Below are 117257 nucleotides of genomic sequence, written 5' to 3'. Positions count from 1 at the left end.
GGTGTGTGGAAAAGATATGGACCCTCTCTCTCCAGAATGCATGCACTCACCTCTCCAGAATGCGCTCAGCTGTCTCCCGCCAATTCTTGCGCATTCATTGTTTCATTGTGTGAATTGTTTGCCCTTTGTTTATTTTGTATAAATTCCCCATTACATAGAGTGTGTCACCAGTAGGCCTAGTAAATGTGCTGTTAATTATCTGTCATTTGGTTACATTAATTTCTGTTAATGCATGTATTAATTACAGTCATTTACCGTTTTCATTCTCGGACTGGAAACGTTGTTTGCGGAGTTCACAACCTGCTACACTTGTGAGAAACATGCTTTGGTTAATTTCATAACCATTACGAGTTTTGCACGTTTTCACTGTCTTTTGTTTGGAGTGCTCCATGTGAGCAATGAGCATGTCTCTGGTTTCTCTTTCCTGAGAACGTTGAGGCACCTGAGCACACACAGATTTAGGCCTACCTGACCTGCTGCGTGCAAAAGTAGGAAAGCGCCCATTTGGCAATGTTTGATTTATGATTGTCAGAACTCACCACATCCACCATTAATAAGCAGAGCTTCTGAGTCCATTTTTCTTAACCTCACACAGTATGTCAACAAAGTTTTTTTAACATCCATTGTGAATGATAGTTCTTCAGTATTTGAAAAATCTTTTCAACACTCCCGGCCTCGATAATCTCCAAGCCTTGGTGTGAAAGAGCATGATGATCTGATGATTCCATATATCCAGTGGAAACGTCATAAAAAACGAGCTGTCTGTCCCGACTGTCTGTCCTGAGCTCACTGGTGCTGGAAACTCTGAGGGCCTGGAACAGGCTAGTTGATGTGATGTTGCAAGTTCGCTAGCTACAGCTTCGGCCGACCCAGTTGATGATATGATACTATGTTGCACTTCATTAGCAATAGCTCAAGTCAAGACAGATAGAAAGGGAGGCAGACAGGATAATTGAATTTTAACTTTTAGATTTGTATAATTTTACTTCAGATTTTTATGATTAAACATGTGACAATGATTTTGAGAAACGAAAACGTTATTATTGAAATGAAACTGTTCCACGAAAATGTGCATATAAAAATAATCATAACTGGCACGCTGATCGGTAGAAATGGTAGGATAAATTGTAAACTTCCCCAAACTTGAAACTCACAAGCTGCTTATGGTCTTTAATATAACACCCATTTTAACAAATTCTGAACAAACAAGCATGTGCACACCACAGAGGAGGTCACGTGAAAAAACGTGCCCGCCTATGGAAATCAAAGGCCCGTCCAACTGATTATTTCTGCCGCCGGCTCTTCTTCCTGTACTGGGTTTAGTGGGTAACAGAGTACCACACCGTCGGCTATGTGGGCATGAACTCATACATAGACACTCCTCTGCACAGGCTAAACCTATGGGCTAAACATGACTGGCAGGAAAGACACAAGGTGTTCCATTCCTCCCTTCTTTCTATTCCCTTCATCTCTGACACAGCAATCTGTGCGTGGATGCCTTGATAGGGTGAGGTCTTTTTAATTATTACATCATGCTTTCTGAGGACATCAAAAGAATGATCTGTGACGCTGCACTGTGTCTTTTGATGCACTGGGTCTGGTCTCCTAGCTGACTTGCTAGTCATTCTGTGACTTGCTAGTCATTCAGGGAATTTCCACCCACTATCTTCTCTCTCTCTCTCTCTCTCTCGTTATCTCTTTCTCCCACAAACACATTCACACCCACACATTTGCAGAGAGAAGCCACACACTCCACAAAGACATTACTGATCAAAGGTATTACTAATGGTAAGTTATGCTCTCAACCCCATCATACATGCAACTGATGTGATACATGTTGGCCATCCCACTAGAAAGAGAGGTACATTTTATATGTTCTATTTATAGAGGTATAAATAGAGCATATAAAAAAGCATGAATGGATTACATTCGATCATAAATACAATTTGGCTACATAGGCCTGCAAAAATTATTTACCATGGATAGCAAAAACACAATAATCACAAGACTGGCTTCAGATGAAACTCTACAATGAGACCGAAGGGAGCAAAGGTCTTGGCTGTTGAAACGTTGGTTATAAAATTATTGCATCTGAGCTCCTAGTGTTCGGTTCTCCTTTTCTTTTTCAAGTGTTCTACTCCGCTTGCCAGCACCTCGCCTAAACAGGTATGCGTTTCTTTCGCCTCCTGATTGGCCATCCCAGTAGCACAGTTTATAGCGTGAATGTTCACAAGATTCAGACTGCTCTTCTGCAGCAATACGACATTGTGGCCTACTGTACAGTGCATCAGGGCAAGTGTTTCTAAAAGTCTGACGGTAGTGTGCCTAAAATATACACACTTATTTTACCATCAATAGACAGACACTTGTTCTATCATTACTCTACTGTAAGAATGTTATAAAGCTGCAGGTAAGTATAAGGATGATGTAAGGGTTTATCAACATGAATTTGATGCAGAGTAATTATTTAGGATTTATTTTCCACTTCTATCACCAACCAATTGAACAATAAAAATGGTTGTTCTGCATATTAGTTGAATATGTGTGGTAGGTACAGTAGTTGATGTCTAATCTATTACCAGTTTATAATTTAGAGACAAATAGACATATTTTATATACTGAATGCTTTGATATAATGTCCTGGTTCCCTCTCTGCAATGTGGCCTTGCTCTCTCTGTGTGTGCTATCAGACCAGGCCAAGCGAGGCCAGAAAGAGCAGTGGACCTGCCTGCCTCCCTGACAGACTGACAGTGTTGATAGAAGAGCTGGAGTGGGAGGTGTTTGTTGTTAGATGTGGTGCCTCTGACTCATTGCAAGAATGTCAAATAGCTGCTTTGGTATTTGTTATAATTCAGACATTGCGTTGCGTTAGTGTTTTGGGCTAGTTGATCTCTAAAATGTCCTAAATAGTCCTCTTTATCATCATCATCATCATCATTGCTGAACTTCTGGATTAATACAGTATGGATCTTCTGTCTGTGCTGCTGCCATCATAGGTAGGCTACTGTAACTATTTCCTGCTTGCTCCTGCATGTGTGTCTCTGTCTAAAAATGGGGCTTGTGTAACATAGCATTTCATCTTTTGGTTATTGTGAGAGAAATGGTATCTTGTCTATGAGGGAGTTTGTTTGTTTTTCAAAACCTTATATTGGAGAAAAAAAAAGTCATTATTCGTATCTTCATCTAAAACATTCCCTGTATCAATTATTTTTTTTAATTTATTTTTTTGAACTTGCACAAGAAAAGTACATTCATGTAGAGTTGTATCACTATACTGTACAAGCAGGTGTTTTGCTCGCCCACCTTTACAATTTCCTCTGTGTCTTGAGAAATACTGCTGCCATTACTGTCATTGTGGCCTCCTCTCCTATACCTTGCATGTGGTAACACAGCTGTAAAATTGTGAATTTCATTTCTATTTCTTCAGAGAGTTGAGAAACATATTTATTTTATTGATGTTATATTGAACAACAGTTGGCTGTATGAAAACGCTTGTTTACGGCTGCCCCAATGGCATCTATGCCATGTCTGATTGTGCTAAGTATAGGCATGCAGATATTTGGAATGTGTACATTTGACATTTTATCCAAATTGTTCACCCCTTTAGTATCACCCCTTTAATTATTCTGAAATACGGTTTAAAATACTGAGCCATTTTACTAATGTAACTGTCCCACACGAGGAAATCGAGGAGGAGACTGTGGATCTGTCTCCGTCCGTTAGGGCGTTAGTCACGCGCGATATATCAGACACCACTGGCCTGTTAGGACGAAACTTGTGTGAATGATGCATTTTGCCATAGAGATTCGGCATTTACAAAATTACACTGAATGGCCCAAGGCGGAAACTATAGTAATTAACTGAAATGTGCTAGTCACACGCAATATCTCAATTGACCCAACAGGGGGCAGTGCATCATTTGTGGGGGTCGACATGTTTACTGTTGCCTTGTTGTTTTATCATTGCATTGCGTGTCAGATTCCTCAAGATCAATATTAATTTAAAATCAACAAAATATGCTTAATCTTCCTATTTTTTCATCCATCTTTTTAGCTGTAATGCTGAATTAATTTACTGTCATATAGATTGGTATTTTATTTCCTTAGAAGTCATCAAGTCTGTGCAAATCTCCTAACCTCATAAATATTGTCAGAGTATAATTTATGTTTAGAATAAAATCAAAATGAGGAACAAATTGAAACAAATATTATTTCAATTTCATTATATATTACAATATTTTCCATTGTAATATTTGAGTGAACCATCTTTTTATAATGTAATTTTAATAATAGAGTTTGAAATATATACAGTGAAGTCCAAAAGTATTTGGACAGTGACAAATGTTTTGGTGTTTTGGCTCTGTACTCCAGCACTTAGGATTTGAAATGATACAATGACTATGAGGTTAAAGTGCAGACATTCAGCTTTAATTTTCATCGATATCGGGTGACCGTTTAGAAATTACATCACTTTTTGTACATAGTCCCCCCATTTTAGGGAACTAAAAGTATTTGGACAAATTCACAAAATAATTGTCACCCTTGATAAAGATGAGCAAAAAAGACTGTAAAAACATTTTGAGAAATATTGCTCAGAGAAAGAGATTTTGTTTAAAAAGTAATACAAATAAATAAATAAAATGTTGTGGTCAAAATTATTGGCACCCCTGTTTTCAATACTCTAGCAACCTCCCCTTGCGAGGATAACGACACTGAGCCTTTTTCTAAAATGTTTTATGAGATTGGAGAACACGTTGGGAGGGATCTTAGACCACACAGAATTCTTCAGAGCCTTTATATCCTTCGTCTGCGCTTATGGACTGCCCTCTTTAATTCAGACCACAGGTTTTCAATAGGGTTCAAGTCCGGACACTAAGATCGCCATTGCAAAATTTTGATTTTGTGGTCAATTAACTATTTGTTTGTGGATTTTGATTAGTGCTTGGGGTTATTGTCTTGCTGGAAGATCAATTTGCGGCCAAGCGTCACCCTCGTGGCAGAGGCAACCGGGTTTCTGGCTAAAAAGTCAGGGTACTTGGTATAGTTCATGATGCCGTTGACCTTAAAAAGGGCCCCAGGACCAGTGGAAGCAAAATAGCCCCATAACATCAAAGATCCACCACCATATTTTACCACCAATTTGTTATTAATTTGGTGGTGGTGCATCTTTGATGTTATGGGGCTATATTGTTCTCCAATCTCATAAAACATTTTAGGAAAAGTATTGGTGTCGTTATACTCGCATGGGTAAGGTGCTGGAGTACTGAAAACAGCGGTGGCAATAATTTTTAGACCTATCTTGTTTAGATTTTATTTGTTTACTTCTTAAACTAAATCTCTTTCTCTGAGCAGGTGTATTAGTATAAAATAATTTAATTTTCCAAATGTTTGGAGCATTTATTTATTTTATACAGTCTTTTTTGCTCATCTTTATCAAGGGTGCCAATAATTATGGAACCCACTGTATATGTGCATTAAAGTAGACTAAAGTAGACTAGTAAATCATTTATTGTGCCATTTTGTAGTCACTTTTATTGTAAATATGAATAGAATAGGTTTCTGAACACTTCTACATTAATGTGGATGCTACCATGATTACGGATAATCCTGAATGAATCGTGAATAACGATGAGTGAGAAAGTTACAGAGGCACACATATCATACCCCTAAGACATGCTAACCTCTCACCATTACCAATAACAGGGGAGGTTAGCATTTTATATCATACCCCTCAAGACATGCTAACCTCTCACCATTACCAATAACAGGGAGAGGTTAGCATTTTTTTCTGGGGGGTTATGATATTTATACCTCTGTAACTTTCTCACTCATCTGTAATACAAAACAATAAAAAATGTGTCACTGACCAAATACTTTTGGACCTCACTGTATGCTTTATTGTTGGGTTATAACAGAGTTACAGGGACCTTTATCTCATGTATGAACAGTACCAATTTAATTGACTTATCAAAGCAAGTATTCAGCTGCGTTCCCAAAAAGTTTTGGTAATAATGCATTTATACACCTTTGTAATGACGGACTGACAGAGAATGGAGTAGGCTGCAGAATTGTTTTAAATTTAAACTCGCATATAGTCAAATTTAACGTCAACTTTGTTGCCACACCACGTTGTATAATATCTTGCTACAGTACGGTATATGGCTCCAGAGTTAGGCTTGTTAGCTCCTACTGTATCTCCCTTCACTGATATCTAGCTGAGCTGTGGAAAGACAGAGAGACTACATTACATTCCTTTTACAGGGGATGAAATTGTGATCAAATCTGTTTCCTGAAATGACGGGAGGGAGGGAGGTACAACTATATGGTCCATGTTACAGCATGTTGTTGAGACGAGACTCTTATCCCTGAAGGGATTTCTCTGTAAGACATATAGTACATCCCAAATCACACCCTACTTGCTATATAGTGCACTACCTTTGACCAGGGCCCATAAGGCTCTGGTCCAAAGTAGTGCACTATGTAGGGAGTAGGGTGCCATTTGGGCACAGTCATACAGTCAGTCCCCAACCTACCAGTGAGAGGGAGAATTCTGGTCTGGTCCACATTACCTCCCAAATTGGATTTAATTTTCTCTCCGATAACAGTGAGTGACACTGCACTGCATGTGCTGTCATTAAAGCAGCATCGCACAACCTGACCTGGGGATGGCTTTCATTATCTGCACACTTGATATATTTATTTGGATAGCGAGTGCATTCTTCACAGACTCTTTTATATTGAGTAAGAACCAATAAATCCAAGAGAGGTTGAACAGTGCAAGGGCTGGGAAGGAGAAGAGAGGAGAGAAGGAGTGAAAGGGAGAAGGAGAGGAGAGGAATTGGAGAGTAGAACACAGCTGAGAACAAAGGACAACTGCCATTTTGCATGTTTCGTGGGATGGAATGCCTGAGTCATATTGTAACCTTTTATTGCGCTACACTCTGCTGCATCATGGTTGAGGCTGTCGATCAGTCAGCCCTCAGGGGACTGTTTTGAAGACTGTCTGAGAACGATAACACTCACCATATTCATATCTACATCACTGTGCTGTGGTGTTGTGTCAGTCGTACCTTGACAGTACTGACACTAGCTTCCGTGATTAGACAGACAGAGGAGGCCTATCAATATCTCCCTCTGTTCTTCTAATATCTGGTAGGGCAGTGAAGAGTAAACTTCTTTAATACAGAGTTCATGACTAGTGAAATTCAGCCGGAGCATGCATTTACTGTGAGAGAGCAGAGCGAAGCTGAGGATGCTGGAAATTAAATAGCTGCATTTCTGGGCTGCCCCTCGAGCCCACCAGCCCACTTTTTCACGACAGTCAAAGCATCACAGTCATAACGGTAAAGGTCATGTCTGAATTTAGTCACCTCAGCTCTTCTGTATATGCAGTCAGTGAGAATGATACAAGTGTGACCCATCGAGATTACTCATTTGACCAATACTTTCTTCTTCTAAAATGGCAGTGGGCTCCCCAAACATGAACTCATCTGCTTACTCACTGTGTGTGAACACAATCACAAACATAAGACATAGAAACCTAGGGGGTCATTTCAATTTAAATAAAAGAGAAGAGAATAGAATTCCAGTCATACCTGGAGTCATTCCTTGGAGATTGAAATATAAAACACAGGTTCATCAATAGCCTGTTACAATGTACTCATAGCAAAGCTGCAAGTAATTCACATGCAACCCTTTCACTCTGTGTTCAGTAAGGTTATGCATATGAACTGAATACAGGCCAGTGATTAATTCCATGACTTCATAAAAGTAAATAATTAAAAATCTCATTCAAAGTTTGTACACATGATGTACTGTACAAACCCCTCTCTGACTTCTCATGTTATAGGGTGTCAACCTTTGTGTTTATGTTTACAACGTATGTTTGTGTTTATAACAAAACATATTTTGTTTGTGTTTGACTTCATTTGACGTCACATGAACAGTAGGAGTTTTACACAAGTTAACAAACTGTAGGATCACATGTTCACTTTGCCAACACTGCTCCTATCAGTGCCAATTCAGCACATACTGTATCCTGTGGAAAACATTGGCAAAGTCACACACATCAGAGCTCTTTAGTGAAGGGTTATATGCAATGATGTATATAAACCCATAAAAGGGAACGGTTCTCTGCAGTGCTAGACACATCAAAGTGAATGTATGGTTCTATGTGGTAATGATTAGATATTGCCAATGCAGTCATAGCAAAGCTGAAAATTATTCCCACTTTATATATTTAAATGCCATTTAGCAGACGCTTTTATCGAAAGCATCTGACAGTCATGCCTGCGTATATTTTACCTATGGGTGAGCCCATGAATTGAACCCACTACCCTGGCATTACAAGCGCCATGCTCTACCAACTGAGCTACAATTCATAATTCTGATGCAACACTTTCGTTCAATGTCTGTACACATACAGTACACATGCTCTACAAAACCATGTGTGAGTTCTAATTTTATCAGGGGCGCAAGTTTGGTTTTAGAAGTGGGGGGGACATAACTTTTTAATTTATTTTTTAAACTCCAGTCGGATAAACACTCCAAACAGCCTACCCGACCGCTCGGAGGCGTCCGCATGGTCCTAAAGCACACCGTTGACCCGTTTTGTATCACATTCCAATGATAAAACTGGGGGGGACAAAAATGCAATTTCAGAACGTGGAGGGGGGGGGGGACATGTCCCCGCCGTCCCCAGTGAAAGTTGTGCCCCTGAATTTAATAGTTTATGAACTGTCGTGTTTTTGTTTGGCTTTGTTTGAAGTGACATACACAGTTTCACAGAGACGCAAAAAGAGACATACATAAACACATATTTTCCTGTGCCAACGCTGTGCCTAAAAGAGCTCCCTGTTCAAAAGTAAAGGGTTCTATGCAATGATGTATATAAACCCATCAAAGTGAATGTATGGTTCTATGTGGTAATGATTAGCCAATCAGAGTGAGGGGAAAGAGAGAGACCTCAGAGGAGTTTGGGAAATACGAGTCTACAGTTGAAATCCCCTGCATGTGTTTGTGATCCTCATTTATTGTCTCCACGATGGGAGAAAGTGGCTTTTACGGTCCCTCTCAAATTTGTGTGTGTGCGTGTGTGTGTGTGTGCGTGCCTGCATGTGTGTGTGTTTGATAATAATTTATTGTCTCCACGATGGGAGAATGTGGCGGTGGATAAAATAGCATTCTCACACTATGATGCTGTTGTATACACTCTCCAGTTATTTCTGTGCATTTTGTGTTTTTAACTGTTCTTTCACCTGTGTTAGATATGTCAGTAACACAACTTCAACAATAAGAGGAGAGTTCTATTAACCCTTTGAAAATAGTCACCACTTGAACTAATAATATAACTATTGAGGGTAATTACATGGTTGCAAGGTTTTAAATGTAAGGTTTATTTTATATTGTAATTTTATAGTACTTTCTTTCCTCTGGTATTAAGGCAATAGAAGTAGACTCTTAATTCATTTTAGATTCTAAAGAGAGTGAAATAAAATCCCCCCCCCACCCCCTCTCTCTCTCTCTCACTCACTCTCGACAGTGGACATTGAGCAGGTCAGTTCACTGGGCTCGGAGGGGGAGGATGGTGATGAGGTGGGTTTGTGGAGCCTAGAGGTCCAGGACTACCAGGCCAGCCTGGACAAGACCAGTCTGACCCCCAGCGAGGGAGAGGGGGACGGGGAGGGGACCGAGCCAGAAGGCAGCCCCAGCCCTAGGGGCCACTCAACTCAGCCCCACAACCTAAGCCTCAGCCCCAGCCCCAGAGGGGGCCACTGGGAAGAGGAGGCTGAGGAGGAGGGCCCTGGGAGTGGGCTAACCATGGAGGACATGGATGGCGAGAAGGAGCATGGATCACTCAAGACCTATAGTAAGCTTATCAACAAAGTTCACACTTTTTCTTCTTCAGTCTTGGTTTGTCGCTATTGTCTCATGGACAGACTACGTAAACATGGATGGTACATTAGATCTGTCATGAGATAATGAGCAGTATTAGTTCTGGTGGTTCGGACAAATCACGATTTTGCAGGTTTTTGCATCTTTCGAATTTTGGAAGGGGAGAGGACATTTGGCCCATAGAGCTCTTTGTTCTGGTTCCGATACTCGTTCTATGTCTTCTCTTAACATATATGGACAAGAACTTAATCGAGCATCTGACCAATTATGCAAGACTTTAGTTCTGGGTTAACCGAGATTTGTTTGTCCCAAATATCCCAAATGGCACCCTATATAGTACACTACTACCATAGGGCTCTGGTCAAAAGTAGTGTACTAAACTGAACAAAAATATAAACACAACATGTAAAGTGTTTCATGAGCTGAAATAAAAGATCCCAGAAATGTTCAATATGCACAAAAAGCTTATTTCTCTAAAATGTTGTGCACAAATTTGTTTACATCCCTGTTAGTGAGCATTTCTCCTTTGTCAAGATAAACCATCCACCTGACAGGTGTGACATATCAAGAAGCTAATTCAACAGCATGATCATTACAAAGGTGCACCTTGTGCTGGGGACAATAAAAGGCCACTCTAAAATGTGCAGTTTTGTCACACAACACAATGCCACGGATGTCTCAGGTTTAGAGGGAGTGTGCAATTGGCATGCTGACTGCAGGAATGTCCTCCAGAGCTGTTGCCAGAGAATTGAATGTTCATTTCTCTACCATATGCTACCTCCAACGTCATTTTAGAGAACTTGGCAGTACGTCCAACTGGCCTAACAACCGCAGACCACGTGTATGGCGATGTGTGGGCGAGTGGCTTGCTGATGTCAACGTGGTGAACAGATGCCCCATGGTGGCGGTGGGGTTCTGGTATGGGCAGGTATAAGCGACGGACAACAAACACAATTGCATTTTCTCGATTGCAATTTTAATGCACAGAGATACCGTGACGAGATCCTGAGGGCCATTGTCGTGCCATTAATCCGCCACCATCACCTCATGTTTCAGCATTATAATGCATAGTCCCATGTCACAAGGATCTGTACACAATTCCTGGAAGCTGAAAATGTCCCAGTTCTTCCATGGCCTGCATACTTACCGGACATATCACCAATTGAGCATGTTTGGGATGCTCTGGATCGAGGTGTACAACAGTGTGTTCCAGTTCCCGCCAATATTCAGCAACTTCGCACAGCAATTGAAGAGGAGTGGGAAAACATTCCACAGGCCAGAATTAACAGCCTGATCCACTCTATGCGAAGGAAATGTGTCGCGCTGCATGAGGCAAATGGTGGTCACACCAGATACTGACTGGTTTTCTGATCCACGCCCCAACTTTTTTTTAAAGGTATCTGTGACCAACAGATGTATATCTGTATTCCCAGTCATGTTAAATACATATATTAAGGCCTAATGAGTTCATTTCAATTGACTGATTTCCTTATATGAACTGTAACCCAGTAAAATCGTTGAAATTGTTGCATGTTGCGTTTATATTTTTGTTCAGTATATACAGTGCATTCGGTAAGTATTCAGACCCCTTGACTTTTTCCACATTTTGTTACATTACAGCCTTATTCTAAAATATATTTTTTTTTCTCATCAATCTACAAACAATACCTTATAATGACAAAGCAAAAACAGTTTTAAAATTTTTTTTGCAAGTGTATTAAAAATGAAAAACAGAAATACCTTATTTACATAAGTATTCAGACCCTTTGCTAAGAGATTCGAAATTGAGCTCAGGTGCATCCTGTTTCCATTGATAATCATTGAGATGTTTCTACAACTTGATTGGAGTCCACCTGTGGTAAATTCAATTGATTGGACATTATTAGGAAAGGCACACACCTGTCTATATAAGGCCCCACAATTGACAGTGCATGTCAGAGCAAAAACCAAGCCATGAAGTCGAAGGAATTGTCAGTGGAGCTCCGAGACAGGATTGTGTCGAGGCACAGATCTGGGGAAGGGTACCAAAAAATGTCTGCAGCATTGAAGGTCCCTAAGAACACAGTGGCCTCCATCATTCTTAAATGGAAGAAGTTTGGAACCACCAAGACTCTTCCTAGAGCTGGCCACCCAGCCAAACTGAGCAATCGGGGGAGAAGGGCCTTGTTCAGGGAGGTGACCAAGAACCCTATGGTCACTCTGACAGAGCTCCAGAGTTCCTCTGTGGAGATGGGAGAACCTTCCAGAAGGACAACCATCTCTGCAGCACTCCACCAATCAGCCTTTATGGTAGACTGGACAGACGGAAGCCACACCTCAGTAAAAGGCACATGACAGCCCGCTTGGAGTTTGCCAAAAGGCACCTAAAGTCTCTCAGACCATGAGAAACAAGATTCTCTGGTCTGATGAAACCAAGATTGAACTCTATGGCCTGAATGCCAAGCGTCACGTCTGGAGGAAACCTGGCACCATCCCTACGGTGAAGCATGGTGGTGGCAGCATCATGCTGTGGGGATGTTTTTCAGAGGCAGGGACTAGGAGACTAGTCAGGATCGAGGGAAATATGAATGGAGCAAAGTACAGAGAGATCCTTGATTAAAACCTGCTCCAGAGCACTGAGGACCTCAGACGGAGGCGAAGGTTCACCTTCCAACAGGACAACGACCCTAAGCACACAGCCAAGACAACGCAGGAGTGGCCTCGGGACAAGTCTCTGAATGTCCTTGAGTGGCCCAGCCAGAGCCCGGACTTGAATCCGATCAAACATCTCTGGAGAGACCTGAAAATAGCTGTGCAGCAACGCTCCCCATCCAACCTGACAGAGCTTGAGAGGATCTGCAGAGAAGAATGGGAGAAACTCCCCAAATGCAGGTGTGCCAAGCTTGTAGCGTCATACCCAAGAAGACTCAAGGCTGTAATCGTTGCCAAAGGTGCTTCAACAATGTACTGAGTAAAGGGTCTGAATACTTATGTAAATGTGATATTTCAGTTTTTATTTGTTAATACATTTCCAAACATTTCTAAAAACCAGTTTTTGCTTAGTCATTATGGGGTACTGTGTGTAGATTGATGGGGGGGGGGGGACTATTTAATTCATTTCAGAATAAGGCTGTAACGTAACAAAATGTGGAAAAAGTAAAAGGGTCTGTGTACTTTCCGAATGGACTGTATAAGTTATTGAGTGACATGGTCTTTGAATATGCTGCAGCATAACAAAAGAGTCATCCCACCACAATGTCACAATATTTCCATGCATCAAAGAGGTGACATTAACCGTACCGAAATCAGAATGGAGCAGAATCTGAGAAGCTTTCCCTTTCATTTAGCTCAGACACACACACACACACACACACACACACACACACACACACACACACACACACACACACACACTTTTCTATCACAATCAGAGTGCTCTCCCTCTCTCCTCTCTCACCTCATGTGATTTGGCTGTGCCTGATGAATGCAAAGCCCAGTTTTTACAACACTCAACCACACAGGCGCTTCCCTCACCACATGAAGAACAGATCGAAATATGCCAACATCTGCAAACATTTGAAAAATCTGTCACAGGCAGGCAGCTCAGTGCAGAGCAGAGCACTCTGATTGTGATAGAAAGCAGAGCGCCCTCTCGTCTGTCTTCTTCTCTTTACATTAATAATATAATAATAATAATAATATGCCATTTAGCAGACACTTTTATCCAAAGCGACTTACAGTCATGTGCGCATACATTTTTACATTACATTACATCTGTGGGTTTCTCTGCCTGTTATTGCACTCAATGGGAAAAGCTTCTGGGCTATCCCTGCTGATGCCCAGAGCAGACAAGTTCTCGCTTTCATAGTTGTTCATAAAATTCAAAACACAGTGTAACTATGTATTTTATCTAAGAGGGTTAAACAATGGTGAAATATTCTCTATGTAGTGCACTACGTTAGACCAGAGTAGTGCACTTCATAGAAAATAGTGTCATTGTGAATGTGCCCTCTCTCTCTCTCTGTTCCATTTTGTGCACTAGATATGGAACCAGACCAGTTGACTATTAATGAAATGCACTACACATAAAATACTGTCATTTGGGATTTGCTCACAGTCTCTGTTCATATCATATCATTACACATATCATATTTAAGCAATAGGGCATGAGAGTCTATGGTTTATTTTTGGGTTATTCTTAGGCACGGCACACGTCTTTATCCCCTATCGCTCTTTTTCCCAGCAGGTCAGAGGTCAGACAGTCAGGCCCTGGAGGACATGGCCCACTATGACTTCCTGGTGCAGCTGAGAAAGGCATCCTCCCACCAACCTGCCTCCCACCACTACCACCAGCCCCACCAGGCCCCTAATGGCAGCGCTACAGCCCCAGCCATGTATCACCCTGGCAGCCTGAACCTCCACGATGACCCCCTTCCCATCTGGTCTCCTGGGGCGCAGCACTCACCTGAGAGACCAGGTACTGTAGGCTGCTCTCTGTGTCCTTTCACACAAACACACTGCATGTCTCTATCTACTGCATGCTAATAAGGCTCGTTTTCCAGGTAGACTACTGTCTGTCTGCTTTCACACAAACACACTGCACATCTCTATCTACTGCATGCTAATAAGGCTCGTTTTCCAGGTAGACTACTGTCTGTCTGCTTTCACACAAACACCTTTCTCGTAATCTCTGCTTATACGGCCTGTAAGGCTTTCTACAAGATTCATAGAGCTACTTTTTTCAGAATTGCAGGGGGGGGGGGGGAATATGAAGCCTTTCTTTAGAGACCTATAGATATACGTATGTAGATATAGGTTGAGGACTGGACATTGTATCTTCGTGATGGTTTAGTTCACCCTCTTTCTCTCTGGTGTGTGTGTACCCTAGATGGCGTCCCTCTGAGTCCTGATGCTATGAGGAACCTTCAGGCGTGTCCTTTCTGCCAGCGCACCTACCACCGCGGTGCGTCTCTACGCGAGCACATCAAGTTCTGCCACGAGCGGGACGGGGGGCACATGGTGTGCCCGGTCTGTGGGTACACTGCCCACTATAGGGCACAGATAGAACGACACATGGCACTGCACAGTCAGGAAGAGGATAAGGTGAGAGACTGGGAGAAATATAAAATCATTCTTTGGAGTCCATCTACTACAAGGTGGCACTCTTTTTAATCGTATTTTGAGCCGGATATGAACCAGCGACCTAATGACTCTGAAAATAGTGTTGTGTTAGTTCATCTAGTTTGACTGTTGAACAGGCATGATATGCAATGTCAATCTCGAGCTGATTCTCAATCTCTAGAAGGCAGGCCTACTGATTTGACTGTATGTATGATTGTGTCTCTGTGTGATTGGTGCAGCACCCTGGGTCTGACCATGGCATAGAGAGCAGGAAGTTCAAGTGTCTTCAGTGTGGAAAAGCCTTCAAGTACAAACACCATCTCAAAGAGCACCTCCGCATCCACAGTGGTAAGGAAAAGGACAATCCAAATCAATCCTGTCAAATTTACGTTGTGTCAAATAAGGTACTGTAGGAACTGTACAATCTTATATAGATAGCGCCTTATGTACACATAGGTTTATGATAGGAGGGCAGAAGAGCAGGATCTGCTCTATAAAGTCTTATATGTTTTTTGACAATCAAATTGTTCTATAAAGTCTATATCAAATGTTTTCTGAACTGTAGTATCTTTGATTGATATTCCGTATCTGTGCATCTTCCTTTAGGTGAGAAACCGTATGAGTGCTCCAATTGCAAGAAGCGTTTCTCTCACTCCGGCTCCTACAGCTCACACCTCAGCAGTAAGAAGTGCCTGACCGGAGGAGGAGGAGGCAGCGGAGGAGGAGGCGGCAGCGGAGGAGGAGGAGGCAGCGGAGGAGGAGAAGGCAGCGGAGGAGGAGGAGGCAGCGGAGGAGGAGAAGGCAGCGGAGGAGGAGGAGGGGGGAGCTATAACAACGGACATGGCCACCATGGGGCTTACTACTCCTCCCCTGCGTCGCCCTCTGCAGGTAGTGGAAGGAACAGAAGTGGGATGGGCTCTCCCTACCCTCCCCACAACCAGGAGGGACGTCCTCCAATGGGGTTAGAGAGGAACCTGTACCTCACTGGAGACCATGGTACGGGTCTCCTCCGGGGCCAGGAGCTGGGCAGGGAGATGGGCCGGCGGTGGGACCCCGCGCCGGAGCGCTTTCTCCGGGCCAACGTGTTCAAGGGGACCACCCTGCTGCCGTATCTCCATGCCAGCTCTGGGGGAAAGTTTGAGAAGATGCTGCAGGAGATGCTGCACAGGGAGGAGGGGGGGTCTGTCTCAGCCAGGGAGGAGGGGGGACTGGGGGTTCACAATGGAGGGAGAGACGGGATGGCATCGCCGGAGGGTCCGTTGAAACTAAAACGCGACCGTGCTGGCTCGGGTGAGCCCCAGGGGGTAGGTGGAGGGGTAACATGTCGTTGGTGCTCCCAGCTCTTTCCCAGCCCCGCCATCTTACTCCAGCACGAGCGCTACCTCTGTAAGATTTACCGGAAGGCCATGGAGGTGTCTGAGGATCCTCAAAGAAAAAACCACCTCTCTCCCTACTACTTCTCCACCAGACCCCCTCTCCACCCACCACCACCAGATAACCACAAACCCCCAATGATGACCAACGGTTTCCCTAAAGACAAGTCTCCTCTCCAGAGACCCAGCTGGAACTCTGTCCCTCAGCAGCTGCTGGTCGCCATGCACTCCCCCCTCCAGCCCAGCCCAGACTCACTTGCCATGAGGTCCTATTGGTCCAGCCAGGAGAGTGGCGGCAGCCCTGGCCAACCAGCACCAACCAGCCCTGCTACAGACATGTCATCCCCTCCCCCATTGGGGCGAAGACGGGTCCCCTCTTCAGGGTTCGGCTCGCACCTCTGCCTGGACCTGTCCACTGCCATCCTCGCCACTCCTGCAAGCCGAGTCGCCCCCCAGGGAAGGACCCACCGGTCGGGTAGCTCCGAGAATGACCAACCCCTGGATCTCTCCCTCCCCAAGCCCCAGGAGGGGAAAGCCCTAGAGGACAGCAAGCCCTGTAAAGGACACCCTCACCGGGGAGAGAAGAGAGAGAAGACCCAGAGAGACCCAGCAGAGAACCAGCACCACCGGAGGCTGAGTCTCAGTCTCAGTCCACCTCCTCACCAGGTAGAGTAGCTGCCCCATGTGCAGTAGCTGATGGGGATCCTAATAAAGTAAACCGGGTGTGTGTGCAGGAGGAGGGGGTACTATTTATGTCTGACTATGTACTGTTGTTTGTTTCCTGCTGTGTTTCTATGCAGTTTATGTATTTCATGTGTGAGCTCTGCTAAGAATTCCCTCCTTAAACGTCAATCTAATCTACTCTAATCCCACCAGCATCCTGCAGTCTACAGCGGCGCTCCTATGTTTGGGGGTTCCATCTACAGTGTCTACCCTCTGTTTAACCCCATGATGCCTGCTGGGCTAGCTGGCTCAGGGCATGAAGGGGTCCCCTCCCTGCCACTCAGCCGTCCAGCTAGCAACCAGGGATTCCTCTCACCCATGACCTACATGATGGAGTCAGACACAGACGCTGTGCTGAAGAGGATCCACCAGGAGAGTTTAATGGTAAAATTAATGTTTTTTCTTAGATGGGCTGACAAATACTGTACATGTTACTTCCAACAGTGTAACTGTATTTCATGTTACCGCCAAGCATAGATATTCCAAACAATGGATTTCACATTGATCTTGTCATGAAAAAAATGGCGTAACCTGGTTAATAGAGACCAGTTGGTTGATCTCTTCTCAGTCAGAACCAGTTTACAATTTGAAAATAACATCCTCAAGATGTCATGTGCCAAAAGTTTGCCCGTTGGGGAGAGACCCCTCGGACTATAAATCTGTGTGTGTCCTGCAGGGTGAGGTGATGGGCCGTGGGGATCTGGACTACCTCTCTCTGATGGAGGAGGGAGGAGAGGGCGAGGGGGGACCAGGGAGGAAGAGACTAAAGAAGACAGACGAAGGCCTGTACGCTTGTGACATCTGTGACAAAACCTTCCAGAAGAGCAGCTCTCTGCTCCGACACAAGTACGAGCACACAGGTACGTACAGAGTCTACTGTAACTATCTTACTCACTTGTTAAAATGTATTTTGAAGCATATGATTTATATTGCTAGAGCATGTTTCTGTTGTATTGCTAAAGTGAGCAAAAGTGTTCCATGATCAGGCAGATGTTATCCGAAACAGAAAAAGGAACTGAACTACATACACATAAAGGTTCTTTAACAATTGCAAAAAAATAAAGGTAGATCAAGAAATTGCCACAGTTACACATCTGGCTCTGTTCTGTTGTATTGCCACAGTTACACATCTGGCTCTGTTCTGTTGTATTGCCACAGTTACACATCTGGCTCTGTTCTGTTGTATTGCCACAGTTACACATCTGGCTCTGTTCTGTTGTATTGCCACAGGTAAGCGTCCTCACGAGTGCAAGATCTGCAAGAAGGCCTTCAAGCACAAGCACCATCTAATTGAACACAGCCGCCTGCACTCTGGAGAGAAGCCCTACCAGTGTGACAAGTGTGGCAAGCGCTTCTCCCACTCCGGCTCCTACTCCCAACACATGAACCATCGGTATGCCTACTGCAGCCTGCACCAGGATCCGGAGGAGGGTGAGGAGCTTTCTCTTACCACAGGAGGGTCCACCGATCTGGGCCACATGGCCGGGGACACCCCCCTTTCCATGGAGGACACCCCAACATTTTTTAGTGACTCCAGTCTAGACGGGGGGATAGGAGGGAGAGTAGATGAAGAAGAGGAGGACGAGACAGACGAGACTAAAGGCGGAAGTATGAAGGAGGCATGTAGTTTGTCAAGGTCAAGGTCTGGTGAGGGGTCCCCTGTGGGGAGGGACAGAGAGAGAGAACAGAGGGAGAGAGACAGAGAGCAGGTTGGCAGACACAATGACGAGAGAGAGAGTGCTGGTCTAGGGACTCACAGACTAGAGACCAACCATCACTGGGACAAAGACTCATTGGAACAAAATGGAGACCAGAACACAGACACATACAAGCTGAGCCCGGAAGCTCCAGTGTCACAATGACAACAGTGGGCAAGTGTGCCAAAACAATGCATCCAGCTACATGTACAAATAATGATTAAGAGCTGTGTGAAAATATATTTTAAAAATGCACTGTTCAAAATAAAGCAAAACTTATTCTATACAGGTACAGTAAGTGACTTCCAATGCAAAGCCATATGAACACAACCAAAATAAGGACCACATAAACAGATAGCATAACATAAAGTGCACAGTAAGAGCCATGGGTATGATATTCACGCTGGTCAGTATGTGAGAATCCACAATATTGACCACTACATATCTGTCACCACAGCTACCAGTTGACCACTTACGACTGGTTTAAGGTAAAGGTAAAGGAGTATGCACTGCAAGGTGATGTTGTTCGTGTTGTTCTGTAGGAAGCAGTGTTGTTCAATGTGTTTCCAGTTGCCTTATCAGTATAATACATTATTTTTTATTTGCCAATACATGTATTCACTTTTGAAGGTTTTTATATTAGATTTTACATCATATTCTCCAAAGACTAAGATGTCTCTCTGTGTCAAACAATTGACCTCTGTGTTTTAAAAAGAATAAGCAATAAATAATAACTATTATTCAAATTAGAATAAAGGATTAAAGATGTATTATTTTTTGCCAAAGCCACAAATTGGTTTAGGATATATCCATTATGACTGTGGTCAGCCCCGCATTAATTATGGACATTAGTATGCAGATAGATTAGTGCCAAATTATGTAAATTAGTTATATTGGCACTAATATACTGTATCTCCATACAAATACAGATTTACCATTGGGTTTCCATGGTGGCTACTGAATGGCTAATACAGTAACTAAAAGATCAACAGGGAAGCCGGTCACTGACTTTTACACTGAGACATTAGGAAGTTGAATGTTGAATGAAAGCCACCCTAAGCCTTGTAAAGTGAATCGACGTCTCTATGCCTTACAGTATCTCTACACACAAGGGGAAAACAAGAGTGTATATATATCAAAAAGAAAATTGTTTTATTTTGTTTTCTTTGAAGAAGGAGCAAATAAATGAAACGTGTACTGCCTCACAAAATGCTCCATATCTCTTAACAGACATGGAGTGGAGTTGCCTTGTCTCTATTAGCAAAACGCAAATACATTGTCTCGCTGTATGAAATATAAGTGCAGTACTATGCTTTTACCACAGTGTAGGTCGTACTAAAGTTGCACTCGAATACATTAGCACCCTTGCATGATTCACTATTTCTTCTGAAATTGAAAAAACGTTTAATGTTCACACATTTATTTGTTTGGTTAACAACTGCACAGGACCAAGATTGTTTTTAAAGGTCCAATGCAACAGTTTTTATCTCAATATCAAATAATTTCTGGGTAACAATTAAGTACCTTACTGTGATTGTTTTACATTTTCAATAAAAAAAATAGATTCTTAGCAAAAAGCAATTTCTTAAGCAAGAATTTTGCTAGGACAGTCTGGGAGTGGGGAGGGGAAAACTGAAAACTAGCAGTTATTTGGCAAAAAGGTTTGGAACTCTCTTCTATTAACTAATTTACCGCGTGGTGATGTCACCAGGCAGGCCAAAACTCCATCCCACCGAAACAGACAGAAATTTCAGGTGATATTTTCAAACAGCTCTTACACTAAAAGGGCCTTATCATAATTTTCACAATATTATTCCAACCTCATAGTGTGGAAATATATATAAAACACAGGACAATCACGTTTTTGACTGCACTGGGCCTTTAATCAAAACTGAATTGAGATTTTTCACTTCAAATGGCCTGGACTAAATTATTCAGAATTCTAATTAATTTGGTTGGAGGCAGGTGATTCTCGTTTATTGTGTAATTGATCGAACCTGTGGTAAGTAGCAAGTGGCAACAGGGTAAAAATAGCCATTTAACCAGTTTTGAAAAGCATTCTGATCAATTGCGCTCCATTGTAAAGTGCAAGGGTGCCATTAGCACAACTGTATATGCCACCACAATGAAAGCAGTGCTGGTGTAACCATAGAAATCGAATTACTAGAACTGGACATTCCCATTCTTTCAGTCTCTATTTCTATGGGTGTGTCCACAGCGACAGTCAAGCAAGGTCTCAGAACAGTTCTATAACATTTATCATCTTCATACTTCCTCTATTTGACTGTGGTGTAGTCCATGTGAAAACTGCCTCGGATATACAGTATTCAGCCACTGTGAGGCATCTGTAACTTCTCTGCTATGGTGGATAAGACTGAGTTACAGAGAGCTGAGACGTGACCAAGCCAACGTCTTCAGTACATACTGGACTACTGTACCTGTGTGGTAGTCTGGCTAACATCTAATGCGAAGTCTTCCTGACTTCAGAGTCTGGAAAGGCTGTTTTGATGTTGTCAGCACGATGCGTTGATAATGAAGGGGGCTGTGCTTTTACTGATTGGTTCTCCTCCGTGTCTTTCTCACTCAAACACCCACATGCACAGCCCCCGAGCCCACCCTCTTCCATTACAACTGTTGAAAATTTTAAAATCCAAACAATGAGGTCTCAACTCCCCAGGAAAAAAACTAACATTTGAGAGAACCAATTAATTCGTCCACTCAATTTTTGAGCAAATATTGCATTTATAACGGCCTCCTGTCCAGACCAGTGTATCACACAGGGCCGTCATTCCCTAGCTCAAGACCAAACATTAAAACATTTACTAAAATCATTCCAATCCCGATTAATATGCAACAGCTGTTTATTGTTTTAGAGGCTGGCTTTAGGACCATGTGGAGCATCGCTTGGAGAGCAACTGCCAGCCTGCGCCCTTTTCTCCCACTTTTAGAAAGCAGAGAGCAGAGACAGTGGCAGTTTGCTTTGCCAGTCAGCCGTTTAGGCAGTGCGCCGATTCCTTTGAATTTGATGTCGGCATTTGAACTCGGCCTTATAAACCTTTTTGTAATCTGATAGCCATGGGTGAATTGAATTGGGAATTGGGAGGTGAAGGAGCCTTCCTTTTTGGTGACCTTTCGAAACCAAAAGCTATTTTATTGCTATTACAATATAGGCTGTGATAGCTGTAGCCTAATTGATATTTTCATTCATTTGCCCAGTAGGCTAGTACAATTTTGGTTTCAGGTATTGGTATGAAAATAAACACAACTGAACAACTTGCTATTTAGAGCATTTCCCCAAAATATGTCCTGTTTTTGGCTTCAAAGACATTAACAATTGTAGGCTATAACACATGTACATTGTCATGCAGTGACAGAATGATAAATGAGATAATGCAAATCATAATGATTTAGTTGGGCTAACTTTTTTAACTTCTTCCTGTAGGCCTACTTCATCATCATTCTCTGGCTGCATCCCTCATCCCTACCTGTAGCCTACCTGCTTCTGGTATAATGCATTTACACCTCTCACTCTATCAGTCTTGCTTGTCCAATCTCCTCAATTAAAATGAGATATACTTACAGATCAATCTTGATGGCAAAACGTCATAAAATATTGCTACGTTATTTAGCTATAGTATGGATTTTTTATATATAATAATCACCCAGATAGTGCAACTAATATCAGACAGACAAGCTGGTTCGCTCCAGCCATTACCACGAGCCCGTCCTCCCCAATTAAGGTGCCACCAATCTCCTGTGGTTGCAATCAATATTCTCGGAGCCGCCTTGTTGATACAAAATGTTTAAATATTCTCTGAGCCGCTTTGTTCGTTGATATAACTCTTCAATATTCGCAGAATGTTTCCCTTCCCTGCCGAATAATGCAAATTAAACAATGAACTGGGCGCACACATGAGGAACATCTCTGAATGCAGCGCAATGAGACAATGTTGGTGCGAAGCACACGAGACAATGACACTGTCATGGTACAGTGTAGGCCTATGCGTCGTTCCACAGGGGTGGCTTCATATAACCTTACATAAGACAAATGTTACCTAAGGCAAAAACAAAAGGAGGGTGGTTGGTCAGGGTTGATTGGTCGACGTTGAGAGTACGAATCTCAACACAGATAACGCGAATGTCTAGGAACCCAAAGGTTGCGAGTTCGAATCTCATCATGGACAATTTTAGCATTTTACCTAATTATAAACTTTTCAACTACTTGTTTTTAGCTACTTTGCAACTATTTAGCATGTTAGCTAACCCTTCCCCTAACCATAACCATTTTAGCTAACCCTTCACCTAACCCTAACCTTAACCATTTAACCTAACTCCTAAACTTAACCTTAACCCTAACACCTAACCCTAACCCCTAGCCTAGCTAACATTAGAGAGCTAATTAATGTTAGCCACCTAGCCACTTAACTAGAATTCATAACATATAATTTGTTTGCAAATTCGTAACATATTGTACATTTAGCAAATTCGTAACATATAATACCAATTATAATTCGTAACATATCATACAAAATGGTTGATGGACATCCACAAATTAATACATACCATACAAAACGTAACATATCATACTAAAACGAGAGTCTCGATTTACTTACAGAAGATTTCGAAATGCTCTGAGAATAGGTTGAACCTTTAGCAGGGGGTCAGCAACCTTTTTCATGTGGAGTGCCAATTTACAATTGATCGTTCCATTTCTAAAGATCTGCGTGCCAGTTATGATTTTCATATATGTATTGTAGGCTACCTAACTGTGCCCAAAAAATGTCTAACTGCCCACAAACTGGAAGAGATGGAAACCTGCACACTGTCGATACAAAATAAGAAATCAAAAACTGAGGCTTGAATGCAAAATAAAGATGTTAATTAAAACATCATGGTTCCCAAAAAACTGCACACAAACGAAATCATTCTAGAGCTGGCTCCTAGACAGAGGGGTGTCCATTCAGCACCACGCCATGAAGCTCCACTATGCCTACCTGTACGGAGGCGCTGTCCGTTCAGCAGTGCTGAATCACAGGCGCGGCCTTAGCAACATTTAAAAAGGCATGTGTAGATTTTCCTTTTGTATTTCGTGACTTTCGTAATTCTTTGGTCGAGTTTGTTTGTCTTCATGCATCCTTGTTGATTCTAGGCCTAAGTAAGTCATTTGATGTAGGCTATGCCTTTTATTTCAATGTAGGATTTATCTGGCATAGTTTTCTGCACCGGTTACTTTCACATTGATGTTGGCATTTTTTTGTCGGCCTTGTTGTGACTTAATAGCCTGTATTATGCATCTACTTCACGTTCACTGTATTCGCTGTTCTACAAGTAAATGATTCAATTTATGGGTGAGTAGTGGTTGACATTTTTTATTTTCTTCAAATAGCATTTTAGAGTTTTTCAATTGTGTAGAAATGCAATAAATGAGCTTCAACCTTCTAAAAAAAAAATTAACATAGGTTTAGCTGAACTGACACCACTGGTGTCACAGCTCTTCCTGCACTGTGTCAAATGAATAATGTCAGCCAGACTACCTGTGTGGAGCCATAATAGTGCCAACAGAAATTACTTTTAAATTCAATCATTTTGAATTTGTATTCAGAAAGTGAATTTGAATTCAATAGTTCTGAATTTGTGTTGCACAAATTGAATATGCCTGACACATATTCTATCAGTATGAATTGAAAGCCCATCATGGGCTTGTCAATATTTTGTAACAGAAAGTGTAGTCATACATCCAGTCAACCAATTTCAAAATGTTCTGATTTTGTAGCATTGAACTGCAAGCCTACAACTGCCTCATGCCACTAGCTTTTGTTATTTTTTTTTGGGACAAAGTAATTGTACTTTTTTTTAACAAAGAAGGCAAATATTATTTTTGAACTCTGAATTTATATCTGCACAAACATACTTTTATCAGGCTGTATTTTCTATCAACTCAGCTATGCCTTTTGTATTGAATTACATTTAGTATTGTTTTTTAACCTGTGGATATATTTGTAATAAAAATGTACATATTGCTTTACCCTTTCATGAATTATTTCACAAACTGCGTCACTGGATAGGACCACACATTATCAGCTTCAGGGATAAACCAATCACAATGTTCACAGTAGGCCTATGAGGTTTTGGTAAAATATCTCAGGTCCCTCTTACGGTATATGGTACCCTCACCACCTCAATTCTCTGCTCAGGGGGACTACGTGTACAGAATTTGCATGATGATTCAGAGATAGTGGAGATGTTTTACTCTAAAACATGTGGCAGAATATTAGGGATCAATAAAAGAAAGCCATCAAAATATAGGCCTAATAATATCTCCGTTTCCGCATCAATTGGTAGATTTAAAAATGATCTGATCTTGTAGCTGATTTAGGATTAGGAATGTATTTAGGAATCTACCTACTTGGAGAGCCTTTACGCAGAAAATATATTGGTAAATCAAAAATACAGTGGTTTGATTAATCCTGAAAGTTGTCATTCAGTTCTTCATTCAATTAAGTATTGGAAAGGGAGAAAACAATAAAAGTTGACCAATAGTCCTATAAATGTACCCTAATCCTCACTGATCATGTAACTGATATGACAATGGTCCAGTCGTCGTAAACCATGCTCCAGGTTTAAACTGCCAGGCTTGGTCTGTATTCCAAGATGGTTCCGTGAAGTGGGCTACATGTCCCAAATTACTGAACAACATCTTATAAATTAAATATTATCCACTGTTGCTAGCGATCCTGAGGATCAACCACACCGACGTGACAGAGGAAAGAAAGGGAAACTAACAATGTATGGAATGATGCCAAATGTAGCCTACAAACTGAAGGGAAATAACACAAAAGTGACAGTAAAAAATGTGTGGGTATTACTGATGGTGGCTAACAATAGTGGATAATACAGTACGTAACATGATTATTCTTTTTTTAAACAGAGAAAAGTCCGGCCTGAAATTAAAACATTCTACAGCGCACTGTCACTATGCCCAGATTTGGCTTGTAATCTCAATTGGCTTGCGTCTCCAAGATTAATTGGCTTGCGTTTCCAAGGCCATTCAATTAAAATTCTGCATTACGGCACTGTCACGTGTACTCCTGCTTCGGCGCTCGACGTCGCCGGTCTACTAACTACCGGTCCTGGCGACCCATCATTATGAACACCTGCGGCCCATTATTAGACACACCTGGACTTCTTCACTACCCTGATTACTCCCCCTTTACTTAGCCCTCAGTTGTCATCAGTCCTTAGGTGTTATTGGTTCTCCATCACGTTCAGTACGCATCCCATGTTTGTTATTTTGTATCTGTTCCGTATTAAACTCACCTTCTACACCTGCTTTCTGACTCTCAGCGTATACGTTAAAGGCACAGCATTTCATATACTTCACTGTGGGAAAGGGGCACACAATGATGAGTGAGAAAGTTACAGATGCACAAATATCATACCATCCAAAATGCTAACCTCCCCTGTTATTGGAATGGTGAGAGGTTAGCATGTCTTGGGGGTATGATATTTGTGCATCTGTAAGTTTCTCACTCATCATTATTCACAATTCATTCAGGTCTATCTGTAATCACGGTAGCATCCACATTAATGTAGAAGTGTTTAGAAACATTTATATTCTTATTTACAATAAAAGTGACTCCAAAATGACACAATACATTATTTACCATAAATTTCTATTGGGCACAAAATAATCTGAAACAACCAAAACAACAGCAAATGCATCCAACAGGTTTGTAGAGTCACAAGCTTGATATAATCATTGGGCGCTAGGAATATGGGACCAAATATTAAACTTTTGGCTACTTTAATACACATAAGTGAATTTGTCCCAATACTTTTGGTCCCCTACAATGGGGGGACTATGTACAAAAAGTCCTGTAATTTCTAAACAGTTCACCCGATATCGATGAAAATACCCTAAAATTAAAGCTGACAGTCTGTACTTTAACCTCATAGTCATTATATCATTTCAAATACGAAGTGCTGGAGTACAGAGCTAAAATAAACAAAAAATGTGTCAATGTACCAACACTTTTGGAGCTCACTGTATAATACAGTGAATATATGAACTCTCATTTTAGGAATAAAACACAAACTTGATAAATTCTAGAAAGAGGTTTTCAAACAATATGTAAATATTATACAACACTAACTTTGGGTTGAGTGTAGAAGTCAGATATTAGAGGCAGGCAGGCCTAATAATCTAAGCAGAGTTATAAAGTAATCTATATGCCTACATAACCTACATAACCTATACGTTGCCCAACTCCAAAATGGTTGTGGTCCTCAATGCAATTGTGACAAAGGTCACATTTCATTTGGATAGTCCGGATTGTCCATCTGTAGATGCTCTACAGATGGTCAAACTATCAACAAACTATCTATTGATAAGCAACTGCTTGCTAAGGTTAAGGTTAGGGTTAGGGTTATGTTTAGAATACGGGTTAGGGTAAGGGTTAAGGTTAGGGCTAGGGTTAGGGTAAGGGTTAAGTTTAGGGTTAGAAAAAGGGTTAAGGGCTAGGGTTAGTGTTAGTAGATAGTTGAAATGTTACTGTCTGTAGATAGTATGTAGAGCATCTACAGATGGACTATCCAAAAAATTGAACAAGCACTGAAACGGAATGGGGCAACTGTGTCAACAGAAAAGGATTGGAATACACAACGTTTTCTTCCCATTATCAAAAGTTATAATGACCCTACTTCAGTCAAATCTTCTCTGGTGACAAAAAACTATTTCCCCCTTCCCCTTTCTCTCTCCCATGAGACTTGCAATAATAAGAAAATAAAAATGAATATATCATATAAAACATCCAAATCAAACGCACACTCTTTTCTTTTCCTTTTCTTCTATTCCTTCTTGTTATTGTTTGTCTTCTCCTGCCAAACCAGTCAATATAAAAGTACCAAACCCGCAGAGGGAGTTTGTTTGAGGAAAATCCACTTTTTTTTTTACATATGCATTTCTAGTTCCTCTTTTGTTCAGTTTATTAAAAGCAGTGTTTCCAACAATCACAGGGGAGCTGTCTACCCTAGCTGTCTCTACAGAGGCGTACATACCTCCACACTTCCAGTATCTCATGCTAACACAACCCATTGCTCCTCAACAGACCTGGGTCAGTTCAAATACTATTTTAAATCATTTTAAATACTTCAGCATTTGCATTAGCCTGCCTGGAGTGCCAGGTGGGCAGGGTTTGCACTTTTTGAACTATTCTATTGGTCCATTAAACCAGGAAAGCTCAATCAAGCACAGATAAAGTATTTGAAATAATTTCAAATAGTATTTGAACGAAGGCCTGCTGTTCGACAACAGACAACCCAAAACCATGACATGACTGATTAATGAGCTGAAGTAGTATCACATAGCACTCAAGTCATTTACTCCACGTTTTTTATTGAAGGAAATAATACAATAAAGTTATGTTTTATGTTGTTTAACTGTCAACTTCACAGCAGTTCTTACTTTAAGTTTGCTTTATCGCCAGTTCATCTGTTTTCATCTGGTAGGGACACTCCAAAGTGAAAGTTGATGGTAAAATATTACACTTACGTGCAAACTTTCACAAAATAAATCAGTACGTTTTAATGAAAATTGAAATACACATGAAATATTATATATAACAGCAGGGAGATTCAAAGGTCTACACAGACTTTTCAGTAAAGGTAGGTACATAATATAAGTATTTCAGTTCTATTGCTTTGCCATTATAACAAAACCAAAGTCCTTTGAAGTTTGAAGTCAGGATGCATTCTCCAGCCACGACACAGGTTCGACACAAGTAGACCGTTTATAGACAGTGGCACATAGAGTCAACAGCTTTGTTGCTGTTGCTTGTTTGGCAGAGTAAGCTGGTGCTCCCACTACACTACTAACGGAGCTGTGGAGACATATCATCCATATTGGCTTTTCCTCCTGTTCCTACCTCTACCCATGCTTTTCTCCTTACCGTGGGGTGAGGTGAACTAGGCTGGTGAATTAGGTTGTTACTACAGGGGCTAAGGAGACATCATGAGGAGATGCTGGTGTGGTTTCACAGTGTACTGGTTCTGTTGGTTCTACTGGTTTTGGTCTCTGTGTTTGGTTCAGGCTGGGTTTGGGTGGGTTCAATGCAAGGTGTTACAGGTTACCATAGGGGTTGTGTCCCAAGATGGTTCAGTCACTGAGTTGGGTTCAGAATGGTTGGACTTAGGGCTGGTCGGGCCTGGGGCTCAGACTGGTTGGGATGAGGGCTGGATGGGCTAGGAGGCTGGTTTGGCTCTAGACTGGGTCCTTGGGGCTGGGTGGGTTCGGTGCTCTGGGCTGACTGGGTCCTTGGAGCTGGGTGGGTTCGGTGCTCTGGGCTGACTGGGTCCTTGGAGCTGGGTGGGTTCGGTGCTCTGGGCTGACTGGGTCCTTGGAGCTGGGTGGGTTCGGTGCTCTGGGCTGACTGGGTCCTTGGAGCTGGGTGGGTTCGGTGCTCTGGGCTGACTGGGTCCTTGGGGCTGGGTGGGTTCGTTGCTCTGGGCTGACTGGGTCCTTGGAGCTGGGTGGGTTCAGTGCTCCGGGCTGACTGGGTCCTTGGAGCTGGGTGGGTTCGGTGCTCTGGGCTGACTGGGTCCTTGGAGCTGGATGGGTTCAGTGCTCTGGGCTGACTGGGTGTCAGAGGGATGTTGAGTTGTTGGGTCCGAAGATGCGGTCGAACTCGTCGAGTATGAGCTCCACGGCCTGGTTCTGATACACCATGTTGATGGCCATGTTAGCGTTGTCCCGCTCCGGACGCATCAGGGTGGGACCAAACACTATGCCAATGTTCTGGGTCGACATTCGGTTGGAGTCAGCGTGCTCCATCACTCTGGGGGAGGAAAAGAGAGAGAGGATGGGAGAGAGAGAGAGAGAGAGAAAGATATATATATATATATACACACATATATATATATATATATACACTTAAAAATGTTTCATCATAATTTTCATCATAGGTACACGTCAACTATGACAGACAAAATGAGAAAAGAAAATCCAGAAAATCACATTGTAGGATTTTTAATGAATTTATTTGCAAATTATGGTGGAAAATAAGTATTTGGTCAAGGTTTTCACACACTGTTGCTGGTATTTTGGCCCATTCCTCCATGCAGATCTCCTCTAGAGCAGTGATGTTTTGGGGCTGTCACTGGGCAACACGGACTTTCAACTCCCTCCAAAGATTTTCTATGGGGTTGAGATCTGGAGACTGGCTAGGCCACTCCAGGACCTTGAAATGCTTCTTACGAAGCCACTCCTTCGTTGCCCGGGCGGTGTGTTTGGGATCATGAGGTGCTATGATGAAACTGGCTCTCATGAGGACCGCCACAGGAATGGAAGACCCCGAGTTACCTCTGCTGCAGAGGATAAGTTCATTAGAGTTACCAGCCTCAGATATTGCAGCCCAAATAAATGCTTTACAGAGTTCAAGTAACATACACATCTCAACATCAACTGTTCAGAGGAGAGTGTGTGAATCAGGCCTTCATGGTCGAATTTCTGCAAAAAACACACTACTAAAGGACACCAATTAGAAGAAGAGACTTGCTTGGGCCAAGAAACACGAACAATGGACATTAGACTGGTGGAAATGTGTCCTTTGGTTTGGAGTCCAAATTTGAGATTTTTTGTTCCAACCGCTGTTTCTTTGTGAGAAGCGGTGTGGGTGAACGGATGATCTCCGCATGTGTATTTCCCACCGTAAAGCATGGAGGAGGAGGTGTTATGGTGTGGGGGTGCTTTGCTGGTGACACTGTCTGTGATTTATTTAGAATTCAAGGCACCCTTTACCAGCATGGCTACCACAGCATTCTGCAGCGATATGCCATCCCATCTGGTTTGGGCTTAGTGTGAGTATCATTTGTTTTTCAACAGGACAATGACCCAACACACCTCCAGGCTATGTAAGGGCTATTTTGCAAAGAAGGAGAGTGATGGAGTGCTGCATCAGATGACCTGGTCTCCACAATCCTCCGACCTCAACCAAATTGAGATGGTTTGGGATGAGTCGGACCGTAGAGTGAAGGAAAAGCAGCCAGCAAGTGCTCAGCATATGTGGGAACTCGTTCAAGACTGTTGGAAAAGCATACCAGGTGAAGCTGGTTGAGAGAATGCCAAGAGCGTGCAAAGCTGTCATCAAGGCAGAGGGTGGCTATTTGAAGAATCTCAAATATAAAATATATTTTGATTTGCTTAACACCTTTCTGGTTACTACATGATTCCATATGTGTTATTTCATCGTTTTGATTTCTTCACTATTATGCTACAATGTAGAAAATAGTAAAAAATAAAGAAAAACCCTTGAATGAGTAGGTGTGTTGAAACTTTTGCGCAGTGGTCTAAGGCCCTGCATCTCAGTGCTTGAGGCGTCACTACAGACCCCCTGGTTCGATTACAGGCTGTATCACAACCGGCCGTGATTGGGAGTCCCATAGGGTGGCGCACAATTGGCCCAGCGTCGTCAGGGTTTGGCCGGTGTAAGCCGTCATTTTAAATAAGAATTTGTTCTTAACTGACTTGTTAAATAAAGGTAAAAGAAAAAAAAGAAAAAAAGGAGAAAAATTAACTAAAGAAAAAGAAACATCCCATTTTTTCTAAGATCATTCGTAAAAATCCAAATAACTTCACAGATCTTCATTGTAAAGGGTTTAAACACTGTTTCCCATGCTTGTTCAATGAACCATAAATAATTAATGAACATGCACCTGTGGAACGGTCGTTAAGACACTAACAGCTTACAGACGGTTGGCAATTAAGGTCACAGTTATGAAAACTTAGGACACTAAAGAGGCCTTTCTACTGACTCTGAAAAACACCAACAGAAAGATGCCCAGGGTCCCTGCTCATCTGAGTGAACGTGCCTTAGGCATGCTGCAAGAAGGCATGCGGACTGCAGAAGTGGCCAGAGCAATAAATTGCAAAGTCCGTACTGTACGACATCTAAGACATTGCTACAGGGAGACAGGACAGACAGCTGATCCTCCTCGCAGTGGTAGACCCCGTGTAACAACACCTGCACAGGATCGGTACATCCGAACATCCCACCTGCGGGACAGGTACAAGATGGCAACAACAACTGCCCGAGTTACACCAGGAACGCACAATCCCTCCATCAGTGCTCAGACTGTCCACAATAGACTGAGAGATGCTGGACTGAGGGCTTGTAGGCCTGTTGTAAGGCAGGTCCTCACCAGACATCACCGGCAACAACGTCGCCTATGGACACAAACCCACCGTCACTGGACCAGACAGGACTGGCAAAAAGTGGTCTTCACTGACGAGTCGCGGTTTTGTCTCACCAGAGGTGATGGTCGGATTCGCGTTTATCGTCGAAGGAATGAGCGTTACATCGAGGCCTGTACTCTGTAGCGGGATCGATTTGGAGGTGGAGGGTCCGTCACGGTCTGGGGCGGTGTGTCACAGCATCATCGGACTGAGCTTGTTGTCATTGCAGGCAATCTCAACGCTGTGCGTACCCTTCCTGCAGGCTCATCCTGACATGACCCTCCAGCATGACAATGCCACCAGCCATACTGCTCGTTCTGTGCGTGATTTCCTGCAAGACAGGAATGTCAGTGTTCTGCCATGGTCAGCGAAGAGCCCGGATCTCTATCCCATTGAGCACGTCTGGGATGTGTTGGATTGGAGGGTGAGGGCTAGGGCCATTCCCCTCAGAAATTTCCGGGAACTTGTATGTGCTTTGGTGGAAGAGTGGGGTAACATTTCACAGCAAGAACTGGCAAATCTGATGCAGTCCATGAGGAGGAGATGCACTGCAGTACTTAATGCAGCTGGTGGCCACACCAGATACTGACTGTTACTTTTGATTTTGACCCCCCCTTTGTTCAGGGACACATTATTCCATTTCATTTAGTCACACATCTGTGGAACTTGCTAAGTTTATGTCTCAGTTGTTGAATCTTGTTATGTTCATACAAATATTTACACACGTTAAGTTTGCTGAAAATAAACGCAGTTGACAGTGAGAGGACGTTTCTTTTTCTGCTGAGTTTATATACTGAACAAACATAGAAATTAAGTAATTAGGCCCTAAGTGATGGATTTCACATGATTGGGAATACAGATATGCATATGTTGGTCACAGATACCTTAAATAAAAGGTCCCCTCTGAACAGTTGATGTTGAGATGTGTCTGTGACTTGAACTCTGTGAAGCATTTATTTGGGCTGCAATTTCTGAGGCTGGTAACTCTAATGAACTTATCCTCTGCAGCAGAGGTAACTCGGGGTCTTTCATTCCTGTGGAGGTCCTCATGAGAGCCAGTTTCATCATAGCCCTTGATGGTTTTTGCGACTGCACTTGAAGAAACTTTCAGTTCTTGACATTTTCCGGATTGACTAACCTTCATGTCTTAAAGTAATGATGGACTGTCGTTTCTATTTGCTTATTTGAGCTGTTCTTGCCATAATATGGACTTGCTATTTTACCAAATAGGGCTATCTTCTGTGTACCCCCACCTTGTCAAAACACAACTGATTGGCACACCTGTTAGTTAAAATGCATTCCAGGTGACTACCCCATGAAGCTGGTTGAGAGAATGCCAAGAGTGTGCAAAGCTGTCATCAAGGCAAAGAGTGGCTATTTGAAGAATCTCAAATATAAAACAGATTTAGATTTGTTTAACACTTTTTTGGTTACTGCATGATTCCATATGTGTTATTTCATAGTTTTGATGTCTTCACTATTATTCTACAATGTAGAAAATAGTTTAAAATATATATATATATATATATATATATTCAATGAGTAGGTGTGTCCAAACTTTTGACTGGTACTATATATATATATATATATATATATATATATATATATATATTTATATTTATATAGTTATGTGTTTTTTACACAAAAATCAACTGTACTAGTTGTTCATGCTGTGGTCTTGTCCCATCTTGATTGCTGTCCAGTAATATGCAGCAAAGAAAGACCTAGTAAAGTTGCAGCTGGCTCAAAACAAAGCAGCACGCCTTGCCCTTAACTGCACATGCAGAACTAACATCAACAACATGCATGCAAGTCTTTCCTGGTTGAGGGTTGATGACAGATTAACTGCTTCTCTTCTAGTTTTAATGAGAAATATTACTATGCCAAAAATTCCAGATTGTCTGCATAATGAAATAACATTCAGCTCAGACACCCATACCCCACAAGACATGCCACCAGGGGTCTCTTCACAGTCCCCAAGTCCAAAACGACTTCACGGCAACACACCATTTTATACAGAGCCATGATCGCATGGAACTCCCTTCCATCTCTAATTACCCAAGCAAACACCAAAATTAGCTTTAAAAAAAAGATAAAAAACAACTGATGGAACGGTGGGGATAGACACACTAAAACCATACCCCCCCCCACCCCCCCCCAAAAAAATGCAAACATCCCTGTTATTGGAATGGTGAGAGGTTAGCATATTTTGGGGGTAAGATATTTGTGTGTCTTACTTTCTCACTTATCATTATTCACAATTCATTCAGGATTATCCATAATCATGGTAGTATCCGCATTAATGTAGAAGTGTTAAGAAACATTTTCTATTCTTATTTACAATAAAAGTGACTCCAAAATGTCACAATACATGATTTACCATTCATTTCTAATGGGCACAAAATAATCTGAAACACATCCAAAACAAAGAGCAAATGCATCCAACAAATATTTTGAGTCACAAGCTTGATGTAGTCATTGTGTGCTATGAATATGGGACCAAATACTTAACTTTTGACTACTTTAATACACATCATTGAATTTGTACAAAAAGTGCACAAACGGTTCACCTGATATGGATGAAAATACCTTCAAATTAAAGTTGACAGTCTGCACTTTAACCTCATAGTCATTGTATCATTTCAAATCCTAAGTGCTGGAGTACAGAGCCAAAACAACCTAAATGTGTCACTGTCCCAATACTTTTGGAGCTCACTGTATTTTAGGCTTAGAGGTTGGGTTTAGGGTTAGTGTTACAATTAGGGTTATGGTTAGAATTAGAGGTTAGGGGTTAGGCTTAGGGTTAGGAATTAGGTTTAGAGTTAAGGTCAGGGTTAAGGTTAAGGTTAGGATTAGGGTTAGGTTATGGGTTAGGTATATGGGTTAGGGAAAATAGGATTTTGAAAGGGAATCTAAAACAAACATGTATGTGTGTGTGTGTATGTGTGTGTGTGGACATGTTTAACTATACCAGAAGTCCCCATAAGAATAGTAAACAAACAAATATTTGACCAACTAGGGACATTTTGCCAGTCCCAACAAGTATAAATACTATTTCTAGGGGGTTTAGGGTTAGAATTTGTGTTTGGGTTGGAATTAGGGTAAGGTGTTAAAGGTTAGGTTTAGGGTTGGTTTTGGGGTCTGTGTGTGTGTGTGTGTGTGTGTGTGTGTGTGGGTGTGTGGGTGGGTGGAGGGGACACCGACACAGGAATGGGTTAAAGCCACAGCATGAGGCATTCTTCTAAAAATGCCATTCCCACCAAGCCACAGAGGCAGCCAGCAATTGCTCAAAACTTCCACATTAAAAAATGAGAGGAAAAAAGAGACAGAACGAGGGAAGAAAAAAGAAAGGGAGAGTGGAGGAGAGAGGTTCCAGTGGTGGCGGCAGTGGTGTTGCTGTTCCTTCCAGCAGACGAGCCACAGTGATCCCAGAGGAGGAGGGAAGGGATGAGAGGGGGAGGAGAGGTGAGAAGAGGGGGGGGAGGAGGATAGGAGATGAGATGATGGGGTAGGAGGAGATGAGAAAATAAGATCCAGAGAGAGAGAGAGAGAGGGAGAGCGAACGAGAGAGAGAGGAATGACAGTGAGACAGAGACACAGTGACTCATACATATTCATGGGAGCTACATGTTGGCACAAACATCAGATTCATTAACACAACAAACAGCCACTCTTAAATCCTATGGAAGTACCATAAAGTAACAGAAGAGTAACTATTTTACTTGTGTGACTAAATCCGTCAGTGTTTCAACCTCTCACTCCATTACCCACAGTATGTGACCCACAGCACTCTTGAGTCCACACTGTTCATTCACAGAACAAATACCGAAAGGCAACTGCTGAGAACAAGGCTGAGGACACTACGCCCTCTAGTTGTCAGTCTTCTATACTGCAGTTAAACAGATTAGGGACTAGGCTAGATTGAGGAGAGGTCTCATACCGTTTGAGATGGCTGAACATGAACCTCATGGTGTCGTGGTTGGGAGGAGGCATGCTCAGAACCAGCCACTTCAGACGGTCCACTTTGTCCAAGTAGTCTGACATCTCTGGACACACAGACATCCAGACAAATATAATAGACTCCAGATGGCAGACTGTCTTATATGACATATTCATTTGTTGGTTTGTTCATTCATTCTTTAGTCCATCCATCAAACAATCCATCAATCCATTCTTTCCTTTGTTCAACGATCCATCCATCCATCCATCCACTCATTCATCCAGCAGATAACAGTAGGAGCCACTCACTGACGGTCAACTGTGTCTGTGAAGAAGGATTTATTCCCTCATTCAGGAGCTACTCACTGATGGTCTCTACGATGTCTGTGAAGAAGCCATACGGGACCAGGGGTTCAGGAAGCTCCCTGAAGAAGAGCTTTAGGGCTCCTGTTATGACATGGATATCCTCCCATTCACTCTGGTCCAGGTTCAGCTTCTCTATTAGTGGAAGGGGAGAATAATAGAGGGAGGAGGGAGGAGGGAGGGAGGAGGGAGGAGGGAGGAGGGAGGAGGGAGGAGGGAGGAGGGAGGGAGTGTAGAGAGGGATGGGAGGGAAAGAGAGATATGCATGAGTTTCACTGGTAAAACTGTGCTTTTGGTAGACAGGGAGGCTGGCAGGCTTGTAGCTGTAGCAGAGATACATTGTCTGTGAAACAAGGCAATCGTTAGAATGCAGAGAGACAGAGCTTGTGGGAATGCTCCCACAATACAACCATCCATTCAATCCTGAACAATATTTCTCAAGCCATCCTCAGTTACATTTGTAAACCTAATTGCTTGTGTAACTACAAGAGTTTCCAGTGTGAAATTAATGTTTAGAACCTAATACTGTAAACTAATGTCCAGAGGAGTGTTGAGAAACATTGGTCAGGATTCAAGGCAATGCAACAATGGCTAGCTAGAGCAAAACGCAAGCTGCAGTAGTCTATTTTAGCCACTTGACGGCACCAATAGAGTGCGTAAAGAACACAGTACCTGATGCACCTTTAACTGATATTTTACTCAGCATGTCTGTGCAAAGACAACACAATATACAAACTTCCAGCAGCTGGAAAGCTTAGAGGCAGACAAACGTGTTTTTGCATAAATGCAGACATTGCACACATATGCATAGATTTGGCTCAAAGCTATGAGCTGCCAGTTCGTCTGAGTTCTACCTTGTACCAACTCCGCAGGGAACATATAACGTCCATCAGTGGTCACCGCTCGCTCTGGAATTAACCAACAGTTATTTAAGGAACCTAGAGTAAGTTGCTATGATCCCAGCCCCTTTCCTTCCCTCCCTCCCTCCCTCCCTCTCTTCCCTCCCTCCTCCCTCCCTCCCTCCCTCCCTCCCTCCCTTCCTTCCTTCCTTCCTTCCTTCCTTCCTTCCTTCCTTCCTTCCTTCCTTCCTTCCTTCCTTCCTTCCTTCCTTCCTTCCTTCCTTCCTTCCTTCCTTCCTTCCTTCCTCCCTCCCTTCCTCTCTTCCCTCCCTCCCTCTCTTTCCTTCCTCCCTCCCTCCCTCTCCCCTCCCTCCCTCCCTCCCTCCCTCCCTCCCTCCCTCCCTCTCCCCTCCCCTCCCTCCTCCCTCCCTCCCTCCCTCTCTCCTCCTCCTCCTCCCTCCCTCCCTCCCTTCCCTCCCTTTCCCCTCCCTCCCTCCCTCCCTCTCCCCTCCCTCCCTCCCTCCCTCCCTTTCCCCTCCCTCCCTCCCTCCCTCTCCCCTCCCTCCCTCCCTCTCTTTCCTTCCTCCCTCCCTCTCCCTCCCCTCCCTCTCCCCTCCCTCCCTCCCTCCCCCTCCCTCCCTCCCTCCCTCCCTCCCTCCCTCCCTCCCTCCCTCCCTCCCTCCCTCCCTCCCTCCCTCCCTCCCTCCCTCTCACCATGGTTGACTAGAAAGCGTAGTTTCTGTATGACAGCCAGGTTACCACTCACTCTGTAGATACCGTCCGTCTCCAGACCTGAAACACACAACAGGACATGTAGCACTGGCAACAACACCCATACTATATGTAAACCTGGCAACAACACCCAGGTACCTCATGTTACATTGGCAACAAATAATAATAATAATAATAATAATAATAATAATAATAATAATAATAACAATAATTAGGTGGTTCCTATTTCACACATGTACAAGTGTGTATTATAAGCATGTGTGAATTGGAAATGTTTTTTTTTTGCATATCCCAACTCCCCTCAGAGAGTGGGGTCACGGCCAGGATCTGACATTATCAATGGCGACCCTTGAGCAATTAGGGTTAAGTGCCTTGCTCAAGGGCACATCAACAGATTTTCCCCCTTGTCGGCTTGGGGATTCGAACTAGCAACCGTTCAGTTACTGGCCCAACGTTCTAACCGCTAGGTTACCCTGGCATCAACCATTTACTGTACCACAAACCTATAAAATCCTTATAAACTATACATCCCCAAAAGATGGTTTGCTTAAAGCCAACATGTACCCTGAGGGGAGTGCTATAGGGCTGTGCTGTACCTCTCCTCTCCTCTACGGCCTCAGTGCAGAGCCTGACGAAGCGAGGCACTGTGTTCTTCTCTCTCTCACACAGCATTTCCCTCTCTCCTCCCTCCCTCTACCTCTTTCCCTTTCCCCTCCATCCCTCCCTCATCTGTGCTGTACCTCTCCTCTCCACTTCCTCAGTGCAGAGCCTGACGAAGCGAGGCACCGTGTTCTTCTCTCTCTCACACAGCATCTCTAGACAACAGCCAAACACCTGGTCTGTAAATAACAAAAACACTGGCATTTAGAACACTAAAGATTTTCTTCTCTAAAGTGACTTATAGTCAATATAGAAATCAGAGGTCATGAGATACACAGAGGAACTCACATCATATTACTTCCTCAATCCACACTGAAAAGAAACCACTTTTTATATAATTAGATTGATCTCCAGTTCCATGGAATTGAAAGGCCACTACTCTCAAGGGGATTTAGCATTTAGAGTGAGATCACTGAGGTATAAATCCTTACTTCCACTTAAGTCGAATTTTCACTTCGTAATATGTGAATGTCAATGGGAGACTAAGTTGAAATTCAACTTAAGCGGATCTTAAAGTACCAATGCAGGCGTTTTAATCTCAATATCAAATACTTTCTGGGTAACAATTAAGTACCTTGTTATATTAAAATGGTCAAAAAGAAACAAAAATAGATTCTTAGCAAAGAGCAATTTCTCAAACAACAATTTTGCTAGGACTGTCTGAGAGCGGTCTGAGTGGGGACTGAAAAACTGAAAACAGCTGTTATTAGCAGAGAGGTTTGGAACGCAATTTCTTATTGGTCTATTAGCTAATTTACCACCTGGTGATCTCACCAGGCACGCCAAAATTCCATATATATATATACACACAGTACCAGATTTTTTTTTGGACACACCTACTCATTCAAGGGTTTTTCTTTATTTTTACTATTTTCTACATTGTATAATAATACTGAAGACATCAAAACTATGAAATAACATATATGGAATCATGTAGTAACCAAAAAAGTGTTAAACAAATTCTTCAAAGTAGCCAGCCTTTGCCTTGATGACGGCTTTGCACACTCTTGGCATTCTCTCAACCAGCTTCATGAGGTAGTCACCTGGAATGCATTTCAATTAACAGGTTTGCCTTGTTAAAAGTTAATTTGTGGAATTTCTTTCCTTCTTAATGCGTTTGAGCCAATCAGTTGTGTTGTGACAAGGTAGGGGTGCTATACAGAAGATAGCCCTATTTGGTAAAAGACCAAGTCCATATTATGGCAAGAACAACTCAAATAAGCAAAGAGAAACGACAGTCCATCATTACGTTAAGACATAAAGGTCAGTCAATGCGGAAAATGTCAAGAACTTTGAACGTTTCTTCAAGTGCAGTCGCAAAAACCATCAAGCGCTATGATGAAACTGGCTCTCATGAGGACAACCACAGGAAAGGAAGACCCAGAGTTACCTCTGCTGCAGAGGATAAGTTCATTAGAGTTACCAGCCTCAGAAATTGCAGCCCAAATAAATGCTTCACAGAGTTCAAGTAGACATCTCAACATCAACTGTTCAGAGGAGACTGCGTGACTCAGGCCTTCATGGTTGAATTGCTGCAAAGAAACCACTACTAAAGGACACCAATAAGAAGAGACTTCCTTGAGCCAAGAAACACGAGCAATGGACATTAGACCGGTGGAAATCTGTCCTTTGGTCTGATGAGTCCAAATTTGAGATGTTTGGTTCTAACCGCCGTGTCTTTGTGAGACGCAGAGTAGGTGAACAGATGATCTCCGCATGTGTGGTTCCCACCGTGAAGCATGGAGGAGGAGGTGTGATGGTGTGGAGGTGCTATGCTGGTAACACTGTCAGTGATTTATTTAGAATTCAAGGCAGACTTAACCAGCATGGCTACCACAGCATTCTGCAGCGGTATGCCATCCTTTCTGGTTTGCGCTTAGTGGGACTATCATTTGACCCAACACACCTCCAGGCTTGACCAAGAAGGAGAGTGATGGAGTGCTGCATTAGATGACTTGGCCTCCACAATCACCCGACCTCAACCAAATTGAGATGGTTTGGGATGAGTTGGACCACGGATGAAGGAAAAGCAGCCAACAAGTGCTCAGCATATGTGGGAACTCCTTCAAGACTGTTGGAAAAGCATTCCAGGTGAAGCTGGTTGAGAGAATGTCAAGAGTGTGCAAAGCTGTCATCAAGGCAAAGGGAGGCTATTTTGAAGAATCTCAAATATAAAATATATTTGGAATTATTTAACAATTTTTTGGTTACTACATGATTCCATATGTGTTATTTCATAGTTTTGATGTCTTCACTATTACTCTACAATGTAGAAAATAGTAAAAAACTAAAAAAAATAACCTGGAATGATTAGGTGTGTCCAAACCCTTTGACTGGTACTGTATATATAAACACAGGAAAATCACGTTTTTGTCTGCACTGGGACTTTAAGGTTCAGACACTGCAATACTGTTTGCCAGCCAAGAGTCCTTAGCACCTCTGAACCGGCTGTAATTTGCAAACCTAGCACCATAAAAGAACAGCAGATCAACATTCGGTGCGATGTGAGTGATCCTTTAGGATTTACCCATAAGTGATCTCATTCTCTAAGTGATCTCAGTCAGCGAGAGAGCAAGACAGAGACAGAAAGAGAGAGAGAGAGAGAGAGAGAGAGAGAGAGAGAGGGAGACAGACAGACAGACACAGACAGACAGACAGACAGACAGAGACAGACACAGACAGACAGACAGGCAGAGAGAGTGAGAGAGTGAGAGAGAGTGAGAGAGTGAGAGAGTGAGAGAGTGAGAGACAGACAGACAGACAGACAGACAGACAGACAGACAGAGAGAGAGAGAGAGAGAGAGAGAGAGAGAGAGAGAGACGATAAATAGAGACATAGACAGAGACAGTAGGTGATCTTACCCTTGATGAGTCCTTTCTCCTGTAGGATCTGTAGTGGAGGTCTCTTCAGGATGAGCTTCTTCAGTCTGCTCCGAACACGCTTCCTCTCTGTGCTCTCCAGGTTGGAAGAAGAACAAGGGACTGCAGCGGGCGGGAAAGAATGAGAGAGAGGGGAGAGAGGGAGAATGAGAGAAAGAGATGGAGGGTTTGCTTTCTACCCAACCCCCTGAGACACTCACACACACCACCAGAGGAAGCACATGGTCAGCCACAGCACAAGAACAGCACCCTTGGAGCAGTGGATGGAGGAGAGACTCACGTGATGCTTTAGATCCCCCTCGACTATCTTCCTCGTCTCCACTCTGGTCCAACATCTCCACACTGCCCGCCTTCCTCAGAGAGTACATTAGGACATTGTCCAGAGGATTCTCACGGTTCTACACAGCAGAGAAGAGAATTTCAACTGGTGCCAGATGTCTTTATTATGTACCATGAGTTGGTTTCTGATAATAAAAAAGGACCCCCACCCCTACACACACACACACACAAAGTGAGACTCACCAGCCTGTCGATTACACTCTGGATGGTGCTGAACCACTCTCTAATCAGTGAATCTGTCTCTGACTGCAGTAGGAACTCATTCCCTGTCACCGTCCTCAGCTACCACACAGACAGACAAAATACCATGAGTTAGTCCCAAATCAAACACTACTCCTAGTACTGTAGTACTTCTTGTAGTGTATGCTACTACTTCCCAAAATTAAATTTCCATTCAGTCAATTTGGGAAATTAATTTAAATGAAAATTCAGGAATTGAAAAAATTGCATTGAGAATGAATGGTAATTTTAAATTCTTGAACTAGAATTTTTAAGGCATATTGAATTGACTGAGTTGAAATTGAATTGGCTCGAACCCTGGTGCACACAGCTACAAAACACAGTCACCGACTGAGCTTCCTCTCAAGAGGAGGTGAGAATGTTTTTTCACAGAAAACAACTTGAGAAGTTCTCTCTCAGTGGGACTAAAATAGCCACATTTGACTTCCCTAAAATACAGGGTGAAATAAAAATGTGTCTTAAAAATGTCATTGAAATTATATCCAAACAAGAAAATGGTGGTTTGAGGGACATTGTGAAAGGTAGAGGAATGGGGATATGCTAAGAAAGTGACTCATTCCATTCCTACTTCCTGGTGTGTATCTGACCTTGAAGACGTTCTTCTTGCTGGACAGGTCGTTGGCCCACTGTAGCTGAGCTCCTCTCAGGTCTACACTGCTCTCTGGACAACTGTTCCCTGGTTTCTGGAGAGAAACACACACACACAATCATTATTATGAGTGATCACTTTTTACTCTCGGAACCCAGAACCACAGTTGGCCAGCGAATCATTTATCGTCGCTGTCGGATGAAAACCTCATCTCCAAAACACAAACTTTTCAGGAAATTGAAAAATGGCCATATACTCCCTTTTACGAACAAACAATTATGAAACTTCAGAAGCTGTTTGAATACATGTTTTTGGTACTAGAGTCATGAAATACACATTGAGGGGAGTTACTGCTTTCAATACACCCCGCACAAATTATTGGGCAAAAATGGAGTTACGAGGTTTTCATAAGACAGCAACGGTATATTAACAGTCTGTCACGAGAGACTAATATATTGTTAACTGTAGTTATCATGTTATAAAACATTTGTGGGTTTATGTGTTTCAAGGTGAATAACACTGTTTTACCCAGCTGGAGGGGGTCTGAGATTTGGGATCCTTGAAGAAAACCAGACTATTCCCAACCAGAACCACCCAGGATGGATTCCAGTTTTTCCTAAAACATACACCAAGTCAAATGGTCAGGAAAAACTTCTGGGACTGAGGAAAAACTCCATCTTATATGTAGTATTAACATCAATCCCTCCAAGATGAGCCTGTCTTACCTCAGCTTCCTGCCTCCCTCTGCTATCTTGGTCTTATTCAGCAGACCTGCCTTTTCCAGCTCCTGGGGATGGGCGAGACGGGGAGAGTTTATGGTGTTATAGAGACATTAGAGTGCTAGCTAACTAGCAGTGAGAACATTAGGGTCAGTGGAGACATGGGGACAGTGGGTGGGGCAGGAGGGTAGAGTGGGGTATGAGATAGTGGCGGCAGTAGCAGTGGGTGAGGCAGGTGGCCTTTGGAGACAGGGGAAAACTGGGACAGTGGAGACGGGGACATGGAGGAGGAAGGTAGAAGGTGTGAGTCTCACCGGCGTGGAGCTGTCGTTGCTGTCTGGAGAGGGAGGCTCCACCACCACACTGGTCACAGGATAGGAGCAGTCTCTGCACTGCTGGCCCAGCTAGGAACAACACAGACAGTTAGATATGGACAGATATAGTGTCTGTGTCTGTATGTGTGTTTCTGCATGCTTGCGTGCATTCGTTTGAGTATGTGTGCACCACAGGCGGTTGGTGGCACCTTAATTGGGGAGGACGGGCTCGTGGTAATGGAGTGGAATGAGTGGAATGATATCAAATACATCAAACACATGGATGCCATTCCATTTACTCCGTTCCAGACGTTATTATGAGGCCTCCTCCCCTCAGCAGCCTCCACTGTTGTGCACCCAGAGGTGTCATGTCCCCTCAGATTTGTCCTGTAATTTAACATGTTTTATTGTTGTTGTTGTTTCTCTGTTATATTACTAGCCACCTAGCAACTTTTATGAAGTTGGCTTTATCTAGCCCAGATAGGTTCCCTATCTCCCAACCTCATAACTAGTTACTAAGAAACAATTTCAGGCTATCGATCAAGTTAGAGTAGCTAGCTTGTCTAACTATCTTAACTTGCATGTCTGCTGGCAAGGTTGGTAGACTTTAGAAAACCAAGCAATAACTTAAATGTACTGAATAAGACTCACATTACTTTCAATATTGTACCCACATTTTTGCAGAGAAGCAGAGAAGCATATATAGTTTCTTTAAAAAAATAACCACCAGTCAGGAGGATACAGACAGCTCAAGAGGTATGCTTAGATATGCAGAAAAAATACTAATTTTTGACATAGAATTAATCATAATGATTATGGCTCTAGATTGCAGGAAAAGGCTGTTTCAGGTGTTTGAAAAGTGCAAAATTCTCCTACTTACGGACCGGGGGCATATCCCTCCTCCGGACCACCCCAAAGCCATCCTCACATACTTAGTGTTCCCTCAGATTTTGGAGGTGCATGACGCCCCTGTGTGCGCCTGTGTTTTTCTGTTTGTATGCTTATTCATGTGGGCATGTGTACGTGTGTGTACTCCACCTGTGTGTGTGTGTGTGTGTGTGTATGTGTGTGTGTGTGTGTGCACGTGCCTGTCTGCCTCTGTGCGTACGTGTACAGTACCTTGCCGTTTTCAGGCAGAATCATGGATCGTAAGTGGCTGAGCTCCTCTGTCTCATGACGCAGTAGGGCGGAGTGACATCCCTGGACCTCCTTGTCTCCTGTACTGAAGGCTGTTGTACTGATGGTGTCTGAGGATACTGATCGCTGCATACTCTACAGGACACCAACACAGAGGGGAAGACAAGTTATTCACTTTGTGTGTGCATAGAGGAGGCCAGGCTGCTCTCGGAGGCCAGGTTGCTCTCGGACTACTGTGTTTGATGGATACATCACTTTCGACCCCAGAATAAAATATTGCGTGCGCTGGCTAGCTATGTTAAAAGTCTGTCACAAGAGACAAATGGATATATTATAAACAGAGCTACAGCCTTATGTCACTAGAGAGCAGATGGATGAGGGGTCCTCACATGCACGCCACCAAGATACCTCTGCCAAATGGAGAACTACTGGATTAGGCACGGCATCAGCAAGAAAAGAAGACTCCCAAAACTGTGATACACTCCCAAGTGTGCTGTGTGTTTTTTCTACAGACTATCTTTTGCTATCCAGAACCTGATCAAAGCCTTTGGATATGGATCTATCCCTTCTCATAGTGAGTTTGGAAGCAGGTAGTTTAGCGGTTAAGAGCGTTGGACCAGTAACTGAAAGGTCGCTGGTTCGAATTCCCGAACCGACTAGGGGAAACATCTGCCGGTGTGCCCTTGAGCAAGGTACTTAACCCTAATTGCTCCTGTAAGTCGCTCTGGAGAAAAGTGTCTGCTAAACGACTAAAATGTCAAATGTTTGGCAGGGTCGCTCACACAGACACACTGTGCCATTCCTCGACACACACCCCAAGGTCACTGGTCCAGAACAGTGAACTCCCTTAATGTTATTCTCTGTTGACACTGAGCCAGATGGTAAACTAACTGTGGAGTGGTTAAGAGGTTTTCATTGGCCCAGTTCTGTTTCCATCAGCTTTGTTTCACTCCACTTCACATGGGCTGAGAGACAGGAGGCTGCTGCCACTGGCTATGACACACAACTCACGACCCAACACACAACTCACGACATAAGCAGTGTCTGTCCCAAATGGCCCCCTATTTCCTATGTAGTGCAAAACGTTTGACCAGAACACTGGGATTGTGCCATAGAGATGCAAAATAAATACCCATCTTGATGGGTGCCATCTTCCCATGATGAGTGGGTGAGGATTCGTTTTAGAGCCAAATCTGCTAGATAAGCGTTCAGGGAAACAAGGCACCCGCCTCTATTCTTGCCCCACTGTGAGGCAACATGTTGCAGTAACACTGGAGTGCATCATACCATCTGACATCACAAGTTGACATTGTGTAACTGGATACGTGATTGGTGTTATAAAGAGTATCTGAACATATGAGAATGCCTCAGACATTCTAAAGCCTGTTTGGCAGCCTGGCCCCAGCTTAGCTTCAATTCCTGAACATCTGATCATCAGAATTGGAGAGGTCTTGTCACTGCCTTTATGTGCCAGTAGGTACGAAGAGGATAACTAAGTAAGACTGCTTTCTTCTGATAGCCCCAATGGGGAAATTAGTTTGTATACTGTAGGTATTGTTGTTTTACACATCAACTGTACTTTGAGTTCCTTGTTTGATGCCAGGAAGTTGTTTCCCCTGTAATCATCTGTAAATTCAATTTAATTCAAATCTCACCTGTCCCAGCTCCCAGCCACTGTCAGGCTTATGGCCAGTGAAGAGGACGTCTGGAGATAGCTGGATGAGAAGAAGAAGAAGAAGAAGAAGAAGAAGAAGAAGAATACTTTATTGATCTATTTCCTTACAGTCCACAATCAATTTGTCTTTTGCTTTCCCTACAGAGGCAAATTACAACCAACACTGGCCTAGAATGACCAACACATTAAGCAACACTTAAATGCATGAATACACACTTTTCTTTCCAAACATGTCAGTTGACTTGCCAGCATATCATATTTCACCCCTCATGCTAATTATGAAAAACAGGATGCAGATTGAACAGTAAGCAGAGCTTGCAAGCATACACACACACACCACTCACTTCAACGACTGACAGCTCAACCTATTCCAATGAATGGCATGACTGAGTGCTCTCCTCACCTCACCACAGTTCAGTAATAGTGAAAGCACAGATAGCATTATGCCCGTTTAAATCTAACGTTCTGCTGACGTGTATGCGGTCATAAAGCTGGGACATACACACACATACAGGTACAGTCATAATAAACAGTTATCTACCAACTGTGAAGATGACAGCACTAACATGAGCCTATATGGGGGGGACTCTGAACTTACAGCACACTGTTCATCAGCCTATAGACCTCGATATGAAGTGTTCCCTTGTTAATCCATATGAGTCAGTCCCCTCCGCTGTCAGTCGGTTGTAGCTTTCTGACACACACGTTTTAATCTTGAACAAAGTCACTACAACCCCAAACCACTTCTGCCCGTCTGTCCTTCTCTCTCTCACCAAACTTCCCCTTTCTATAAGGAAGCTAATACTATCAACATGTACAATTGCTCTCACTCTACACAACCAGGAAGCCATGTGCCAAGACTAAGAGAAAGACATCATCATATCAACAATATAGCAACACTAACAGTTATAACAGCAACAACAGCACAGAGCCTTATTTTAGCTCGTTGAATGGTCTTATCTTTGTAGTTACCATGGTGACACTAGCAATATAGGTCAGTTGGGGTTGAAGTTAAATGCGGCCCAGACACAACTCTACTTTACAATACTGTGTGGTTATTCCTGTAAGTACAGTGTAACAACTATTGTAATTACTAATTGCTACACTTTACAACCCTACAGATGTCGGATCTTAACCTGATCACTCTTTTGTCGCAGAGAATTGTCCTGCTGCATCAGGATATTCAAATGAGCCTTGTGAGTCCCTGAAAAAGAGCAGTTCTCTTTCTCTCCATTCGGGGGCAGTCGAGTCATTGGGATCAGGGCTTACTATCAAAATAATTGTCTCTCTCGCTCGCTCAAATGCTAGGCCTAGGTGCTATTACCGCAACATTCAAATGTACAAAAATGTACATGAAATGCAGCCATTCACATCAACAACCGTTGTTTTATATAGCTTAATAACACAATATATATATATTGGTCTCCACTAGGCTACAACATACAAGTGTCAAGTGTACGCTGAGGTCAAAATTGAGTTCAATCGTGGCCTACGGTGGTTTAGCAGTTAGTGTTAAGTTAAGTAAGTTTGATTCCGTCCCACGCCCTTCTGGCACAAATAACTAAATCCCCCCGATTGACGAGATTTATTTACACATTTCAAAGATGGACAGTCCAGGGATATTTTGATAGGATATTACCATAACAGACACTTTAGGATGACATAAAATAATACAAATAGGCTACACCAACATCAGCTACAAATTGTTGGGTAAATTGCCACGGTGAATTTGCCGTGGTAAACGATTAAATACTTTATTTCTATTGTAGGCTACGGAATGCTTGTCAAATAGATCAATGTCATTAGTCTGTTCAAAAAGGACTAAGTTGTTCCGAGTAAAGGTGACCAATAATGGTTGTTATTAAGATCAGCTGTGCGGGTAAATTTAGCGTGTATTGCAATAATCTACTGCCATCGATGGTTGCAATAGGCCCCTTGTTATTTTATTATATTCCAATACATTCCATAGGCTACCCTTTAGCCTATCCATTGTCACATAATGAAAGGTGTGAAAACCGATAATAGGTTGTAAGGTTCTGTAGTTATTTTCTTAGTCAACCTTGTGTTCCCTGTTTCTTTGTGTTCTTGAACGTAGCCCTGTCTTTCATTTTTGTTCATTGATTTCACTTGCGTTAGTTACTCACCTGGTCTCATCAGCTCCTTATTTAGTTCAGTTCATTCGGTTTGTGCCTTGTGAGGTATTGTTTGTTTTGACTCGACAAAGCCTTTTTATAGCTCGTTTGTGAGAACCAGTTTTAGCCTTCAGTCCTAGTTTTGATTCTCCTGCCTGTTTGCCTACCTGTGTATGACCATTGCCTGCCTGTGACCACGATTCCTGCCATGCTCTGCGTGTGAATCTACACCTTTTTCTCCCTGAGTATTCATTACAAAGGTTACTGTTTGTGTTTCCTTGAGTTGATGAGCTGATTTGGGCCATCAGTTGATTGACAGATGTAGGCATACTGTGGAACGATACTTTCCTCCAGTGTGGATGCTCGTCCACATTTTATAGTTTGGCTATGTATAATTTGTCAATATAGTTTTGGTCTTTGGTGTGGATTGAAAGCCTGTATTGTGTGGCTTTAATATTTCATTTCGTAAAGCTGACAGGATGTTTATGCATTTGAACCTATCAAAAGATGATTTCGTTGGGCTGAAACACTTCTTTGTGTAAATTATGAGACTATTCGTTTTACTTAATATAAACGCAATTAACTTGTGGGCCTAACATAGGCACAGCACTGGGCGAGAACTCATGACCTGCGGCGGTTCAAAATGTTCTACCGAGCTCTAAGAATACTGATACATAGGCACGTCTTTTTTCTTTTGTCTTTAAGCCTTCCCCAAACCATAGCCCTAACCTTAACCACTCGGAAGGAATGGCTAAACTGTTCACTTTCCAGATGTTTCTGTTTTAACCCTTTAAGCATGCAGAATGAATGCGTCGAAAATAGACCATCATCCATGAGTCAATTGGCAGTGGGCCGGATTCGAACCCATGCCGACTCTGGCATATGTGTGCCAGAGTCAGTGACTGTAACCGCTGGACAAACAAACACTGAGGAAACACATCATTTATTCTGCCTCTTGCTTGCCTTCAACATGTAATAAAACAATTGACCTGATTTTGCCTAACGACAAATACATCTACCCCCTACAAATATGTCAATTTATTATAATCCACATAAGAATTCACACAAGACGCTGTAGCCTGCACGTAGCCTAAGGGGCGGACTGGGACAAGAATTCAGCCCTGGCATTTTATCCACACCAGCCCATACACTTGCGGGCTACCAGCTATACACATACACACACACCCCATCCCCACACACACACACCCTACACCCTGACCCTACACAGTCTACTTAGACACAGGCAGTAGTGCTTACACATAACATTGGTAGCACAGTACAGCATTTATCAACCATTTCTGTACCAGTGACTGGCGAGACATGGCCCTCCTCCTTTTTAACCAGCTCATGTTTAAAACAAATACAATATGTTAAAACACCACTGGAGGTACAACTCACCACTATAACTTTGTCTCTGCTCTTCCCTGTTGTGCTGTCTATCTATCTCAGCATCTTCTCTGCTGTCACTCTGTGCTTCTTCTTGTTCTCTGTCTCTGTCTGTCTGTCTGTCTGCCTGCTTAAGCCTTATACGTTATAAAAACCAAACTAATGACTGAGGCTATATCGCTAATTAGTGCCTGTCATATGTGTTCCTCTGAATCAACACCTACCGGAAGTGTTAGTTCTTACAGGGCTCCAGAGTTCAGACTAACATTTTCCCCTGGTGTCACTGGTGCCACTAACTTTTACAGTTGGTGGCATCAGTCCATCAGTAATCATCTTATGAAGTCATTCATGATGCTTTATTAACAAATGTAATAAATAGGCTACTGAGGTATTCAAGAAATACCTTGTTTCATCTAACACGTCCAAGCAGGAATCCATGACTCAAGATATTTTGATGTGCAACCTAATCCAGTGATTGTCATGAATTTTGGGTTGACAATTATTGACTATTGTTGCTATATTTTACTGTTCAAATATGACTCCAGTATTTCCAGTTTTTTGTTTTGTTCAATAGAGATGAATTACATACACCTTATGCAGTGGTGTAAAGTACTTAAGTAAAAATACTTTAAAGTACTACTTAAGTAGTTTTTTCGGGTATCTGTACTTTACTTTACTATTTATATTTTTGACAACCTTTACTTTTACTTCACTACATTCCTAATGAAAATAATGTACTTTTTACTCCATACATTTTCCCTGACACCCAAAAGTATTTGTTACATTTTGAATGCTTATCAGGACAGGAAAATGGTCCAATTCACACAGAATTCACACACTTACCCACCATTGGGGTGCTCTGGCACCCCAATGGTGGAACAAGCTCCCTCACGACGCCAGGACAGCGGAGTCACTCACCACCTTCCGGAGACATTTGAAACCCCACCTCTTTAAGGAATACCTGGGATAGGATAAAGTAATCCTTCTACCCCCCCCCCCCAAAAAAAAAAAAAATAATAATAATAATAATATTGGAAAGTGGTTATCCCACTGGCTATAGGGTGAATGCACCAATTTGTAAGTCGCTCTGGATAAGAGCGTCTGCTAAATGACGTAAATGTGCCCTTGAGCAAGGCACTTAACCCTAATTGCTCCTGTAAGTCGCTCTGGATAAGAGCGTCTGCTAAATGACTAAAATGTAAAATGTAAAATGTAAGAACATCCCAGGTCATCTCTACTGCCTCTAATCTGGCTGTCACGACTTCCGCCGAGGCTGCCTCCCCTCCTTGTTCGGGCAGGCTTCGGCGTTCGTCGTCACCTGCCGCCCCAATTATCATCATCACATTTGTCTTGTTTTGTCAATCACACACACCTGGTTCTAATCCCCTCATTAGTCTGTGTATTAGTGTTCCCTCTGCCCCCTTGTCCTTGCGGGTGATTGTTTGAATGTGAGAGTAGTGTAGCTCGGTGGAGCTACTCGTACCATTTTGTTGCCAGGGTAGATATTTCCCCTGTGCCTATGTATTGTATGGAGATACCGTTGCAGTGTATTGCCAGGGTAGATAGTTTCCCCTGTGCCTGTTTCGTTTGTCGCTATTCCAGCGTATTTTGTGTAACGATGGAATAAACTCTGTATTCGGTGATTACCCTCCTGCGCCTGACTCCTTCCATCACACTGGCGGACTCACTAAACACAAATGCTTCGTTTGTAAATTATGTCTGAGTGTTGGATTGTGCCCCTGGCTATCCGTAAATAAAAAAAAACAGAAAATGTTGCTGTCTGGTTTGCTTAATATAAGGAATTTGAAATAATTTATACTTTAACTTTTGATCCTTAAGTATATTTTAGCAATTACATTTACTTTTGATACTTAAGTATATTTAAAACCAAATACTTTTGACTTTTACTCAAGTAGTATTTTACTGGGTGACTTTCACTTTTATTTGAGTCATTTTCTATTAAGGTATCTTTACTTTTACTCAAGTATGACGATTGCGTACTTTTTCCACCACTGATCTTATGTGCGCTATCTAATATCATAGGCTAATTAATTTGGGGTCAACACCTGAGGAAGTGGGAACTCAACACATTAACTAAATTGCTATCGCTAAATATAATAGGCTACCCACTGCTAGCAGCCATGTATTCATCCAACAGTAAATGTAATGTCCTAAAAAAACTTTGCAGTTATAGGCTACTAACTATGAGACCTACAGTGCATTCGGAAAGTATTCAGACCCCTTGACTTTTTTCACATTTTGTTACGTTACAGCCTTATTCTAAATTTTCCTCATCAATCTACACGCAATACCCCATAATGACGAAGTGAAAACAGGTTTTTTGACATTTTTGTGGGAACTCCTTCAAGACTGTTGGAAAAGCATTCCAGGTGAAGCTGGTTGAGAGAATGCCAAGAGTGTGCAAAGCTGTCAAGGCAAAGGGTGGCTACATTGAAGAATCTAAAATCTAAACTATATTTGTTTAACACTTTTTTGGTTACTACATGATTCCATATGTGTTATTTCATAGTTTTGATGTCTTCACAATTATTCTACAATGTAGAAAATATTAAAAATAAAGAAAAACCCTTGAATGAGTAGGTGTGTCCAAACTTTTGACTGGTACTGTATATACAGTGTATTCGGAAAGCGTTCAGACCTCTTGACTTTTTCCAAATTTTGTAACGTTACAGCCTTATTCTAAAATTTATTTTTTAAAATGTTTTTCTCATCAATCTACACACAATCCCCCATAATGACAAAGCAAAAGGCTTCGCACTAGATGTTGGAACATTGCTGCGGGGACTTGCTTCCATTCAGCCACAAGAGCATTAGTGACGATTTGTACGCGTTACGTGCTTCAGTACTCGGCAGTCCCGTTCTGTGAGCTTGTGTGGCCTACCACTTCGCTGGCTGAGCCGTTGTTGTTCCTAGACGTTTCCACTTCACAATAACAGCACTTACAGTTGACCGGGGCAGCTCTAGCAGGGCATAATTTTACAGACTGATTTGTTGGAAAGGTGGCATCCTATGACTGTGTCACTTTGAAAGTCACTGAGCTCTTCAGTAAGGCCATTCTACTGCCAATGTTTGTCTATGGACATTGCATGGCTGTGTGCTCGATTTTATACACCTGTCAGCAAGAGGTGTGGCTGAAATAGCAGAATCCACTCATTTGAAGGGGTGTCCACATACTTTTGTATATATAGCTTATGTTCACCCTCTGGTTGGTATTGTCATCGGAACAACTTAGTCATTTTTGAACAGACTAAGGGCGATTTATCTATTTGACAAGCATTCCTCATTTACCATGGAAAATCTACTGTGGCAATTTACCCGACACTTTGTATGAATGGAAACTAATGTTGGTGTGGCCTACTGTTACTGTTTCATTTGTTTGCTATTCATGTTATCCATTAAATACAACTGTCTTTAAAATAAAAGTGTATGTAATGGTAATTTCTTATCAAGATCGGGGTGAAAGTCGGCAGGTAGCCTAGCGTTTAGAACGTTGGGCCTGTAACCGAAAGGTCGCTGGTTTGAAGCCGCCAAGGTGAAAAATCTGCCGATGTGCCCTTGAGCAAGGCACGTAACCCTAATTTGCTCCAGGAGTGCCGTACTACGATGGCTGACCGTGTAAAACAACACATTTCACTGCATCTATCTGGGACTGCCCATATTTGAAATGTGTAACAAAATCAAGTCAATCGGGGGGAATTGAGTTATTTGTGCCCGGAATCAAACCCACACTGACACGGTAGGCCTATATGTGCACGCTGAAGGCAGCTGTCCTAACCGCTAGACCACCCCAGGCCTTGATTGAACTAACCTTACGTTCGCTAGAAACCTTAAAATGTCCTCTGATGGCCCTCATCAGCTCAGCCAGGGAAACACAAACTGTAGCCTATTATTGGTTTTCACACCTTTCATTATGTGACAATGGATAGACTAAAACGGGTAGCCTAAAGAATATGGACAAATATGGCCCCACTGGTCCAAATGACTTGACTGCCCCCGCATGCAGAGAAAGAGAACTGTGGGTTTTCAATGAATGTATCTAAATCACAAGGCTCATTTGAATTTCCTAACGTGCAGCAACATATTCCGCGAAAAATCAAATGAATGACTAATCAAATGAAGATCCGACATCTGTATGTTAAGTGCCTATTGGGTTGGAGCTTGTTTCTGGATGGGGCCAAAGTGTTGGAGTCTTGGTGGCATGTCTCTCCATACAGCTCTGCTTGAGTGTTTAAGGCCTGCGAGACTCTCACTGTCTGCATTACATTATTAACTAAATAAAGAAATACATGGGGAAACTAGGAGGATGTACAGTAGAGTAGTTAATAATGTATTTAGTCTCTCTAACACTAATCTGGAACATGAGGTGTTACGCTGGCTCTGAGCCCTAGATGGGCCTACATTCAAAAAGGGTCAGAATAGAGGTGCGGATGTTTTGTCATTATGATCTAAAAAAGGAAAAACTGATCCTAGATCAGCACCTCTATTCTGTTACTCTGCCTCTGAGCCATGCTGTCTGAGACGGCCTGCACTGGCAGGACCAAGAAGTATGGTAGAGTGGCTTTCATAGAAATAGAATTACTAGATTGTTTATATGTCTATGGTGGCACTAACTGCCAGCTGTAGACCTATGCAGATGTACACTGAGTATACCAAACATTAGGAACACCTTCATAATATTTTGTTGCTAATATCTACACTGATTGAAGTGGATTTAACAAGTGACATCAATAAGGGATCATAGCTTTCACCTGGATTCACCTGGTCAGTCTATGTCATGGAAAGAGCAGGTGTTCTAAATGTTTTGTATACTCAGTGTATGTCTATGTAATGATATTGTAGTAGGGTTGAGTGACCCTAACTTAGCCAGCTGTACATCTGTATATGGAGATGTTTATGTATGTAATATTATGTGATAACTAACACTTGTATGTGTAGCTAGACTACTCTAGCAGGAAATAGGGTAGGGTGGCATTAAGCCAGTAAACAGTATTTCTCTTTGTATCGATACTGTGATGCTCTGATTCTGTGATGATAACAGAGCTATGTAACAACATAACACATCCTCAGTGATACAGTACACCACTTCTCCTCTGAAGCCTCTGGGTGTCTTCAGGCACACTGCTATAGGCCATAAGAAATCGAATGAATATCATTACCCTGTGCGATGCCATACATGCGGTTGAAATTGTATCCATTTGCATAGACATTAGGACAGATACCGTGTGACAGGAAAAAGAGCCTGTAGGTGGGCCTACCCTGTGCATTTTGCAATTTCCTGTGCCTGGGATGGGTAATGACAGGTTGTTGGTGTCCTGTGGAAATGTCTGTGGCTGCAACGGACTAGCCTATAGTAGGGAAGAGAGTATAGGTGTTAGTTTCAATGTACATCTGTCCCCCCATTTTTCATTGCTAGCAATACCAACATCAGCGTTGATAGACTCTATTGTCAAAAAAAAATAGTAATGTTTCACAATAAATGGGCTGTTCTAATTAACATAAGACCCTATGTTCTGTTTAACCCTATTATTTCTGTTACCCGGCTGGGGGTGCGTTCGCGGGCTCTGCGGGGGGGTTTCCAGGACCTCTCCTTGGTAACGGTGTTGACGTAGAAACATCGCCCCGTGGCGGGGGCCGAGTACTGCTCCCATAGGTCCAGCACCTGCAGGGCCACAATAGAAATAAGTGTATGACTTTTTTGTGTCATCTTCTATGATATCATGTATACACGTTGTGTTTGCCTCCATTAGAATCAAATGGTGAAATAAACTAACGAAAATCACCTGTAGGGGTCGCTGACCGGGGGCAGGGCTGGGGGGTTCTGCTTGGCTCCACCTCTTTACCTGGTGTAGGGCAGAGGAGAGAGAGAGAGAGAGAGAGAGAGAGAGAGAGAGAGAGAGAGAGAGAGAGAGAGAGAGAGAGAGAGAGAGAGAGAGAGAGAGAGAGAGAGAGAGAGAGAGAGAGAGAGAGAGAGCGAGAGAGAGAGCGAGAGCGAGAGAGAGAGAGAGAGAGAGAGAGAGCACCCGTCCACCTCAACATGAAAACGTGGCTTATAGAAAACCTTAATTTACATGCAACAGTGAGGTCACCCATGTCTACTAACTCTAGTGAACTGGTACATGATGTAATGTAGGATATAGGAGGCCATCTGTTGCACTGAAATAGATTGAAAAGTAAGGAACATCATATGGAAAATCATCTTTCCATGAAAGCTATGGTGATGATGAAGCTATACGATGCAGTTTTATCCCTTTGTTACGTATCTATAGTCATTCTACTAATGACAGCTAGGGCTGAGTGACACGTGCAACCTATAGACTGTATAGATTACACCAGCTTTTCATAAACTAGGGGGATTTGAAAATGGGGTCGCGAAAACCGGGGTTACATTGCAATAAACAGAGCGGTTTCAGTTTTCTTCCTACAAATGCGGCTCTATCTTTTGAATCGTTTAAGCTACAAGATATTATGACCCCATCACTGAAAGATAAGAATCTCAGGAACACTTATGTGTCTGTTTCCCACAAGCCATACAGGACTCATTAGAACAGAATGGACAAGACCAGGCACTAAAACAGACTGGGGCTAAAATAACATCTTCAATGATGATGTACTTTTCTACACAGAAGATCATACAACATTATTGCCTGATGATCTTCTGAACTTCCCAATACCTTTCTGATGCATTTCAGTCACTTCAAACCATTCTTCCTCCAGATTGAAATACTGTCAAAAGAACTCTCAGACTGATTTGTAATCAGTAGCAGTGTGTGGGTAAAATCACTGAGGAAGCCAAGCCAAGCCAGTAAAAAATCCATATTACAACCTATGTTGTGATAATTGTGTTGTTTGCCCTATAACCCATTCGTTCATATGCCAGCGTGATATACAATAAGGCTGTGACAACAAAAAGACAACAGTCACACAGTGGTGGAATAAATTCAACTACACATACGTTTGTTTCATCACAAAACCGGACAGGCTCTGAGCCATAGAGATGTGTAGAGATCGCTATGTATCAGTCCTCAAATGGGGCTGCCCATGTTATACAGGCTTTTGGGCACTAGAGATCTCTATACATCTCGATGCTCTGAGAACACCTGCAACCAATTTCCCTTGTTAAATACCTGAGTTCCTTTGTCTTTTAGTTCAGTGCCATAATAAGTGGTCCTTCGAGCCGGATATGAGGTGGGATACAGGTGTTCCCATGGACAGGGACCTCAATTCCTCCACCCTTAATGGCGACCCTCAGCCTGACTCAGCCTTAGCTGGGCCTGGCACATGTGAGATGCAAGCAAGTGGAACCTTCACTGTCTCACAGCCAAGTGCAGCAAGCGCACATCCAGCAGGAGCTAGGCCTAAAGAGGAGCCTGTTTTGGTTGGAAAGAGCCTGAGGGGGAAACAGCCCCCAGCCCATTTGAGAGACAATGTGGTTTACCCCCACATAACCCGATCTCAGAAGAGATTATCCACACAACCACAGCAGCTACAAGTTTCAAGTGCTCCTGGATCGTCTGAAACTGCCAAGTGCACAGAAACGGGTAAATTCATACATGTACGACACCAGGCCATACACCTCAGCTCTCAATGCCCTGAATGCCAAGTAAGGACAGCCCCATCAGCTCATGCAGAGTGATATTAGCAACATCCTCAATGTGCCACATGTGAGAGTAGGAGATGACACAGCCTTCCAAGAATTCGCTCTCTCCATCCATTCGCTCTGTCCGCATGCTGCGGACATTAGAAGGTTACCAGGGTGTGGTTCACATGTAAACTGGTTGCTGGGTAAACTGCCACCTGGATACCATGATAGGTATATTGAGAACTGCTTGACTCGTGGTATCATAGGACATAGAGTAGCCAAAACCTGTACCCTCCAGAACCTGTCTGACTGGTTGCAGGTGAAAGCAAGGGCCAAAAGACACTCCCAGACAACTTCTGCTCTCTACCAGGACAAGAGGGAGATTAACCGGAAAAAAACACTGCGCCTGGGTACCACTAACATGTTCCTGACCAGTGAACGTTACCACAAACAAGACAGTTACAGCTCTCCTCGTGGTAAGCAGCAAAAATCTAACCAGAACAAACCAGTTTAAATTATATTGTCCTTACTGTGAAGGGGAAGAACACTTCCTAGGCTCATGTCCTGAGTTCAAGCAGTTCTCCAGGGAGAAGGTCAGGGATTGGATCTCAGTTCAAGGCCGCTGTTGGAGGTGTGGGCGAAAACACTCCCCAAAGGAATGCATCCTAAAAAAGCCATGCAACACACCTGCAAGGAGTTGCACCTCACAGTGCTACATGAGTACATATCGCAAGAGCACAGGAGCGTCCTTATGGTCAGCACCGACAAAGCCGAGATTGGGGGTCCTTTACCTTGACGGCCCAAACCGCTCACCACGAGGGATGTTAAAAGTGGTCAGAGTCATCCTACATCACGGTGAGGAGGCGATGGAGACATATGCCATTCTTAATGACGGCTCTGAAAGTTCCATCATTCTCCCTGCTGCTGCCTACTGCCTTGGGTTAGAGGGTGAATCAGAGGTACTGAGCCTTCGAACTATGCATCAAGAAAGCCTTTATAACATGGGCACCGCCATTTGAGGACTGATACATAGCAATTTCTACACATCTCTATGTCTCAGAGGCGCCTGCAATTAAAGGGACAGTTAACAAAAAAAGTGAGAGAAATTCGAGCCTTTTCTACAGCCGCCCCCAAAAGCAGTCTCTGCTGGTTCTGCTCTTGCTCCACAAAGGCTCTCTCCCTCCAAGGTCCCTTCCTGTGGCATGCAAGCCAACTCCACCTTATCCTCCAGTGACAGGGGGGTAAGATCCTCAGTGTTCCGACAGATGGCAAACCATACCTCCTTCCTCCAATTGCCATTCAGGCACGCCACCCTCCTCCAGAACCACCACCCATGGTGCTCCAGTAACACTCCCCTTCATCATCCTCTTGCCTGACCAGACCCAGTCACTCCCAACTTGCTCCTCACGGGGCGGGGTGACAACCCCAAGCCATCTATGCTGACAGTGGTCTTGCTGGTCGACGGCGCTGGTGCCATAGCAATCCTGGCTGACCACTTATGGGCCAACATCGACCCTACCCAGACCAGTGGCCCATCTGAGGTAGGGTCAAGATGAGATCTGCGTGAGATCAAGATCAACCCAGGCCGCTGGGAGAGCCTTTGTGGAGCAAAAGCAAAATCAGAAGAGCTTGCTTTGGGGGCGGCTGTAGAACAGGCTCTAATATTTCTCACACTTTTTTGTTAACTGTCCCCTTAATTGCACGAAACCTCAAGACTCTCTCCCTATCCTTGTCCTTTAACCGGGATCCCTGCACCTGTATCAGCTCCTACCTCACCCAGTGCATTTAAAATAGGCAACCTGCCATAACACCTGCAATTAACAAGTGGACTTCTGTCTGGTGAAGTCCACAAAGCAAACATTGCATGTAACAAACCATTATATGACCTGCAACATCGACAGTTTACTAAACAACTACTGATGTAGAACTACAGAGTTACCACAAGTCAGCACAAAGACAACAGGAGCACTCCCTACGCTATTCCAGCACCATTTCAACTTCATCAAATCAACAAGGCTATATTTGCTTAGTTTAATACATTGAAACAAACTTAAAGATACAAAAAGAAATCCAACCAATGTTGCTAAGTGTCATGTGGCTGTACATTGTACTGATGTGGTGTATGTGCGTGTACGCGCAAGTAAGACATTTTGTTTGACTCACTCTACTTGAACGCCAATGCCATCCTCTCTTTCATGTTGGCAAAACGGTCTATGGCTCTGTCATACAGTACGCTTTTTAGTTTTTGTTGTCATAGGTTACCTAGCTAAAATGCTTATAATAATAATATGCCATTTAGCAGACGCTTTTATCCAAAGTGGGGTGGTCCCGGGGATTGAACCCACTACCTTGGCGTTACAAGCGCCGTGCTCTACCAGCTGAGCTACAGAGGACCATGCTAGTCTAACTTTCTCAAATGGGCAACAATGAACCAGCTGTCATAATCATTGGCCTGTACAGATAATTAAGTCCAAACCACAAGTCCAAATCCCCATCTCCATCCATGGCTTAGGAAAGGGCCGATTTACCAAGCTAGCTACTGCAAGACATCAACACAAGAAGACCAGAAATGAAAATGACGTTTTGCTTAGGATGTGATTTGATTGGTGTGAAGCCAAATCCAAACTGGCCTCCCTTGGGGCAACATGTCATACTCTTTTGGTCCAGACTGCATTAGATACATGGGCTACATATACTGAGACAGAGGGGTGCTGTTTCCTTCGCTTGGATGATTTCTCCGGTGAGATTCAGCCTATTGCAAATTGACGGAAAATTATGAAAACACAGAGAGACTAAATATAAATTATTTGATACATTATTTATTTTTTATTGGTCAAATATTTGGCTTCCCTTGGCATCCATGAATACACGCCACTGTTTGCAATAGACTGTCATTGCCCCAATTAAAAAGTAAACATTGGCCGTTGATTACATCACTGTTTTTTACATGGTGGGGTCACCATTTTAAAAAATATCAAAATAGGGTCACGGGCCAAAATTTTTTGGAAACCCCTGGAGCTGCTCTTCCTCCCGGGGAAGGACTGCCTGCTCCATGATCTCGCCATCATGGTTGACAACTCCATTGTGTCCTCCCAGAGTGCAAAGAACCTTGGCATGACCCTGGACAATACCCTGTCGTTCTCCGCTAACATCAAAGCGGTGACCCGATCCTGCAGGTTCATGCTCTACAACATTCGCAGAGTACGACCCTACCTTACACAGAAAGTGGCACAGGTCCTAATCCAGGCACTTGTCATCTCCCGTCTGGATTACTGGTACTCGCTGTTGGCTGGGCTCCCTGCCTGTGCCATTAAACCCCTTCAACTTATCCAGGAGGCTGCAGCCCGTCTGGTGTTCAACCTTCCCAAGTTCTCTCATGTCACCCCGCTCCTCCGCACACTCCACTGGCTTCCAGTTGAGGCTTGCATCTACTACAAGACCATGGTGCTTGCCTACGGAGCTGTGAGGGGAATGGCACCTCCTTACCTTCAGGCTCTGATCAGACCCTACACCCAAACGAGGGCACTACGTTCATCCACCTCTGACCTGCTAGCTCCCCTACCTCTACGGAAGCACAGTTCCCGCTCAGCCCAGTCAAAGCTATTCTCTGCTCTTGCACCCCAATGGTGGAACAAGCTCCCCCATGACGCCAGGACAGCGGAGTCACTGACCACCTTCCGGAGACACTTGAAACCCTACCTCTTTAAGGAATACCTGGAATAGTATAAAGTAATCCTTCTTCCCCCACCCCCCATAAAAAATTTTAAAAGGTGGTTGTCCCACTGGCTATCATAAGTTGAATGCACCAATTTGTAAGTTGCTCTGGATAAATGTAAATGTAAATTATACTGTGTAAGACACGCACGAGCACGGACACGCACAACTGCTGTGTCAGTAGTGTACTCCAGGGGGAGGCACTGAGGTCTAACTACATAACATTCTGAGCACTGTGGCCAAACTAGTTTTGTGATAAATAAACTAGTTTTGTAATAGCACGTAATACTGCATCTCTATAAATACTAAAAATATCAAGGGAGAGGCTGGATTCAGGTTCAAGTACAAAACAATGTCATTGTTCACTCAACTGTGCATGTTTAAATGCATGTTTGTGCAACAATCCTTTGTGTGTGTGTGTGTGTGTGTGTGTGTGTGTGTTTCCTGTATCTTAATCTGCCGTGCACCGGGGGTAAAGGAAATGCCTGTGGTTTCATGGCAATGATGTATGTCACTGCTGTTTCCCTTTCAATTGACAGGAAACACCTAAAGCTGACTCCAACCTAGGACTGTAGAGGGTGGGTATATTACTGGAATCGTTCTAAGTTTACCATTATACTACCAGTTTTTTGGGAACTTTCATTTTTGGGGGGAATTTTATGAGGACATCTAGTGGCCTTTTGGAGTGCTTCAGATTATCACAGGTGTCTTATCTCTGGCACTCTGTGTGGCCTTATCACATGTAAAATATATAAAATAATCTAATCAGATTTTTTTAAAGATACAAAGAATGACAAAGCAATAAAACATTTTCCTAAATATAAACCATCAACTTGAATACCATTGGTGTTTAATATGAGGGTTTTAGCATGAAATATCCTTAATATTTCTACACACTTTTATTTATTTTACTATGTCAATATGTCTTTGTGGTAAATGTTTTGACACCAAACTGGTGGTAATTGTGAAGAAAGTCAATAGTTGGAAGAGTTGCAGAGTTAATTGAAATAAGGCCATTGTTGATTAGATGCTTTATGAATTAATTATGATATTTTTTCTCGAACCAAATGGTCTATCCACTAGAAACTCATGGACACAGATGTAAAAAAAAGGTATATTATATATAAATACATTTTTTAAAAGTTATTCAAGTATAAATTACCAAAGTTACCATAGAATGCCATAGATTACCTGTTAATTACCAAACATTACTGAAGATTCCGGTAACCCTGTAGGTTTATGCGTGTGGTGCATGTTCAATATGTGTGCCTGCATACGTGTGTGTGTTGTGTTAACTAAGGGCCAGCTTCTTCTGGGAGATGGCAGGACCTTTACTGTGGCTTCAATTAAGACAGCATTAACATGTGTGTGTTTTGAGGGAAAATAGGAGCTTGTGACATGGATGTTGCTCTAATCCTGCTTACTGAGTTTAGAGACAGGAGGGAGGTAGAGAGGAGAGAGAGAGAGAGAGAGAGAGAGAGAGAGAGAGAGAGAGAGAGAGAGAGAGAGAGAGAGAGAGAGAGAGAGAGAGAGAGAGAGAGAGAGAGAGAGAGAGAGAGAGAGAGAGAGAGAGAGAGAGAGAGAGAGAGAGAGAGAGAGAGAGAGAGAGAGAGAGAGAGAGAGAGAGAGAGAGAGAGAGAGAGAGAGGGAGAGAGAGGAAAAGCGTGAAGAAAAGCCCTCAGGAGAGAGAGTGGGGGAGAGAAGAGAGAGGGATGGAGAGAGGGAGGAAGGAGGCGCAGAGATGGAACAAGGGATAATAAGCAAGAGAGGAAAGAAAGAGAGATGGCCCATCCAGAGAGAAGAAAAATACAGGGCTAGATGTCAACTCTCATAAAATCACAACAATCATGTTCACTCACGGAGTGGCTTTTTGAACACACTCCAAAAACCATCCCGTCTGGACTCTATCTTGGCAGTGGCTGATTCTTGTTTTCATATGAATGGATGTTGGCTCTAACTAAAAGCTAAATTGTTTCTTTGTTATCACAAACCAACATGTTTGTTTTACCACAACCATCATCAGTACCTGATGAGGGATCATCTCGGTCGGCACCCAGAACCTAATCTCACGTGTGCGCTAGCCAGCTACTCAATGTAATGGCATAAACAGTCTATCACGAGAGATTATGGATAGCTTTTATTATATAGCCTCATCATTAAGCCATACATGGCATGACACGAAAAGAAGAGTTGGCTACAGCACATAATAGTATGGAATGAGACTAGTTATAACTACACTTCACAAATGATGTACATGTGTATCTGAAGTAGCACAGCTCTAGTCTCTCTGTCCATGTGTTTTTCTGAAGTAGCATACAGTAGCTGTTGTCTAGTCCCTGTCCTGTCTGTGTGCCTTGGTGTGTTGGCCCAGGCTATCTGAAGTAGCATAGCTCAAGCCCCTATCCCTCTTGTCTGTGTGTGTCCTGTCCGTGTGTGTGTCTGTGTGTGTCCTGTCCGTGTGTGTCTGTGTGTGTCCTGTCCGTGTGTGTGTCTGTGTGTGTCCTGTCCATGTGTGTCTGTGTGTGTCCTGTCCATGTGTGTCTGTGTGTGTCCTGTCTGTATCTTGGCCCACTTGGCCCAGTCTTACCTGCAGATGGCTTTGTCTGCGGGCGGCCTCTGCCATCTCCCACTGGATGAGGGACTTGGCAGCACCACCGATGGGCGTGCTCCATCCACTGAGCCCCATCTTGAGCCCCATTTCCCCCACCTCGATCTCCTCATAAGGGTTCGGCAGGTTGCAGGAGCTCTTACCTAAAGGACCAAAGTGGGAAAAAGGTCTTCAGGCTGTATTGTGTATTATCCTTCATAATTTTTATGTAATGTACAGTGCATTCGGAATGTATTCAGACCCCTTGACTTTTTCCACATTTTGTTACGTTACAGCCTTATTCTAAAATTGATTAAATTAATGTTTTTCTTCATCAATCTACACACAATACCACCTTGATCATAGTCTGCTGCTGGAAAATGTGATGGGTGATTTGAAGGAGTCAGGCGCAGGAGGGTAAATCACAGAATACAGAGTTCATTCCGGAATACAGACTTACGCTTGATAGCGTCAAACAGTCCAGTGCGCAAAACAGGCGCACTGGAACAAAACAGGCACACAGGGAAAATATACCCCGCCAATACAAAATACACGTAGCTCAACCGAGCTACTCTCCTCACATTAAACAATCACCCACAAGGACAAGGGGGCAGAGGGAACACTTATACACGTACTATGAACCAGGTGTGTGTAATAGACAAGACAAAACAAATGGAATGATGAGATGTGATGCGGCAGTGGCTAGAAGGCCGGTGACGACGAACGGCGAAGCCTGCCCGAACAAGGAGAGGAGGCAGCTTCGGAGAAAGTCGTGACAGAAAAACGTATGGCTTTACACCCCCTGCTATATTGTGGATAAAGAGTTACCTGTCTAACAGAACACAGAGGGTGTTCTTTAATGGAAGCCTCTCTAACATAATCCAGGTAGAATCAGGAATTCCTCAGGGCAGCTGTCTAGGCCCCTTACTTTTTTCAATCTTTATTAATGACATGCCACTGGCTTCGAGTAAAGTCAGTGTGACTATGTATGCGGATGACTCAACACTATACACGTCAGCTACTACAGCGACTGAAATTACTGCAACACTTAACAAAGAGCTGCAGTTATTTTCACACAATGGGTGGCAAGGAATAAGTTAGTCCTGAATATTGGGACAAATCATTCACTAAACCCTAAACCTCAACTAAATCTTGTAATAAATAATGTGGAAATTGAGCAAGTTGAGGTGACTAAACTGCTTGGAGTAACCCTGGATTATAAACTGTCATGGTCAAAACATATTGATACAACAGTAACTAAGATTGGGAGAAGTCTGTCCATAATAAAGCGCTACTCTACCTTCTTAACCTCTTAAGGATCGGACCCTTTTTTTAAATTTTCGCCTAAAATGACATACCCAAATCTAACTGCCTATAGCTCAGGACCTGAAGCAAGGATATGCATATTCTTCAAATCAAATCACATTTTATTTGTCACATGCGCCGAATACAACAGGTGTAGACATTACAGTGAAATGCTTACTTAAAAGCCCTTAACCAACAATGCAGTTTTAAGAAAGAATACCAAAAGAAATCACAAGTAAATACAATATAAATTAATACGAAATAAAAATAACAAATAATTAAAGAGCAGCAGTAAAAATAACAATAGCGAGGCTATATACAGTGGGAGAAAAAATAATTTAGTCAGCCACCAATTGTGCAAGTTCTCCCACTTAAAAAGATGAGAGAGGCCTGTAATTTTCATCATAGGTACATGTCAACTATGACAGACAAAATGAGAGAAAAAAAAATCCAGAAGATCACATTGTAGGATTTTAAATGAATTTATTTGCAAATTATGGTGGAAAATAAGTATTTGGTCAATAACAAAAGTTTCTCAATACTTTGTTATATACCCTTTGTTGGCAATGACACAGGTCAAACGTTTTCTGTAAGTCTTCACAAGGTTTTCACACACTGTTGCTGGTATTTTGGCCCATTCCTCCATGCAGATCTCCTCTAGAGCAGTGATGTTTTGGGGCTGTCGCTGGGCAACACAGACTTTCAACTCCCTCCAAAGATTTTCTATGGGGTTGAGATCTGGAGACTGGCTAGGCCACTCCAGGACCTTGAAATGCTTCTTACGAAGCCACTCCTTCGTTGCCCGGGCGGTGTGTTTGGAATCATTGTCATGCTGAAAGACCCAGCCACGTTTCATCTTCAATGCCCTTGCTGATGGAAGGAGGTTTTCACTCAAAATCTCACGATACATGGCCCCATTCATTCTTTCCTTTACACAGATCAGTCGTCCTGGTCCCTTTACAGAAAAACAGCCCCAAAGCATGATGTTTCCACCCCCATGCTTCACAGTAGGTATGGTGTTCTTTGGATGCAACTCAGCATTCTTTGTCCTCCAAACACGACAAGTTGAGTTTTTACCAAAAAGTTATATTTTGGTTTCGTCTGACCATATGACATTCTCCCAATCCTCTTCTGGATCATCCAAATGCACTCTAGCAAACTTCAGATGGGCCTGGACATGTACTGGCTTAAGCAGGGGGACACGTCTGGCACTGCAGGATTTGAGTCCCTGGCGGCGTAGTGTGTTACTGATGGTAGGCTTTGTTACTTTGGTCCCAGCTCTCTGCAGGTCATTCACTAGGTCCCCCCGTGTGGTTCTGGGATTTTTGCTCACCGTTCTTGTGATCATTTTGACCTAGTGAAGATCTTGCGTGGAGCCCCAGATCGAGGGAGATTATCAGTGGTCTTGTATGTCTTCCATTTCCTAATAATTGCTCCCACAGTTGATTTCTTCAAACCAAGCTGCTTACCTATTGCAGATTCAGTCTTCCCAGCCTGGTGCAGGTCTACAATTTTGTTTCTGGTGTCCTTTGACAGTTCTTTGGTCTTGGCCATAGTGGAGTTTGGAGTGTGAGTGTTTGAGGTTGTGGACAGGTGTCCTTTATACTGATAACAAGTTCAAACAGGTGCCATAAAATACAGGTAACGAGTGGAGGACAGAGGAGCCTCTTAAAGTAGAAGTTACAGGTCTGTGAGAGCCAGAAATCTTGCTTGTTTGTAGGTGACCAAATACTTATTTTCCATCATAATTTGCAAATAAATTCATAAAAAGTCCTACAATGTGATTTTCTGGAATTTTTTTTCTCAATTTGTCTGTCATAGTTGACTTGTACCTATGATGAAAATTACAGGCCTCTCTCATCTTTTTAAGTGGGAGAACTTGCACAATTGGTGGCTGACTAAATACTTTTTTTCCCCACTGTACAGGTGGTACCGGTACCGAGTCAATGTGTGGGGGCACCGGTTAGTCGAGGTAATTGGGGTAATATGTACATGTAGGTAGAGTTATTAAAGTGACTATGCATAGATAATAAACAGAGAGTGGCAGCAGCGCAAAAAAGGGGTGGGGGGGGGGGCAATGCAAATAGTCTGGGTAGCCATTTGATTAGATGTTCAGTAGTCTTATGGCTTGGGGGTAGAAGCTGTTTAGAAGCCTCTTGAACTTAGACTTGGTGCTCTGGTACCGCTTGACGTGCGGTAGCAGAGAGAACAGTCTATGACTAGGGTGGCTGGAGTCTTTGACAATTTTTAGGCCCTTCCTCTGATACTGCCTGGTATAGAGGTCCTGGATGGATAAAAGCTTTGCCCCAGTGATGTACTGGGGCGTATGCACTACCCTCTGTAGTGCCTTGCGGTCGGAGGCCGAGCAGTTGCCATACCAGGCGATGATGCAACCAGTCAGGATGCTTCCGATGGTGCAGCTGTAGAACCTTTTGAGGATCTGAGGACCCATGCAAAATCTTTTCAGTCTCCTTAGGTGGAATAGGTTTTGTTGCGCCCTCTTCATGACTGTCTTGGTGTGCTTGGACCATGTTAGTTTGTTGGTGATGTGGACACCAAGGAACTTGAAGCTCTCAACCTGCTCCACTACAGCTCCGTCGCTGAGAATGGGGGCGTGCTTGGTCCTCTTCCTTTTCCTGTAGTCCACAATCATCTCATTTGTCTTCATCATGTTGAGGGAGAGATTGTTATCTTGGCACCACATGGCCAGGTCTCTGACCTCCTCCCTATAGCCTGTCTCATCGTTGTCTGTGATCAGGCCTACCACTGTTGTGTCGTCGGCAAACTTAATGATGGTGTTGGAGTCATGCCTGGCCATGCGGTCATGGGTGAACTGGGAGTACAGGAGGGGAATGAGCACGCACCACTGAGGGGCCCCCGTGTTGAGGATCAGAGTGGCAGATGTGTTGTTATCTACCCTTACCACCTGGGGGTGGCCCGTCAGGAAGTCCAGGATCCAGTTGCAGAGGGAGGTCATAGACTGTTTTCTCTGCTACCGTATGGCAAGCGGTACCGGAGTGCCAAGTCTCGGTCCAAAAGGCTTCTAAACAGCTTCTACCCCTAAACCATAAGACTCCTGACAATCTAAACAAATGGCTACCTGGACTATTTGCATTGTTTTATTTTTTACTTACCACTTATTTTTCTTAAAACTGCATTGTTGGTTAAGGGCTTGTAAGCATTTCACTGTAATCGGTACATGTGACAAGTAAAATTTGATTTGAATTACACATGGATTTTGTGTTGTAGATATGTGGGAGTGGAGTAGGGGCCTGAGCGCACACACTTAGTGTGTTGTGAAATCTGCTATGAATGTATAGTAATGTTTTTAAAATTGACTTTTTTTGCCGGAACCCCGAAATGGGGATCAATAATAAATACAAAAATACCCCATAATGACAAAGCGAAAACAGGTTTTTAGACATTTTTGCTAATTTATAACAAATTATAACCAGAAATACCTTATTTAGAAACTTTGCTATGAGACTTCAAATTTAGCTCAGGTGCATCCTGTTTCCATTGATCATCCTTTAAATGTTTCTACAACTTCACTGGAGTCCATCGGTGGTAAAATCAATTGATTGGACATGATTTGGAAAGGCACACACCTGTTTATATAAGGTCCCACAGTTGACAGTGCATGTCAGAACAAAAACCAAGCCATGAGGTCGAAGGAATTGTCCGTAGAGCTCCGAGACAGTATTGTGTCGAGGCACAGGTCTGGGGAAGGGTACCAAAAAATATCTGCAGCATTGAAGGTCCCCAAGAACACAGTGGCCTCCATCATTCTTAAATGGAATAAGTTTGGAACCACCAAGACTCTTCCTAGAGCTGGCCGCCCGGCCAAACTGAGCAATCAGGGAAGAAGGGCCTTGGTCAGGGAGGTGATCAAGAAACCGATGGACACTCTGACAGAGCTCCAGACTTCCTCTGTGGAGATGGGAGAACTTTCCAGAAGGACAACCATCTCTGCAGCACTCCACCAATCAGGCCTTTATGGTAGAGTGGCCAGACGGAAGCCACTCCTCAGTAAAAGGCACAAGACAGCCCACTTGGAGTTTGCCAAAAGGCACCTAAAGACTCTCTGGTCTGATGAAACCAATATTTAACTCTTTGGCCTGAATGCCAAGAGTCACGTCTGGAGGAAACCTGGCACCATCCCTACGGTGAAGCATGGTGGTAACAGCATCATGCTGTGGGGATGATTTTTAGTGTCAGGGACTGGGTGTTTAGTCAGGATCGAGGGAAAGATGAACGGAGAGATCCTTGATGAAAACCTGCTCCAGAGCTCTCAAGACCTCAGACTGGGGCGAAGGTTCACCTTCCAACAGGACAATGACCCTAAGCACACAGCCAAGACAATGCAGGAGTGGCTTTGGGACAAGTCTCTGAATGTCCTTGAGTGGCCCAGCCAGAGCCCGGACTTGAACCTGATTGAACATCTCTGGAGAGACCTGAAAATAGCTGTGCAGCGGCACTCCCCATCCAACCTGACAGAGCTTGAGAGGATCTGCAGAGAAGAATGGGAGAAACTCCCCAAATACAGGTGTGCCAAGCTGGTAGCGTCATACCCAAGAAGACTTGAGGCTGTAATCGCTGCCAAAGGTGCTTTAACAAAGTACTGAGTAAAGGGTCTGAATAGTTAAGTAAATGTGATATTTCAATTGTGTATTTTGTAGAAATTTGCCACAATTTCTAAAAACCCGTTTTTGCTTTGTCATTATGGGGTGTAGATTGATGAGGGGAGAAAAAAACAATTTAATCAATTTTAGAATAAGTCTTTAACGTATGCACTGTATATACTGTTGTCTGCGGCTGGAGCAGCCTTCTATGTAGTTCAAAAAAGAAAAGGCGATAACATCAGCTATCAAAGACCACAACAACAAGGGTCTTATTCCAATTCATTGTGCTCTTATTTATTAAAAAGCTAAAGCGTTTTGACCATGAAGTCAAAGCCAGCCTTCTGTGTACTTTTAATTATCAAGTAAAATCTTACTGCGGGGGATGGGGCCCGAGTGGCCCATGGGGGTCTGGGGGCCCCCAGGGACCATTAGTTTTCCGGTGGAGGAGGTAGTGGTGTTGGAGGGGAGCGCAGGGAGGGGCATGGTTGGGAAGTGGCCCCCTCCTCCTCCCAGACCGGGGGTAGGGCTGTGACAGTTGACTCCCCTGAAGGCACTGTGAGAGTTGAGGTCCTCCATGGAACAACAGAAGGTTTTGGGCACTGTTGTGGAAGGAGAGGAGAAGGAGAAGAGAGAATGAAATAAGATCTATGTGAGTGTTTATTACATGTTTGTATTAGTAAATGGACCATGGAGATCAATTGACCTTAGGACACACACACAACCACACCCCATCCCACCCCCTCCCCACACCCCCGTACCTGAGTACTGGTTGTTAGAACAGGGAGAGAGAGATGACCGGGTCAGGAGTCTCGTGTTGGCGTGGTTTGACATGTTGTTGTTGACATGTTGTCGTACTGACGACAGAGGAGTGATGGGCACCTCCACCACATACGTAGCCGGGACATACATGGGCTTGGCTTTACTGGCTGCCCCAATCCTCCGAACCTGGTAATACAAATACACTGCTCAAAAAAATTAAGGGAACACTTAAACAACACAATGTAATTCCAAGTCAATCACACTTCTGTGAAATCAAACTGTCCACTTAGGAAGCAACACTGATTGACAATACATTTCACATGCTGTTGTGCAAATGGAATAGACAACAGGTGGAGATTATAGGCAATTAGCAAGACACCCCCAATAAAGGACTGGTTTTGCAGGTGGTGACCACAGACCACTTCCCAGTTCCTATGCTTCCTGGCTGATGATTTGATCACTTTTGAATGCTGGCGGTGCTTTCACTCTAGTGGTAGCATGAGACGGAGTCTACAACCCACACAAATGGCTCAGGTAGTGCAGCTCATCCAGGATGGCACATCAATGCGAGCTGTGGCAAGAAGGTTTGCTGTGTCTGTCAGCGTAGTGTCCAGAGCATGGAGGCGCTACCAGGAGACAGGCCAGTACAACAGGAGACGTGGAGGAGGCCATAGGAGGGCAACAACCCAGCAGCAGGACTGCTACCTCTGTCTTTGTGTAAGGAGGAGCAGGAGGAGCACTGCCAGAGCCCTGCAAAATGAACTCCAGCAGGCCACAAATGTGCATGTGTCTGCTCAAATGGTCAGAAACAGACTCCATGAGGGTGGTATGAGGGCCTGACGTCCACAGGTGGGGGTTGTGCTTACAGCCCAACACCGTGCAGGACGTTTGGCATTTGCCAGAGAACACCAATATTGGCAAATTCGCCACTGGCGCCCTGTGCTCTTCACAGATGAAAGCAGGTTCACACTGAGCACGTGACAGACGTGACAGAGTCTGGAGACTCAGTGGAGAACGTTCTGCTGCCTGCAACATCCTCCAGCATGACCTGTTTGGCGGTGGGTCAGTCATGGTGTGGGGTGGCATTTCTTTGGGGGGCTGCACAGCCCTCCATGTGCTCGCCAGAGGTAGCCTGACTGCCATTAGGTACCGAGATGAGATCCTCAGACCCCTTGTGAGACCATATGCTGGTGCGGTTGGCCCTGGGTTCCTCCTAATGCAAGACAATGCTAGACCTCATGTGGCTGGAGTGTGTCAGCAGTTCCTGCAAGAGGAAGGCATTGATGCTATGGACTGGCCCGCCCGTTCCCAGACCTGAATCCAATTGAGCACATCTGGGACATCATGTCTCGCTCCATCCACCAACGCCACGTTGCACAACGGACTGTCTAGGAGTTGGCGGATGCTTTAGTCCAGGTCTGGGAGGAGATCCCTCAGGAGACCATCCGCCACCTCATCAGGAGCATGCCCAGGCGTTGTAGGGAGGTCATACAGGCACGTGGAGGCCACACACACTACTGAGCCTCATTTTGACTTGTTTTAAGGACATTACATCAAAGTTGGATCAGCCTGTAGTGTGGTTTTCCACTTTAAATTTGAGGGTGACTCCAAATCCAGACCTCCATGGGTTGATACATATGATTTCCATTGATAATTTTTGTGTGATTTTGTTGTCAGCACATTCAACTATGTAAAGAAAAAATAATTTAATAAGATTATTTCATTCATTCAGATCTAGGATGTGTTATTTTAGTGTTCCCTTTATTTTTTTGAGCAGTGTATATACACGGAACAAAAATATAAACGCAACATGCCACAATTTCAAATATTTTACTGAGTTACAGATCATATAAGGAAATCAGTCAATTGAAATGAATTCATTAGGCCCTAATCTATGGATTTCATATGACTGGGAATACAGATATGCATCTATTGGTCACTGATACATTTTTTAAAAGTAGTGGCGTGGATCAGAAAACTATTCAGCATCTGGTGTGACCACCATTTGCCTCAAGCAGTGCAACACATCTCCTTAGCATAGAGTTGATCAGGCTGTTGATTGTGGCCTGTGGAATGTTGTCCCACTCCTTTTAATATGCCATTTAGCAGACGCTTTTATCCAAAGCGACTTACAGTAATGTTTGCATACATTTTTACCTATGGGTGGTCCTGGGGATCGAACCCACTACCCTGGCGTTACAAGCGCCATGCTCTACCAATTGAGCTACAGAGAAGGCTGGCTTTTCAATGGCTGTGCGAAGTTACTGGATATTTGCGGGAACTGGAACACGCTGTCGTACACGTCAATCCAGAGCATCCCAAATGTGCTCAATGGGTGACATGTCTGGTGAGTATGCAGGCCATGGAAGAACTGTTTCATTTTCAGCTTCCTAAAATTGTGTACAGATACTTGCGACATGGGGCCGTGCATTACCATGCTGAAATATGAGGTGATGGCGGCGGATGAATGGCACGACAATGGGCCTCTGGATCTCGTCATGATATCTCTGTGCATTCAAATTGTTATCGATAAAATGCAATTGTGTTCGTTGCGTAGCTTATGCCTGCCCATACCATAACCCCACCGGCACCATGGTGCACTCTGTTCACAACGTTGACATCGGCAAACCGCTCGCCCACACGACGCCATACACGCTGTCTGCCATCTGCCCGGTACAGTTGAAACCGGGATTCATCCTTGAAGAGCACAGTTCTCCAGCGTGCCAGTGGCCATCGAAGGTGAGCATTTGCCCATTAAAGTCAGTTACGACTCCGAACTGCAGTCAGGTCAAGACCCTGGTGAGGACGACGAGCACGCAGATGAGCTTCCCTGAGATGGTTTCTGACAGTTTGTGCAGAAACTCTTTGGTTGTGCAAACCCACAGTTTCATCAGCTGTCTGGATGGCTGGGCTCAGACGATCCCGCAGGTAAAGAAGCCGGATGTGGAGGTCCTGGGCTGGCTTGGTTACACGTGGTCTGTAGTAGTGAGGTCGGTTGGACGTACTGCCAAATTCTCTAAAACGACATTGGTCGCTTATGGTAGAGAAATGAAGATTCAATTCTATGTCAACAGCTCTGGTGGACATTCCTTCAGTAAGCATGCCAATTGCAAGCACATTCAAAACTTGAGACATCTGTGGCATTGTGTTGTGTGACAAAACTGTACATTTTAGAGTGGTCTTTTATTGTCCACAGCACAAGGTGCACCTGTGTAATGATCATGCTATTTAATCAGCTTCTTGATATGCCACACCTGTCAGGTGGATGGGCTATCTTGGCAAAGGAGAAATGCTCACTAACAGAGATGTAAACAAATTTGTGCCCAAAATTTGAGAGAAACAAGCTTTTTGTGCGTATGGAACATTTCTGGGATCTTTTATTTTAGCTCATGAAACATGGGACCAACACTTTACATGTTGTGTTTATATTTTCTTCAGTATATATGCCATTTAGCAGATGCTCTTATCCAAAACTGGGCGAATCCTAACCACTATTTCAGTCAAATTTCACATAGCTTCCATTGACATCCATAGATGACTAAGTTTAAATTTGACTTAACTGGAAGTAAGGATTTTCCCAATACATTTTAGAATATGTGATCCCAGCAGGATTCCTAGCACCACGCTCGTACCAACCCAGCCACAAAGGACGTCCTTACCTGCCACCAGTCAGTGTTAGTCTTCCTGAGCAGAATAAACCGCTCTCCCTCTCGGATGCAGACCTGTCGTCCATCTGCCTCGCGGTACTGATAGTCATACTGAGCCTCCAACACCACCGTGCCACTGGGGACGCCACACACAGTAGGCACACTCACACTGCTAACACTGCTGCTCACACTGGCACGGCTCCCCCTGCTGGACACACTGCTCACACTGGTAATACTCCCTCTGGTGGAGGCTGAGGGCTTGGCGGGTGAGGCTACTGGTGAACGGCGCCAGCTGCCTGACAGCATGGTGGATGGATGCTCCTGGCTGGTTGGACTGGGGCTCAGTGGGGGGTGTTGGGGACAAGGGGACGGGTGGCGAGGGTGGGGTCACAGGTGACGCTGACACAAGGTACCGGCGGCGACTGGTGCCAGGCCAGCGCCATTCTCTGAAACACAAACGGAACAGAACTGGGTTACTGTAAATATGGACACAATATGGCAAGCATCACATATCCACACCATTCGATATCATAATCTCAGACCCCTATATTAAGCTTAGATCTCAAGACATTTACATTTTAGTCATTTAGCTCTTTCCCAGAGCGACTTACATGAGCAATTAGGGTTAAGTGTGTTGCTCAAAGGCATATCGACAGATTTTTCACCTAGTCTGCTCGGGGATTCAAACCAGCGATCATTCGGTTTTTATTTTATTTTATTTCACCTTTATTTAACCAGGTAAGCCAGTTGAGAACAGGTTCTCATTTACAACTGCGACCTGGCCAAGACAAAGCAAAGTAGTGCAACAAAAACAACACAGAGTTACATATGGGGTAAAAAAAAAACAAAGTCAGAAATACAACAGAAAAATATATATACAGTGTGTGCAAATGTAGCAAGTTATGGAGGTAAGGCAATAAATAGGCTATAGTGCAGAATAATTACAATAGTATTAACACTGGAATGCTAGATGTGCAAGAGATTATGTGCAAATAGAGATACTGGGGTGCAAAAGAGCAAATTAAATAACAATATAGGGATGAGGTAGTTGGGTGGGCTAATTTCAGATGGGCTGTGTACAGGTGCAGTGATCGGTAAGGTGCTCTGACAACTGATGCTTAAAGTTATTGAGGGAGATAAGAGTCTCCAGCTTCAGAGATTTTTGCAATTCGTTCCAGTCATTGGCAGCAGAGAACTGGAAGGAATGGCGGCCAAAGGAGGTGTTGGCTTTGGGAATGACCAGTGAGATATACCTGCTGGAGCGCAGACTACGGGTGGGTGCTGCTATGGTGACCAATGAGCTAAGATAAGGCGGGGATTTGCCTAGCAGTGATTTATAGATGGCCTGGAGCCAGTGGGTTTGACGACGAACATGTAGTGAGGACCAGCCAACAAGAGCGTACAGGTCACAGTGGTGGGTAGTGTATGGGGCTTTGGAGACAAAACGGATGGCACTGTGATAGACTACATCCAATTTGCTGAGTAGAGTGTTGGAGGCTATTTTATAAATGACATCGCCGAAGTCAAGGATCGGTAGGATAGTCAGTTTTACGAGGGCATGTTTGGCAGCATGAGTGAAGGAGGCTTTGTTGCGAAATAGGAAGCCGATTCTAGATTTAACTTTGGATTGGAGATTCTTTATGTGAGTCTGGAAGTTGAGTTTACAGTCTAACCAGACACCTAGATATTTGTAGTTGTCCACATACTCTAGGTCAGACCCGTCGAGAGTGGTGATTCTAGTCGGGTGGGCGGGTGCTAGCAGCGTTCGATTGAAAAGCATGCATTTAGTTTTACTAGTGTTTAAGAGCAGTTGAAGGCTACTGAAGGATTGTTGTATGGCATTGAAGCTCGTTTGGAGGTTTGTTAACACAGTGTCCAATGAAGGGCCAGATGTATTACTGGCCCAACCCTCTTAACTGCTAGGCTACTTGCCGCCCCAATATAAGGTCTTAATACCATACAAAGCTATGGACTATCCGGCAAAGAAACATCAGAGATAATCGCATAATATAAACAGCAAGTAGCAATTGTGTTACAAAGCAATTGTATTCTAAAAAGAGGGCATTGCCATTGATTTGCAATCCTTCATTTGTTTAATGGGGCTCATGCATTTAGAGAGAGAAAAAAAAACTGAGTGTGCTGATCAACCAACCAGTATCTAAATCCTTTTCATCTTGCCACCTGAACCATCCACGGCATCATCAGACAGCTAAAACCTTCCAACGACCAACCATAACAACACACATCTAAAACTCTGCCCTTACATAACATACCCAACAGAACATCCCTTTGAGACTGAGATCCTGAGAGCAGGTCTCTCTCTCTCTCTCTCTCTCTCTCTCTCTCTCTCTCTCTCTCTCTCTCTCTCTCTCTCTCTCTCTCTCTCTCTCTCTCTCTCTCTCTCTCTCTCTCTCTCTCTCTCTCTCTCTCTCTCTCTCTCTCTCTCTCTCTCTCTCTCTCTCTCTCTCTCTCTCTCTCTCTCTCTCTCTCTCTCTCTCTCACAGTAGCACTTGTGTGTGGCCTGTGTTTGTTTGTGCGTGCTTGCGTACGTGTGTGTTTGTGTGTGTGTGGGTGTTCTGTTTTAGTGTACGCCTGAACCAGCTGACAAGCGTAAACACAGCAGTTAAAGCATCAAAACTGATGGGATTCCCAATTCCCTCACATATGTGTTCCTAGTCTGGATCCGAGTGTTCCATCCATCCATCCATCCACTATGTCTAGACTGCTAGCTGTGGACCTTGAAACAACAAGTGTTAGATACAAAACAGAACAGAAGCAGGTCAAGCACAAAAACAGGAAACCTCTTTCAGAGCATCAACACCCAAAGTGTGAGTGAGGTCATATCTCTCCTCTTTCGTTTGACACTGGTGGCCATCGCTATGTCTGTTCCACTCAATACCAGAATGTGTGAAATTAGGAAACTAACAGGATTACTAACCCTGTTATGACCATGTTGGCCAACATGAAGAGAGAGACAGATTGGCCACTAATAAGAGCACTATTTATATAAATATAGCTGGCCAACCCACAAGAGATTTGGATCTGGGTTCTGAGAATTGAGACTAAAGCCCCACATCCAAACAAACAGACAGAAAGACAGACAGACAGTGAGAGGGAGAGAGACACATATGGTGGCAGACGGACCCTCAGAACTGGGGTGGGTGAGGCTAACAGTTAGCTAACCCCAATGCCGGCTGTGCCAATTAGAGAGGGCCCCACATGACTCAGGTCTGGCAACAATAACGTCAACAACAACACCAGGTGAGAGAAAGAGAGGTGGAGGGGGTGGGGGGGAATACAGAGAAAAGGAGCGAGAGCAGGAAAAAGAGCGAGAGAGAGAGAGAGAGAGAGCACAAGAAAGACAGAGAGCTAAAAGAGAGAGAGAGAGAGAGAGAGCGAGAGAGATACAGTTAAAGATAGAGAGAAAACGTAGTCCAGCTCAGACAAACATCAACATACAATTACACTGTAGACTGCATGCACGCTTGTGTGTGTATTATATTGTGAATGAATGACTGCATAAATGCATGTGTATGAGAGACAAGTAGACCTACTCACCATGTCTGTGTTGTGGTCAGTCTTGATGTTAGCTGGTCAGCAGTAAAGATGGAGGAGGAGGTTCTATGATGCAATCTGCCACAGTACTAACATCCCAGCTGGCCAGTCAACAGTCAACCATCCAAAACAATGAAGAAACATTGGACAAGTCAGTCACACGTTAGCCCAGCAGCGAGTTTCATCATCTGCTCTGCTTTAGGGAGGATAAGGGGACCACCCAACAGAGAGTTAACGAGGCTAGTGGCACTGTCAACTGACACACACACTAAGGCACACACGAATGCACGCATGAAGGCATGCACACACACACACACACGCACACACACACACTCTCTAACACTTAATCCCAGTTGACGGATCTTGAATCAGCTCAGTGAACCCTAGTAACTAATGCTACCCTCCCATTCAGCACCAATATGCCTTCATGAGTGTGTGTGGCCCCAGTCCTGTGCCGCGTACAGCCCAGCCCATTCGCCTCATTGATCATCCAGCCATTGATTATTGTCCGTGCTTATAGCTCAGAGCTGTCTGAATGGTCAACAGACCCAACAGAGCTGCCTAACCAACAGAGCTGGGCCTTAAAACTCTCACTCCCCAACTCTAACTCCAACTCCAACTCGAACAAAGAACACGCAACAATGAACATTTGGGAAATAACTGTTATTTGTCACTGCCACTATTTGGAAATCAAATCAGATTTGTGTGATGTGCTGGTTGTGCTATGAGCATAGAAATCGAAATGGAAAACCCATTAGAGTCATTGGGTCCGAGATGGAATTCTGTTTCTATGGGTATGAGTTATACAGTGAGGGAAAAAAGTATTTGATCCCCTGCTGATTTTGTACGTTTAACCACTGACAAGAAATGATCAGTCTATAATTTTAATGGTAGGTTTATTTGAACAGTGAGAGACAGAATAACAACAAAAAAATCCAGAGAAACGCATGTCAAAAATGTTATAAATTGATTTGCATTTTAATGAGGGAAATAAGTATTTGACCCCCTCTCAATCAGAAAGATTTCTGGCTCCCAGGTATCTTTTATACAGGTAACGAGCTGAGATTAGGAGCACACTCTTAAAGGGAGTGCTCCTAAACTCAGTTTGTTACCTGTATAAAAGACACCTGTCCACAGAAGCAATCAATCAATCAGATTCCAAACTCTCCACCTTGTCCAAGACCAAAGAGCTCTCCAAGGATGTCAGGGACAAGATTGTAGACCTACACAAGGCTGGAATGGGCTACAAGACCATCGCCAAGCAGCTTGGTGAGAAGGTGACAACAGTTGGTGCGATTATTCGCAAATGGAAGAAACACAAAATAACTGTCAATCTCCCTCGGCCTGGGGCTCCATGCAAGATCTCACCTCGTGGAGTTGCAATGATCATGAGAACGGTGAGGAATCAGCCCAGAACTACACGGGAGGATCTTGTCAATGATCTCAAGGCAGCTGGGACCATAGTCACCAAGAAAACAATTGGTAACACACTACGCCGTGAAGGACTGAAATCCTGCAGCGCCCGCAAGGTCCCCCTGCTCAAGAAAGCACATATACAGACCCGTCTGAAGTTTGCCAATGAACATCTGAATGATTCAGAGGAGAACTGGGTGAAAGTGTTGTGGTCAGATGAGACCAAAATCGAGCTCTTTGGCATCAACTCAACTCGCCGTGTTTGGAGGAGGAGGAATGCTGCCTATGACCCCAAGAACACCATCCCCACCGTCAAACATGGAGGTGGAAACATTATGCTTTGGGGGAGTTTTTCTGCTAAGGGGACAGGACAACTTCACCGCATCAAAGGGACGATGGACGGGGCCATGTACCGTCAAATCTTGGGTGAGAACCTCCTTCCCTCAGCCAGGGCATTGAAAATGGGTCGTGGATGGGTATTCCAGCATGACAATGACCCAAAACACACGGCCAAGGCAACAAAGGAGTGGCTCAAGAAGAAGCACATTAAGGTCCTGGAGTGGCCTAGCCAGTCTCCAGACCTTAATCCCATAGAAAATCTGTGGAGGGAGCTGAAGGTTCGAGTTGCCAAACGTCAGCCTCGAAACCTTAATGACTTGGAGAAGATCTGCAAAGAGGAGTGGAACAAAATCCCTCCTGAGATGTGTGCAAACCTGGTGGCCAACTACAAGAAACGTCTGACCTCTGTGATTGCCAACAAGGGTTTTGCCACCAAGTACTAAGTCATGTTTTGCAGAGGGGTCAAATACTTATTTCCTTCACTGTATGTCCTTGGGTCTCATACCTGACCCATAGACCCACAGTATTCTCTTACTCTATTTCTATTTTCTAGCCTTTCAGAGGAGTCAGGAAGAAGCGGAATAGAGTAAATTGGGAATTTCACACTTCCACAAACTACAGTGTATAGTCCTAATTCCTAGACTGTCTCTCTATCTGCTGTTGATGGCCAGGGATCATGGATTGGCCCAGATTAAATTGTCCTACGCCAGTTTTTTTTTGTTTTGTTTGTTTATCCACACTAAATTTTAACACAAATATTAAGTTGATAATTGTCAAAAGATCAACAGTGGTCCCTCCCTTTCCTTCCACCCTGCAATGACACTCACTCCTCTTTGAAGACAAAACGTGACTGACACACAACATCAGGGTTCCGGCTTGGACCGTACTGTTTACTGCAAATCACATTGGATGAACATCTGATTACCATTATTGATATTAAATATGAATGACATTTACATCACTTAAAATGATCAACAGTGGCCCTCCCTTCAACCCTGCAATACCCCTCCTATTTGAAGATAAGCTGTGAAGATAGTCCTAACTGGTGCACCCCTGCATGGGGCTGTTGCTTCCCGGCCAAAACAGCTTTTCATCCTCTCAGCTCTCTCTGCTGTGTGAATCATTGATGAGCAGACCAGAGAGAGACACTGAATCACTGAAACTCTCTGGAGGTGATGCGTCCAAAATGCCACTTTATTCCCTCAATACTGCACTATTTTTGACCAGGGCATAGGGTTCCATTTTGGGTCAATCTGGGTCCCTGTCAGAGACTAGCCTGTCAGGATTAGAGAGAGATTTAGGTGCAGGAAGAGGAGCATGATTATTTAAATTGGATTTATTTTAACAGGCAATTAAGATAAGAACAAATTCTTATTTACAATGACGGCCTGGCAAGTGGCAAAAAGCCTCTGTGGGGCAGGGGGCGGGGATTAAAAGTGTTGGACAAGACAGACTACACAGACGGAAGACACTTGGCAACAGCACAGATACATCAGCAGACAGACCGTGGAAAAAAAGCACATCACACACCGTCATGACACCACCACACTACATGAAGGGACACTTATAGCAACAACACAACATGGCAACAACACAACATATTGACAGAAACATTGTTAAGGGCAGACAACAGAACGAGGGACAAAAAGGCAGAGACGAATCACATCATGCATAACAGCTACAATTGTCAGTGAGTGTCCATGACTGAGTCCTTGAATGGAGAGATGGAGACAAAACTTTCCAGCTTAAGTGTTTCTGCAGATCGTTCCAGTCGCTAGCTACAGCGAACTGAAAAAAAGAGCGACCCAGGGATGTGTTTGATTTGGGGACCTTTAATAGAATGTGACTGGCAGATCGGGTGCTTTATGAAGATGCAAATAAATAATTTGCAAATAAATTCATTAAAAATCCTACAATGTGATTTTCTGGGAAAAAAAATCTCATTTTGTCGTGTACCTATGATGAAAATTACAGGCCTCTCTCATCTTTTTAAGTGGGAGAACTTGCACAATTGGTGGCTGACTAAATACTTTTTTTCCCCACTCTATACTACTCACACACCTTGTTTTTATTGCATATTTGAAATATTTACCTGAATTCCTTATCACCCCACAAAATTTGTCACTACTAAAACATAGTGAAAAAGTAGCAATAAAGGGAGAGCCATGCACAGTAGTGATCATTTTGATTAACCTTCTATTACAGATTCATTTTAGAAATTGTATATACATAACAAATTAACAAAATAGTAAAAACATGATTTTTAACCAGATTTTCAAAACCTTTACATTCAATTTAGAGAAATATACTCTGTATTGTTCTCTGTAAATGTTCAATGTGGATAGTATGAATCTGAAACTTGTTGATTGATTGAATTACTTATGCCTCTAATTAATTATTTTGGCAAAATAACAGGCATTTCATTGTCAAGTGTCCATCATAGAGATAAATGGAGGACTCTAGATGAATATAACTTGTTTTAGTATACACATTGCCATGGAGGGCTTCCACCATTTAAAAGTAGTCAACTGGGTGGGGATTCCTATGGGTTGTGATCAGCCAGTGATCAGACACTGTCGTCTTCAAAGCTGGGTTGCCTATGGTTTGTAAACCAAAGACTAAGGTAATATCCAGGAGCCAAAACCAAGCTTTATACCAGGACATTGGTCCCAAGATCCAGACCCAGTGAGTTGAGACATGACAAGTTAAAGACCGAATGTATGTGGTCTTGAGGGGTCTCCAGACCAAGACCACTAGATCAAGAGTCCATTGGCCCTTTCTTCAATTGTAAGAAACTCAATTAGAGTAAACTCGAGTACAGTACAGTATAGTAGAGCACAGTAAAGTACAGCACAGTAGAGTCGGGTGCAGTACAGTACGCTACAGTATAGTAGAGCGCAGTAGAGTAGAGCACAGTAAGTATAGTATATTACAGTACAGTACAGTATAGCACATTAAAGACATCTATGTTTTGGTCAAATAGATGTCAATGTTCGGGCTCTTGGAGGGTTGGAGCCCCCCTGCTGGCTATGTATTTTAATACTCTACACTTTTTGTGGTCCTCTGTAGCTCAGTTGGTAGAGCATAGTGCATGAAACTTAAAAATGGAGATAGCTTCAATGGCGCTGCCCATGCTGTCACATTATTAAAGAATCCCCATAGCTAACATACGGCTTGCTAACTTTCATTTGGACAGATGTACATCTCAGCAAACATATTTTTTTGTCCCAAAACTGTACTTTACATATTTCTTGATATACAAGATGTCCGGTAGTGATACTTCTTAAAAATCCATGAAGATTTACCAACTTGCTCACTAATTTTCTCCTAAATGTTTACAGACAAACTACTCACCATTTGGCAATGCTGGAGAGGGGTGCAATCCCATCACCTGGTGATACTGTATTTGTAGGGGTGTGGCTTAAAGGGATGCTCCGGAACTTTGTATACTTTTTAGTCAGTAGTTCTAAAAGTAGTGCTCACGAGCATAAAGTGGTCCCCGAAAATTGCGTACTACGTCACATAGGTGCAGATATGTGCACCACGTCATTGCTCTCTCTCGCTCTGCTGTGGGTGCATGATGTGCACCTTACTAGCTGTCATTCATATGGCGAGGGGCTGAAGCTCATTGGTTTAACTCGAATTGCTAGGGGGCTGGCACACGTGGGGTAAAATTTTGGGAAAATGGCCCAGCACAGCTTCCAGAAAAACAATTGCTTTCAAACTAGGGATTTCGAGGCTAATGAGGTAAGACACTAATTATGCCCATAGATTATGTATGTATGATCTACACATTGACACATCCAGCCCAAAGCGGGAGGTTTAGAAAATACTTACTAGTAGTCAACGTTCTGGAGCATGTCTTTAAGACACATTCATTCTACAGTCTTAAATGTGTGTGTTTTGGTTGTGGGACAGGTGGGACAGGATTTTTTTTCCAAGATGTTTAAAAATAAACAATGCTACTAATTACATCCGTATCTTTCAATGTAACAATAAAACAACTTTCAGAGCAAATCCAGTCCGGCTGCAACTCCTACTGTTATTTCCTGCATTTCAAATGGATTGTTTGTATAAATCCAACTTTTCAAAACATCAGGGGTGAAAAAGCATAGCAGTTTTCAAGAAATGGGAAGAATTAGAACCAATCTTTCATTTCCAGAAGGCTCTTAATTCATCAGCACTCCAACCATAGACATATAATCTTCCTATGTCTCCAGCAACCTGGGGATGCAGACTAGAGGAGCTGAGCACATAGATACACGCATCATTGGCTGAGCCTCAGTCCGACTCCCACAGGCCTCCCTGCCCCTCCCAGAAGCCTGCAGCTCATTCATTGATGTTTCTGATGAAAAGCACAGAGACCATTGATCCACCAGGGATGGGAGGGAGGCACGGAGCTGTCACAAGCTATCAGCAAAGTCAAAGACCCACTTTCTGCAACAGTAACATCACAGAGAGTCAATCACTCACAGAGTGTGTGATACCACCAGGGACCATTGCAGTTCATTAAACCTCTCTGGGTAATGCAGAGTCAAACACAGTGGCTACACAGAGAAGCACAAGCATTTATAGTGTTTAGTACAGGTTCCTAGAAAAGTGTATCTGGTATAAACAGTTCAAACATGGATGTCTGTACAACATTCTCTCACTCTATCTCTACACCTCTCTCTCTCCCCCGCTCTCTCGCTGTCTGTCATTTTCATTTCATTTTAGTCATTTAGCAGACGCTCTTATCCAGAGCGACTTACAGGAGCAATTAGGGTTAAGTGCCTTGCTCAAGGTCTGTAGGACTGCAGTAAGACCAGTAAAAGGGTCTAACCTTCTGTCAGATGAAAGAGTCAGTGTGAGGGATTTGGATAGCATGTGAGGGATGAATGACATACAACTACACTAAGAAATTATGTTTTGGCTGTGAGCTTTCAAAAGAAGATCAGTGGAGTGACACTTGATTTCTGTGGCCTGTCCTGGCCTGTGTTACTTCCCTCTCTCTCCCCAGAGACGGTCACTGCTCCAGACACTCACACTGATAGCACTGATCTTAAAAACACACGCACACACACACCTACTGTATACATGCAGACATACGCACACGCACGCGTTCACACACACACGCACACTGACAGTGACCATAGTAATTCTCCAGATAACTCAAATAGCCCAATCCCAGTTAAGGCTGTCACGAGAGAGAGACTAGCAACAGAGAGGAGAGATCATGCAATCAAAGCCATGAACTCTCACTAGTCTCTCACTAATACACCAGGCAAGGCAAGCAGCTTTTAATCAACAGAAGTTGCAACCCTACTTGGTTGAGTATAATCTTGCAAGGCTGTATGTGTGTGCAGTTAGCTATGAGCAGTGTGTGTGTGTGTGTGTGTGTGTGTGTGTGTGTATGTGTAACTGTGCAGTAACTGTGCAGTAACAGTTAGCTATGAGCAAGCTACAAAATAGCCAGGGAGAAAGTAAATCCCAGGTCTACAGAGACAGATTACCAAACGAAATGAAAACACAATGCGTCTAACTGTTCCCATTCAATCTGATCCCGTGCATGCTTTTTTATTGGCTGTACCTTTAGTCAAAGTAGTGTAAGTGAAACATGCAAATGAGCAATAAACTAGGCTACAGACAAAGAGGCTTCTCACTTCTCAGACTCAGTCATGCTGCTTCAAAGCCTTTATAGATTATTTACGTCATCATTTTTTTGCTATTTGAGCTGAGAAAAACTGAGGGGAAGATTGAGAATAATACAATAGGCTATTCTACTGCAGTGATGAAATATAGAAGAGTACAACTGAAGTTTGATGACGGTCTCAGTACATTTAAAACCACAAAGCTGAGTTCACGCTCTCAACCTCAAAGGACACCTCAGTGAAGCTAGAGACTGAAATGAAACAAACCATAAGCTACAGGATGTGAAAAATAACAAGAAAACTTGGTGAAACATTTTATATTTTTGTATGGTATTATGGTTGGGGGAGAGAGAGAGATTATGAACACTCAAATTTTACAGCAGTAACAACTTCTGTTGTATATGTGTAACATGTCAACAACTGAGCAACTTTGAGTTGAGCCTCTACGTAAGGGCCAAAGATGAGGTTTCACCCACAAGCCTACATCAGCTCCAGACACCCCATCAGCTTGAGATCATATGTATTGCACCCTCATACATAATGCACATAATTGGCTATACTTCACCTGATTTAACATTAAGTATACATAACCCCAATTTATTTGCTAATGTCAGCCTCATCATTGTCAGTGCATTTAAGTGCATGCAAGCAGCCAAGCAGGTATGTTTTCAATAACAAGTTTAATATGATTGTTCAGATCTATTTATAACAATACAATATATCTGTAAAGTAAGGATAAAGTACAGAAACATTACTTATCAAAACTTAGATAACTGACATAACTTAAAATGTATTATGTTATAAATTACTTTATAAATTCTTTTTTATTTTTTTTACTTGCATATTAGTCTCCAAATGTTAGAACATTTACAAGAAAACAGTTCTCACCTTTAGGATGTCGGTGCGGCGAGTGTCATCAATTATTATTGCAATACAAAAAAACTGATCCGGACCGTTCAGTAGGGAGCGAACAGTGTCCAGAAATTATCGCGCTCGCAGCCTCCAGTGATGTGTGCTATTTGCGCCTTGGTCAAGTTCTCCTCTACCATGTGATGCAGTTTAAAAAACTCAAATCCATTTGAGCTTCACAAATGTGGATGGTGAGGGCTTGTTTCAATGTGTATAAAATGTGCACACTATACGTTTATAGATTTTTAATATGAATACATGGAATTAAACCTGTTGGTTATAATATTAATTATCGTTCAGATGATAAAACGATCTGTCAAGGTACAGTACATGTACGTAGTTGGCCATCGATTGGCTGAAAAGTCCCGTGTGATTTCTCATTAACCAATGTGATTTTGGGGGCGTTTGAGTGTCTGTTCGTTGTACCTAAGTTTCATTGATTGCTGATGGAATTTGTAGTTCAATGTAGAGTCTGATTGCATAGATTTTATGGATGTGGTATGCTTTAGAATACTACAATATGCGCCATTTGCAAAAGGGCAATTGAACAGTGGTTACATGAAGTCACCGGCAGTTTCATGCTGTCATATCTTTCTTTATATTTCTTTATATTTTTGGTCCTTTAACGAGTTAAATATAGCTACACATTTCAACACAAAAGCATTTGAATACATGTGGCCAAATGAAACTGTTCGTGAGTGACATAAATCCGCGCTGTGTTTAGGTCTTAGGAGCAGTGCTAGAATTTACTGTCAAATGTGACGTTCAACATGTCAACCACGAAGGTAAGGTAATAAACTAGTTGGGGGTGCTAGCCAGCTACGTTATTCATCAGTTAGCCCGTTTGCTTACCAACACATGGTGAATGGAGTTATTACTAGTCAGATGAATTGATTGATGGCTCGAGCTAACGTTATATGTCCTTTATCAAGGTTTCCCAAAACTCGGTCCTGCCCACCCCCAGCTGATTCAAATAAGTTTGATGATGAGTTGGTTATTTGAATCAGCTGTGTAGTGCTAGGGCCGAGTTTTGGAAACCCTGCTGTAAAAAATAAGGGCACTAGCTGTAGCTAGGTTACTAAAACCTTGTTCACACTGAAGGCCTTAATGCTCAAATCAGTTGTATTTTTCAAATCCGTTTTAGAATACTGACTGCCCAAACAGCAAGTTCCAAGTGACCAAATCGGATTTCTGTGTGTTCAGACAGCGGTCATTTGCTGACATGACTACGCTAGTTGCCATAGTAACCACAGGTGTGTGCACAGTGGTGTAGGCTGATTGGTGGTGGTGGTGCTCATGCTTCCTATCACTCAGAAGTTATGTAGCAAGCTAATGTGACAACAATGCCTGCCATGGACGTTTCCCAGTTGAATTTCTTTAGTTAACTTTTATTTAGAGAGGGGTCACCATTGAGACCAGGGTCTAATTCTCAAGGGAGCCATGTGAACATGAACAAACAATTAATTAATGACCTATTATACATTATATATTGGCAATAATACCCCTTATCTACTAACCCAGAGTCAGATGAACTTGTGGATACCATTTTTATGTCTCTGTGTCTGGTATGAAGGAAGTTAGAGGTAGTTCCGTGAGCCAATGCCAACTTGCGTTAGCGAAATGACTGGAAGTCTATGAGTATCTATCTACTAGCATGCTAGCATATTCCTATAGACTTCCAGACATTGCGCTAATGCTAGTTAGCAATTGTGCTAGTGCTAGTTAGCAACTTCCATCAAACTGCACGCAGAGATAAAAATGGTATCCACGAGTTCATCTGACTCTGGTGAAATATGCTGAGCCTGAGCCTTACAAAGGACATTTAATTTGTGCTACATTTGAGAAAAATAAACAATCCACATGGGTATTTCTGTTCCACCACCTTATGTGAAGTTGTCTCCTATCATTTGACCTCTACAAATTATATAACATTTTAAAAACTCTATACTAATGTGTAATAACACTGTGTAAGCCTGGGCTTTAAACGTTATGGAAAGTGGTCGTTAGCGAATAACTATGGTTAATTTGTTAATTGAGTTGTTTACAGTTACCTGTACTTTTAAACTGTAGGATAATGGTTGTTGTTTGTTGTGTTTTCCAGAGAGAGTGGTGCCCTACCTCAGCCGTCCAGCCTTGCCTACCCTGCTCCTTCCCAGTGGAACATACCTCTTCAGCCCCAACACCATCTGCCAGTCAGTACCCCTGCTCTTCTAATCTACCATTTTGGTATTTTTTTAGGATCGCCATTAGCTGTTGCAAAAGTCGCAGCTACTCTTCCTGGGGTCCACACAGAACATGAAACATTACATAACATTAATAGACAAGAACAGCTCAAGGACAGAACATACATTTAAAAACAGCACACATTTGGAAAGTGTTCAGACCCCTTGACTTTTTCCACATTTTGTTACGTTACCTTATTATGAAATGGATTAAATTGTTTTTTGTTGTTGCCCTCAATCAATCTACACACGTGCTCAGCCTCTCTGTCCCATAATGACAAAGCTAAAACAGGTTTTTAGAATTTTTGCAAAAAAATCTAAGAACTACTGAAATATCACATTTACGTAATTATTCAGACCCTTTACTCAGTACTTTGTTGAAGCACCTTTGGCAGCGATTACAGCCTCGACGCTACAAGCTTGGCACACCTGTATTTGGGGTGTTTCTCCCATTCTTCTCTGCAGATCCTCTCAAGCTCTGTCAGGTTGGATGGGGAGCGTCGCTGCACAGCTATTTTCAGGTCTCCCCAGAGATGTTCGACGGGTTCAAGTCCGAGGCTCTGGCTGGGCCACTCAAGGACATTCAGAGACTTATCCCGAAGCCACTCATGCGTTGTTTTGGCTGTGTGCTTAGGGTTGTTGTCCTGTTGGAAGGTGAACCTTCGCCCCAGTCTGAGGTCCTGAGCGCTCTGGAGCAGGTTTTCATCAAGGATCTCTCTGTACTTTGCTCCATTCATCTGTCCCTCGATCCTGACTAGTCTCCCTGTCCCTGCTGCTGAAAAACATCCCCACAGCATGATGCTGCCACCACCATGCTTCACCGTAGGGATGGTGCCAGGTTTCCTCCAGACGTGTCTCTTGGCATTCAGGCCAAAGAGTTCCATCTTGGTTTCATCAGACCAGAGAATCTGAGAGTCCTTTAGGTGCCTTTTGGCAAACTCCAAGCGGGCTGTCATGTGCCTTTTACTGAGGAGTGGCTTCTGTCTGGCCACTCTATCATAAATACCTGATTCGTGGAGTGCTGCAGAGATGGTTGTCCTTCTGGAAGGTTCTCCCATCTCCACAGAGGAACTGGAGCTCTATCAGAGTGATTTACATTTTTAGTAACTTAGCAGACGCTCTTATCCAGAGCGACTTACAGTTAGTGAGTGCATACATTTTTCATACTGGCCCCCCGTGGGAAACGAACCCACAACCCTGGTGTTGCAAGCGCCATGCTCTACCAACTGAGCTACAGGAGGTTCTTGGTCACCTCCCTGACCAAGGCCCTTCTCCCCTGATTGCTCAGTTTGGCCGGGCGGCCAGCACTAGGAAGAGCCTTGGTGGTTCCAAACTTCTTCCATTTAAGAATGATAGAGGCCACTGTGTTCTTGGGGACGTTCAATGCTGCAGAAATGTTTTAGTACCCTTCCCCAGTCCTGTCTCGGAGCTCTGCGGACAATTCCTTCGACCTCATGGCTTGGTTTTTGCTCTGACATGCACTGTCTACTGTGGGACCTTATATAGACAGGTGTGTGCCTTTCCAAATCATGTCCAATCAATTGAATTTACCACAGGTGGACTCCAATGAAGTTGTAGAAACATCTAAAGGATGATTAATGGAAACAGGATGCACCTGAGCTCAATTTCAAGTCTTATAGCAAAGGTCCTGAATTAGGGCTGTGGCAGTCACAACATTTTGTTAGCTGGTGATTGTCAAGCAAATAACTGTCGGTCTCACGGGTAATTGACCGTTAATTAACATAAACACATTTAGTATCTCCTGGCTTCCACACATAGCCTACAAGCCACTGATGCAGACCTTTGGAATATCTACATTTGAAAAAGTATAATAAATCCATGTAATATAGCCTACACCTTCAAAATGAATCCATTATTTATTTTAGACAGGTCTAAAGAAGCATGATATGAAGAAAATGTAGTCTATTTCAGAAGAACAGAATAACATACTCTGAGTTGTCCTTATGTTAGGTCCTGATCTGGCTATGCCAAATGGCTGTGGGCTACACTAGTTCATTTAGCAGACAAGATTTGCTTAGAATTCCGTGCCATTATTTTCTATTATTTTATAGTATGAAGAATACAATTGAACAAAGCTAATTAAAATAGAAAGGATATTTTCTCCAAACGATTTGAGGGAGTGCGCACATGCGGCTGTTCTTTGTTGAGCGGTTAACAAAGAAATAGGTTCTCCTTTTTTGCGCAGGCTGTATACACTTCATCAGTCTTGCATTCACAATTTGACAAGCACTTGATAATGCCTCGAATTTATGGCGGCATCCCCTTTGTGTAGCCGTAATGCACCCTTGAAATATGCATGCCTTTTGCAGCCAGTGGCCGTTGTGCCCTTGGCCCGGAGTGCTGCGTTGTGCCCTTCTCCCCAAGTGTTGCGTACCTCTCACTCACATGGCTCTCCATCACGTGATCGGGTCTTTCTCACAGGCTACAAGTGAAGACAGATACATCAGGGACGCAACTGCGCGTGTCCTTATCCAATTCCGAGGTGCATATTGAAGATATTGGAAGAACTGTCCACATTTACTTTTCGTCAGCCAACAAGATGAGTAAGCCTAACGAACAGCAAAAGCACTAGCCTATGTCAATCTACAATCCCCCATAGTACAAAAGTTAACCTATTCTGTGCCAGAAATGAATTTTCCAAACATAGTCTGAGACAGTTGGGGATACGATAGATCTCAAATTAATACAACCACTAGCATCAAAACAATGTTTTTACGCAATGTGGCTGACGCAACAGATCAGAATGTTTAGCTTGAAATGTTGATAAACTATTAGGCTATTTCTTCACATTATAAGCTCAGCAATGCGCACATGGCAGTAGGCTATAAGTGTGAATGTTCCATTAGCGGGAAAACACCATTATAAAAAGTGACCGCAAATGTGATTATGTATGTGATGCTTTTATTATAAAGGTGCATTTTTATGGTGAAAATGATCTTCCCCAAACTTGAAACTCACACACTGCTTATGTATGCCAGTTAGGCTCTACACCCCTTGTAAAGCAGATGAATGTGCTTAATTTTAAGAAGTTATTTGGCCACTTTAGTTGTGATACAAACCTTATCAAAACATATAGGCCAATGGGCTAAGCTACATGAGGTGTGCGACTATGATTTAAAAAAGTCGCAAAAAAGGCATTGTTCCTTTCCTTATGCTGGGCATCATTCACAAGTGATAATATATAATTCACAAGTGATAGGCTAATATTGTCACCCATCAGACTATTCTTGATTTAATCTTGTCTTTACATATACTAAATAATATATGTGTGAAATTTGTTTTGATTTAGAATGGACCATTGTCATGCACCTGTCTCGAAACACGGGCAGTGAGAAAAAATACGTCATCTATGCACTTAAATAGCGAATGGAGGACGCTTTTCCCGTGGTTCATTTTCATGCCAGCCAGGTAGGCTATACTCCTGTTGTAAAGATAAGCATGTTCTTAATATAAGAAAAGTTGAGAATTAAATATATTAGGCCTAGCCTATAGAAAGCTGATGGGATCCTCCTCTTTTTAATAGAGGCCATCACACTGTTTTCTCACGCAATTGCATAACCTATAGAAATATTGCGCAACATGAGATCATGGGCTCTCATTAAGTGTTTGATTAGGACGGCAGGTAGCTTAGTGGGTAAGAGCGTTGTGCCAGTAACCGAAACGTCGCTGGTTCTAATCCCCGAGCCGACTAGGTGAAAAATCTGTCGATGTGCCCTTGAGCAAGGCACTTAACCCTAATTGCTCCTGTAAGTCGCTCTGGATAAGAGCGTCTGCTAAATGACAAAAATAAAATAAAAAATAAAATAAAAATGTTCGATCACATTTGCATTGATGTCAGAGTGATTAGAGGGACAATAGAGTGCTGAGTACCAGGCAGTTAGCAAGTTTGGTAGGCTACTAATGACCATTAACAGCATCAGAGCTTGGAGAAGCCTAATTACCGTGACTAAATGGTAACGTGGAATTTGACTGCCTTCATGACTCGTAACCGCCGGTGTGGCGGTAATACGGTCACCGCAACAGCCCTAGTCTGAATACTTATGTAAATACATTTGCAAAAAATTCTAATAACCTATTTTGCTTTGTCATTATGGGGACTTGTGTGTAGATTGATGTATTTTTTATTTATTTTTAATAAATTTTAGAATAAGGCTGTAATGTAACAACATTTGGAAAAAGTCAAGGGGTCTGAATACTTTCCGAATGCACTGTTATATATACATATACATATATATATATATATATATATATATAGAGAGTGGGGAAAAAAAGTATTTAGTCAGCCACCAATTGTGCAAGTTCTCCCACTTAAAAAGATGAGAGAGGCCTGTAATTTTCATCATAGGTACACGTCAACTATGACAGACAAAATGAGAAAAAAAATCCAGAAAATCACATTGTAGGATTTTTAATGAATTTATTTGCCAATTATGGTGGAAAATAAGTATTTGGTCAATAACAAACGTTTCTCAATACTTTGTTATACACCCTTTGTTGGCAATGACACAGGTCAAACGTTTTCTGTAAGTCTTCACAAGGTTTTCCCACACTGTTGCTGGTATTTTGGCCCATTCCTCCATGCAGATCTCCTCTAGAGCAGTGATGTTTCGCTGGGCAACACGGACTTTCAACTCCCTCCAAAGATTTTCTATGGGGTTGAGATCTGGAGACTGGCTAGGCCACTCCAGGACCTTGAAATGCTTCTTACGAAGCCACTCCTTCGTTGCCCGGGCGGTGTGTTTGGGATCATTGTCATGCTGAAAGACCCAGCCACGTTTCATCTTCAATGCCCTTGCTAATGGAAGGAGGTTTTCACTCAAAATCTCATGATACATGGCCCCATTCATTCTTTGCTTTACACGGATCAGTCGTCCTGGTCCCTTTGCAGAAAAACAGCCCCAAAGCATGATGTTTCCACCCCCATGCTTCACAGTAGGTATGGTGTTCTTTGGATGCAACTCAGCATTCTTTGTCCTCCAAACACGACGAGTTGAGTTTTTACCAAAAAGTTATATTTTGGTTTCATCTGACCATATGACATTCTCACAATCCTCTTCTGGATCATCCAATTACTCTCTAGCAAACTTCAGACGGGCCTGGACATGTACTGGCTTAAGCAGGGGGACACGTCTGGCACTGCAGGATTTGAGTCCCTGGCGGCGTAGTGTGTTACTTTGGTCCCAGCTCTCTGCAGGTCATTCACTAGGTCCCCCCGTGTGGTTCTAGGATTTTTGCTCACCATTCTTGTGATCATTTTGACCCCACGGGGTGAGATCTTGCGTGGAGCCCCAGATCGAGGGAGATTATCAGTGGTCTTGTATGTCTTCCATTTCCTAATAATTGCTCCCACAGTTGATTTCTTCAAACCAAGCTGCTTACCTATTGCAGATTCAGTCTTCCCAGCCTGGTGCAGGTCTACAATTTTGTTTCTGGTGTCCTTTGACAGCTCTTTGGTCTTGGCCATAGTGGAGTTTGGAGTGTGACTGTTTGGGGTTGTGGACAGGTGTCTTTTATACTGATAACAAGTTCAAACAGGTGCCATTAATACAGGTAACGAGTGGAGGACAGAGGAGCCTCTTAAAGAAGAAGTTACAGGTCTGTGAGAGACAGAAATCTTGCTTGTTTGTAGGTGACCAAATACTTATTTTCCACCATAATTTGCAAATAAATTCATTAAAAATCCTACAATGTGATTTTCTGGAAAAAAATGTCTCAATTTGTCTGTCATAGTTGACGTGTACCTATATATATATATATATATATATATATATATATATATATATATATATATATATATATATATATATATATATACACACACACACACACACACACTACCAGTCAAAAGTTTGGACACCTACTCATTGAAGGGTTTTTCTTTATTTTTGCATTGTAAAATAATAGTGAAGACATCAAAACTATGAAATAACATGTATGGAATCATGTAGTAACCAAAAAAGTGTTCAACAAATCAAAATATATTTTATATTTGAGATTCTTCAAAATAGCCACCCTTTGCCTTGATGACAGCTTTGCACACTCTTGGCATTCTCTCAACCAGCTTCATGAGGTAGTCACCTGGAATGCATTTCAATTAACAGGTGTGCCTTCTTAAAATTTAATTTGTGGAATTTCTTTCCTTCTTAATGCATTTGAGCCAATTATTTGTGTTGTGACAAGGTATACAGAAGATAGCCCTATTTGTTAAAAGACCAAGTCCATATTATGGCAAGAACAGCTCAAATAAGCAGAGAGAAACGACAGTCCATCATTACTTTAAGACATGAAGGTCAGTCAATACGGAAAATTAAGACCTTTGAAAGTTTCTTCAAGTGCAGTCGCAAAAACCATCAAGCGCTATGATGAAACGGACTCTCATGTGGACCACCACAGGAATGGAAGATCCAGAGTTACCTCTGCTGCAGAGGATAAGTTCATTACAGTTACTAGCCGCAGAAATTGCAGCCCAAATAAATGCTCACAGACACATCTCAAAATCAACTATTCAGAGGGGACTGGGTGAATCAGGCCTTCATGGTCGAATTGCTGCAAAGAAACCACGACTAAAGGACACCAATAATAAGAAGAGACCTGCTTGGGCCAAGAAACACGAGCAATGGACATTAGACCGGTGGAAATGTGTCCTTTGGTCTGGAGTCCAAATTTGAGATTTTTGGTTTCAACCGCTGTGTCTTTGTGAGACGCGGTGTGGGTGAACGGATAATCTCTGCATGTTTAGTTCCTACCGTAAAGCATGGAGGAGGTGTTATGGTGTGGGGGTGCTTTGCTAGTGACACTGTCTGTGATTTATTTAGAATTCAAGGCACACTTAACCAGCATGGCTACCACAGCATTCTGCAGCGATACGCCATCCCATCTGGTTTGGGACAATGACCCAACACACCTCCAGGCTGTGTATGGGCTATTTTACCAAGAAGGAGAGTGATGGAGTGCTTCATCAGATGACCTGGCCTCCACAATCCCCCGACCTCAACCCAATTGAGATGGTTTGGGATGAGTCGGACAGCAGAGTGAAGGAAAAGCAGCATATGTGGTAACTCCTTAAAGGCTGTTGGAAAAGCATTCCAGGTGAAGCTGGTTGAGAGAATGCCAAAAGTGTGCAAAGCTGTCATCAAGGCAAAGGGTGGCTATTTGAAGAATCTTAAATATAAAATATATTTTGATTTTTTAAAAACTTTTTTAGTTACTACATGATTCCATATGTGTTATTTCATAGTTTTGATGTTTTTACTTTTATTCTACAATGTAGAAAATGGTCAAAATAAATAAAAACCCTGGAATGAGTCGGTGTGTCCAAACCTTTGACTGGTACTGTAATTCTAACAGTTCCTCTGATGGAACGCTACATTAGACGCCATAGTCACAAGTAACTGCTAAAACAAAATCTCGCTCTATCCCTCTGCTGATAACACCAGATCGGACCACAACAAGAGAAGCGCCAATCACACTGGGCACCACAGGAGAGAGATGAGATATATAAGGAGCTTCCCCAAATCCTACAATAACTCATCCCTAGTCTTTGTGTGGATTCGCGGTGGGTAATTACACACTGTAGCCCACTGGCATGGAGAAGAAAAAAACAGCACGCTGGCAGATTCCCCCCAAGGCACGGATGTGCTCCCGAGACAACTGCTCCGTCCACGGACACCACAAAAATAAACAACATAACCATGCCCAACGTATTCCAAAGTGGAACACGTCACTAATCCTAACAGGGGAAAGGAAAGGGTATAGCTCCGGGTAGCAAATGGCACTACCCTACCCAAATCTCCCACTGAGGTACACAGCAGATTGTACTCACCTCCTCGGACTGATGTCCCAACAGCGAGTAGAGCAAGGGTTGAAGAAATTCGTCTTGGCAACTAAAACCCTCACAAACTTTTTACAGATGCACAATTGAGAGCATCCTATCGGGCTGTATCACCGCCTGGTACGGCAACTGCACCGCCCGCAACCGCAGGGCTCTCCAGAGGGTGGTGCGGTCTGCCGAACGCATTACCGGGGGCAAACTACCCGCCCTCCAAGACACCTACAGCACCCGATGTCACAGGAAGGCCAAAAAGATCATCAAGGACATCAACCACCCGAGCCACTGCCTGTTCACCCCGCTATCATCCAGAAGGCGAGGTCAGTACAGATGCATCAAAGCTGGGACCGAGAGAATGAAAAACTGCTTCTATCTCAAGGCCATCAGACTGTTAAATAGCCATCACTAGCACATTAGAGGCTGCTGCTGCCTATTGAAATCACTGGCCACTTTAAGAAATGGAACACTAGTCACTTTAATAATGTTTACATATCTTGCCCTACTCATCTCATATGTATATACTGCATTCTATTCTATAATATTCTACTGTATCTTAGTCCATGCCGCTCTGTCATTGCTTGTCCATATATGTATATATTCTTAAATTCCATTCCTTACTAGTTTTGTGTGTATTTGGGTATATGCTGTGAAATTGTTAGATATTACTTGTTAGATATTACTGCACTGTCGGAGCTAGAAGCACAAGTGTTTCGCTACATCCGCTATAACATCTGCTAAACACATGTATGTGACAAATAAAATGTGATTTGATTTGAGTTTCCAGCCTGGGCAGGGGCCTAGAAACTAACCAATGTTCCTCTCTCCAACGCAGCACACAACAAACTATCCACCGCAGTGGCAAGTTAACCAAACAAACAAACATACAAATGCAACCAACCCTGGGCCTTACAAACAGCACAACTAAAAAAAGATGCAAACAAAGCACCTACAGAGTTGATCAAAACCCTAACTCCACGTTTTCTCCCCAACAAAATACACTTACCAGTTAGCTTAACAACACTGGTATTAGGACTCCTTGCATACCTTTCCAGGCAACGCACCTGTTTGATGACGTCACCGGACAACCAAAATCACTGATACGTCTCTAAGGCACTATACTGAACACTTATAAGACCAGGCAGTGAAAACCAACCAAAGCGCATCCCAATTAGTATTAACCCATCATAATGCAACAAAATACTATACGCCAAAATGTCTAGGAACCAACGTTATGATCCCGGATGAGCCCCCACTTGTTACGAACCGACTCATAGCCCGTAACAAAGAGGGAGACAACACGGAGATAAAAAAAATTATAATAATAATATTTATTAAATAAAGTCAACTATATCCAAGTAACTGTGGTGTGTGTAGTCAGTATTGTAAGTGAGTGGCTGCTTGCAAAGATGGTGATAATGAGGCGTGTTAAGAGGTGCCAAAACAAATGAACACAAAGACGCCCCCAAAATGCCACAACCAAAAACAACAGTGTGTCTGTGTGGAGAGAGTCTCCTCGATGTACAGGGGAAAGGTTTATTTATCCCGAGCCCAGGTGTGTCCCATTTCGCTGACGACCCTCCCGGCTCCGCCCACCGACATCCTATTAAGGAAAACAAGAGCAAAGAGAAAGAATTCGGCTGACAGAGTGGGAGGGTCGTCACAAATGTAATCAAGGTTTGAAATTATTTAGTTTTTGTCAAATACTATATCTGTTTGGGATTCTTGCGGTCAATTTGCAGTGTACAAATTATTTATAACTATGTTCAAGCTCCCCGACCATCCGCTCAAGGAAAAATCTTCTCACGGCTGAATGTAATTGGGGACACCTGACATAGAGTATATTATGTTCAACAATATATAGAAACATTTGCTAAATAAATAATTATGTATTTTCAGTATTCATGTTTATATTTGTTCAATATTCATAAATGTATTGAAATCAAAATACTACTCATATTACAGAGCAAGTGGTAAAGCTTCATATATGACACCAATTTTTGCCATAGAATTAGGAATTAAGAGTATTAGAATACTAGAATGGACATGAATGTTCTTATTACAGCATAAAAGGTCAGCCATAATAATAATAATAATATGCCATTTAGCAGACGCTTTTATCCAAAGCGACTTACAGTCATGCGTGCATACATTTTTGTGTATGGGTGGTCCCGGGGATCGAACCCACTACCTTGGCGTTACAAGCGCCGTGCTCTACCAGCTGAGCTACAGAGGACCACATTTTGGTCAGGGAGTAGGTCAGCCAGTGCTGTGATGAGATATTGTGTAATACAATGAATTTGAAGATTATCTGCACAGTAGGTTTATTAGCTAGCTAACCTGACAGTTTTAGTGTAATGATTCCATGCATTTCTCTAACTGCCAATATGACAACATTCCATACAAACAATGCAGTCAATCCACAGCTATGGACTGGCTGAAATCAGTTGATGATAGGACTTAGACAAGTTGTAAATGCAACAAGTACTGATATTTTATCATATTATAACACACAGCTTTCCAACTTAACAAACATTGAGACGTATGGTCTGTTTACATACAGTGCATTCAGAAAGTATTCAGACCACTTGACTTTTTCCACATGTTGTTACATTGCAGCCTTATTCTAAAATTGATTAAATGAATTGTTTTCCTCATCAATCTACACACAATACCCCATAATGACAAAGCGAAAAAAAAAAAATGAAATTATTGCAAATGTATTAAAATGAAAAAACAGAAATACCTTATTTACATAAGTATTCAGATCCTTTGCTATGAGACTCGAAATTGAGCTCAGGTGCATCCTATTTCCATTGATCATCCTTGAGATGTTTAGGCCTCCCGAGTGGCGCAGTGGTCTAAGGCTGTGCCACTAGAGATCCTGGTTCGAATCCAGGCTCTGTTGTAGCCGGCCGCGACCGGGAGACCCATGGGGCGGCGCACAATTGGCCCAGCGTCGTCCAGGGTAGGGGAGGGAATAGCCGGCAAGGATGTAGCTCAGTTGGTAGAGCATGGCGTTTGCAACGCCAGGGTTGTGGGTTCGATTCCCACGGGGGGTATGAAAAAAAATACAAAAAAAATAATGTATGCACTCACTAACTGTAAGTCGCTCTGGATAAGAGCGTCTGCTAAATGACTAAAATGTAAAATGTAATGTTTCTACAACTTGATTGGAGCCCACCTGTGGTAAATTCAATTGATTGGACATGAGTTGGAAAGGCACACACCTGTCTATATAAGGTCCCACAGTTGACAGTGCATGTCAGAGCAAAAACCAAGCCATGAGGTCGAAGGAATTGTCCATAGAGCTCTGAGACAGGATTGTGTCGAGGCACAGATCTGGGGAAGGGTACCAAACGTTTTCTGCAGCATTGAAGGTCCCCAAGAATACAGTGGCCTCAACCATTCTTAAATGGAAGAAGTTTTGGAACCACCAAGACTTCCTAGAGCTGGCCGCCCGACCAAACTGAGCAATCGGGGGAGAAGGGCCTTGGTCAGGGAGGTGACCAAGAACCTGATGGTCACTCTGACAGAGCTCCAGAGTTCCTCTGTGGAGATGGGAGAACCTTCCAGAAGGACAACCATCTCTGCAGCACTCCACCAATCAGGCCGTTATGGTAGTGTGGCCAGACGGAAGCCACTCCTCATTAAAAGGCACATGACAGCCCGCTTGGAGTTTGCCAAAAGGCACTTAAAGGACTCTCAGACCATGAGAAACAAGATTCTCTGGTCTGATGAAACCAAGATTGAACTCTTTGACCTGAATGCCAAGCGTCACGTCTGGAGGAAACCTAGTACAATCCCTACGGTGAACCATGGTGGTGGTGGTGGTGGTGGCAGCATCATGCTGTGGGGATGTTTTTCAGCGGCAGGGACTGGGAGACTATTCAGGATCGAGGGAAAGATGAATGGAGCAAAATACATGTTGTATTCAGGACAAAAAGTTAATTGTTTGCCACATTTTTTGCAGTATTACTGTTGCAAACAGGATGCATGTTTTGGAATATTTTTATTCTGTACAGGCTTCCTTCTTTTTACTCTGTCAATTAGGTTAGTATTGTGGAGTAACTACAATGTTGTTGATCCATCCTCAGTTTTCTCCTATCACAGCCATTCAACTCTGTAACAGTTTTAAAGTCACCATTGGCCTCAATATGAAATCCCTGAGCAGTTTCCTTCCTCTCCGGCAACTGAGTAAGGAAGGATGCCTGTATCTTTGTAGTGACTAGGTTTGTTGATACACCATCCAAAGTGTAATTAATAACTTCACCATGCTCAAATGGATGCTTTTTAAAAGATTTACCCATCTATCAATAGGTGCCCATCTTTGCGAGATGACATTGGAAAACCTCCCTGGTCTTTGTGGTTGAATCTGTGTTTGAAATTCACTGCCCGACTGAGGGACCTTACAGATAATTGTAGGTGTGGGATACAGAGATAAGGTAGTCATTCAAAAATCATATTAAATCACTATTATTGCACAGAGTGAGTCCATGCAACTTATTATGTGACTTGTTAAGCACATTTTTACTCCTGGAGTTAGTTAGGCTTGACATAACAAAGGGGTTGAATACTTATTGACTCAAGACATTTCAGTTTCTTTTTATTTTCTTATTGAAAAACTTTCACATTATGGGGTATTGTGTGTAGGCCAGTGACAAAACATCAAAATGTAATCCATTTCAAATTCAGGCTGTAACACAACAAAATGTGGAAAAAGTCAAGGGGGTGTGAATACTTTCTGAAGGCACTGTAGCTCTACCCGATTGATAGTTGTAAGCAGTCTTGAAAGTATGCCTTATTTTGTTGGCCAGCTCCATGGCAAACTTAGTCTAGCTACTAGCCTAGCTAAATAGGATGACTCAAAGACAGTACAGTATGGGGAGCACAGAGATAACATTAGATGGTTGTCTGGCTGGCTGGCTGCTACTGCCTGAGCAGAGATGAGATGATGAATTTAAGGAATGAAAAATAATAAAGGCATCAAATAAAAGTAAATTCAAATTTTTCTATTGATGTCTTCGCAATGTGGACCTGACAGAGACAATGGAATGTTTTGGTAATTGAATGTTAACTATTTTTGGCTTTGGAATTTACAAGACAAAGTGCAAAAATCATTTTAATGTCATTATTTCAAAATGCATTTAATGTTGTAAAAACACACAATTTGTTTATAACCGAACTGACCTCAAAAGTACCGTAGTAATCACTTAGCACAAACACACAGCCCCGGTCTCTAGGATCCTATGATCATTTATTTCATTGGTGTGCTACAGAGTCCTTAGAAGGATAATTACCATAAGGGAGAAATACTACTGTTAGTAAAGCACTATGGATAGGGTAGTTAATAGTTGCCACTACGCACAGATTTGTTACCCCCTATCCTATCCTAACCTTCCCGTTTGTCACAGGCCTAGCTGTTAAACTATCTAAGGATGCATTTAGACAGGCAGCCCACTTCTGATCTTTTTTTCACTAACTGGTCTTTTGACCAATCAGATCAGCTCTGAAAAATATCTGATTTGAAAAGATCAGATGTGATTGGTCAAAAGACCAATTAGTGGAAAAAATATCAGAATTGGGCTGCCTATCTAAACGCAGCCAGAGATATACCCTATGCAAGGTGCTGGCCTGTGTGTGTGAACTTGTGGATACCATTGTTATGTCTTTGTGTGCAGTATGAAGGAAATTAGAGGTAGTTTCACGAACCAATGCTAACTAGCATTAGCGCAATGATTGGTAGTCTACAGGTACGGTAGCATACGCTAGTGTACCTGTAGACTTCCAGTCATTGCGCTACCGCTAGTTAGCAATGGATCGCGAAACTACCATCAACTTCCTTCATACTGTACGCAGAAACATAAAAATGGTATCCACGAGTTCATCTGACTCTGGGTAAGAAGAATCTCTCAGTATCCCTTTTAAGATACCTCATGGGCATCCTTAACTTTTTAACTTAAAATTACTTGTGCAACCTAAAAAAGTTAAGTACATTTTAAGGGAAAATGTACTTAAGATATTTCATGCAACTGATCCCTGGCCTTAAAGCTCATTATGGTGGCCATTTTGGATTCACAGTAAAGGAAAATTACACCGAAGTACCTGCTCTTTCCATGACATAGACTGACCAGGTGAATCCAGGTGAAAGCTATGATTCCTTATTGATGTCACTTGTTAAATCCACTTCAATCAGTTTAGAAGTGGAGGAGACAATTGAAACATGGATTGTGTATGTGTGCCATTCAGAGGATGAATGGGCAAGACAAAAAAGTGCCTTTGAACGGGGTATGGTAGTAGGTGCTGGGTTTTTCACACTCAACAGTTTCCCACTTGTATCAAGAATGGTCCACCACCCAAAGGACATCCAGCCAATTTGACACAACTGTGGGAAGCATTGGAGTCAACATGGGCCAGCATCCCTGTGGAATGCTTTCGACACCTTGTAGAGGCTATTCTTTCGACACCTTGTGACGAATTGAGGCTATTCTGAGGGCAAAAGGGGGTGCAACTCAATATTAGGAAGGTATTCCTAATGTTTGGTACACTCAGTGTAGGTGCCTAAACCTCCATACAATGGCATTATGGCTGCCATATTGGATTTGGGGCAAAATCCAGGGTGGCCCAAAAGCTTAATTGCAAGAGCAGGGGATAGACAAGCATAATCGACCTGAGAAACCTGTCTCTAGGCCCTGTCCTCCATACACACACAAAGGATTTTACAAGCTACTGAAATGAATGGAAATGGAAACATTTTGATATTGTGGGCTGTGGTTGGGACAGTTCATCATAAATCAGGGAGTTGTGGTAAAACTATCAGTGTCACTCCTCTCTGAACTACTTACCCAGAATCCTCTGCTCTGTTCCACCCTGCAGGATCCGTGATGCCCTGAAGTCAGCCAGGTCGCAGTTGTAAATGAGAACTTGTTCTCAACTGGCTTACCTGGTTAAATAAAGGTGAAATAAAATAAATAAATAAAGTGTATCCTCAACATCTCTCGCCACGACCAGTACATCCAGGTCATTGAACCCTGGAAGAAGATAAAATGAGATTATGTTTCTGTCCATCTCTCTTTCTCCCTCTCTCTCTGTCTCTCGTCTGTCTCTTTCCTGTCTCTCTCTCTCTTTCCTGTCTCTGTGTCCCTGTGTTTCTTTCTTTCTTTCTCCCTCTCTCTCGGTCTCTCTTCTGTCTCTTTCCTGTCTCTCTCTCTCTTTCCTGTCTCTGTGTCCCTGTGTCTCTTTCTTTCTTTCTCCCTCTCTCTGTCTCTCTTCTGTCTCTTTCCTGTCTCGCTCTCTCTTTCCTGTCTCTGTGTCCCTGTGTCTCTTTCTTTCTTTCTCTCTCTCTCTCTCCTGTATCTCGTTCCTCTCTTCTTATCTCTGTCTCTCCAGCCTGTCTCTCGCTCGCTCTCTTTCTCTCTCGCTCTCGTTCTCTCTCTCTCTTTGTGTTCCCCTCTCTCTTTCTCTGAGTACTGGTGCCCTTCTCTACACGCCCTCCTCCAGGCAGCGAGCGGGCACGGTAACAGGTGTATCTGTGACCGTGGCGTGCCTTCTGTCTGTCACGCTCCTGCCCTACATGCCAACGGTCAGCCAGACCATCCGTCAGCAGCTCAACGCCCCACCCACCGTCACGCCACCATACTGCAGGGATCCGCTCTCTGCCCGCCGGCCATCACATTGGCACGGTGAGGAAAGGGAGAGCGAGCTCTTACTATTGAACATGGACAAAGAGAAACCGCATTGTCATATATTCGATTATATTTGATATGATAATGATATTTATTACAGACACAGCTTCTCTTAGCAGTTTAATCTTCTTGCCTAGGAGCCATTCAGGCATTTTAAATGCGCATGCTTGAAATGTGAGTTATTTTATATTGCAATGTACACTGAGTATACAAAACATTAAGAACACCTGCTCTTTCCATGACAGACTGACCAGGTGAACACTATGGTCCCTTACTGATGTCACTTGTTAAGTCCACTTCAATCAGTGTAGATGAAGGGGAGGAGACAGGTTAAAGATGGATTTTTAAGCCTTGAGACAATTGAGACATGGATTGTGTATGCGTGCCATTCAGAGGGTGAATGGGCAAGACAAAAAATTGAAGTGCCTTTGAAAGGAGTATGGTAGTAGGTGCCAGGTACACCGGTTTGTGTCAAGAACTGCAATGCTGCTGGGCTTTTCTGAGGGCAAAAGGGCGGAGTGCAACTCAATTTTAGGAAGGTGTTCCTAATGTTTGGTATACTCAGTGTATGATTTTTCTGATGATAATTTGAAATATCTGAATGTCAATGTATGATTTGTTGTGTAAAGGTGCCTCAATTCACACTCCTGTCTCTCTCCTGTCTCTGTCCTCCTCAGGTCAGCCCGTTGTTCCAGAAACTAGAGGAAGATCAGATCGAGGCTCTGAACAAGAGGTTCGGAGGACAACAGGTCAGTACAGTGGTAAAGGTTATGATAAAGGTTTTAAGGCTAAATGCTGTAAATGAGAAACCAGTAGTGAAAGAATAGTGAAAGGAGCATTCAGTTGAAGCAAAAAGAGTGCTTATACAATTCCATTGTAAAAACAGAGGGCAAAACACAGCAAGTGCACTTGTAGGATTATATTGTACAGTATGTGAATGGTGTTGGTTTTATTCCCGCCAACGGTACCCAACTTGGTTACAAATGCACAGAAAGTGCTTAATAGTTGAAATAACAAAGAGCCATTTTGTGCTGTGCCAATAGCGTAGTTACTGTCTCAGCAGGCAAATTACTGTTTAAAAAAGGGTATGTGTAGGTTGGCACACCTTGAATTGGTTCAGGTATGCAGAGAAAAAAACTTGATGAACACGGGGCATACTGGCATTCATGTTATTTTTTTAATTTTATTTTTACGGATCGTTACCTTGATATTTCATCAGGTAGGTAATAGTGTAACCAAACTGCAATATTGTTCAGTGACATTGTTCAGCTACAGTGCGACTCTCTGAATAGCTTAGTATCTTCTAAGGCTAAATGCTATTGAAAAATGGGTATGTTAGCACACTTTGTATAGGTTTAGGTGCATATATCTAAATCCTCTCCTCCTCAATCCCTCCTCAAAACCAAGTGGCGGGGCACCCGTTTTGTTGTGTTTTAAATTAAGGAGTGGGCCTTTCAATCGAAATATTGTCGTCAATCCCTCCTTCCAGCCAGAGGAGGAAGAAAAACTAAACAGAAAAAGGTATCACATGCTGTGTGGAGTGATATTAGTGCCAAATTCAAAATCAAATTCACATAACATTTCTGTTGCCACAATTATCACTCCATAGTGGTGTTCCATTCATATGTTGCCAAAATGTCTTCACTATTGCACACTAACTCACACAAAAAAATACAATTGTGATCAGATAAAAGGAAAAATAAAAATGTTTGTGTTTTATTTAATTCATTCATTTTTGAGTGCATTCTATTTTTGTTTTTCATCATAACTCATAACATTGTGTGATGAATTTATGACTAACAAGTACTGAGAATGAAAGTTACTGAGAGTGAAATGTAATAGTGTAATCCCGAGATTGTTGGAGAAAAATTGCTTATAAAATCTGAAATCTGTTTTTACATTCCAGCCCAAATCAACCACCCAGACTAATGCCAACGCCCAGCCTGCCCCAGTCTCAGCTACAGCTGTGGCTGCTGTGAATGGAGCCGACCCTGAGAGAGCCAGGGAGCTAACACTGGCCGTGGCAGAACAGGGAAGATGGTGGATGGATGGGTGTAGTGAATTATGGGTGACACAATGAACTTAAAGGAGCAATCAGCTGTTGAAACAATGAAAAAGTGTCTCCGCCACTGTTTCAGTAAAAAGCTGAGGGATGCGGCTGGAGAAATGTAACCACTCTCAAATTCATAGACCGAGCTATGGATGCAAGGACTGACCATCCATGATATCAACATGATAGTTTTAGCAGTGTTTGTTTACATTTACTTTGATTACAAACATTGGAGTAAAACAAGCTTATATTTTGGGTTCTGATGGGGTACGACAGTTGAACTAAGCTCATAAGGCATTATAAGTTATATTCTTCAAGAATGAATGGGTACATATCATTAATTTATAAAATCTAAAAATGGATGTAGCAGTTGCAGATTGCCTCTTTAAACAATGAAACAATCGTTCCCTAAGATAGTTACATGGTACATGATTTTCTTCCAAAATGTAATGTTCGTATGATGTCCTAATATTGGACAATGTTACGAATATCGGAAGCACAATGTCTCGTGAATGGTTCCCGATGTTCGCGTGACCTCCCGATCAAATATCAAAACACGTTTGATATTTTTTTCTCCCTGACGACTGTCTAACAAAACCTCTTTCTTTTCTACTCTCTTTGCTCCAGGGGGAGAAGGCTGTGATCGGAGCGGAGGTCACCAAACTACTGGAACTGAAGAAACGGCTATCCCTGTCCGAGGGGAAGAACCCAGAACCAGCCCCCACGAAAGGCAAGAAGTGAAAGAAGGAAGGAAGACAGACAGACAGACAGACAGACAGTCTTGATGAGGCAGGAAAAAGATAAGAGTAGAGGGAAGTAAGATTTGAATAATTACCTTAATGGAGAATGGGATCAAGATATGCACTAAGAAAGAAATATGAGAGTAACTTCTGTAAGACAAGTCTATGACTGGATGAAAGACGATGGGATGTTGGCTATGAGGCAAATGGGGGAATTGAAATGGTGTTGGCGATAAGGACAGATCAATAGGAAAGATCAGTAAGCAAAGACAGGGATATTGAAAACTGTTACAACATATTCTGATATACTGTATATCAGAATATTTCTACATGTCTGTTCTTAAAGTAGAAGGTTCTAGTAGCCTGGTAGAAACCAGCCTGACAGCTGCCGGCCTTCACCATTCTGTTTTACTGCACCACATCCATTGTGACGTGAAATAAAATGGTGAAGGCAGCGATCAGGCTGATTCCACCAGGCTAAGGTTCTAGAATCTAGTTTCACTATGCAATCAGAACAGGTCAGAACAGATCAATGTCAGGTTTGGGTAGATGTTTAATAATATTATTATATTGTTATATTATTTAAAAAATATATATATCCCCCTTACCTATTTATTCAATCAAATACATAACATTTGCTACAAGTAACTTTTTGCAAATACTGTGGAAAATGAATTCAGAAACTCAGAGGCCAAGCTGGAATTGTCTTTTTTTCCATTTGTCATTTTCTAAGCATTCGTTTGGACCTAAATATATACGCATCTCACTTTTCTCTCTCTTGTCAACTGACTGGAGTACGTTCAAATAAGCATTTCCAGACACTGAAATTGTTTTAAGGATTTATTAGCAAATGTGAGCATACAATAAAGTAAAAACAATACAATGTTAATAACAGAAATAAACTAATTCAACCACTAATTGATACATATTTTTATAACAAAATGACAAATGAATATGGATACAGTAAAGGGTGTATATATTACAGTATAACTAGGTATAATACAGGGTTATATTAAATATATAGGTGAATCAGGGTAGATCTACATTGTAAATATTACTACCTCCAAATTCAGTCAATTTGATAGAAAAAGGTCAGCATAGAAAGAAGAATAACTGGGTCCTAGGTGTAAAACTATCCATACACACTAAAGTTACAGTGGGTTATACGAAAGTAGAAATTGAAAAACTACCAATCATCATTCTCACATACTCACACTGCACTGAGTACTGACAAACTTTCCTGAGCTCCATATTTCCTCATAAACTGGGCAAGAAATATTATCTCTGCTGGCCTCTGTTCAGCCCTTAGGATTAATCTTAGAGTTTAGAGGTTGGCAGATAAGGGATAGCCTGGGAGCCAAATTGATTTAGCTACGTTTCATTGGGAAACGCACAGCATTTAGTCTGATTTAACCAGGCTAGATAAAGGACGGGGTGACAATGAAATGCATTCTCCGCGTTTCCGTTCCACACACTACCTACATACTAGTGATGAGTCCAACTAAGTTTTTCAGAATCTATTCATTGATGGTTGCTAGGGCAGATTAGTCAATAAAACTCCTAGCAATGGTAAATATCACCTTTATGTGATTAGTCAATTCTATAGTCAAACGTATCCCTATTTCATACAAATCCCTTCATTGAATGAGCTAAACCACGCCCAATCAGTCACATTCATTATGGCATGCAACGGAAAATGTAATTGAGCGTTTGTTGATGAACAAGCCCAAGTTGGTCTTCCGTTTGGTGCCTAATGAACACGACCCATGCAATGCTTGTGATGGGTGTTGGTTAACAATTTTCATAGATAGATGCTTCCAATCAATTCCTTAATTTTGGAATCGACGCGGGTTCCCTCAATCAATCAATTGAATCTAACTCATCATCCCTACTTCATACTGAACACTTCATTAGGTTGGATAAGCGAAAAATGACATAATCAGGATCGTGTTCATCATGGCATGCTGGCGTTTTGCAACAGAAAACCTCTATCAGCATTTCTTATTGGATGAGTCCAGGTAGTCCCACCTTCTCTTTCCATTTGATGCCTAATGAACAAGACCCATGCAATGCTTCCGATCAATTCCTTTATTTTGGAATCGATGCCCTCAATCAATTCATTGAATCTAACTCATCCCTACTTCAAACTGAACACTTCAGTAGACTGAATGAGCTACACAATCATACAATGCTTGTGATGGGCGCTAACTGCTACCTATCTAGTTCAAAGATGCTTCCTGCCATCCAGCTCTACATACATACAGTACACAGTAACGTGTCAACAAAGGCATTGCATGATCCACCTGCCATTTCAACCGTTTCCTCCATTTCCTTTACATGCTGTCTATCTCTCTCTCTCTCTCTCTCTACATTTGCCGCAATGCTGCAGTTCCTTCTCTCCATGGTTTTCCTTTGACTTGCTCTTTCATCTTTCTTTCTTTCTAACTTTCCTTCTTCCTCTCTCATAGTTTTGAAGAAAATGATCATTTAAGTTTCTTCTCGAAACACGTACGTATCTTTTTGTTTCTTTCTAACTCTCGTCTAGAAATGCATTTCATAGTCACCCCAATGTTCACCCTTCACCGCGAACCGGCTAATCCAAATGTTTATGTTCTGCCTTGTTACTTCCTTCATCCCTCTACCTCTCATCCCTCTCTCCTCTTTTCTTTTCTTCCTTCACTTCTTGGTGTTAACTAGTCTCTCTATCAGGGCTCTGCGTGTCCTCTGCACCTCCTCTCCCAGTCTGTCGATCTCCGCTTTCAACCTCTCGTTCTGATCCGTCAGCTCCTGCACCTTCCTCTCATTCTCCTGCTCCCGCTCTCTCCTGCTCTTCTTCGCAGAAGAGGAAGAGGAGGACGAGTGCGAACCTGAGGAAGGGAAGGACAGAGAGTTGCCTCTCTTGCGTTTGCCCGGCCGAGACAATGAGGAAGCGGTGCTAGTAGGAGAGGAGACGGGGGAGGAAGGAGGAGAGCAGTTGAGAGAGGGGGAAGGAGAGGCGGCGGAGGAGGAATAGGAGGGAGAGTCGGGGACACATGGTTGTTCCTCCTCCTCGCTAGTGGAGGGAGACGCAGGCTGTTGGACGTTGTTGGAGTGATGATGATGATGGTAGCTACCGTCCACCATGCCCACCCCTCCCTCACTCAGCAGCTCAAAGAACTCTGGGGGTAACAGGTCCACTCCTCCCGACCCTCCCTCTCCATCCCTCCCTCCATCTCCGTCCCCAGGCCTCTCCGTCCTCTCCTCGGCTGGACTCAGACACAAGGAGTTGGAGGAGGGGGGCGGATGGGTAGGAGGCTCCTCTGGAATCATGACCCTCTGGACACCCTCTCCTCCGCCCCACGCCTGCCCTCCGACCCCCACCCCCACCCCGTCCGTCAACCATGTCAGGGAACAGCTCTCCAGGACATCCAGGAACTCCGTCTCTTTCTATGAAGAGAGGAGAGAGAAGAGAAAGGGAAGGAAGAGCGAAAGAAATAAAGAAGAGAATAAAAAAACGCTTCTTACATCAGCACTGTTGAAAGAGTTGCATCATGAAGAAGAGAAGATGAAACAAAATGTTCGGGTTAACCAACAACTGATAAAAAGACAACACACATCAAGACGATCATCAATCAATCAGTCATCGATCACATCGTTAATAAATCAATCAATATTTAAAAAAATATATATACTAATTATAATCCCAACTGACCTCTGAGCAGGGAGGGGCGCGAGTCATCTTGGCCCCGCCCGTGTCTGATCCCAGTATATCCTGCAGGTCCTCATACCACGCCTCCAACTCTGCACCACACAGCGGTCCCACACCAGGGGGGTACGGAGGGGGCAGGTGAAGCCACTCGGCAGTCATCTCTCTGTCACTCAGTCGCACAGATAGTCTTCCACAGCCACACGCTGGTACACACTGGACCTGGACTGGTGGTGGAGAAAGAAGGAGTCGGTTTTAAAATAATGTCGAGACAGGAGGATTCGGTTTTAGAATGATTAAATAATTATTTAATATAGCATCTTCAGTATGAACCGTTATATGGTTTCTATACAGTAGGCTAGACATCGGGATCGACATGCATATTACCAAGAAAGCTATATGTGAGAGAGCTGTGCAATAGAACCGGCTACGTTAGCATGTTGTTTCTAATTATCAATTGTCAATTATCAATCGAACGAAGTACCGGTATTATGAAAAAAAATAAAAATGTATGCACTCACTAACTGTAAGTCGCTCTGGATAAGAGCGTCTGCTAAATGACTAAAATGTTAATGTAATTATAATTTCTATATTTAGTGAAAAAAATCCACTTTTCATTCAATTGTAAAATAGTGACACTCTGTGGACAAATGGGTGTACTGCATGAATGATAATCGGATTCTATAGCCAAAAACATGAGATGTAGTGATGACTAAAATTCAAACATGTTCAAGTTAAAATCTACAAAAGAAATGCATTGATATAATATAAATATGATGAGGTTAACTTGACATCCATAGACAAAACATCCAACACTCAGTAAAAACAACACAGAAATCTAAAGAATTAATGAGGAAATGCAATTCACCTTTTGAAAGTCTCTTATAATCAAGTCTGGCAATTGGTTGTTGGTGATAATTTGTCCCAACAAGTCTAGAAAGAAAGAATTCATTACATTAATTATTGCCAATTATTGTAACAAATATGTAATACAGTGTGATGAGATGTTAGAATTTTCTTAAAGGAACATACATTTATATTGTATAACAGCAGACATAGAGATGTCTACTCAAATTAAAGCTGATGCACTCAACTTGATAAACAACCTGCTGACAATACATTCATAAAAAGGTTGAATAGGCCTATACAAATGATTTTCTATAAAGAAAACGAATACAATAATTTGACAAACTACTGTACATGTTCTGATTATATGTTTTAGGGAAAATCACAACAAAATCAGGTCATTGATTTGCCTCATGTAAACAAAGACTCCGTAGGTGCTCTAGGGTGCCCTCTGTCTGTCAAGGTCCACAATTAATTATATTTATATCAAAACATAATTCCTTGAGTTCGATTTACACTAGCTCATGAAAAATAAAATGTATAATTCGACATCCAATTTTCCGAATAGCAATTATTTGGTCTAAAAATACAGTTTTATCCTTAATATTGAATAGGTCAAGATACTTTGAAACCACTTGCTGAACACAGGAAATACCTGGCTGTCTGACCACAATAACAGACATCGAGCATAGTGGTTATTGTGGTCAGAGCAGCTGGTTTTAAAGTACCTTTAACTCTGCCGCAATCAATAAATGCAGCCCAATTCTTGACAAATATTTTATGATCCGTATCTATTTATTCTTTAATGTATTGTCTGACATTTATGCAACTGTAGGCTAAATGTTTTTTCTCGGATGTGGTCTCAGCTCGCTCTCCATCCAGCCAAGCCAAGGCATTACGTCATGGAATCAAAGTACGGGCCGGAAGAAACAAAAGCCAGGGTGAAAACTGACACCTCCAATGGGTACAGAAGACTGGGATTTTTAACACAAAGCTTTTCTATTCTATTCTACAGGAAAATCAATTAACTCAAAATAGCAAGACGTGCGATCTTATTCTTCTTTGTCAATGCAGAGATCTGTTTATTTTTTATTTATTTAATAGGCTATTAACGTAGCACATAGCCTATATACTATCTGGATACATGACATCCTATATATTTATCAAACAAATACTTTTGTTTTCGATAACAGTAGCCTAAATTATAAGTTCATAAACCCGAAACAAAAGTTTGCAAAACGTTATGTACGCGTTTGACAGCCCAGCTGTCACCTGATATCAAACTTCCCAGAGAGAGATAAACCTCGTGGTAGAGAGAACGCAACTTGGGATCAAACTCAAATAAGAAGATAAATGCCTCCCTGAATCTTGCATAAAAATATAACCACTGTCAATTATAATTAAACTAGGCAACTGCTCTCGTATAACAGACATGGGAAAGTTGCCAAAACATGCACATTCTTTCTAAAGGAAAGCCAGAGACGATCAGCTGCCAAATTCAAATTACAACTCTTGTAGAAGTCCCTAAAATACATTCAACAAAGGCAATAAAATAAAATCCACTTACCCTTTTTCTTTTATTATTTCGCTTTCTTGACTGTCTTGGATTCGGAGTATGTATGTATTTTAGTTGAGATTGGTGATAGCTCATGTTAACCATTGTTCGGCTTAGTATAGTGAATGTGATTTTTGGAAACTCGCGGTGGTCTTTATATAAGGTGAGCCAACCGAACTCTGTGGAGATTTTTTTTTACACAACCTAACTATTACCATAAACTGACGATGAAATTACTCACATCCAGATGGTCCAATCATAATCTACGCGCTAAAATATTTTGCTTGGTGACATCCAATCTAAGTATCTTTCTACAGGAAAGGCGGTCTTTAAAGTGCCATTGCTAGTTGTCTCCATTTGGGTAGTTTATGTGACCTGAAGATGTGATGCAGTCATAAGACTGCCAGGACGAATTTGGGGCGTATGAGAGTCACATGAAAGGAATGATGCAATGCTTGGCAACACATTTCTAGTCAGTGATAAGACCGGGAGAACCAGAGCATGTTTTATTTAAGTCTCTCTCTGGCTCTAACAAAAATCAAAAAATACACTTATGCAAGAATATTTTAGAATGTCTAAGAAAAGTGTTTCTCACACATATTACACTACAGGCTATTTGTCATTTCTGTTCAGTTATATAGGCTAGTGAAAAGAAAAAAAAAAGCAAGTCCGTTTGGAATAATAGCTTATTTTCTATGTAAATCCAATAATTGTGTGGTTTTTATTTTCCATTTTTGAAATAGGTTTGATCCCATAATTGTCTGGTAGCTCTATTGTGTCTTTATTTTGGGGGACCGATCGTTTTCTTTAATCGCGTGAGGGCCACATTGTACAGTAGGCCTATAATCAAGTCTGTGAGTGTGTCATGTTATTCGAATGCTTTGAAGTTCGACTGCTATCCCCCAACTGTAGCTCTGTCTGTGTAAATACTGTTGTTTCTCAAGAGTAGGCTAGTATAGCCTGCTGCAACAATTCAACTTCAACATATTTTTTTCTCAAAGGAAACAATGCAATATAGCCTATTTATTGCAATAGGTGACAGCCTATAATAATTACCTTTTTGTTTGTTTTCGTTTATTGCACGTTTATTCTAAAGGAATATCATGTTATTCGGATATTAATTTCAGAAATGTCATTTATTGGAGTGCGCGCGCTATCAAAACAACATCACCACGCTCCGATTCAGCGTGTCTAGAGATTGGGCGTTCCCCAAAACTCCTCTACCGCATAGCTTCGAGGATGATCGTGAACAGGCTACAAGTGTACATGATAAAAGATAATAACACGTTCATATTTAAGGTTAACTGTTTAAAGTCAATATCTACATTCTCATTATAATAACTAATCATTAACTTCTTATTCTATTTCATGTGTCATTTCGTATTTTGACACTTCACGGTAAATATTGAAACTCCAACGGACAGATAACTGTTTAAATCCATGTTTATCAGCCTAGCAACAGCAAGCCTAGCAACAGCGCCAAGTGGGATGAGACGCGTCGCGTGCGTGAGTAGCGAATAGAAAGCTCAACGTGCTGTCTCCAGGTCCAGGGTTAAAGCGTGCGAGGAGCCTTGGTTACCACGTCACGACTTGAGGGGCTGTTGCTGAGTAGTTGAGCGGAATACTTTCTCTGTCTAATGTTTATTGAGTCCCGTGGTGTCGTGTATATTGTATTAATTAGTGGGGTAAAGGACACAGGGTTGTTGCCACATTATTTGCACCGGCTGGGTTTTTGTTATGATCATCTGGGATGGAATGGGCAGGGCAGCAACAGTGTTTTTAAAAGCAAAACACAAGTTGAGGCTACACCACAATGTTATTCCCTAAACCTATCTAATTTCTTAGTTCAATAATTATAATAATATAAATACTATATGTAATTCTCAAAGTCATAGGCCTAATAACAACTCAATAATAATGTAGTAATACTAACATTGCTGCTAAGGTGCTTTACATACAAAGACAAAAAGAAAACAAAGCTGGAAAATGTAATTCACAAGAGAATCAAAAGGTGGTATAGATTAAAGAAATCAATCAACTACAAAATTGTACTAATAAACATAGGAGCTTTTTCGTTTGAATATCTGGTATTTTGTGGGCTAGTGTGTTTATTTTCTAAGAGGATTTCTGTAGGTACATGGATGTGTCATTAGCCTCTGCCAAGTCCTTTCTTATTATACCTCAGCGGCCGGATGTTCCGGTTTTCAGGGGAAATGGAAAGAGCCTGTGACATGACTTCCGCGTTTGGACATTAACAAGGTGACAACACTGAGGTATAATAATGCCACGTTCAAGTTCTAGTCGGAACTAGGAAACCCAGAAATGTCCGACTTGCTAACAGGTTGAACGTGGCACGTGTATAACTACAACCATTTAGCAAGTCGGAAATTTCAGAGTTCCGACTAGTACACGAACATAGCATAAGAATAGGGCGACACCTATAGAGCCCCACACTGGGGTGTCATAATACCCATAAAACCTAGCGGTCATACAGAGAAATGGTTCCAATAGTTTTTCCACCATTCATTTTTCCCATAGGGTATTTTAAAAACACTTAAAATAAGAGCTGTGTTTCGTGTAGGCTTACCCCGGCGTGAAGTTTTGATAACCATGTAAATCTCTCTCGGACAAGGTGACTTTTATCAATATATTCGGCTCTATTTACTCTCAGAATCGAAAATACTAATTTGCATCAAAGTCGAAATCATGCAAGACTACAAATCCCTGTAAGCTCCTGCATGTCATCTCTAGCTGACACCTTTGCTAACAGGTATTGTGTCAATTTAAAACTTGCACAAGACAGTTCACAGAATTGTAAATTGAAAGAAATGTTGCCAATTTATGAATTACTAAATTTAGCTAACATTAGTTAGTTAATCCAGAGATTCTTACCTTTGCCTCGATTCGGCAGTCTCATTCAAATCACCATGGCATGTGTAGTTCTTTATGACAACCACATTAGCAGCTAATTAGCATTTCATTTTGGGGGGATAAATACAGGCAAATATATTGATAAAAGTCCCCTTGTCCTAGAGAGATTTACACAGTTATCAAAACGTCACACCAGGGTAAGCCTACGCGAAACACAGCCTTTACAGTGGGGAAAAAAATATTTAGTCAGCCACCAATTGTGCAAGTTCACCCACTTAAAAAGATGAGAGAGGCCTGTAATTTTCATCATAGGTACACGTCAACTATGACAGACAAATTGAGAAAAAAAATCCAGAAAATCACATTGTAGGATTTTTAATGAATTTATTTGCAAATTATGGTGGAAAATAAGTATTTGGTCACCTACAAACAAGCAAGATTTCTGGCTCTCACAGACCTGTAACTTCTTCTTTAAGAGGCTCCTCTGTCCTCCGCTCGTTACCTGTATTAATGGCACCTGTTTGAACTTGTTATCAGTATAAAAGACACCTGTCCACAACCTCAAACAGTCACACTCCAAACTCCACTATGGCCAAGACCAAAGAGCTGTCAAAGGACACCAGAAACAAAATTGTAGACCTGCACCAGGCTGGGAAGACTGAATCTGCAATAGGTAAGCAGCTTGGTTTGAAGAAATCAACTGTGGGAGCAATTATTAGGAAATAGAAGACATACAAGACCACTGATAATCTCCCCTCGATCTGGGGCTCCACGCAAGATCTCACCCCATGGGGTCAAAATGATCACAAGAACGGTGAGCAAAAATCCCAGAACCACACGGGGGGACCTAGTGAATAACCTGCAGAGAGCTGGGACCAAAGTAACAAAGCCTACCATCAGTAACACACTACGCCGCCAGGGACTCAAATCCTGCAGTGCCAGACGTGTCCCCCTGCTTAAGCCAGTACATGTCCAGGCCCGTCTGAAGTTTGCTAGAGTGCATTTGGATGATCCAGAAGAGGATTGGGAGAATGTCATATGGTCAGATGAAACCAAAATAGAACTTTTTGGTAAAAACTCAACTCGTCGTGTTTGGAGGACAAAGAATGCTGAGTTGCATCCAAAGAACACCATACCTACTGTGAAGCATGGGGGTGGAAACATCATGCTTTGGGGCTGTTTTTCTGCAAAGGGACCAGGATGACTGATCCGTGTAAAGGAAAGAATGAATGGGGCCATGTATCGTGAGATTTTGAGTGAAAATCTCCTTCCATCAGCAAGGGCATTGAAGATGAACGTGGCTGGGTCTTTCAGCATGACAATGATCCCAAACACACCACCCGGGCAACGAAGGAGTGGCTTCGTAAGAAGCATTTCAAGGTCCTGGAGTGGCCTAGCCAGTCTCCAGATCTCAACCCCATAGAAAATCTTTGGAGGGAGTTGAAAGTCCGTGTTGCCCAGCGACAGCCCCAAAACATCACTGCTCTAGAGGAGATCTGCATGGAGGAATGGGCCAAAATACCAGCAACAGTGTGTGAAAACCTTGTGAAGACTTACAGAAAACGTTTGACCAGTGTCATTGCCAACAAAGGGTATATAACAAAGTATTGAGAAACTTTTGTTATTGACCAAATACTTATTTTCCACCATAATTTGCAAATAAATTCATTAAAAATCCTACAATGTGATTTTCTGGATTTTTTTTCTTCTCAATTTGTC

At 42.7% G+C, this 117257-nt stretch overlaps 3 protein-coding genes and 1 long non-coding RNA gene across 4 annotated transcripts; 2 read left to right on the top strand and 2 right to left on the bottom strand.

Moving 5' to 3' along the window:
- The first annotated feature begins 2785 nt into the window (after positions 1-2785).
- On the top strand, positions 2786-19463 carry LOC121578697 (zinc finger E-box-binding homeobox 2-like). The gene is made up of 10 exons (XM_041893085.1): positions 2786-2996; positions 9541-9867; positions 14116-14349; positions 14761-14975; positions 15233-15341; positions 15600-15704; positions 15789-17032; positions 17243-17473; positions 17766-17949; positions 18320-19463. The coding sequence occupies exons 2-10, from the start codon at positions 9819-9821 to the stop codon at positions 18949-18951; spliced, it is 3003 nt and encodes a 1000-aa protein (XP_041749019.1). The 5' UTR covers positions 2786-2996; positions 9541-9818; the 3' UTR covers positions 18952-19463.
- Positions 19464-28160: 8697 nt separating this feature from the next.
- Positions 28161-86118, bottom strand: LOC121578318 (rho GTPase-activating protein 15-like). The gene is made up of 24 exons (XM_041892618.2): positions 86018-86118; positions 77751-77848; positions 74205-74638; positions 70545-70731; positions 70161-70385; positions 63860-64023; positions 55760-55819; positions 55516-55638; positions 55235-55324; positions 46421-46480; positions 44748-44900; positions 43629-43718; positions 43321-43382; positions 43124-43211; positions 42594-42689; positions 41950-42048; positions 41708-41825; positions 41410-41529; positions 38628-38726; positions 37870-37947; positions 37171-37224; positions 36320-36451; positions 35955-36060; positions 28161-29618 (listed from the first exon to the last, which is right to left on the bottom strand). The coding sequence occupies exons 3-24, from the start codon at positions 74496-74498 to the stop codon at positions 29426-29428; spliced, it is 2691 nt and encodes an 896-aa protein (XP_041748552.1). The 5' UTR covers positions 74499-74638; positions 77751-77848; positions 86018-86118; the 3' UTR covers positions 28161-29425.
- Positions 86119-86607: 489 nt separating this feature from the next.
- Positions 86608-103517, top strand: LOC121578317. Its single transcript, XR_006002760.1, has 4 exons — positions 86608-86823; positions 88140-88230; positions 102983-103063; positions 103496-103517. It is a non-coding gene; the product is annotated as an uncharacterized LOC121578317 (long non-coding RNA).
- Positions 103518-107408: 3891 nt separating this feature from the next.
- Positions 107409-112834, bottom strand: LOC121578316 (DNA damage-inducible transcript 3 protein). The gene is made up of 4 exons (XM_041892616.1): positions 112680-112834; positions 111135-111199; positions 110273-110493; positions 107409-110007 (listed from the first exon to the last, which is right to left on the bottom strand). Exons 3-4 carry the CDS (start codon positions 110426-110428, stop codon positions 109258-109260), a joined length of 906 nt encoding a protein of 301 aa, XP_041748550.1. The 5' UTR covers positions 110429-110493; positions 111135-111199; positions 112680-112834; the 3' UTR covers positions 107409-109257.
- Positions 112835-117257: the final 4423 nt, after the last annotated feature.

Source organism: Coregonus clupeaformis, chromosome 12 (assembly GCF_020615455.1).
Source record: "Coregonus clupeaformis isolate EN_2021a chromosome 12, ASM2061545v1, whole genome shotgun sequence".
Lineage (NCBI taxonomy): Eukaryota > Metazoa > Chordata > Actinopteri > Salmoniformes > Salmonidae > Coregonus > Coregonus clupeaformis.
The sequence above is the reverse complement of the archived record's forward strand: the minus strand, read 5'-3'. Positions and strand labels throughout refer to the sequence as shown.

Excerpts from the sequence above, each read along its gene's own strand:
- LOC121578316 (XM_041892616.1), bottom strand. The coding sequence starts at position 110,428 with ATGACTGCCGAGTGGCTTCACCTGCCCCCTCCGTACCCCCCTGGTGTG. Across the intron at positions 110,008-110,272 it reads GCGCCCCTCCCTGCTCAGAG|AAAGAGACGGAGTTCCTGGA; the intron begins GTCAGTTGGGAT and ends CTCTCTTCATAG.
- LOC121578318 (XM_041892618.2), bottom strand. The coding sequence starts at position 74,498 with ATGCTGTCAGGCAGCTGGCGCCGTTCACCAGTAGCCTCACCCGCCAAG. Across the intron at positions 38,727-41,409 it reads GGAGAAAGGACTCATCAAGG|ACCAGGTGTTTGGCTGTTGT; the intron begins GTAAGATCACCT and ends TGTTATTTACAG. Across the intron at positions 36,061-36,319 it reads AGACATCGTAGAGACCATCA|AGATGTCAGACTACTTGGAC; the intron begins GTGAGTAGCTCC and ends CTGTGTGTCCAG.
- LOC121578697 (XM_041893085.1), top strand. The coding sequence starts at position 9,819 with ATGGAGGACATGGATGGCGAGAAGGAGCATGGATCACTCAAGACCTAT. Across the intron at positions 14,976-15,232 it reads ACAGTCAGGAAGAGGATAAG|CACCCTGGGTCTGACCATGG; the intron begins GTGAGAGACTGG and ends TGATTGGTGCAG. Across the intron at positions 17,950-18,319 it reads ACACAAGTACGAGCACACAG|GTAAGCGTCCTCACGAGTGC; the intron begins GTACGTACAGAG and ends GTATTGCCACAG.